The 142,857-nt window shown below is 35.2% G+C and overlaps 12 protein-coding genes, 1 long non-coding RNA gene, 1 other non-coding gene and 1 pseudogene across 47 annotated transcripts; 5 read left to right on the top strand and 10 right to left on the bottom strand.

Annotated features, from left to right (window-relative positions):
- Positions 1-5,777: 5,777 nt before the first annotated feature.
- MEE44 (Nucleotidyltransferase family protein) lies at positions 5,778-23,505 on the bottom strand. 27 transcript variants are annotated; one of them, XM_086418336.1, is made up of 20 exons: positions 22,415-23,499; positions 18,122-18,652; positions 17,911-18,039; positions 15,927-17,831; positions 15,721-15,837; positions 15,388-15,570; positions 15,224-15,286; positions 14,268-14,339; positions 13,890-14,159; positions 12,418-12,537; positions 10,608-10,667; positions 8,687-8,727; positions 8,431-8,508; positions 8,231-8,315; positions 7,725-7,885; positions 7,396-7,595; positions 7,232-7,260; positions 6,642-6,954; positions 6,390-6,458; positions 5,778-6,184 (listed from the first exon to the last, which is right to left on the bottom strand). In XM_086418336.1, exons 1-15 carry the CDS (start codon positions 23,195-23,197, stop codon positions 7,760-7,762), a joined length of 4,563 nt encoding a protein of 1,520 aa, XP_086274462.1. In that variant the 5' UTR covers positions 23,198-23,499; the 3' UTR covers positions 5,778-6,184; positions 6,390-6,458; positions 6,642-6,954; positions 7,232-7,260; positions 7,396-7,595; positions 7,725-7,759. The 27 variants fall into 27 exon arrangements, with proteins under 27 accessions (XP_086274462.1, XP_086274457.1, XP_086274456.1 ...); XM_086418331.1 differs by having other exon boundaries at positions 7,136-7,260; XM_086418330.1 differs by having other exon boundaries at positions 7,232-7,268.
- Positions 23,506-26,373: 2,868 nt separating this feature from the next.
- On the top strand, positions 26,374-27,873 carry LOC147389411 (scopoletin glucosyltransferase-like). The gene has a single exon (XM_086419771.1). It carries the CDS (start codon positions 26,374-26,376, stop codon positions 27,871-27,873), a length of 1,500 nt encoding a protein of 499 aa, XP_086275897.1.
- A 4,448-nt stretch (positions 27,874-32,321) lies between these two features.
- On the top strand, positions 32,322-37,022 carry LOC147389412 (polyubiquitin-like). The gene is made up of 2 exons (XM_086417902.1): positions 32,322-32,466; positions 35,295-37,022. The coding sequence occupies exon 2, from the start codon at positions 35,295-35,297 to the stop codon at positions 36,672-36,674; it is 1,380 nt and encodes a 459-aa protein (XP_086274028.1). The 5' UTR covers positions 32,322-32,466; the 3' UTR covers positions 36,675-37,022.
- A 665-nt stretch (positions 37,023-37,687) lies between these two features.
- LOC147389413 (peroxidase 47-like) lies at positions 37,688-41,965 on the bottom strand. Its single transcript, XM_086417903.1, has 4 exons — positions 41,698-41,965; positions 39,629-39,817; positions 39,372-39,534; positions 37,688-38,293 (listed from the first exon to the last, which is right to left on the bottom strand). Exons 1-4 carry the CDS (start codon positions 41,911-41,913, stop codon positions 37,896-37,898), a joined length of 966 nt encoding a protein of 321 aa, XP_086274029.1. The 5' UTR covers positions 41,914-41,965; the 3' UTR covers positions 37,688-37,895.
- Positions 41,966-49,095: 7,130 nt separating this feature from the next.
- On the top strand, positions 49,096-58,583 carry LOC147389414 (uncharacterized). Of its 7 annotated transcripts, none has more exons than XR_015170423.1 (9): positions 49,096-49,390; positions 49,615-49,743; positions 49,860-49,899; positions 52,993-53,068; positions 53,158-53,358; positions 53,449-53,658; positions 53,741-54,166; positions 54,275-54,343; positions 54,481-58,583. XR_015170423.1 is itself a non-coding variant. In XM_086417591.1 (8 exons), exons 1-7 carry the CDS (start codon positions 49,348-49,350, stop codon positions 54,122-54,124), a joined length of 1,083 nt encoding a protein of 360 aa, XP_086273717.1. In that variant the 5' UTR covers positions 49,096-49,347; the 3' UTR covers positions 54,125-54,166; positions 54,275-58,583. The 7 variants fall into 7 exon arrangements, 3 of the variants coding, with proteins under 3 accessions (XP_086273717.1, XP_086273716.1, XP_086273718.1); XR_015170424.1 differs by having other exon boundaries at positions 54,513-58,583; XR_015170421.1 differs by having other exon boundaries at positions 53,741-54,343.
- A 3,855-nt stretch (positions 58,584-62,438) lies between these two features.
- On the bottom strand, positions 62,439-62,511 carry TRNAA-AGC (transfer RNA alanine (anticodon AGC)). Its single transcript has one exon. It is a non-coding gene; the product is annotated as a tRNA-Ala (tRNA).
- A 4,017-nt stretch (positions 62,512-66,528) lies between these two features.
- Positions 66,529-75,764, bottom strand: EYE (conserved oligomeric Golgi complex component-related / COG complex component-like protein). The gene is made up of 10 exons (XM_086418100.1): positions 75,295-75,764; positions 72,859-72,948; positions 72,348-72,467; positions 72,142-72,243; positions 71,752-72,032; positions 71,413-71,558; positions 70,749-70,947; positions 69,006-69,690; positions 67,780-68,112; positions 66,529-67,017 (listed from the first exon to the last, which is right to left on the bottom strand). The coding sequence occupies exons 1-10, from the start codon at positions 75,577-75,579 to the stop codon at positions 66,736-66,738; spliced, it is 2,523 nt and encodes an 840-aa protein (XP_086274226.1). The 5' UTR covers positions 75,580-75,764; the 3' UTR covers positions 66,529-66,735.
- Positions 75,765-81,404: 5,640 nt separating this feature from the next.
- Positions 81,405-88,526, top strand: LOC147389417 (vesicle-associated protein 1-1-like). Its single transcript, XM_086417756.1, has 8 exons — positions 81,405-81,560; positions 81,655-81,725; positions 82,079-82,160; positions 82,249-82,364; positions 82,481-82,645; positions 82,754-82,798; positions 84,175-84,252; positions 88,180-88,526. Exons 1-8 carry the CDS (start codon positions 81,509-81,511, stop codon positions 88,288-88,290), a joined length of 720 nt encoding a protein of 239 aa, XP_086273882.1. The 5' UTR covers positions 81,405-81,508; the 3' UTR covers positions 88,291-88,526.
- An 8-nt stretch (positions 88,527-88,534) lies between these two features.
- Positions 88,535-92,458, bottom strand: LOC147389418 (uncharacterized). The gene is made up of 2 exons (XR_015170454.1): positions 91,025-92,458; positions 88,535-90,738 (listed from the first exon to the last, which is right to left on the bottom strand). It is a non-coding gene; the product is annotated as an uncharacterized LOC147389418 (long non-coding RNA).
- Positions 92,459-93,014: 556 nt separating this feature from the next.
- LOC147389419 (leukocyte receptor cluster-like protein) lies at positions 93,015-94,360 on the bottom strand. Its single transcript, XM_086417758.1, has 2 exons — positions 93,494-94,360; positions 93,015-93,402 (listed from the first exon to the last, which is right to left on the bottom strand). Exons 1-2 carry the CDS (start codon positions 94,132-94,134, stop codon positions 93,396-93,398), a joined length of 648 nt encoding a protein of 215 aa, XP_086273884.1. The 5' UTR covers positions 94,135-94,360; the 3' UTR covers positions 93,015-93,395.
- Positions 94,361-96,324: 1,964 nt separating this feature from the next.
- Positions 96,325-103,112, bottom strand: LOC147389420 (chaperone protein ClpB1-like). Of its 2 annotated transcripts, XM_086418916.1 has the most exons (8): positions 102,965-103,000; positions 102,772-102,860; positions 98,698-99,865; positions 98,346-98,527; positions 97,636-98,258; positions 97,263-97,542; positions 96,974-97,171; positions 96,325-96,879 (listed from the first exon to the last, which is right to left on the bottom strand). In XM_086418916.1, exons 3-8 carry the CDS (start codon positions 98,966-98,968, stop codon positions 96,586-96,588), a joined length of 1,848 nt encoding a protein of 615 aa, XP_086275042.1. In that variant the 5' UTR covers positions 98,969-99,865; positions 102,772-102,860; positions 102,965-103,000; the 3' UTR covers positions 96,325-96,585. The 2 variants fall into 2 exon arrangements, with proteins under 2 accessions (XP_086275042.1, XP_086275041.1); XM_086418915.1 differs by lacking the exon at positions 102,772-102,860 and having other exon boundaries at positions 102,965-103,112.
- Positions 99,077-103,895, bottom strand: LOC147389421 (chaperone protein ClpB1 pseudogene; annotated as a pseudogene).
- A 9,381-nt stretch (positions 103,896-113,276) lies between these two features.
- Positions 113,277-115,507, bottom strand: LOC147389422 (uncharacterized). Its single transcript, XM_086419773.1, has 2 exons — positions 114,782-115,507; positions 113,277-114,644 (listed from the first exon to the last, which is right to left on the bottom strand). The coding sequence occupies exons 1-2, from the start codon at positions 115,505-115,507 to the stop codon at positions 113,277-113,279; spliced, it is 2,094 nt and encodes a 697-aa protein (XP_086275899.1).
- Positions 115,508-118,832: 3,325 nt separating this feature from the next.
- Positions 118,833-126,441, top strand: LOC147389423 (uncharacterized). The gene is made up of 15 exons (XM_086419068.1): positions 118,833-119,068; positions 119,171-119,345; positions 121,485-121,536; positions 121,615-121,657; positions 121,744-121,800; positions 122,500-122,612; positions 122,699-122,770; positions 122,859-123,001; positions 123,526-123,616; positions 123,725-123,786; positions 124,044-124,148; positions 124,266-124,341; positions 125,266-125,378; positions 125,649-125,708; positions 125,800-126,441. Exons 1-15 carry the CDS (start codon positions 118,978-118,980, stop codon positions 125,903-125,905), a joined length of 1,359 nt encoding a protein of 452 aa, XP_086275194.1. The 5' UTR covers positions 118,833-118,977; the 3' UTR covers positions 125,906-126,441.
- Positions 126,442-128,777: 2,336 nt separating this feature from the next.
- Positions 128,778-131,213, bottom strand: LOC147389424 (uncharacterized). The gene has a single exon (XM_086418955.1). The coding sequence runs from the start codon at positions 131,170-131,172 to the stop codon at positions 128,920-128,922; it is 2,253 nt and encodes a 750-aa protein (XP_086275081.1). The 5' UTR covers positions 131,173-131,213; the 3' UTR covers positions 128,778-128,919.
- Between the last annotated feature and the right edge of the window lie 11,644 nt (positions 131,214-142,857).

Consider the following 142,857-nt stretch of genomic DNA (forward strand, 5'->3'; position numbering starts at 1 on the left):
TGATATGTCAGCCCCTTTCCTTCCTGAGCACCACTTGTTAGTTCCACCTAATTAAGAGGTCACGCATCTCACAACACAACTGAACAAGAATATCTCTTCTTCTTCTTCTTCTTTGTTCAAAAGTAATGGAAATCCAGGGAGATTGATTTGGAGCATAGTAGTTACCCTAGGTATCAACTAATGGGGTGCCACTCCCTCACACCAAAACATATATAGCTACAGCTCCAATGCTAATAAATATTTGTTAGGCCCAACATTCTGACCCTAGGAATTGCCCACTCTTATTATTGTTGTTGCTTATTTGATTTATCATTTATTATTGGTTGGTAGGTGTACGTGTAGGTGTAGGTGTGCTATTAAAGATGATTTAGCCATCTCAAGAGTTTCAATAACAATATAGAAGAACCACATTACAAACCCATTAATCCTTTGCACTTCTTTCCTTCTTTTTGGGTTTAGCAACCGTACATTAATTGAACCCCCGAGGCTCACGTTTTCAACAAAGATCTTACAAATCTTTGATTAATATTACAATCAAAACACACTATACACTATATACAATAATTAAGCTTAAGGAATAATAATAGAAACCTTTTTTCTTCTTCAGTTTCAAATCATTAAGCTATTTCACCCTATTCATTAACGAATCGAATCGAGGATACACAAGAGAGAATAAAACTTTTTTCTTTTCTTTTCATAGGGAGATATAAGAGAACAAGGGAGGTCATCTACGATTCCATCGTCACCAATGATGTACATCTTGTAACATTCTGAAACATTCATGAACATCACAACAAATACGATTATGATATTTATTACTCCGACATAAAATAAGGCTTTATGTAGAAACTACAAAATGCAAGTTAGATGAAATATGATCAAAATAATGATATACAAACAAGAACCAATCCCTACGAAAGAAACATTATAAATTGGATTGATAACCACTCCTAGACCTGATCCCAAAAATACAATAATTTGTGAGTTATCTAATCAGGATAAGTAGCTCTCCTAGGCTCATGAAGTAAAAAAATGTATGATTCAGCTTCTATCCAATATTCTCAACTAGAATAATTAATGGAACTTATATATATATATTAAGAAACTTACAACCTTGTTTCAATGCTCACTATATTACATTCACATCATATGTATTAAACCTATAGACATAGAAATTGCCTAAAGTGCAAGCATGGAGACGGCATGGAGGCTATCCTCCTCAGATTGTAAGGTGAAAGGCCTTTGTGTATCGGTCATTCGCTCATGAAGTAGCCGAAGGGTTCTCTCCCATCTCTGGCCATTATTGTTTCTGTTTGGTTCACCTTCAAAAACAATCAAATTCAATCGAAAAAAGAAGAGCCTTAGAGACCCGAGAACATTGGTGTAGACTCTACGCAAGTTCCAACTGAATGGGATCTTGAGAATGAAAGGAAGCACGAGAGCGGTGAGAAACGGACTCGAACCATGGGTTGCAGTAGCTAGAAGCTTTAGCTTTGCTAGTATTGCAACCACCTGCAACCCCATGAACCTTTTGAAGATAAGCTTTTAGATCAGAATTGGATATAGACGGGTGTAGTTTTTTTTCTTCAGGAACACATGGTGGTGAGGGAGAAAGAAAGAGAGAAGATGAATGAGTGATGAACTGATGAAGTCATGAAGATAGCTCAAGTGATTGATTTTTGGATGATTTAGACATACCCCCTCAACATTTTGGTGAATATTTGAGATACCATGTATTTTTAAACTGATGTCATGGCCTCCTTGACCTCAGTCTACTCAGGAAGAATAATAGAAAATGACTTGAATGCTGCCATCTTTAGTATATAACCAAAGATCTTTGATTATTATTTATTTATTTTTAATAAAAATCCATCATCTTCAAATTCATCAATGTCATGGGTAAATTTTTTCTTTTAACACCATATTCAATCTCTTGAACAAAACCCTTGATTTTTCTACTAAAAAATCCTATATTATTTGTGAGATTTGAAGGTAGAAAAAGATAGAATCTTTAAGTTGAAGATGAGAATAGAAATCTTTGAGTAAGGCAAGCCTAACTAATATAGTTCGGCTAGCAAAGTTTATTAAATTTTTTGGTACACCACGTGGAGAAAACTGATTATAGCTCATTACTTGATTTGGGATAACTGGCTTACAATAGATTCTCCCTCTGCATGGTAGGCCGGAAGCCCCTAGCCTAACATAGTCAGGCTAGAGTTTTTCAAAAAAAAAAAAAAAAAAATCTTAGGGGTTGAAGATGATTGGTTTTGAAGGTAAAAATGACAGAGAATTTGAAGAAAAAGGGCATTTAAGTGATTTTATTAGTCTTTCAAAGAAGACGGGGTCAAGCAGCATTTATTCAATTTAGAGAATCAGGGTATCTCAAATATTCACCAAAACGTGGAGGGGTGTGTTTAAATCACCCTTAAAATTATATATTTGACTGATTTTTATTTTGGATATGAGGACAATAGAGGAAGGGATTTTGAAGTTTGAATTAAACTACCTTGGCTTCTTGTCTTTCTTCTATTCGAAATGATGTTGTCGTTATGTGAAGGACGTCCTCTCTTTGTACAAACCGTTGGATTTGTCCTCGAGATTTTGAATAAATTGAATCTTATAGACCATGCAATGATCTAGATTTAAGGAGAACATTTTCCTCAGTACTATAGCAACACTAATCCTCCTGTTGTATCAAAACTACCAAAAAAATTGGATGGAAGGTGAAAGTATACTTTACAATGACCAAAATGCCCTCTTTTAAAGACGATTGTGGATACCTTTTATATTGATAATTTCAGTTATTGACCTGGAAGCATGATTTGAAAACTCAGATTTCGGGTCTCATCTCATCCATGCCAGATATCGAGTCACCTCAGATGAGTTTTTTGATACGTTTGAGACATCTCATTCAAAAAAACTGAAAAATGAATGTAGGGTTCTATATCTTATTCGAAAATTTGACTTGTCTGTCCATCTTGTCCATGCCTGATACCGAAACGACTCGAACGATACGTCTTGATCTCGGATAAGTTTTGAAACCTTATCTGAAAGTGCTTTCGTATTCCCAAAAGAGAGCTAGAAGTAGGTTCTAAATATAAAGTCAACATGGATAGATACTAATATAAAACTTTGCATTAGATGAGGCTAGTAGGGGTGTCAATGGGTACCCATTAAATTGGAATTGAATCATAATCATAATAAAAAAATATTGGTTTCGGTTCCCTTCTTATTGGGGCCAATTAGGGTTGAGTCTAAAATGGAACAGAACCGATAAGAATTGGAATCACTAGATTCAATCTAATAGATACCCAAAACCTTATTTTATCATTTTTAAATTATAGATGATTTTAGATTTTTCTACATTTAAAAATTAATATATATCACATAAAGCTGTTGATTTGATTAAGAAATAATAATAAATAATAATAATAATTCAATTTTTCATATAAACTATCTATTAGAGTTTTAAATGGGTCAAATTTAAAAATTTATTACTTACAAAGAAGATGGGGTTTAATTTTTGAAAAGTAAGTCATTAACTCATATCTTTAGTTGAATACAAAAATTAAAATGATCCAAAATATTTTTTCAAGAATCGAAATCAATGGTTATTTGTGTTTCTTGGAAATTCCGATTCCACTTACTTTAGTGCCAGAATCGGAATCGACGAGATCGAAACAAAAAAAAGAACAGTGATTTTGATTCTAAAGACTTTAGGAATTGAATCGAATAGATCCATTGACACCCCTTAGAAACTAGTAATATTCCCAGAGTTTTCATTTCAAAACCAAACACCTCAAAGAGTTTGAGGGCATGTTGGTCATTTGAAGGGCATTTTAGTCACATGAAATTTTGTGTACAGACACAAACACCACAAGTCAGAAGCGTGGCCCACCGAATATTTTCATGCAACTTCGTGGAACCTTCCTCTCAAGTACATCGGTTTGGATTTTAGGGTATAGGCAAGTGTCTAGACAAGACATGAGTTGGACCTTGGCTGCTTCTCTCTCTCTCTCTCTCTCTGTCTCCTTGATCCATATCCAACCCATTCTACCTTTCATAATAAAATATCGAATCCATTTGTTTCGGGTCGGGTTTAGTTGGTTTGGGCTCACTTTGTTATATGAATAAGGCTGAATCATACCATCCAAGATTCATACCGGGTAAGTTCGATAACACATACCCAACTGAATCTGATTCGGATACTACAAAGATTTGGAACGAATCTGTGGACCAATAATGCACTAAGGGATGGGTTCCATAATGCACACACACTCACATAATGTCATATGGGTAGGACCCAAATGATATCTCATTATCATGTTTAATAGACGAGTAATGCTTGCTTGACCTTGGAATTCACTGATGTTTTCACGTTTCTAACATGGAGGTGAGGTCTTTTTTACTCGTATCTCGGGGAAACACGTATGTGGCAATCACATCAACACAGTGACAAACAAAGAAAAAAAATTCCCCACGATTTTCCTTTTCCTTGCAACATTATTACTACATGGTGACCCCTACACAGGTGATGGAGACAAAAGATAAGGTTGTTAATATGAACCTATCACCACATAATGTATTGTGTATAGTCCAGGAATCTTCAATGAAATATCTATAAGCAGAAGCAGAAACAAAAGCAAAAGTAGGTGATCAATCCAATTTACTTAAAGGAAAAAATTGTCAATGGTAGGTCAAGCATCCCATCGTGTGAACTTCTCGCTGTGTGGGCATTGGATCTAAAAATGAGAAGTTAGAAAATGGAATGGTCTTGCTTTATTATTAATTATTAAATTATTATTAACAAATAATTTCATCATTAAATTTAATATGTCTGGTCCAATATTATTTTTTATATTGTACTCCCCACAATTCTTTAATTACTATTATCAAAAACAAGGGGATGGTTCATGGAACAATAATTGAGACAAAATCTATAGCAATGATATTTATCGTATATGGGTTAAAAGTTTCAGAACGAGCTGTTTTTTTTATTTTTTTTATGAGGATAATCTCCTCATCATAGAGATCATCCTCACCAAAAATCACCTTATTTCGAAACTTGTAACCCCATCAAAAGTAATTTACAAAAAAATTAACAGTCCACGATTCTACTTGTAAATTAGGATAGAAATAATTCTCACCAAAAATCAACTCATTCCAAAACTTCTAACCCCATGAAAAATGATTTACAAAAATATTATTACATAAATTTTATCACAATTATATAATTGTCCCATGAAACACCCCCTCCCACCCCCAAACCAAAACACACGTACACAGATAATGACGCATCAATAATAGAAAGGGTCTTCTAACGTTAATGTGGTGCCCATCCTTACCACGGTATCATGTTGTGACCGAGGAATTACTTTCAATAGTTTACCGGTACAACCGAGTGGTCAGATAGGAGACAAGCTGACAAGGTCAGTGTCAAGACCCTAGTTTACCCGTTTAGGTAGTCTAGTCTTACTATAATGACTTGGTTCAGAAAATTTAAAACGAATGAAAGTTTTCCAAAGGAAACAAAACAAAATAAAACGAATTGTCTATTTTTATTTTTATTTCTGTTTTTGTTTTTGTTTTTTCCGTTTGTCAGCAAACTGTTTGCAGATCGCTGACATGTGATTGCAAATGAAAATTTGTGAAAAACTGAACTAAATTGGATGACAATCATATCTTGAGTCGGCCTTAAATTATTTCGCAAATCAATTTCTCATCCAGTGATGAAAATAAACACAACATCCATTTTGCAAGAAAATAAATTTCCCACATTTTCCAAACTAACAAACAGATAATTATTGTTGAAATTAAAGGTCAACCAAAATCAAGGACAAATAATTATATATATAACATGAATAATTTACAGAAATTGAAACTCGAAATGTAAATGAACTTCAGGAAGAGAGATTACAGTGAAACTTGCTGTCACATGTGGAATTGATCCAACCTGAGAGCGCTAGATTCGGGCATGCTTGTGGACACGGTGGTGACTTTAAAATACATAGAACTCCATATTCTTCCTTGGTGAACTAAGGAAAACAGGAAGAAGATGAAAAAAATCCACCCATTTAATCTCAATTTCAAAGGTGTGATGTTCAACTGCGCCACAAATTATTTGTAAAGATGACAGACCTTAGCACATGCCTGTTGTAGAGAGATTTTGACATTTGGGGTGTACCTGAAAAAGAAAATTTGAAGTGACTTTTTTTTTCCTTCTTCAAAGTGGCTGTTTGGATTGCAGAGTTTTTATCATGATCACATTTATATAAGAAAAATAATGGACATCATATAAAAAATAAATATATGATGATAAACAGGATTAAAAGAGACTAAAAAAATTAATTATCAAAAATAAAGAATCACCAAAGACCACAGTCAGTTACCTTAAATCTGAGAAGATTCGAAATAAAACCCCAGCCATAAATTGGTTTTTCCCTTGACTTGCTAAAAGGCTGAAATAAGAAATCCATGTGAGTCCCGCATTCCATTACAGCGACGGGTTTCTCGACCAACTTTTTTAGGTTAAAGAAAACTTCAAAAAGCAAAATTAGACAGAAAACTTACTAGGAGAAAATGAAACATGTGTGGTAATGGTAAATATAGATTTATTTCAGCTAATAATGATTCCATCATACCTACGGAAAAGGTGGTCCATGGGGTCCACCCAACAGGGGTACCCTGATCCCTCCAAGTAGATTACTGTGAAAAAGTCAACCCAACTTAATGATCAAAACATCCAATAAATTTCCTTTTTGGCGGATAAGGCGAGTGCCTGATAGAATTGATCGGGTCATGTAGGAAAAGGTTCAAGTCTAATGGTCTGTTACGATGCCTCAGCTGCATACATCACTGCACTTCCACTTGAAACCTATCATAATGATAATGGCTCGTCACGCCATGACCTTCTCTTGGATTCTTCATATTCCCAGGATCAATGTAAAACTTTCCCTAGAATCAAAAGAAAAAATTATTGATAAATATGGTTACAAACAATGATGAAACAAATCTGCAATAATGCTTATTATCTTTCTGACTGTCAATAATAAGCATTTTTTTATAGGCATAGGATTAGTGGCTAGCAAATGAAGATGGGTTCAAGAACATGGGAGCAACACTCCACGTGTTTTACCACTTAGCTAAGGGGGCACTTCATAAGCAATCGTTTTGATTGTCAAAAATATGCAATAATCATCCAACCACATCATTTTTTGGCGTAAGAGAACACCTAGATGGTACCCAGCGAATGCATCAGTCCTGCTCCACTGCACATGATATTGCACTGCTGAGTTTCTCCATGTACAATACGATACTAAATAACCCAAAATATTGAAAGTGACAAATGACAGAAACTCAAATGGTGAAGTCAAAATTAGGATAATGCACACTTACTCATCTCCACGTTTTCACCGCTAACACCTAGAAGGTCACCTTGGATAATTAATCCAATATGGTTGCAGGCAAGATGTGTTGGAGCATTCTTCAGTTCCAGTACTCATCTGCCAGGCTTTTCTAACACATTAAAATCTCACCTTGAAGTAATTTTGGCTTTTGGGCGGTCAGAAAACCATCAAAGGAACAAACACTTTGACCTAGACATGCAATAAATTAATCAAATATGTCACATCAACTGCAGTTCATGATTAGATGACAACAAAATGATAATAATACTACAGGCAGAATTTGCTACAAGATGTACAAAGGGTGACTCAGAGACCCACCAGATTTTTAGGATCTCTTTCGTAACCAAAACTTCCTACACATGATGGATACTTGGAATGATTTTTGGAAGTAAAACGTATGGTTCCCTTGTACTTGGATCCCCACTACTAGGAAGGCATGTAAGTTCATTTTCTAGAGTAGAGTATGCATCTGCGAAAGCCTGCACCATGCATTTTTTAAGAATTTAATATAGAGGAAACACAAGGTGATAAACTCAAAAACAAGAGGAAGCTAATAATTTTTTCTTTCTTTCCAAATTTTAAAGGTGACTAGCCTGTCATTTCATGTATGTCAAAAAGCTGTTAGTAGTAGAGGATGAAAATTGATAGATTACAAATCCAAAAGGCATCCTCATTGTTATATGCATAGAATCTGGTTGGGACCTGCCTAACCCCAAGTTTTCTGTTAAAAAAAAATCTTGATTGCAACCATTCCTATGAGAAACAATTTATTGTGCATTTCTATAAATTGAGAATAAATACAAGAACAAATAAGGGCTGACGACCTTGATACATTGATGTATGCGAAAGCAGTTCCTCCCTACGTTATTTGTTGGAAAAAGAGGATCATCAATGTGAATAGGATCAATGCTACAAAAAAAACAAGTAATAGAACCTTGAAGAAATAGCAGAGCAGCAAAGCGCATTTTGAAAGAGTAAGAAATGCTATATTTCAATAAAGAAAGCAACAACATGCTTTTATAACCTGTGCCCTCTTTCTCTATTTACATAAACACCACTTCCTTGGATCGAAATGCGCATTTGGCGTGGATCAAACACATTCCTAAATAGATCATAAACAGGGAATAAGCAATGGTTTTGATTAGTAGGAACCAGATGTCTTTAGGAGATATGGCTACCATTCAACAGTTTTACCATGATGGTAGTGTGAGGCATGAGCACAAAATTGATTGGCGAAAGAGAAACAATGTTAACTCACCAATCAATGGCCATTGACTTACCCGAAGAAGTAAAGAAAATCCATCAAAAGGCTTCCAAGGTTCTGCAACAACATTTATTAAATAGGAAACTTTCAAAAAAAAATGCACACAATTCATTAAACAGTAACTCGCATAGAAATAAATAAAGTAACAATGACAAAAATAAGAAAAATGGCCTCTATGCATGAACAGTTATTGATCAGCCTATGAAAAATTTTTATAAGAACAGGTAAGCCATACCATCTACAAAGATAACACATTTTTTCTCTGTCATTTTTCAGTAGCATAATTATATAAATTGGACATGCAAACTGACTGTGAACCTTGACATGCAAATAAATATAATATGTTCGTAACCTTCTTCCTGTTTTCCCCAAACATTATGCACTTTACAACACGTCCTATGTAAGAGTATATTAGAAATCCAATTTATTAACAATATCCCTAAATATGATTTGAACCACTATAAATTTTGTGGACCTGAGGCTTCACCCACATCCCATGATAATAATTCTGAAGAGTCCCCTTAGATAATACAAATGATCGGCCCTTAAAAAGGTCCCCCAAAGATCTTCAAGTCTTTTAGTAAATTCAGTGCTTCCGACATGGTTCAAACTTCCAAATATCATTTTGCCTCATAATGTTTGGACCAAGATGTCTCAATATCAAGGGTGAGGAAAACGATCCACTGAGAATTTGTTGTCCTGCTATTGTCTCCGTTAGTCTTCTCTAGTCTCAATTTTCCGTTAGTGTACAAAGGACAAACCTTCAGACCATAACTTCGAACCATTTATTCAAATTCCTTAAAGATCCTTAATGCCAAGAGATCTAAAATAGACTGTAGAGTTTGTGCCTTCTCCATCCCTAAAAAGTTCCTTTGATGTCCACCACACTGCAGTTTCCCATGTAGCAACCATCAAAATCCATCTTGATGCTTCCTGCTTCTGGAGATGACCAACTTGGGTTTCCTTGGGCTGCTATCAAGGCCAGTTCCCAAATGTCAGAAGAACTCCATAAAACTTTTAAGCATAGACCCATTTAATACTGAGACTTGTATCTTTGAAAATTTCTGAGCCAGTCATGATCTATTTTTGGATTTCCGTCAATTTCTTTCAAAGCCAACTATTCTAACAAAAGGCATAAGAAGCAATTACCAAGACAATATACCTCTCCCTTAACACAACTCTCGAGGCAAAGACAATTAATATGAACAAGTGATTGGTAGATTCCACATTTTGGCACATGAAGCATATAATGAGAAAAAAAAAACATTTTTTCCAAGCTGGATTTCAACAGATTAATTTTCTTAGACAACTGTCCATGAAAAGAAAACTACTATGCATAGGATTGGCACTTTCCAAATCTCCTGGGAAGGAAAACAAACAGATTGACCCCCATAAGATGGCCATAAAAGGTCCAATTGTAAAAGTTCCAGCTTATCAACCAAGGAGTTAAGTGTATTCACCGTTAAGCTCTGAGGAATTTCGAGAAGAGTTGATTTCTCGTAGTAGTAAAGATGCCTTCTAATACTTATCAAAAAAAAAAAAAAAAGAGTAAAGATGCCTACTAAATCTAGAAGGCCCAATCACCAATACCCAACTATATCCCAATCCTCTACAGCCAACGCAACTCTAAAGAAGAATCCCCAACAATACTCTTACTGAGCCAAAACCTAAAGCAAACTCATTGCTAGTTAAATCACAAAATGATTTGGCTTCTTACAAGGAATAAAAGAAAGGAGCATTGGGTTCATTGCTAAACATGAGCAAATATCACATTATGATTTAGAAAAGAATGAACAGAAGGAAATAAAAAGCATCATATCATTGAATTATATTCATGCTCAAAATTTCACCAAATCAAATAATATTCATCTTAATATGGCATTTGCACAAACTAAAATCTTAACAATGTTAATGCTTTCTAAAATTCCTAGTGTTACTTGGTTAATAGGCCGGCCAAGATGATGCTCATGTTGAAGAAACCGTGTAATTAATAAAACCTGCATAAAGAGCCAAAAGATGCTAATTGGTAGCTGTAATACCCAACATCATATTTTTCACTAGATCTTAGTAAAAGAAAATCAACAAAATTTCCACATAGAGTAAGAAAAAAAAAGTGCAAGATATAGAAAAAATATGTTTTTCTTTCCACGAGATTTCCTTGATCCAAATTGCATCCCAGTGAGGGCATCACTATTTAAAACACCCAAAAGTACTAAATTAATCTGTCCACAAATTACCATAAAGAATGAAGAAACCAAACAAAATTGTAACAAAAAACCAGTCCTTTCTGATTTCATTTTCCTAGTATTATTATTCATCCATTTCAACATGTGCCATCTCTACTATACTCATTCATCGAACATATTTGTTAACTGTGCAACATTTAGCTCCATCAAGCATGACTAAGTGTATTATTTTCGTGTTTCATTTCAAAGTAACATTTCCTAATATTTACAACAATTAGGTGTAATTGCAACACCCCACAATAAGCAAAAAAAAGGTGTCATTGCAACACAGCATTTCTAGAGAATGTCCTAGCCAACCCATGCTCACTTACCCCACACCCAGGTTAAAATCCAAAATCAGAAAACATATTTAAAAAATGTCACTTAAAGATAGATGTGAATATCATGTGGTGGGGAATGCATGGTAATGGAAGTGTCATCTCTCAATTATGAGTTTCTTGGAACTAAGGGCATAATCTTCTTTTTCTTCTTTTTCTTCTTTTTCACTTTTTTTCTTTTTTCTTCTTTTTTTGATAGGTTTAAGTGTAAGGTGGTGTTTTCATCCCAGCTCTGCTGTATTACCATACACAGACTTTACCACTTTGCTGATGTAGAACCTTCACTAGGGTCATAATCTTTAAATGATTTCAAGAGATTTAACCGCATTTTATGCCATCATTTGGTTTGGTGGGTCGCTTCCCTTCTTCAGTGCATGCGCTGTTTGAATCTTGGGTAGTTCGTTCTCAAAGTTGAAATGCATCTTATGGGGCTTGTTACCATTTGCAGTATGTTTGAGCATCTAGAAGGAAAGATATAGCCACATTTTTTAAGGAAATGAGCAATCCTTTCAAGACATTGTCCTGTCAACCTTGGCACTGTTGTTTTTCTGGAGTAAATTATTCAAAGAGTTCAGGGGAATCTTCTTTGAAGCCTTTCTTATAAGACAGGACAAGGTTTGTGATCTTGTTGTGGGCTAGTCGAGTTTGTGTTTGGGTGGCTTTTGGTCGTTTTGTGCTTGTGATGGTCATCTTGACCTCCGCTATTTAATAAAATCGTCTTTACGTGTCCAAAAAATATTCTTTAAATGATTTTTTCTCTGAAAGATGCAGCCCAGCTTAAATTGTACATAAGTTTGATAAACACGGATATCATAGCCCCACTAGCAAGTTAAATACGACCACACCTTAACCCATGCCATCAGATATGTGAATAATGATGTTATAGAAGATATATAATCTAATTATTTCCAAAACCAATAGCATGCCTTCTACTGATATATAATTACCTAACAATGAGGGCTATGATGTCATTGGACATATTTAAAAGCTGATTTGCAAAGATAACGATTAAGGCGTATAAAACAAAATTATATATTTTACTCTGAAAGTAGTATCAGCTATCTAAAAATAAAGCATTCAACAATAAATCATAGAAAAATAGCATGAATTGCATAAAACAATACAATCCTTTTGCAACATAAGATACTACAAAATAGAAAAAGTGAATGCAACGTTTAACTTACCAAACAATATGAGCTTAGGCCACCTGAGTAGGAGTGATCCAGACTACGGTCTGCCAGGAATTGTTTGAGCACCAGAGCAAGGGGTATAACTACAGGAAATTGCTCAGTAAGCTCTCTAACCTGCACATGATAATTCAAAAATAAAGAAATGTAATTAGAAGGGTAAAAAAACTCACTACCCTTTTCTGCCCATAAACTATAGAATTATAAGGAGCCCCCAATGGTAAACCAAGGTACATAGATGGTAAAATCCCCATCTGACAACCCAACATGGCGGCAAGCAACTCAACATTTTGCACATCACCAACAGCAAACACCATACTCTTCTTAAGATTCACCAAGAGACCAAATGCCGCCTCAACGGAGCACAAGACCACATTAAGTATTCTCATCTGAATCAACGATGCATCCAAGAAACAAGCGTGTCATCCGCAAACTGGAGAGGAGAAACAACTATCCCAGCAGGACCTGATATGAAACCACGAAGATCCTCATTCTCAAGCTTTCCTCAACATCCTCCCCAAAGCTTCAGAAACAACAATAAAAAGAAGGGGGGTAATGGGCCCCCCTGCCTCAACCCTCTCGAACCACTGAATGAAATCTTTTAAAAATTGATGGAAGATGTTGTCTTCAACCTCAACAGAAACTAGGTTTTGGATTTGTGAGAGCCACACTCTTCGTCAGTAGGTAGGAAGACCTTCGAAGGTACCATGCTACCACCATTCTTAGCCTCTCAAATCAGTGTAAGAACTCAGTCCATCCTCAAGTCATTGAAGTTCAAATCAGAAGAGTAAGGACATCTCTTCTGATTTCAAGCCTACAGCGACACTAACCCCTTTCCATCACCAAAATGAACTCCAAACCCAAAACCTCAAGCGTAGGCTTTGATTTTCGACTAATTGATTGGGTATGGAGTCTGAGATGGTTCCGAAATAGATCCAGATCACAGATTTGGGTCTGTAAATGAAATTTTTGAAAAAGGATGGTGTGATTATGTGTAGGTGGTGATTGCACATGAGGTGTTTGATGAAATGTCTAATAGAGAGAATAAATGGGTGCAACAGTTTGAAATGGATGAATGGGGTTCCACCGGCAATGCCAACACACTGCCAGCAAAAGGACGGCATGATAGGATTGATGTGCTCAATAGAGCTTTAGCTCTAATAACAGGTGAAAGATTGGATTAGGTTTATAAAGAAAAACAATTACAAATCTTTACTAGAGATGAAATCTCTCTCTTCTAAAACTAACCTAATCTTTAATCTAATCTTCTTGAACATGAATAAGGTGTATCACAATACACCTTATTATCTAACCACTTTAATAAAACACTGTTTAGAAAAAAACGTTGTTAGAACTGAATGATTCATCACTACCTCAATAACAAGTAATGCACTCTTATCTATCAGGAAAAATAAGTAGTGCGTTTTCGAAAATTTTGAAGTATATAGAAAAAATTCCTACGAAATTACCAATTCTGTAGTTTGAAGGCCTGTATGTGACGTGGATTTAAAACTGATGTCCAGACGAACTGATTTCATATCCATGCCCTCATCATTTTTTATCTCTGAGAATGGTTTCTGAGAAGAATTTACCAGAGCCTCCATATCAGAATGTCCAATACTGTTTTCTTGACCAGTCATCAGGGTTGACTCCGCTTTTTGTGTCTGCTCATTGGAAGTATTCACGTTAGAGATAATAAGGTCCTGAGGAACTTCAACCACAAGCATGATAATAGGTATCTGAAAAGAGAAAAGGAAATCGACAAGATGATTAGATACATCAAAACAATGGAGAAAAATTAAAAGAGAATAAACAATTTGGGCGGTCAAAAAAGTAGGAGTCATTACAGCTGTATTTTCAACAGTCTTAAGAGAATCGTTTTTAACCCACTCCTGATTTGCAAGGTACCTAGAAGCATGCTGGAATAACAAACCAGAATGGTGTCAACAGATGTATACGGGAGCACCCAAAAAAATAAGAGAATAATAACACTGAGGCCTACAGGAGTACAAGAAATGCCTGAAAATACATTTTTGGGCCAATTTTGTGGGGTAAAAAGGAAGAAGAAGAAATATAACGATCCAAACATCCGTAAGTTCCATGTATCAAACACATTCCAGTGCAATCAACATTTAGTTGATTATAAAATCGTCATACAAAACTAGAAAGATATCAGTACGACCTTGATTAGGACAGAAGAGCTATGAGAAATAAGATCAATCATGCCAAATTATGAGTCGAGAAGAAAAAGGAAGCGGGAGGACATCCCTTATTAGGTAAAATACGACTCATGGAACAAAATTAGGTATCCCTTATTATTTACTCTTTAAGTTAAGTTGATTATCATTTACATCCCTTCTTCACAATAATCTCAACCCATTTACCTTGAAATTGGATAAGTTATTGGCAAACACAATATAAATCCACTTGTATAACAGATGAAAGTTAAAAGAGTATGAAGTCCATCTATCATCCCTATAGTCATGTACATGAGGAGGATTGGAAATATATGCTTCTAGTAGAAAACACTGAAATTTCCATCCATGAAATAGTAAGCCTGTGAAGTTTCCCACAGAATTGAACCATATTGATAATATGAAAAGTCAATGCTTCCAGAGAACACTTGAGCATTGGCACAACAATATTTAAGGTTTCATAGGGTTTTTGCTAAAAGCAGGAAGACAAATTCATAGAAGCGGTAATATCCAAAACAGAAAGACTAAAAGATCCACGAAGGTACCAAACATGCTACGAATAACGTGTCTTGGGGGCAAAGCACCAAAGTGCACCGCTGCCAACATACCTGAAGGCAAGTTTCTTTAATACCATTACGTCCCTCCAAAATCCCAGCTTCTTTGATAGGTTCCTACAAATAACTCCAGCCATAAGTTTTCATAGAATCAACTGTTCAGAACCAGTATAGGTGATGGAAGTAAACCAGAGCAATTTCATCAAGATCATTCTTACCAAGTTCCTTACAGGAGGGAGACAAACAACAAGATCCACATCACTGGTTGGAAGGGACAAACCAGTTGCATTTGAACCAAAGATGTTTGTCCTCGATCGAGGCCATAGGACTTGGAGAGACCGTGCTACCCTCTTGACAGCCCAAGTAATATAGGGCTTCCTACTTAAATTTTTAGCAGCAACCTTAAATACCAATATAGAAAATGCACCATCAGTGATCTTGGCGAATGTGCTTAGATGAATAACAAAGAAGAAAGCTCAAAAAAGTTGCCGATCTTGTAAATTGCAAACTAAATAAAAAATACAAATCACAGTTATCATGTAGCTTAGTACCTTCTTGCAGAAGGAATCAATTTCATCATGAAGGAGACTATGCATCAAAGAAAGGGACATCTTACGAGCAGGACAGTTCACTAACTCTGGAGGTTGTAGCGGAAATGCAACATCTGGCTGTAGCATATATTCATTATCAATCAACAAAATCCAACAGAACACCATAGTAGAGAATAGATAAGGAACTTTTCAGATGAGATACTTACATGTTCCTTATTGAGAGCTAGCTGGGAAATTGCAATCAAATGGTCCTGTAGTAAAGCTCCTGGTAAAGGCTGAATCATTGGAGTTGCTGAAAGGTGTTTGTTTCTCCATGAAGGCCAAATAACTTCAGCACCATCCACACAAAGGCCGGCTTCTTCAGAGTTAGTTCCATCATGGTACCAACTTCTCATTCCCCAGTGTCTTGGGCTAGAGCTACCAGACCTTGTTGTAGGGAAGCCTCTGCGTCTTCTGGATTCACCAACAGGAGAGGGGGGAGGAGGGCACGGAGCTCGTGGAACACAAAGCACTACTGGTGATGGCGGTCGTTTTATCCGAGGTTGCTCACGCCTAGTAAGAGGAAAACACGGACTTTTATGATCATGACTACGCTTGAACTCAGATCCTGGCACCTTCGATAGGTTTGGAATGATAATTGGCCGCAAAATTGGGTATGGAAGTGAATCTTCATTCCGCCCTTCTACAACACTACCAGATGAATTGACCAAAGATCCGGAGACATTCTCCTCTGTCACTCCATTTGTCACCGTTGATGAGGTATTGAGTACTCCAGGCCCCAAAGGATCAAAGGGAGAACAAAAAGGTCCAGTGGGAGGAGAAGTCAAACCATTAGTACTGTAAGACGAAGAAAAACCTACCATATCATCAATAGCTCTATTTAGATCTGCTTCATGCCATGCCCACGAGCCATCTTCGGAACTAAGAGAAGGGGGGCGGGAAAAACCTTTGCTTGCATGATCAGAAGTATTCCAGTACATCACCCCACCACCAAAGTACTGATTATAATCCCTCCCAGAAAATGCATGCACCTCAAATTCTTCTTCTGATATCCAATGGTTCTCACTGTCATCTGCAAGTTCTTGCGTATTTGTAAAATCATAGGAATCCATAACATCCCCAGAACACTTCCTTTCATCGTCAGGCATTGTTCCATTAATCTGTAGCCCATGAGGTGCAAAACCATGCTGATATGATGGCTGCAGCCTGGGTATGAATCCAGAATCATAGTTACATGTCACCGATGGAGTCAATCTACTAGAATTTCTTATCATTGGAGGCCAATCCAAACTCATAGGCAAAGTTCGCGGCACGATACGGCTGAGTCCACCTTCAATTGACGGATTTATTGTCTGATGCCTCGTGGATATAAAGGATTGGTGGAAGTGGTGACGCCAGTTGCGACCAACATCGAGATGCAATCTATCTGTGGCAGCAGGAAGATGTTGTGAGTTAAAAGATGGGAAATTAATACGTGCCACGCTAGGCCACTCATATGATGTGGATCCCAAGGAATTTGTGGGACCATGAGCATAATAGTTACCACCTCCTAACCTCTGAAATTGGCTAGTTTCTTCATTTAAATCAACAGTTTCAATCGATTTTGGAGTAGAAACTGGCGGTGAAGCAACATCGCTTAACCTCTCAGAGTTTTGACTTTTGAGCTCCTTATTGATATTAGCCTCATCAATCTCTGGTACAGGCACAACAGGGAGTACTATTTTAGAATCTAATTTAAAATTTGAAGGGCTCCCTCTCGAGGCAATAATGCAACTTTCAAGATGACAGCTACCATCAATAGAAGCCCCAACAGAATTCTCTTGGGCATCTTGGGCCACTTCATTGTCATCCTCTGATTTAGGCCTGTCGACGGAACTACAATAATTTGAATTTGCAGTCGAGCTGTTGTCACTAATTGAGGAATCAATTGGTAGGTTGCGTTCGGTTGAAGCATCAGCAAAGCAATTGGATTTTGTAGCCTCACTTTGAAAAGAAATAGACTGGGAGGTAGCTTGTAGGTTACTTAAGTCAGAATTTTCAAGCCTAACCGTTTTCCCACTCTTCTTTCCAACACTTTGGACCTTTCCATCAACCAATCCTTTGATGTGTTCCTAAATGACAAGATATCAGTTATAAACTATTGGAATCATTCATGAGAGAACCCATCACTATGAAAAAAGCTACAGTTACCATCTCAACTCCTGATAATAAGGTCCCCTCCTGAAGCTCCTTCCCCTGAAGTGTACTTATAATCCCATTAGCCTTCGACAGATCTGCAGTCTCTTTATAAGCCAACTCACATCCATGATCCTGGAAGTTCTTCAGAACAATAAAAATTGATTCTTTTTCAAGATTCAACTTCCTATGTACAAGAAGAATTTGTAAAAAAAGGAAATGATACCTCAAGAGGCTTCTCCATTACGATACTAGCCCCAGACAAATTCAGCACAGGATTTAGCTTTTTCAGATTACGTTTCTTCCCTTTTCCTCGCCGGCTCCCTACGCCAAGCTTGTCTTTGGATTTATTTGGAGGAGACTTCAAATTATCTGTGGCTAGAAGCTCGAGTTTTATACAATCACTAGAAACAACCATGAGTAGTCCTCGAAGTTTCCTCAGTATAAAATCTGAAATGGTATGGATAGAATCCAGTGTACTGAAAAATATCTTCTCATTTCCATATTCCTTACGCTGAAATGCTAATATCATAGCAGTGATCTCCTGAAGCACGAGCAAGCTATTGAAAATATCGGACAAGTAAGTTGGTTTCAGGATAATGGATGAGCAAAATTCTGCATCAGCAGCAGAGTCTGCCAGGATGGTCCTTTGATATGATAAGATAGAGCTGTACCTCGGTGGCTGCTCTGCTCTTGTATTGCGGAGGCACTTTTCACCCACCAAAGTGCTACTTGCTCCCCTTACATACTCATTTGTCTGCCAATTCGCAAAGTTAAACGGTTAGGACCACTAAGATCTTAAACAGGGATTTTTAAACGGCTCAAAGAAATCAGTGTAAGCTAATATGAAGATTCAAGATCTCAAAATCATAAACGCGTAAGAAACTTCAACTATATCTGAAATGGAAAAAAAAAAATGGGTAAGTAAAAAATCTCATTAAAAAAGCCGTTAAGGTGACCGACTAAAGATCCACAAAGGATACAAAAGGGCTAAGGCATCAACAAGGAGCACACCCAATCCCATTTACCCATAAAATAATCAAAGAAAACCCCCCTACGACAAGTAAGCCATTTTGCGGGGCACACTCCCACAATTTCTTGGGGATATGGGATTGGGTATGTAGAATTAATTCAGAAAGTGGCCCAATTGCATGGGTGCCCAAAGCCATTACTTTTGAGCAAGAATGAAATTCATGAGTCATACTTGGTGTATTCTGTGGAAGAGACAGGGCATTAATCTTCAATTTTCCAGCATTTATCATCCACAAACCAATTGCCAAATTGAGGTAGTTTACAAGAGATTAGGTAATCTTCTCAGAAGTACCATTACGAATAACATTTGGTCTTTGCTATTCCACGGGACACCATTTGAGGTGCCAACCGGATGTGGTCGATTTATTGTTGTCACCATTCACAAATCCTGCATTGATGAATCTGATGCATTTGTTGAGAATACATAGGACATAAATGCACAGTTACGGTCACATATTCAAAAGGCAAGCAAAAGTATAAGGCTCTTGTGTATGAGCATCAACCAGAACAGGTCTTGGTATACTTGACGCGGGAGAGGTTTCCTTACAGGCACCTACCATTACAATCGAAAGAATGATTATCATATTTTGATTGCCAAATAAGTGATATATATCATTGGTATTTAATGTGGTTGATCCCTACATGAAGGATAATGTGCCAAAAGAGTAGTGGATGAAGCAACTTGATGAGGTAGAATATATGGTAGCCATGAAACACTGGTAACAAGTCATAGGAATAACTATAAGTTTATAGTGATTTGGAAATAAGCAAGAGTTCTAAAAATAGTTGGTAAGAGATTGTGAACAAAAGAAGACATGTGGACAACTTCCAGTTGCATATGATACCGCTAAGTATATAGAATACCGCAAATTCGATCCTAATGAACTATTCAAAACCCAGGAAGGATGAAGTTGTGCATGCTTACATGACCTAGAAGGTTCAGCCTATGAACAAATGCCTATTCGTATGGACACCTATGGATGATCAAGCCCTAGGGCTTTACAAATGCCTGGATTTAGTTTATTTATTTATTTTCCAACTATTTAACAAAGAATAAGAATAGCTTAGGAAGGAACTTCAATGACTGGGAGCTTGAGGCTATTACTCGCCCTATTAGCCAGATCCTTGTCTCTCCCATCCGTCTTTTCGAAGAAGACCATCAGGTTTTGTTAGGAAATTGTGATCGTATCCTCTTAGTTAACATTTGGCATAGCAATGGACTTTCCAGCCGTAGAGGTCCCTTCTGAGGGGATTTCATTCATTTGGTCTATTGCCTTAGAAAGGATTCTGATTGTTGATAATGTCACGTTTAGAATCATCATCTCTGTTAATTTTAGCTTCTTGTATAAAGGTCGGGAGGAATTTGTCAATCATCTTCTCATTTATTTTTCTTTTGCTCAAGAAGTTGGGTATCATTTATAACACCTTTTTAACATCCATTATGCTTTTCCTGAACCTTAATATACCTCCTTCAAAATTGGCAGTCTTTGACCTTTAGACAGTTAAAATGGAAAGGATTAGTAGGGTTTTTCTCAGCCTAAGGAAGAAGCACCCACTACAAGAAATTGTTATTAGCATCATGAGGATTATTTTTTATTGGTGCAAAGCTTCTGGTTTAAGGGATTTTACTTTGTGACTTTTTTACAGGTTGGAAATTGCTTGTGAAGAGAATTATCTCTAGGTGATTGCCTTTTCACTCTGAAGTTTTCTTCTTTTGTTTTCACTTATCTTTGTAGAAGGTAGATCTTCTTGACCTCTTTTACTCTTTTTTTTTTTTTTTATCGATAAGCAGGGGCTATGAAGTTGACCTCCTTTACTTTGCTCTCAAATAAATTCTCTCTCCATCAAGTAAGAATAATAATAATTATAATAATAATACCAAAGGGTTAATTATTGATGAATTTTCATGTAATTTCAAAATATGCCACTCAATGAGGATAGTCTAGGAAGCATTAGTTATTTTTGCCACTTATAGCCAAATAATTGAGGCTGGGAAGGGATTGTTGATTTAGCATTGAAAGAAATCAGAAACTTCCCTTGCATACATATTTAAGTGAGAACTTTTCTAATGCGGAACACAACCGATGATGAGAATTATTACAATTTTATTTCGCCAGTGGCGAAATCTTCCTAGTCGAGGAGAATCAATGGGGATATCAAATCATGAAGAGTAGATTTTAGTTTTTATTTAGATTTTTATTTTAGGGCTTTAATTTTATGATTTTAAAGCTTATTTTCATGTTTTATTAACCCATGGTCTTAGTATAATATTTAGGGCAATTTAATAACTTTACTTTATCTTTTTATTTATGTTTATTAGGGTTTGATAATTAAGAGAGAGAAAGTTACGAAAATTAGGTATTTTAGTTTTATTAGGACTCTCGATTGCTTTTCTTTATATATAGATTGTATTAGGATTTATTTACAGGGAATGAAGAGAAACAAGAAGTTTCTGTTTTCTTTGAATGTGGGTACATTCAACATGGTTGATGCCATGGAAATCATTGGGGGTGATTCCAAGGTAAATATCATTTTTTTTTTGTTCTTTCTTTAATTTTCTTCTTATCCTCTATCTTTTCTTCAATCCATATTTTTCTATTTTTTTATTTACTATATTATTGTGAGAGATCAAGAAACCTTTAATCCTTTCAAGAACCCAACCCATGAATTTTTTTTTCTTGATTTTTTTCAAGAAATCTTGAATTCTTGATTCTTGAAACCCCTTTTTTAATTCTTGACTATTGAAACCTACAAACGCCGTTTTGTTTTTCACTTTAATCCTTCCCCACTTTATTTAACCCTAACTTCATTAATCTTCTAAACCAAATCTATCATATACCCAAAATCCCCTATTTTGCCTAAATCAAATTCCATTTTCTTATCTCCCCTCATCGTCCTACATCATTTACTCTCACTTACTTTTAGTAATCCGGTTTTTTTTCCTACCTACTTTCTTGCTATAGTATTATTTTGTAGCTTGTATTCACTATCAGCATTACCTCTACAACTCGGTATGAAGGGAGTGTTGATGAGGAGTTAACTTCTATCCCATTATCTATGATATATATTACGAGTTTCAGAACTCGGTATTAGGACATTAGGACCCAACTCAAGCATGGCCAAGACAACAAAATCATCTCCATACAGACCCTTCAAAAGTCATATTTAAGTTGATGTCGATGAGTCTCTGCAGAGATTTTAACACTGCGTTATAAGTCAGTGTGCCTATAAACAAAACTAATTGAGTACAGAAATTATTCAACTTTTTGATTGATAGTCAGTGATCTCTTGTTGAAAGAAAGCCAATCCTAAATGCAAACAAAATGATTCTTTTTTCTAATTTACTATTCTTTCCAGAATTCGAGTAAGCATATTAGCTGACATAATTTTCTTTTTCAAGTATAAATAATAATCTTTCTTTGAAGAATCAAATGTAAAAAATTGGAAAACATATTGAAATATATAAATATAAATATCGGAAAAGTACCAAATATTTAGCAGCTTTGCCTAGAACTATCCGAAAGATCTTCTTCTTCATTCCAGGATCCATCGCAACCCACCAATCCAAGCACCCTTTTTTCTTCCAATAAGCATTTGCCGCTATACCTGCAACACTGGCCTTCTCTTTCAATTTTGCTCCCCTTTTCTTCCCACCATTACTATTCAACCACGACAACCTCAACGCGAATTCCAGCTTATTCGCCACAAACGCCTCCACACTGTAATACCCCTTCGCCTTCAACCAAGGCAATTCCTCCCAACCCAAACCCAAAGCACTCTCCTCACCCCGTAAAAAAGACCCATTCGAAACCCCATCCATCGCCGTAACAAACCGATCCAAATCCCCAACAAATTCTTCAGAAACCGTAATAGAATCAAGTTTTTCTTCATCTTCTGATCCAAATAACCTAACTGCACCATAAATTAACCGTTCGGAATCATTCGAAGCGCTGGCTCTCTCTAAGAGACCTCTAGATCTTCGAAAACAAATGCTGGGAAGGTAAGATCGGTCGCAAGAGGGGAGATCAGGGAGAACGATGAAGCATCCATGACCGTGTTCATGGAGCTTGGATTGCATTTCAAGGAGGATCTCGGTGAATTTCGAATCGACAATTGTGAGAGATGATTGGCGTTGGTGAAGTGTGAGAGATGAGAACCATCGAAGAATTGAAGCTCTAGGGTTTGAAGGAGATGAAGAAGTTGAAGGCGTGGAGGCGTGGTATAGAGCGATGTGAGCAGTGAGAGAGTCTATGAGTTGTTTGGAATCCATAGCTGAGTATCCTCCGTGTGTCTGTATATATGTGCGTCGTCGCCAGAAAATTAGGGTTTGTGTGATTTGGAGGAGTTGCAGGAAGACCCCGAACAAGTGGGGGAAAACGAAGGAGGAGAAATTTTGCGAAAATTTGCGGGCGAAAATGTCGGATGGATCGATCAAGCGCGTAAATAATCCTTATTTTGTGAAAAATTTTACGGGCGAAAAAGGATGCCTCACACTTCACATACCGCAGCCAGCGAGAGCGGCTTTGCGCCACATTAAGAGATGACGTGGCCAACATATTTCCATCTGGAAATACTTTAGATTTTGAATTACAAAATCATTACATTAGATTTTTCATGAAAAGGTAGGGGTTTTAGAGCTTTATCCTTGCGAATGATATTTTGCTACGATAGGAATTCCTGCAATTATATTTTAGAGATTTGGAGATTTAGAGATTTATCGAATAGATCTAACTGTGACATTTTAATTACAAAAACTCTCTTAAAGTTCTAGCAACTCCAAGGGATCTTTACGTTTTGAATGAAGTTTGTTACCCATCAAACCTCACTTTATCAAATTTGTTACTTAGCAAACCTTGAAATCGGATTTACATCATAAAATTTGATAAATTTGTTACTTAATATACCTTGGATGGATCCGAATGACATCAATTTGACCCTTAATTGATTTCAAATCTTTCTAAGTTAGTCATGGTAGCCTGATTTATAAAGCAAGTTCATTCTTGTAACAAATTTGACCAAGTAAAGGAGTTTCTGTAATACAATTGCGACCTATAGGTCTGCTTGTAAATCTCTCATTATATTTTATATGGAATGAGTCCATCATCCATGCTAGTATTTTTTTAAATGATGAGGGTTTCAAACCTATAGGCCCAACAAATAAGGACGAGGCAATTGGCCTCTTAAAACACTAGACCTCGTCCAAATCCCTCAAGAACATGCATATCCCACATATCATGTAAGTCAGGATAAATTCTTGTACGTGGCCGACAAGGGGGTTTGAACTCAAGGCCTCTCATTTTTTTGAGAGATGTCTTGATCGCTGTAGCCAATGCTTAGTTAGTGACATTGTTCTTTTATTGATCCGGAGTTTTAATTTTTAAGAAAAATCATGATCATTTTAACTGAAAGGATATCAAATTTTATTTTTTTATTTTTTTGAATGAAATAGCAAAACCTGTTACTTTTAAGAATTGATCATAAAGCTATTATTCAAACCTTCAATTCACATATGTGGATCTTGTACATCTTTACTATTATAAAGAGGGAAGATGGAGTATAAGTGGTTCGACGCCAAATTTTGAGTGGCCATAAATGCACCCATTTTAATATTTAAATTTAATATAATCATGATCATTTTAGTAAAAAAATCAATAAAATTGCAACACACATGTTGCTTAGTTATCAAATTACAAAAGTATCTTTTTTATTATATAGAGTCCGTGATTTTCTAATGGCATGGGCTAGAACAACAGATTTTCTTGAGATACATAATTATACATCTACATATATATATATGCAGTTGTATATCCCGAGAAAAATAATCTATGGTTCTAACATATGCTACATCAGAAAAGGAGTGCATGGGGGTGCATCAAAAAATCATTATTCTATTATATAATCTTCAAAACTCTTTAATTACTATCTTAATAAACAAGTTATGTGTGTTTGCACACGTCACCTTCTAATATAAATGACAACATCATCAATGCAAATACAACATATTCATATTTTCCACGTTATCTCTCACCGCCTATTAACTTATGGCAAACCATGAAAGCTTAGACCTTGTCATACAGTTCACATTTCAAAAATAGAAAAAAAAAGAAATTCTCCGATTTCTTGAGAAAAGCTTTGCGTTCAAAGTCCAGAAGAGTAAAATTTGATCTCCACCCAAAAAATTGCAATTTGAACATTTATTTCTGGCCCATTAATTAACGATATCCATTTCAACTAAAAGTGGTTTAATTAATTTTTAGTGATTCAAACATGCTCCTTCATGCAGTGGTTGATATTAGATATACCCCCTTTACTTTCAAATTGATAATATGCCCCCTTGACCTAGATTTTATTGGAGAGACTGACTAAATGACCTCATCTTCAACATCGACTAAAAACCCCTTAATTCTCCCCTTCAAAACTAGTACAATTATCTTCATCAATTCAATGTTATTGTAAAGTTTTGTTCCCTTGTATTCAATCTTAAGATTCTATCTCTTTCAAGGAGCATCAAGGGTCACGACTTTAAGTCAAAGACAAAGGCATTTAGGTCATTTCCATGAGTCTAATTGCAAATAGGGGTTTGTTATCATTTTGAAAACTCACTCATAGAAAGCATATGACTTGTTTTTTATATTGATCAAATCGTAGAAAGCATATCTAAATCACCCATTATTGTTATTGTTTATTCAATGGCAATTCAACTCACTCATAGACTTTAAAATTGGTTGGATTCAAAATGCATATCAAGTCAAATACTTTTAAAAGAAGTTGTATTATTTTAAAACAATAGTGATAATATGACTTGTCAGGTGGCATAATCAAATAACTCCATGACGTGATAAGTTTAAGTACCCCAGATTTGTATTTCTTGTGATACACGATTGCACATTTTCATAAAAAATGTATCCTAAGATAATTTTATATCTTGAAAGATACAAATCTACTGCTCTCAAACTTATCCACGTGCCATGGAGTCATTTGAGTATGCCACATGGTGTGTCATATTATGAGACTCATTTTAAATAGTCATGATAATTTGATCACCCCCATGTGGCATAGTCAATGGGGTTACTTGACATAATAAGTTTAGGAATCATAATTGGAGTTAAAGCACTTCGAGTTATCAATCAAGCCGTCCACGTAATCTAATTTATTTATTCTCTAATCAAAACATGCCACGTAGACACCGTTCCTATCCTAGATAGTGTTGCCTTGCCAAGTTTGCTAAAATGTTAAAGAATGATGTAAAAATTGTCACTATCTATCTACCTTCCAGTCAGAAGTGAGAACTTGTGTGTTTCATAATCTACCTATCAACTCCACTGAGTCTCTCTTTTCTTCCAAGCCAAGCAAACTTTGTGTTTGTGTGTCTAGCTTTCTATTTAATTTGACAAGGAGGAGAGTTGAAAACAAATTCTAGAATTCAATACATATTAGACGAAGACGATGTCTGCTCATATACTTGTGGTTCCCTTTCATGGACAGGGCCACCTCTTCCCTTCCACCGAGCTTTGCAAACACCTCTCTCACCTGTTAAATTACAAAATCACCCTCGTCATTCCTTCCTTTCTCTCATCCTCTCTTCCTAGTCACTCTCTCTTCCAAATCATCGAGCTCTCATCCGAAAATGACCCACTCGACCACCATCACCATCACCATCACCATCACCATCCAGGTCCTGGCATGGCTCAACCCTTCTCCGATCTCTTAGCTATCCTTTCCAACGGTCCAGATCCTCCGATTTGCGTCATCGTCGATGTTATGATGAACTGGATCAACGATTCTTGCCGCCAATTCAAAATCCCAATCGTTAGTTTCTTCACCTCTAGTGCGTGCTCTGCAGCCATGGAGTTCTCCTTGTGGAAACTTAGACCGGAAAATCTGACACCCGGCGAGACTCGTATGCTTCCTGGCTTACCGGAAGATATGTGTGTCACATTATCCGATCTGGATCATCGGAGGCCACCACCACCTCCGGCTGGAGGATTTCTGCAGCCACCACCAGGACCACCGTATAGACCTGGCGGCCATCGTCCTTGGCTTTCCCAAACAGAGGGATCGGTCGCCTTGATGATCAATACGTGTGATGGTCTGGAGCGTCTATTTATTAACTTCATGGCTAAGGAAACGGGAAAGCGGGTCTTTTGTGTGGGCCCGCTATTACCAGAACAGTACTGGCAATCCACTGACTCACTGGTTCACGATCGCGAGTCGAGGTCCAAACGAGATTCTAACATCAGCGAGGACGATGTTAAGGAATGGTTAGATTCGAAGCCACGTGGATCTGTTTTCTACGTGTCTTTCGGTACTGAAGTTGGTCCCACAGTAGAAGAGTTGGTAGAGTTGGCAGTAGCGTTACAAGAGTCAAACCGGCCTTTCATCTGGGTTCTCCAAGCACACGCTGGTCGACCACGACTAGGACCTCCCGGTCTACCCGGAAACAATCCAGGTTCTTTCATCCCACCAGGTGGTTCACATGAACCGCCCACTCCAAACGAAACAAGCGATTTCTTGCCAGAAGGATTTGCGAACCGGGTTGAAGGGAAGGGTTTAATAATTCGTGGATGGGCTCCACAACTTTTAATCTTGAGCCATCCATCAACGGCTGGATTCGTATCTCACTGTGGCTGGAACTCGATCTTGGAAGCAATTGGGCGTGGCGTGCCATTGCTGACGTGGCCGATACGTGGGGATCAACACTATAATGCCAAGTTGGTTGTAAGCCATCTAAAGGTTGGCTTGAAGATCAAAGTCGATAGTGGTCGAGCCGAGCCGGTTAAAAGGGTCGATATTTTACTAGGGATGGAAAAGCTAATGGCTGATGATGAAACCAGAAAAAGAGCGGCTTCACTCCAAGCCATATTCGATCATGGCTTCCCAGCGAGTTCAATGGCTTCTTTGGAATCGTTTAGGGATTTTATGAACCAGATTGCTCAGCTGGAATAAACGTGATAGATTACAATAAACAAATATATAACAGAATTTTGGGGGTATTGTTGTAGAATGTTTTACCAAATCGGCCTAGTATTTTGTCGAAATTACCATATCAGCCATAGTCTCTATCTCAAGTCCCAAGACAATCTGAATTACATTCTAAAGAAATGGCCGCTCGCAGAATCTCTAATGATGCGTTAAAGTTACCTGTTACCCTCCAAGTACTAAGACGTAAGATTGTCCGGGGTTTTAATAGCTTGCTTTTAACACCCCAACAAGTTAACACGTTGGTAGTTTTTAGATCATAGATTTTTATTTTTTTTTTAACATTAAAATATTAACCCTCTTTCACTAATTTATACCCTGTCTTATAAACAAAATAGAAAAATGATAAACGCAGGCCGTTGGGTACCCAACTGATATACCTAGGGCACGGAATCGGACATCTTTTTCCTGTGTATCCGATGAAAACAATTTATGATTTTGTGCCCTAGACACGAGAGTCGTGTACCCAAGCGCATACCAAGACTGTGTAAATTCATCACGGCTCAAACAAAAAATGACACATCATCTACCATGGGCTCAAGCCTTCTAATTTTCTCCATCAATTGTATATTTTTTGGATGTACTTGTGGAGTTACTTGTGTGATTATCATGTGAATCTAAACTAAAAAATCATATATCTTAAGGGCATAAAAGTAAATTCATCAATAATGGTTGGACATGTAGGTAATCATTTTAGAAGATTAAAAAAAGGATCTATATGTAGGGGGTGTCAATGGGTCGGTTCTAGTTCAGTTCTTAAGAAAATTAGAATCATAATCACTATATATTTTTAGTTTCGAGTCTTGTTGTTTTTTGGGTCTGACTCTAAAATAAGTGGAAGTAGAACTGCCAAAAATCACAAGTATTCGTCATTTTTAATTCTCAAGAATCAAATTTAAAAAAAAAAACATATTATCCGCAAAGGATCAACTTAATAATAAATTTTCCCACCAAAATTATGATTTAATGACTTCTTTTTTTTCAAAAATTAAAAATTTCTTCTTTACAAGTAATAAACTTTAAGAAGAGATGACCCATTTTAAATTTCAATATTTAGTTTATTTGAAAAATTGAACAACTTTATATAATATATGTTAAATTTAAAATATAGAAAAATCTTAAATCATATATAATATAAAAATAAATGATTAAAAAAATCGATTTTGGGTACCCATTAAATAGAACCTAATGATCCTGGCTCCTATCGGTTCGGTTCCACATTAAACCAAACTCTGATCGGTTCCAATATAAAGGAAACCGGAACCAAGATTTTCCATTTTAGTTCTGGCTCTATTTCGGCTAAAAGGTACCCAATTTGACACCCCTAGGTATATGATCATTTTGATAAATATTTTAGAAAGCATGGCTGATCCAATAATTTGGCATGGAAATATTTCTGTGCTGCTAATTTCCCCAATAGATTGATAATATGGTCAATGGTGAAATACATCACATACTTGGTAATTTTTTTGCTATTTTGGCTCATTGGAAATCAAGATATATATAGCTGTAACAAATAATATTTCTTACACTCAATCTCCAATTTTCATAAAAAAGTCATTATATGTTCTTAACCATTATTTTTTTAAGTATATAACAACGTGCACTCTATGGCATTCTACACACGGACTTCTACACAACTCGTATCTACGATTTTAATATAATAACACACTTAGAATAAATTGAGAAGTGCTTTTTTCTTTTTTTAGAAAGATTAAGGCGGATCCAGACCAACTACAACCTCAGGAAGAGAAAACCTCTACAATCCTCTGCAATGTTAGAAATAAAGTTACATCTAACTTAGAACATCCCATAGAGACTTGGTTAGTAGCAAGAAAATCTGCAGCTCTGTTTATTTCCATGAACACGGGCGGATTTAGAGTGGGGGCAATGGGGGCACTTGCCCCCATAAGAATTTTCAAACCTTTTGTGAAGTATTGAGCTATTATGACATATGATAGTGGTGGATAAAGAAATCTGCCGCTATTGCCCTCACAATTTGTTTTACACTCTTAGTTGCCCTCACAAAAAAGTTTCAATTTTTATGTTGCCCCCACAAAAAAAAATCACAATCTTTTTTGCCCTCACAAAAAAATCTCCACACTTATGTTGCCCCCACATGAGTAAAATCCTGACTCTGCCCATGCATGAACACATGGTTAAATGAGCACCCATGGAACCTTTGTAGGATCTCTCTAATGGAAAGAACTAAATGGAGAACATTCCGAGGAGTATTCCATCGGTCATTAAGGGGCATTGATAACCGTAAGTGAGTCAGTGTGAACCTAAATGTTGAGGCATCCTTTGACGATACACAGCTTGAGCCTTTCAAGGATGGTTTGCATCTCGTGAAAAAGGATCGAGAAGTTGCATGAGAATAAATGTCGAGGAGAAGAGTTATTAACCATAACTAATACTGATTTATTCTAACTGTCGATGAACTAAGACTATGTCATGGACGCATTTCAATCTAATTAAAAGAAAATTTTATAAGACTTGAATAAGATCGAGTGTGGTTTATTAAATTGAATGTTGGATAATCAATAAATATATTCATACATTGAGCACATTAGCGATGATGATGTTGAGATGCATGAGTGGAAGGACTGAATTAAAATGAAAGTGCTCTTATAAAAATGTAAGAGCAACTCCAATATACTTAAAGTGGAACTGTTTCGTTACTAACATATTAAGATTTGGAGTCTTCCTAAGGGTCGTTTTGTTCAAATTGATAACCACATCAGAAATCCAACACCACAGCCCTCTAAGTTTCATCGAACAACTTAAATAAAAATAATAATTTTCAAAAAATAATTTTTTTAACTAGATCCAACGTTTTGAAAATTGACGGCTATCAAACTTCCACATAACTCCCAAACTTAAAAAATGAAATTCAACGATGAAAAATAATTTTTTTTTTATTATTATTCAAAATTCATAGAATTTGGCCCTCTACAACCCTTAAGAATCGGATCATGATTTTGGAATCCAGGAGGTGAGCCCAAGGATTCTTGGTACGGCTAGGGGGACTCTACACTGAAATTAGCCAGCACAACTCTTTTCCTTTTTTATCCTTTTCAAATCTTTTTGGGCCTTATTACACTACCCAGCCCAACTCCAATTCCCAAATTATATCCAAATTTTGAGCCCAAAATTAGGTTAAACTCTGTGGGCTCAACCACATCTGCAAAGTAAATGGGATAAAAAAAACCGTATAGCGAATCAATTGGGCCTAGATCCATGGATCCAAATCCATTTGTCCACTTCCATATTATTGGTCTTTGACCATGAGCCATGAGGTCTTACCTCTTCAAATAAAAAATGTGTAACGATTTTCTAACTCCCTCCTCTGACACACGTCCCCGCTCCCATCACAGAACCATAGATCATTTGCATCGGGATACACAAGAAAAATATTTATGATTATGTGAATCCTGATGCAAATGAACCATAAATCATTTAATCAATATTTTAAATTATAAATAAACCCTTTTGATACATGTGTGTTATCAAGTCTAGATCGGATTGAGGTTGATTGGTATTGATCCAATAAGGGATCAAAATGATTCGGGATTGATCTGATAAGTATCAGATTTGACCTTTATCATATTACATTTTTATCGAATTTCAATATTAAGAATCAGAACCAATCCATTAATAATAGGATCAGGCCATCATATATATATATATATATATAATACAATTTGAGATGGATTTATATGGATCACATGTCAACGTGGCACTCAAATACACCATCAGGCTGCCACATGTATATTTAGAGCATAAAATTTTATGAATTCTAAAAAAATAAAATTGAAAAATATATATATTTTCACAGTAGGATTTAAAATGAAGATTTGACGTCAAATTTGTTTATTTATTTATTTTTATTTTTTTGGGTGTGGCGGGGGGAGAGGGTTCAAGCCCAATCTAGACCACAAAGAAGAGGCTGAGTTACCATTTAGACCAATGGGGTAGTCCATGTGGCTCAAATGTGGATCTCATTCCTTGTTCTAACATGGTTCCTTGATCTATCCAACCTATTCCCACACAATTTATATACTTTCGAAGATATTATTGGATTGTGTCCTTGACAGATCCGAACAAGGTTGATTCAAATCTGATCTAATAAGATATTGGATCGCCTTATCAGAATCCAATACATCGATCCAGACCCGAAGTTATTCTATTAGAACGGATTGGATTTCGGGTCTAGCCCTAGTTGGCGGGTCCAACAAAGACTTTTCAGAACTGAAGCATCGAATATATGTCGTGTATCTGAACAGCAAATTCTCGCTTTCCATGACGTGTTGATTTGCGTTCACTTCTCATAGTTTTCCTTTACTTTAACAAGAAGAAATACTTAGAATAATCCAGATAAGTGTGACACGTGTTTTAATCCTAACGGGATGTGAAGTTTTAACAAGAAGAAATACCTAGAAGGGAGAGCCTATAAATACCTCCGTTTAGGTCCTTTTTCACTAACTTTGCTCATCGATTCAGTTTTGTTTTAGAATTTTGGTGCGCCTTATTTCGTTCGTTCTTCCACAGATTATCAAGGTAGGTTTTCTTTTCTTCTGAAAATTAGGGTTTAGTATGTTTCAATGTGTGAATCTTGAATCTAAGTTCATCGATTTCTCTGAATCTAATATTTATTTTGTTTCTTGTTTGATCTTTGATCCTCGTTTTATTCCTTTGGCAATCGAGATTTTGTTTATTTTCTGTTTTCTTGGCATCGTTATCTGATCTGGATTTGCGATTTGTCTTTATTTCGATCTGTTTTTCTTATTTATTTGAACGCATGAGGATCAAAGGCTTTTCTTTCCTTCAAGATTTTATAGAACTTAATCGTGCTTTTAGTTTCGTTTCGGTTTCGATGCCCTGGATTGCAATTTTTGTTTGTTCGGCTGTTCAATTTCTTTGAATTTATTGCTTTTACGTAAGATGTAATCTTCTTACGTAAGTTTCTAGTTGTTTTGGTTATTTAATTGTTAAATTATTACACTTTCTCCTTCGAAATTGAACTTAGTTTCTTGAGTGATCTTATTGGTAACTGTACTCTTTTTTTTTTTCTTTTTTAAAGGTTTTCTGGTGATTACGTTGGATTGATATATCTATTATTCTCTTAATCGTTAATTTATCTTTTTATCTAAGATAGATTTTCAGCTATGTGAGAACCTCGGGTTTTATCTGAATGATTCTTTATGGTTATTTCATGGCCTATTTTATGTTGGATGAAGGGTTTTACGTGCTTTTTTATTTTCCTTTTGTCATATATATAATATATGGAAAATCCTGGAATGCACAAACGGAGACACAAAGTTGACAAAAGTGATGTGGTGGAGCGCACACATAACCGTAGACAAAGTTGACAAAAGTGATGTGGGTGGAGCGCACACATAACCGTAGATGCTTTTTACTCGTATCTCGTGGAAAAGCATCTATGGTAATGTGACCGACACCTCATCATTTTGTCACCTTTGTGTCTCCGTTTGTGTCACCCCAGCACGACTCATAATATATATAGGGTCAGGATCCGTAGACGCATAAAAGTACTCATAAAATAAAGCTACTCATAAAGCTACAACGTTTTTGTCTCATATGGGCAAAAAGGTTCGGAATGGGCTGATTTTTTGTGAGGATGATCTCTATGGTGAGGGGGTCATCATTGCAAAAAATCAGCCAATTCCAAAACTTCTAACCCCATCAAAAGTGATTTACAAAAAATGGATGGTCAGGAATTCTTCAACTTGTAAACATGGAGCTAGAACGTTCGGAATGGACTGATTTTTGGCAAGGATGATCTCCTCATCATAGAGATCATCCTCACAAAAAATATCCCATTCCGAACCTTTTTGCCCATATAAGACAAAACACGTTGTAGCTTTATGTGTATGCGGATCTTGATCCATATATATATATATATATATATATATATATATGGGTCAGGATCCATGTACACATATATCTAGAACGTGTTTTGTCCTATGTGGGCTAAAAGTTTTGGATTGAGCTGATTTTTGGTGAGGATGATCTCTATGATGAGGAGATCATCATCACCAAAAATAAGCTCAATCCGAAACATTTAATCTCGTAAAAAGTGATTTACAAAAAATGGACGGTCCACGATTCTTCAACTCATAAATATGGGGTTAGAAGTTTTAGAATTAGCTGATTTTTGGTGAGGATGATCTCATCATCACCAAAAATCAGCTCAATCCAAAACTTTTAGCCCATATAGGATGAAACACGTTGTAGATATATGTGTACACAGATCTTGACCCTATATATATAGGGTGCCGTTCTTTTGACAAAATCCTAGACAACATTCTAGACAAACCATTTTGTCTTATATGGGCTAAATTTTTTAGAATGGGCTGATTTTTTGTGAGGATGATTTCTATGGTGAGAAAATCATCCTCACAAAAAATCAGCCAATTCTGAAATTTCTAACCCTAGTTTATAAGATGAAGAATCGTGAGCCGTCAATTTTTACCATTAGTTTGTAACCACTTTTCATGGGGTTAGAAGTTTCAAAATTGGCTGATTTTTTGTGAGGATGATCTACTGACTATACAGATCATCCTCACAAAAAACCAGTCCATTCCAAAACCTTTTAGCCATATAAGACAAAACTTTCTAGAATTTTGTCGAAAGAACGCCACCTATATATATGGACAGTGTCCCATAGAATGGTAAAACATTCTAGACAACGTTTTGTCTTATATGATAAAATAGTTTCATGGGATGATTTTTTGTGAGGATGATCTCTATGCTGAGGAGATCAGCCTCACAAAAAATCAGCCTATTCTAAGACTTCTAACAAAATGAAAAATGGTTACAAACTAACCATAAAAATGAACGGTCCACGATTCTTCAACTTGTAAAGTGGGGCTAGCAATTTCAGAATGGGTGATTTTTTCTGGGGATGATCCCCTTATCATAGAAATCATCCTCACAAAAAATCAGCCCATTCCGAAACTTTTTGCCCATATAGGACAAAACATGTTGTCTATGGAACCCGACCCTATATATATATGTATGTCTCAATGAGATAATTGACCCGACCCTATATATATATATGTGTGTGTGTGTGTGTGTGTGTGTATCAATGAGAGAATTGGGAAATATTACATGAGATTCTATTTTGATACTTTGATCAATATTTATTCTTTGGAGTTTGGCTATTAATTTTTATTTTTAGTTTACTATTTGATCTCAGTTGTGAGAGCCTGACACTTTTCCTGAATGATTTTTATTGTTATATATGATTCCCTTATTGTTTTTTTTTTTTTAATGGATTTTATTGTCTTAATATCACATTGTATATTACCTTCACTTTTGTTTCTAGGTTTCTCAATCTTTCTGTTTACCTTCTGTTGTTTTAGATGCAAATCTTTGTCAAGACTCTCACTGGAAAGACCATTACCCTTGAAGTTGAAAGCTCTGACACGATCGACAATGTCAAGACTAAGATCCAGGATAAGGAAGGGATCCCACCAGATCAACAAAGGCTTATCTTTGCTGGGAAACAGCTCGAGGATGGTCGTACGCTTGCAGATTACAACATCCAAAAGGAATCCACTCTTCATCTTGTTCTCCGCCTGAGAGGTGGGATGCAAATATTTGTGAAGACCTTGACTGGCAAGACAATCACTCTTGAAGTCGAGAGTTCCGACACCATCGACAATGTCAAGACTAAGATTCAGGACAAGGAGGGCATCCCTCCTGACCAGCAGAGGCTTATCTTTGCTGGTAAGCAGCTTGAGGATGGCCGAACACTTGCCGATTACAATATTCAGAAGGAATCAACCTTACATTTGGTTCTTCGGTTGAGGGGTGGTATGCAGATCTTTGTTAAGACCCTAACAGGAAAAACCATCACTCTCGAGGTTGAGAGTTCAGACACTATTGACAATGTCAAGGCTAAGATACAGGACAAGGAGGGGATCCCTCCTGACCAGCAGAGGCTTATCTTTGCTGGAAAACAGCTCGAGGATGGCCGCACCTTGGCTGACTATAACATCCAAAAAGAATCCACCCTACACCTTGTCCTACGACTCCGAGGTGGCATGCAAATTTTTTTAAAAACACTCACTGGAGAGACAAGAACCCTCGAAGTCGAGAGCTCTGATACGGTTGATAGTCTGAAGGCCAAAATCCAAGATTTGGAAGGAGTCCCTCATGATGAGCAGAGGATTATCTTTGCTGGGAAGCAACTTGAAGATGACAAAACACTGGGTTACTACACCATTCGAAAGGAGTCTACACTTCACTTGATCCTTCGTCTTCGTGGTGGCATGCAGATATTTGTGAAGACTCTTACTGGGAAAACGATTACGTTGGAGGTGGAGAGCTCAGATACCATAGATAATGTGAAGGCCAAGATACAGGATAAAGAGGGGATTCCTCCAGATCAGCAGAGGCTCATCTTTGCTGGGAAACAGCTTGAAGATGGAAGGACACTTGCTGATTACAACATTCAAAAGGAGTCTACTCTGCATTTGGTTCTTCGCCTACGTGGTGGGATGCAGATATTTGTCAAGACTCTTACTGGGAAGACCATCACCCTTGAGGTGGAGAGCTCAGACACCATAGACAATGTGAAAACCAAGATTCAAGATAAGGAGGGCATTCCTCCAGATCAGCAGAGGCTTATCTTTGCTGGCAAGCAACTCGAGGATGGAAGGACTCTGGCGGATTATAACATTCAGAAGGAGTCGACTCTGCATCTTGTCCTTCGCCTTCGTGGTGGTGGTACCTGCTGAAACATTTTGGTGTCTGCTGCTCTCACTTCTTTCCGTATTTGGGTTTTAATTTGAAGTTGAATTAGACTTAAATAGTATAATAATCTACTGTTAGTGTTTGATGACGTCTTTCCGTGTTTGGGTTTTAGGGGTTTTAGTTTGAAGTTGAATGAATTAGACTTAAATAGTATAATAATCTACTGTTACTGTCTGGTTGAAGATATGTGGCAATGTTCTTTGCTTTTAGGTAGTTTAGTTACTTTTCTTGATTCTTTATTGGATGACTGTGTTGCTTCCATTCTTTAGATGGTATAATAATGTCTAGTTTAATTCTAATTTCTATGTTGGATTACTGCTTCATTGTGTGGATTTGGTTTTATAATTTGCTCTATTTTGTGTGCAATCTTGGTGGTGTATCAGATTAGCTTCTACCTACCACAAGAGCCCTGCACGAACAATTGTGTCCATCATTAGGTTAGCTTTGGGGGGATCCCGTTCTAATGCTTCTTAGGTGAAGGAATAAATCTTTGAATCATCATGAACTTTACAAGTGTTAGTGAAAGGTACTGCAATGCTCTATTCATTAGGTTTGGTCATGTGAAACAAGGACCGGCATCAGTCTCAATTGTAGGTTTTGAAAAAAAAAAAAAAAGAGGAAGACCGAAAAAGAAGTGGATTGAGAAATTAAGAACGAGTACAGAGTCGTATGATTTTAGATGAAACTCTTCAAAAATAAGGCAGGCTTCTATGATGATGGCTGAAATTGCAGGGGAGATCTTCCTCGCCAGTCACGATGCTCCGAATTCAGCTTTTACCCGTGGTATCTTTTATATATTCCGGACTCCTAGGTAGTTTTTTCTCGAAGATTCTATGGTGGCTTTCACTTTAGTCCCCTTTTGATCCCTCAGGTAGGTCATTCCCCCCCTCCCCTCTCCTCTTCCACTACTATTGCTCTCCCTCCCTGCCCATTATGTGGTGGTTTTCACTCTTGGACCCTTGTCTCTAGGCTCCTGCCTAGGCTTCCTCCCAAGATTTTAACATTAGAAGTGGTATTATTGTATTGGATCCCAAATGCTTTGAACCCGACCAATACACCAAAAGCACTTGAATGTGAGTTGAATGTTAAAGCTTTTACAATACCTATTATTCTCTATAGTACATAATGCTGAGGCTACTCATATCAGGGGGAAAAAAGAAACCCAGGTTACAAGTGTAGAACAAATACTAAAAATTTAAGATCTATTAATTGATGCTGCGGCAAGATTGTCGTACTTCTCCCGTGGTATCTTCTTTAACATCAAGCAACCCCATTTTCACCATTGCTTGTGAGAAATCAAAGAAAAACACGGCTTGGTTCATGGCATAACCGTTCACAATGGCTCTCGTTCTGGGGCTTGTGAATAAAATCTGATCCGAGCTAAGGAGCCCAGAATTTCTCCATAGTGCATTGTAATATGCATTATCGAACATATTTCTTGTACCATCAAATGTTGCCTCAGCAGTGTCACTTGCACTGCATGTTTTTTTCAATGTCTTTGCAAGGTTTGAATCTAGAGTTGGATCCACATCGTGCGTGGTGTCGAAGTTGCTCAATCGGTTCTTGAATGAAGAGCACCTCGCCACGCCTAAAGTATGCCCTCCTATGGAATCGATAGAAGAGTTATTGCTAAATAAATAATGTTTCTCTATTCAATTATATCTCAAAGTCTTTCTTTGTTAGTTTAGGCAACTTTTATATGGGCATGACATTTTTTTCTTATAAAACACTAAACAATGAAATAAAATCTGGTGTCTAGGGGCAGAGATAGCCATTCTATCTTTTTAATGATTGCACCCTAGAGCCACTACTTGGGTGTGAAGAAGGCTCTTTGAGTTTTAAAGAGGCTGGTTATGAGCGAGGGAGTAAGATCAAGAAAGAAATCGAAGATAGCTGCTCCTTTCTTTCTCTTTTTTTCTCCACCTCATTTGGTGTCTATTTATCTTCATACTTGAGTTCGCCCGTGTCGTAGGCATAGACATTCTCTTTCGGGGTTAAGGGAGGCAAAAGAGGGATGTATTATTAAAAAATCTTTGAGATTAAAAGAGTAAAAGAGGGAAACTAGTTTTTAGAGGGATATTATTGAAAAAGGGAGGGGGGAGGAGAGGAAAGATAATAAAGTTGAAGGGGTGAAAAGAGAATGTAATACAATCGGACACACACAAAGGGATGAATGAGACATTTATCCCCCCATACCAATAGTAAATGGTGGGCTCTGTAATTGTATTTTATTATATAATTGGTACGTTACGTACAATTAATTATTTTGCTATTAAAAGTTTGGTCTTTTAATTTATGTGTTAATATCAGTTTCAACACCTTAATCTATATCAATTTTATTTTCCTCTTGAATCTTATGAGAGAGAAGTAATATTTAAAAAGAAAAAAAAAAAAGAAGAGATCTAAGGGATATATATATTGGAAAATGCTGAAGAAACAATAACATGGACATTGATTCTCACATTGCTGACGTGGATGTATTTTCGGAATCATAGATGCATTTCATCGAGATATGAGTGAAAAGCATCTATGACTATGTGTGCACCTCCACATCAGCAATATGAGAATCAATGTCAATTTTAATGTTACTCCAGCACCACGACTCTTTTTTTAAAATACCTTTACATAACCTTCTAAATCTATGAATATTAACCATATACATGAGCATAAAAAAAATTTACCTGACAAAGCCACCATTTCTTGAGCACTAAAACCATGTTGACCAAATATCCTCATGAGTTCTGAAATATTGAATAAGGGAGAGGGGAGTTTAACTGTGTCTTCCATTTTAGACTTCTTTCCATCTTTTCTTCCTTTGGGTATGTTGTATAAGGGACCTCCAGCCTGAACCCAAAATCACCATTAGAAACAAATATTTGCATCCAAATGCACGCGTGTGAAGTTTTAGAATCATAGAAAGTTGCATTATTTTTCGTACCCGAAGTACTGCATCTCTAGCTGCCATTGCAAGAATGTCGGCACAAGAAACAACTCCTGGGCATTGATCTTCAATTTTTTCCTTGGCATCGTCGATGATTTCATAGCCTCGTAAGCTTAAATTTGCCGGAGAGTCCTTTTCTGCTTTGTTATCCTCTGTAGAGTCGAGAAGAACTGATCCATCGCATCCCTACATAACAAAAGGAAATCTCAACTCCAAGAATAAAATAAACATTTAATATTTATATTGGTTAATACATAAGATGACTCTTAATCAAGATTTTACCAAATGAAACTAATTTGTTCTTAAAATAAAATCAGGAAAAATAATAATATATAAGGCTAATGGTCAAAGACCTCCGTCGTTATTTAGGGGGTGTCAATTGTTCTAATTATAGATCTATTGGTTTCTGATTTTGGTTCTGATTATGATTTGATTATAGAACAACCAAATTTCTCAATGGTTATCTGCACGACGCACTCATTTGTGGTATAAAAACCTTCTATTGGGGGTGTCGCTCCCATTCTAAATGTGTGGTCCAGATTTTGAAGTTGTTCCTTGTTTGAATCACTCCAGAATGTTCGACCCCTTCTCCCACACACCCACTCCTAAACGATGAAAAACACATCTCATGTCAATTGAATATTCTTCAAATTGGGGCTTCAATCAACTTTGTTAAACATGTCCCAACCATCCCAATTTTCTCTTAATTTAACATTTATTGGTATTATTCCTTCTTTTTTTTTCTGCCAATGTGTATGTATTCTAATTTTATTTTTCCTAATCTTTTTATTCATCCATCTTAATTCTCAACATTCTCATCTTGTCACAATCACATTCATTTATTTCTTATGAATGTTGTCCAATTTTAGAAGTAGAAGGAAAAAAATTGTAACGTTAATTTCTTAATTTATAATAGTAATGTTGGAGTAGGTGGGGCACATAGTGGTCCATGACTAACAAGCATGGTTTCAAAATACGGTTTGACGTCTGGTGGTGAAATTATCCATTTAACTTGGTTTATATTGATTGATTTATATATATTTAAATTAAAATAATTATAATTTTCTAATAAAATAATATAGATTAGAAATTGTTTAATGATACAATCATGTTTTATTTATATAATAAATATTTAAATTCTAAAAATATTAATTATTTTAACCAAAATCTAAAAACTCCTGGTTAATTCAACTGAGTTTTTCAAAATATCATCCCAGACATCTCGTTTATCTCGTGAGATGATGTGAATGTTTAGACACCGTGTAAATTCGTATAGTTGTTAAATGGACCGATGACTCGGACGAGTTATCTCAGTCCCAGACGAGATTTAAAACCATGCAAACAAGTTGACTTTAAAGTGAGATAAAAAAAAATTAGCTACCAGAAGAGGTCAGATTTGGTTGAACCCAAGAAAAAACTTGATCCCAACAGTATAAACATGAAATTGAACAGTTGGGATATATACATATCTTCATAATATGCTAATATTAATCTCGAAGATAAATTCCGGTAAAATTTGAAAAGTAACTAATAGTTAATTTTCTATTATACACCAATTACAAGATTTGAGAGATTTATCAAAAAATAAAAATAATAATAATAATAATAATTAATTTTCTATTATACACCTGTTACAAAACTAGAGATTTATCATCCAAACTTTCTGTGGTTGAATTTATCTTAACTTATACTGTCTATCACCTTTTGAGATAGATTTTTGAGCAATATTCTCTCTATCGATCGATCTTTTCCATTTTTACAACTAAAATAAGATCATTTAAATTTTACAAGTTCATATATGAGGGTATAAGAGGTATTTAAAAAAAAAATAAAAACTTACCGTTTTGGAAAAAAACAAGTTGATCGACAAAATGATTAAGAAACCATTTTGATAAATATTTTGAAAACACAATTGGAATGGTAATTTACTAATCTTTCTCTACCATTTTGATAAAATATACTAAATAAGTTTCTTTTCAGATAATGAAATAAAAAATAAAAAATTAAAAATTAAAAAGGAGAAAAACTGATAGATACTAAAGATCAACATTTGCAAGTGACAGTACCTCTATAAAGCAATCATGGAAGTGCATTCTGAGAAGTCCTGCTGCAAGAGTTGGATCTGAATCCAAAGCTCTATTAACTGTATGCCTCACCATAATTTCAACTAATGGGCAACTCATATCATAGTAATTCATACTTAGACCATTTACATCAAATCTAACACCACTTATAATTTCTATAACTAAAAATAACCCAAACAAACTAGAAATCATCACCATCTTTATAAGATCAAAAACCAAGAAATACTCAAAAAAAAAAAAAAAAAAAAAAAAAAATCTATAAAACAAAGATACAAGAAATTTAGAGTGAGAAGAGAGGGCGAAACAAGAGAAAGAAAGTGAGGACACTTGATAGACAATGAAGTGAAGGCAACATGTGTATATGTTATGTCTACATATGCATTTGGTCTAGATAAGTCATAAATGGTGGGGAATTAAGGGAGGAATAGTGAAAGTTTAGTGCCCATCATTTTCTTACCTAAAACATAAGAATAATATAATTTTATTTAAAATCGTATACAATATTTGCATATGGCCGACATGTACCAATAAAATATCAACATATTTGCATGGAGATCGAATCAAGGATGTAACATCATTTGAGACAGATAATTGTAGTCTGACGGGGCAAGCAATAACAGCCAATTATTTATAGGAGGTGACACTATATTAAAACAATAATTGTTAGACTTAAAATGCAAGCAAATTTGTGAGGTTAGAAAGCTGTAATCCATGAACTAGGGGGCGGTATGGATACGAAGAAGGAAATTGTAGGCTCCATATTTTTGGTTTCTTTTCATGAGATTTGATTCCAATTTTTGAAGTTTCTTTTCACGAGACTCTCCCTTAAAAATCGACTTCGGTCTGGGCTTTGATCAATTGACTGAGAAAGGGGCATAGCCCTTATAAAGAAATGGAGGGAGCCCCGAACTAGCAGCTGGTGGATCACCACCCAAAGACCCTTTCTTGAGATATGGGGACTAAGAAAGGGCCAATGCGCGGCCATCCTTTCCAACAGTCTTGGCTCAGGATGGTCTCTGGTCGGTAGTACGAGATATACTTGACAGGTTGGCGTAAGGTGGTAATGGGTAGGGTGGTCCAGGCGATGAAGCAAGGGCTACTTGATCCAAGCAGCCCGTGAGGGAGAGACAATCGGAGTAAGGGAGATACGATAGTAGACGAGAGTTTACTTTATTTGGTTCTGAGTCAACCCGGGAAGGACTACTTGCTTTTTCCCTTTATAAATTAGGGTGAACTCAATAGTACTACTGGTAGTTATGGAATCATATTAGTTATACATCAGTATTGCGCCTGGTTCCTCTTCAGTCAAGTATAGTGTTTTCTATCCCATCCCCTTCCCCTTACAGACAGTAAGTCAATGGCCAGGGCTTTGGATGCCCATTAAGACAGTGTTTCAAAAACTTGCAGTTATGATTCATACTCTGCTCATGAAGTAGTGACCGATTGACCAGATCATTACGCCGGTCCCAACAAGTAAGTCATTAAAAGTCATTTAGAACCTGGGCGCACAGCCCTTGTTGGTGATTGGTGAATAGCACTCTGACTTGGCAACCTCCCTTGACTTCTTGTTGTGCTTAGCCAATTATGGAAATGCGCACCGCGTAGTACAAGTACACTTATCAATGCTAATCTTTCACGTAATAATGAGCGGCAAAGAAACAACCCAGTGGAGAAGCCTGCCTTTCAAAAGGTGCAAAAGGGCTTTCTACTCTTTATATATGGGAACTCTTGCCTGAAGTTCTTCATATGCCAATCAATGATTAAACGTATACCCCTTTTTCTTTTAATTGGCTGGCCTTTTCCCTGCCATTATTCCGCTGAAAGCAAACCAGTTGCACTTCGCGCTTTTCCACTCCTTAGTGGGACGCTTGAGATTTTCTTTGTTGGGTTTTAATTTTCTCTTTTTTGAAGTTTCTTATTTTTGATTAAGGGAGTCTCATTTAAAGAGCTCTCCCGAGTGATTTGTTTCCTCTCCTCTCGTAGAATGTTGGACAAACCCACATGTAGAATGATTGAATACACGCCTTCCAAATATGCACCCTACCCGGTACTAGTCCGATGGACCTATTTGTCGAGATCTATGTTACCTGGTTCGTTGGTTCACTTGGTTCAAATTTAGGTTTGTGGGTCGCCACTCTTGAATGAACTCAATTTGTAGAGGTAATTTGTAATAAATATTTAAGTCATTTATGTTAATCTTATAGAAGGAGACTCAGGTCAAGGTGGCATAAAATTAGTTTAAAAACAAAGAGGTGTCCTAAATGTTGATCAAATCTTGTGATTTCTAAAATAAGGATTATCTTTAATATTGACCAAACCATGGGCATCTTTTAAATTTAACAAAATAAGGGGTTTGTTATGTACAATATTTTTAACGAACCCACTACGAATTAAACCTCGAACTAGTTCGATCTGTACTAGGGCTGCAACTTGGACGGATTGGAGGGTAAACCCAAGCTCAACCCGATTATAAAATCTGGTTGAGTTCGGGTTAGCCTAAGTTTAGATAATTTTGGATAGATTGATCGGGTTGGACTCGTTGAATAACATAGTTTTATTTTGATTAGTAAATAAATTTAATATTAAAAATAAAAAGATATAGAAAATAAAAAATAAAAGTACTAGAAAATTAAATTGCATACAACCTTCAAATTCATCTTTGAGAGAATATTTAGACAAATCATACTAAACCAAAGTTCTTATTAATATTAACTAATTGTCTACAAGTCATAATAATAAAATTGAGTAAAAAAGATACATAAAAAATATATATAATTAATATAAAAATATTTATATATCAATATATGGCATCGGGTTGCTTGTACCCTCAACTCGAATTGAAATCGGGTTAAGATATTCTAATCTAAGCTCAACTCATTTTTTACATAACTCGACTCAGGCTCACCCATCTATTAGGTTGAGCCCGGGTTGAGTTTGGGCCAGCCTGCCCAGTTTGCAACCTTAGTTTGTACTAGTTCACGGTTCGCTACTATATTAGCGAGCCAAAGAACATAAATCAGGTTGACTGTCACCGAACCACCTCGTGACTTCTATGTTCAAATGACAATACAAGCGATCCAAGGGATCGGCATGTGTCACCATCCCAAAGATGTGTTAGAACTTGAGAGATGATGATCTATAAATAAGTAATCAACGAAGACAAATGCATTCAATCTTAACTAGTTTACATTTATACCTTATTGAATTAAAAACCAACTTGATTACTGGAATGTTTGATGTGAGAAGATCGAGAAACAATAATCAAGTAAGATTAATGACTCAAAAATATTGTATAACGTGCATAGAAACTCTATTTCTTTTCAAATATAGTACTACACCATAAGAGAACAAAACAAATAATAATTTTAATTTGACTTTTCAAAGTTTTCACTAAAAATCTTAACAAAAAAAGAAGAAGAAAGAGATAGAAGATTGTAATTTAAAGTCTAAGCAATGGCAATACATGGAACTGAAATCAAATTATTTTTATAAATAAAAAAAAAAAATTTGTACAGAACTATCTATATAAAAATTTATTTTGAAAAATAATCACTATCAACATTTAATTAAAAATAATTTATGCATGATGATGAGTCCGACTTTGAAACAGGCAGCCCGTTTCAAATTTTTACAAGACACGTTGAGTTTTAAATTTATTTCACGCCGCTACATTTCCATCCAAATTTGAAACACCTCCTTGAAAATGCCACGTGTATGTCAAGACAGAACGAGGACAACTGGATCCTTGCATGATTATTTATCAAACGATAGGTGCCGCTTAGTGCCCACTAATATATTTTCATATATAAGGGTTGACTCATTTTTATTTATTATTAAACCATTCCACTAGGATCGAGTATATATGATCACCAGATGAAGTGAACCTGATTGGCATTTTTTTAGCCAACTAACTCGAATATTTTTCATTAAGTGTAAAGGTCCATTAATAAATAAATATTAGATTTCAAGCCTATCTTGAAATGTAAACTTAATTTAAGTCATAAATCATGGATCAAAAGACTAGGGTCAATAAACAACCTAAAAAATGAAAAACCAAGTGGCATTTTTAAAATGAGGTCAGGTGTTATCAGGCCATTATCCTTGATAAAATGCTTGTTGGAGTTGACTTTGCAAACCAATCCTCTTTTATGATCTACATCATTTTTTCCATTAGAGATTCACCTGTGGCCTAAGAGCACTGATTTGTTTATTGTTATTGTTATTATTATTATTATTTTTTTTTTTAATTTTTATCAAAGTTTTTAGAGGTGTAGTCCACGAGATTTTGATTTCTAAAAAATACTTGGATTCTGTAAATTATAATCCTAATGAAAAATCCATTACAAGTTTCGAAAAGAAATAAAGAGTTCTGTTATTTATAGTATTCTTAACAAGTTTTAGAAAATAAAATTGGAACATAAATGATTGATTTTCTTCAATTCTACACTCCCCTAAATAAAAGCGATTGGATTATTCATCATCATCAAGAAAACCTGTCCTGATGTAATTTTAGGAGGAGAAAATTGTGAATCGAGAGAATACAAGTCATTAACAAACTTAGGATGACACTGAATTGCAATATTCAACAAGGAACAAAGATTTATTGATCAAGCTAAAAAAAGATTTTTTTTTTTAATCTAAGTTTTTCTATGAAGTCTAGAAGGTTGTAGTGTTGAATTGCCAATGTTAGGGGTGACAATCTTAACATGACCCATGAACACGACTGGAAAACGACACAAAAGTAGTGGGTTTGGGTCATAATAGTGTCAACCTGTTTAACATGATTATTAAATGGGTTGGATTCAGGGTGTTGCATCAACCCACTTTTAGTTATTTTGTCATTAGCTTGTAGTTTTAAATATATCAACGATTATTTAAGAATTTTTTATGTTACATTTTTTTTTACAAGAATTTTTTAGAAATTTTCATAATACAATTTCTAAGTTATTTATTTATCTTTATATTTTTTTTAATCTTTTTTTTTAAATTGACATGTAAAGGAATGTAGTGTTTGATTCCTAATATGGTGATCCGTATGGTCAAAACAACCCTTACTAAGTAAGGTTAGTGTTTCTATGTGATAATGATATACACTTTGCTTAGTCAAAATAATAATAATGAAAAACACTTCCTTTGCTAAGTTAGGAAGAAAATTTTGCTGAGCACATCACCTTAAATATGATTTGATACCACATGATTGTAAATGATAAAATTATATGAAGTTTGAAAAAAAATCAAAAGAAAATTATTTTACCATTAAACTTAGTTTATGGTTGTGTGACTTTATTTTTAGTTATGGTATTTTATTTTTGGTGATGGAAATGTAACTTATTTTTTCTAATAAATATTATAATTTTATTAAATAGATTACATATGGGTTGAATTTGGATTTAAGTTTGGTAAATTTTCATAATACTCTTACCTCAACATGACATAATCCGACCCATTGCCACCTCTAGCCAATGTGATATAAACGACTCTTAGTAAAATTTGAAATCTTATTAAGGCAACTAGCCCTCTTAAAAAGAAAAGTTTGTTGAGTAACAAAGTTGATGGTGTAATAAAAGTGCAATAGACTCGTTAGCTCAGTAAATCTCTCCTTATTAAAAAAGGAAGCACATAAATAAAATAACTATTAGTGTGTGTTTGGTAACACTTCTAAAGTCTGAATGGAGGTGGTCCATGTTTAAAATCCAGACTCCAAAATTTTATTTTTATTTGTTTTTTTCAGATTTCAGAATCGAAATTCAAAAGTTTTTAACTAGCAATGGGGAGATGTTGATGAAAATTCTGAAGTCTAATTTCTAGTTTTCAGATTTCAGAAGTATTACCAAACACAACTTACTTTAGTGTATATTTTTTTAATAGTAAAAAAGTTAAGTTTTGTAGCGATCTCGACCAGAGATTTCTAGTGACAATATTTTCACAACAAAAGAATTATATTCAATTATATTGCACTTTGAAAATCCTCACCAAAAAAAAAAAAAAAAACATAATTACTTTTTAAGATATATGAAAAATCATCACCTCCTCATTTCTATATCTTCAAAATAGATGATCAACGTCTGTTTTATGAGGTTCATCAAAACTTCGATTGAATTATGGTTAATTGGGTGGATTCCACTATATTTAATATTTGATTAGGTGACAGTTTTTACTTGCTTTCCTTTGTTACCACTTATTTTCAAGAGTTCTTATACTTTTTATGGGCCTACACCAGTAAATAGGCTTTATTTATCGTCCCGAGGACCTTGCACTTATGGGCCATGTAAGGCTGTCAATGGGCGGGTTTTTTTCCATACTCGTCATGGATTGGGTAGGCAGTATAATCGGCCTGCTTCATTATTGGAAGGGTCGACTCATGTTTAGGGCTGGGCTCAATCTTGGAAGCGAGGCTAGTGGGGTGGCCTAGCCCAGCTTGATAATTTTTATATTTTATATTTTATATTTTGGGCCAAGTTTTGTTGACTTAAAAAAAAAAAAAAAAGCACACTCCCAACAATTTAATTACGAAATCCAATTATTTGCATTTATACGTATCTCAATAAGATACATTCTGTTGATAACTACTCAAAGATAAATCTCCAGGCCATTGGCTCTTGCAGTTACATAAGACAAATTTTGGCTCCCTAACGTTGGCTGCCGAATGCCACCCATATATATATATATTAGTTATTTAGCTCAAAAATCAACCCAAATGCAAGAGGGCCAGGGTTGGGCCTAGCAAAATTTTTATTCAGAATGTTGAGGCTCATTTAGTACCAGCCCATTCAAGGTCCGGTCCATTGATAGCCATCCATGCATGTCGACTCGAGACTTACATGAAGAAGGTTCTGGCAACTTTTGATGGTTCCCAAGCTAGAGGTACATACACACACACCTTAAAGATTCTGGGAATGTGTTGGGCGCTCAACTCTTACTCGACACACCAATCCTTTTGATGGGTACCCTATCGCAGTTGAATATGATGAAATTCCAAATTTGATATACTATTCATTTTAATTCTCAAAACATGTTTTCAAGTGAATTCGTCATTTTTATTATCTACAAATTCATGAATTCAATACTTTTATTATCAATAAATTCACTGATAAAAAACGAACGTTTCTACCATATTAGTGATCTCGTTGATTATAAAAATGACGAATTCACTAAAAAAAAATGTTTTGAAAATTAAAATGAACAACATATCGAAATTAGAATTTTGATGTGAATCATACTAACCTTACTAAGTCTCATCCATCTTCGGAAGGCCTCGAGATTTGTGAGACCTTTTTCCTCACAACTTAACAAGTAAAAATTTGTGAGATCTTTGCGAAAATTTGGTGTGTTATAAGTAAAAATTGACGTGTTAATAGCAGCTCCCTTAACGAAACGCATCACATGCCAATGTCCAAACCCTCACTGGCCGGTTTAGCCCCCAATTTCCTACAAAAACCCTAAATACCACAAATTCCTACCAAATTCACAAATTTTATCGTATCTCCAGTATTTGTCCCATCATCTCCAGGGTTTATTTCTGATTTCTCCGCAAGTTTGCTATTTTTCTGATTCGAAACTTTCTTTGCTTTTTCTCTTCCATCAAAACCCTTTGTGGAAATTTAGTTCAGATTACTTTCCCCTATTTCAAACATGGATGCTCAGAGAGCTCTACTAGACGAACTCATGGGTGCAGGTATCTCTCCATTCCTTTCTATTTTATTTCTATCTACCTGGCTTTGTCTTGATTCAAGTAGTTTGACTTTGATCTGATCTTTAAGTAAAACATTACTTTCTCATTTAAAAAAAACAAAAAAAAAATCATAATTTGATATCAAAACCTAAGAACTGTTCAATCCGTTCAAATTTTAGATTTTCTATCATTTTTGTTAATTGATGTTTGGGTTTGGTGTTTGTTAGCTCGTAATCTCACAGAAGAGGAGAAAAAAGGGTACAAAGAAATTTGCTGGGATGATAAGGAGGTTTGCGGATCCTACATGGTTAGGTTTTGCCCTCACGATCTGTTTGTTAACACTCGGAGTGATCTTGGTGTGTCCCCATTGTCCCCCCCCTATGAAAATTTCTTCAATTTTGTTTACTTTTAGTTTTTGAGGTGAACTTCAATGTTTTGCCAATTATATTAATTATGTCTTCCATTGTATTAGGTCTGTGCCCTAAAATTCATGATCAGAAACTAAAAGAAAGGTAATTAAATTATGTTTGCTTGATTTCTATCATTCAATGGTTGTTAGAGGATTCTGCTTGAATTGGATTTGTAGGGTTAATTTTCATTCTTCAAGGATTTCTCTAGATATCATGTAATTAGAAAGAACATTCATTTTTCGTACTTTGAGAATTTCTCTAGATGTCATGTAAGTAGAAACAAACATTGATCATGATTTTGCCCATTTCATGATTTTTGAATTGTATCTTTGTGAGACTTGTAAACCCGAACAACAATGGCTTTATTGATTAAAAAAACTTAGCTTTACTTGTGTGGTTCAAAAAAAAAATTCCACTCATTCTTTGAGCGTGTATGTGTTTTTTTTAAATAAATACCCCTTTGAAGTTACCTGCTTTATATGTGTGGTGTAGGATTGAACTTAATATGACTTACAAGCGTGGTATGATAAATAAGATCTTTGGACTTTTGGAGTTCTGGCTGTTGCAGGTTTTTTTCTTTTGAGGTAACTGATTTAAAGGGAGAGAGAATTATAATTCCCTCCCTTCCGAAGCATTGAGTTGATTTCATGGGTTGTTACCTCTCATTAGTCTTGAGCTTTCTGTCTTTTGTCTGACTCATGCGTATGCATGTATGTAAGATACCAAGGATGGAAGTTTGATCAAAACCTAGATTTCTTACACTACACAGTGATCAGTACAGTTGATGGCTGTCTATAGCCTGAATGCCTGATGTTTAGCTTTGAGGGGAATTATCATTGAGACTGTTAAGTCTTCTTTTATTGGTAAGAATTTCGACCATGAAACGATCAGTGGCAGGTCTTGAAACAATTCTATTGAAAAGTGAAGGCTTCTTTTGCACACAGAAGGTGACCCATCTCTCTTAAGAGCTTTCGAGGTTATTAGCAAACGGTGTTTCTAGTGTTAATAACTGTTTATAGTTTGTGAAACATTTGCATTTGTTCTTTCTCTGTTTGTAGTGGCTTGTTAAAATGATTCCATTTCACAGTTAAGTCCCAAAACATGGTATACAAGTATACATTCAAGGTTTAATTCTTTTAAATTTAGTGAAAATTTGATTATTGAATTTTGTTCATTCATTGTAGCTTGAAGTTACCACTTACCATGTAGCTCTTACATATTAAAATATTGAATGATGTTTCTGTCTAAAACTAAATATGCATTCACACAGTGTTAGAACACTTTGTGGGTGGGTGCAGTCTAGAAAATAAACACTATAACAATAAAACATTCTAATATGAGATCAATCATAGTAATTCTTTGCATTCTGATCTTGTTCTATGTTCTATATCTCTAGTTTTTTCCATCTGTAGATCCTTCACATGTTGAAGTTGACTTTTATTTTTTTATTTTATGATTTTGAGCAAATTTGAGGCCTCGAAGTAGCAATCCCCTGATCAATTTTTTTTAAGCAATCCTTGTTCTTGCATAAATTCCCTGTTGATGCTTGTTAACTATTCTTCTGCACATTTCTAACCTTTTGAATTAATATGTTTCATCAATTATTAAACTTGAATCCGTGAACAAAAAAAGTTGGTTACCTAACGGATCTGTTTGCTATTGTTCTTGGTCTACACTATTTGCTACTTCTTGGTTGTCATCATCTATTCCTTTTCTCGAATATCAGGGTTGGTAAAATGAATCCTATGTCAACAGTCAACTTTATCATGAGCCGTATCTTCATTCAAGACATGTCTTCAAATCTTTTCTTGCTGCCTTTATTCACATGCTTTTCAGTCTTGCCTCGCCACCAAACAACACTTTCTCATAGGTGTTTCATTGATCTTTGTTAACATTTATAAACAGTGTTGTCAAATGATGCAATCACATATGCTATTTTCTATGAGGAATATGTGATTTAGGGTTTCTGGTTCATTATGCCATGTCATGCAAAAGTATGCGATGGCATATTACTCCAATGGGCAATGATTTGACTATTGGAGCATTAAATTCAAGTTTTTTTAAATCTATCTTCTCCTACAACTTCCCTATTTTCACCTTCTATTCATGCATTATTCTAAGCTATTTCTTTTATTCTTTCACTTGCATACATTCTCTTTAAATCTTATTTTTTAATTTATTTTTTCAAAATATTGAGTTTATGCATTCTAAATTTTTTTTGAACGATTATGCATTCTAACATAAGATCATAGTATACAATGATTAGACTATTAAAGTTCAAAAAAAAAAAAAAGAATCCACTTTAATTATCTAGAACTAGAACTTGATAATTAAAGTAGGCCACATTCGTATCATGAATAGTTTATATATTATTGACTATTTAGCTCCTTGAGTTCTTTTATTCTTGTTACTAAATGACCACATATAATCAATTTATTCAATTTGAAAAATGAATGCTATCCAAAATCCAAATATATTGTTATAGGTTTGCTTTTATTTTCTTATATTTTTCTATTTTTTAAATATTTCCCCCCCTTTTTCATAATTTTTACTGTTTTTATTTATTTTAAATAAAAAATATTTTGTGCAATATGCGACCGCATATGCCATATGCTATTTCGCATATGGTCGCATATGCTATTTGATAACATTGTTTATAAACACCTTTACCAAAATCTTGGGATTAGGAGCATGAATCCTATTTTGAAGTTCAACAGATCTCGACCCACATATATTGGTCAAAATATTATGACACACGCTGATGGGGCCCATGGAGATGTGTGAAGTTTATTTATTTATTTATAATTTCTGGTAAAAATTTCCTCTAGTTCGATCAGTATCGTATTTCATATAATAAACGTGAAGCACTCCACCTTATGCACTTGACACTAATTATGGGTCACATTCTCACCAATTTGTTTATTTCTTTGGATAATTCAATTTAAATAACAGTTGTGATTTTTTTAGGGTGTTTCTTGCTCGTCAATCTTTCTTAGTGTTTCATTCCTAGGAGTGTCCATACCAAAGTTGCATTGACTATATTTTGTCTTGGTCCTACTCCCTAAAAAGCCTTGGTTTCTAAGGTACAATTATGAGTGCGTGCCTGCACGCCCATGTGTGCACAATGATCATCCAACTTATTAATCTGATGTCAATGTTGCTATTTTTTAGAGTTTAATTTGTTCCTTTTTTTAGTTTTGAGAAGTCACCCAGACATGACTCATATGTGCCGAAGTTTGAAGCTGAACTTGCCCACTTTTGTGAGAAATTGGTAAGCTTTGTTCTACGTACCTACTTTGTTCATAGTTACCAGTTACAATGGTTTCAAATTTAGTTGTCATTATTCCGTACCCTTTGCAGGTGATGGATTTGGATAGAAAAGTTAGGCGGGGTCGGGAGCGCCTAGCCCAAGAGGTTGAAGTTACACCCACTGCCCCAATTTCAACTGAGAAATCTGAGCAGCTCTCTGTGTTGGAGGAGAAGATTAAGAAACTGTTGGAGCAAGTAGAGACCCTTGGCGAATCTGGGAAGGTTGATGAAGCTGAGGCACTCATGAGGAAGGTGTGGCAATGATTCCACCACTTTATATTCCTTTAGTTTCATTTCGAAAAGAAGTTTTAATTTGGTGAATTTTGGGACCCTCTGTTATAGGTGGACATACTAAATGCCGAGAAGACAGCCTTGACTCAACAACCACTAAATGACAAAATGTTGATTACACAAGAGAAGAAGATGGCACTATGTGAGATATGTGGTTCTTTTCTTGTGGCAAATGATGCTGCAGAGAGGACACAGTCTCATGTGACTGGCAAGCAACATATTGGTTATGGTATGGTCCGGGATTTCATCAGCGAGTATAAGGTAAAATATTTGTTCTGTGGACATGCAGAAATTAACTGCGTCATATTTTGGTATATAAGGGACATGGAATTTTATTTTACAGGAAGCCAAGGAGAAAGCAAAGGAAGCGGAAAGGCTAGCAAGGGAGAAAGAAGCAGAAGAACGCAAAAAACAAAAGGAGAAGGAAAGTGAGAATAGAGGTAGAGGAAATAATTCGGGGGAGAGAGAGAGGCGATCCCGAGAACGAGATTGGGAACGGGAAAGGTCTAGAGAGTGGAGTGGGAGAGGGAGCCGAGATGGGGGAAGAGGGGCGGATTGGAAGCACAACCATTACAGGAATGGAAGAGATGGGGGCAGGGACAGGTATCATGGCCGAAATGGGAGCATGGATATGCCACGAGAGAAGGGTCGGGAGAGGAGTCGGTCACGTTCCCCTGTTAGGTATGGTCACAGGAGGTCATCAAGAAGTCCAGTTCACCCATATTAGTGGATAGTGTAGATGGATGACCGAGCTTGGAAACTAAAAGAGGTAGACATTATCTATCTCATACTTCAGAATTGTACTTGCCTGGAATCTCTAGTAAACATGACATCATGGGTGAACTTTTCTTCTTCTTCTTCTTTTGTTATCTCACAGCTATGTTGAGACTATAATGCTATACCATCTCCCTATCAATCAATATTTTTAGACGAAAAAAGGGTTGAGGTAGGTATAATTTCATCACTGTTAGTTATTTTCAATATTCTATTTAAGTTTGACTTGAACTAAATCTCTCTTTTATTCATTATCTCTGAATTTTTTCGTGCTTCTTTTGTGCATTATCACATTCTTGGATAATTAAGATAACAGATCTATTATATTTGCTTGAGTGAAGCTGCTGATGAGGGAGATGGTGGTTGTTTCTCAACTTCTAGAAGGTAACATATAAATCTGAACCTTTTCATATCCGGATCAGTGGATGTGAATTTCCCAGTTGTCATGATTTAGGTCTCTGGTCTTTCATTTGTCTTTTTATGTTGCACCACATGCCACTTTTTGAACAATGGCACGCATGTCCAAATGGCACAAATGCAGGAAGCAATGTAGAGCCTTCCTGTGACTTGTTTTATCTATGGAAATTTTCCAGGCCATACCCACTTGGATGATTGTCATCACTCACTTTAGTTGTCCCTTTGACATTATTTGTGGGAAGAAAGATCTCTTGTAGTCCTGTTGTTGTTGGTTTTGCCCATATCCTATAGTTGTTATGGCAACGTTGTCATTTGTCCAAAATGCCGAGAAAAAAATAATTGGCAGGATGTTTTGATCCCTTTAATCAGTATTTGGGATAAATTTCCCGGTGGAACACAGAATTGCACATCTTGACACCTACATGTGTACCCAATGTACTGGTATGTGAAACACAGCTTCTGTACCTGTTTGGTGATATAGGGAAGAAAATTTTGGCATAAATTCCTCTTGACAGGTTACTCCAGGGATGGGACTGTGAACAGGTCATGTCCATGCACCTCGTGAAGATCTATTACAGGTAGGAAGGCTTCTCCTTCCTCATTTGATATTTATATATGTATTTTTTTTAATAGTTAAATGCAAATTATATTAAAAGTGGTTGAGATGACCAACAAAAACAACATACAAGAGGCTCCTATACAAAGATTCATGCCAAATTACAAACCCAATCCCGTCTCCCCATGAAGTCATTAAATAAACTCCCTTGAATTCATCAAAAGCTTTACACCATATGTGTACTTCTAGAAATAATATCTGGGGATAATATTTCTGAAGGCATACATCTATGTGATATTAAGTGGCATGTTAAGTCATCGGTGGACTACATACATTTTGTATTCAAAAGAAATGGTTCTACGATACAAGACCCATGAGTATTGCAAGCATTTCTCTTCAAAACAAAGTGGTTATTGCAGATTAGAATTTAATAGTCATGCTGCAATCTTTTATGTATTGTGTTCAGGGGGTCTGATATAAGACATCCATGATTTGGGTTGTGGCTTTGACGGTCACGCCTAAAAAACTCAACATGAATTCCCATGATTCCTAAGTTGAATCCAAAGGCATGATATATAACTCATATTATGATAATTAATATATAGACGTAAATGACAAATAAATAACTATATGTCATACCTGATCATTATCCAAGAGAATAGATATGTATCCTCAAACATCAACACACTTGACATATATACATAAAACAGTAACGACATGATACTGTGTTCATAGTTATATAAGAAAACGATAGCAAAATACTTAAATCTAACTCTAATTCAAGACTCGTTAATAGTACTCATGCTTTTATCTTGAAAGTTTGGACTGATCATCTATGAAGTCCTAGTACTGAGCCTTCTCGGAAGGATCATTTAAACCACGTGTGCCTGAAATTTGTGATATCGTAGGGGTGAGTAACAAGGGAGTTACCCAATATGAAAATTCCACAATTCTAAGTAATAGCATCATATATGTAGTTTAAACATTCTAAGCTTTCGTAAATCATTCAACTTTTGATAATCATAATATAACTAGAAACATAAACATTGAAGTCGTAAAACAGAGTAAATAATTGTAACACTTTTCAAATATCTGAAAAGTAATAACAATTCATAATATAACAACAAATGACAGAGTACTATAATAGAGAGTTGAGTAGTCACGACTGATGTGAACATCTCAGTCAAGATACGATTATTTTAATACTTCACCGGTATGAAATTCTATCGTTAGTTTCTGATTCTATGGCCAGTCTGTCACATTTGAGTAACTGTTTTTCAATTTAGGTTGGCTGTTGATCAATGTCTTAAAAAAACATGTTAAATTAAGTAAGTTATTCTTTCTTGACTACTCTAGACTATTAATGATCATTAACTGATCATTTTCATCTATGCCAATCTGGCGTGTATGTGATCCTTAATGTACTCTTATCATTTATACACTATCTTTACAATTTGTTTTCTATTAAAGATATAAATGAAATTTTTGGATTTTTGTTGTGATGTTATGTTCTTATACATCCCATAATATATAAGAACTCAAACAACACAACTGCTATCTTAGAATAACGACTCGTTCCGAAAATGTTACAATCCGTTATTCTTTTTCACTTTAATAAATCACTAAAATATTACATATAGGTATTTGTTTTCTTTTCAAAATTTATAGAAAACAAAACATATAAATGTCTTTAAATACCCGGTCCACTTTTAAATGTAAATCATTACTTTTTTTTTTTCCTTTTTCTTTCTTTCGTGCCTTACACGACCATTAGTCGAAGTATCTTTCTCATTCGTGTCTTATACAACAATTAATCGAAACATCTTTCGTTTGTACCTTATTTGACATAAGTCAAGCATTTATTTCATTCGTGTCTTATACAAACTATGACTGAAGCATCACTTCTTTCGTGGTTTACATGGCATACGCTGATGCATCTCACTAATTGAGTATTCTAAACAACAAACACTCCAATGGAGAATTTATTCTTACATTTCATTCCAATAAAGTACTTTTCTTGTCTAAAATTTTAATTTGAAAAGTACAACATATAAAAATCAGCAAGTTAAAATTTTAAAATTTAATCATATACAAAAATCAATAAGTTTTACTTGAAATTAAATTCCATGCATACTTTTGAAAATAATAGAACATATGTAAAATGTGAAAAAAAAACAGGCTTTGCTTTTGTAAATAAATTATATTCATAATTTCGAAATACTAAAATACATGTAAAACATAAAATAAAATAAAAAAATAAAATACTTGGATTTTTTTTGTACAGATGAAATATGGAATAAAATATGTATAAATGTGTATAAAACATGTAAAAATAGTAACTTCATTAGTATTTCATTCTAGCATAAAAAAGATGTAATAAAATGCAAAAACAATAACTTCTATAATTTTTTTTTTGTATGAATAATTAATGTACTGCTTTTGGAAGTAACTACAAAAAAAATTTGTTTTAGAATTACAAAATCAGAGATATTTTAGAACTACAAAATAAATTATGTTTTACAACTATAAATTTAATAAATTATTTTCTTAAAATATTCTTAAGACTATCACCAAGAATTGAAATGGCCTACTTCATTATTCTTATCTTTTCTTTTTCTTCTTTTCTTTCTCTTCTTTCTTTCAATGTGTGAAGAAGTTGAAATACAAATCAACTAAAACAAAAATATATAAATATTACCAAAATATCTATATATTTATTAAAAATCTAATTCTATTATAATCTTTTAAGCAAAATAAACTTTAATCAATTTGACTTAGTCAAAATTGGTTGACCAAAGTTTGACCAGGTTGACTTGACTTGAGTCAACAATGGTTGACTCGATCAACCTTAGTTGATTCGGTCAATTTTATTATTATTATTATTATTATTATTGGACATTACATCGATCGCCTCAGTTTCTTGCTTCGTTTGCTTTCTTTTGCCCATATTTTTTTTCCAGCATTTCCCAGATTCTGTAGAACTCAAGTCATAATACTTCACTTGGTTATCAACACTGTATTTTGTAGATGTATTTTCATTTAGTAGTAGGAAAATTGTCAGATTTTCTCGAACTTTGTTATAGAGATGGTCCCAAGCAAGACGATAATTTCATATGGAGGTTTGTATAGAAGAAATTTTTGTAGATCATTGTTGCAGGATGAAGTACAATGCCTTGGATGAGAGGACTCCAATTGTCCGAATTCTAAGGAAAGCATGGATGCAAAAGGATTTGAAAGAAACAAGAGATTCTCAATTTTTGCCTAACTTTCATCTGTCCAAACATAATCAACTTGTGGATAGAAGTATTTTGAAAATTTTCTGCAATGAATGTTGCAATCAAATTTTGGGATGTGCATTTGATAATGTCATAAATTTGCTAATCATCTACTCAAATTTGCAACTATTTTCCAAGTAAAGCACATTCATGTAGTTTAAATATCTGAGCCAGAGACTACCCAACTTTCTCCATGGAACATTATTCTACTGTTGAAATATGGAAGAGTTGAAATCTTAGATCAAAACATACTGTATGGATGGTATGAATTGCCTAAACAAGATTTTTTGCTAAATAATGTTTCTTGAACTTGGAACAACCATATCCTATTACTCACTAAATAAAATAAAATAAAATAAAATTCACAAATGAAACATGTAAATCCATTATTACTCACTACATGATATTATTTTTTTCTATTAATGAAACATGTAACTTTATTGGAAAATAAAAGATGTGCATGTCCCATAGAATTTGAACAACTCCTTGATGTAAAAGAAATCTCTCACCGGTTTAGCCAATATGTTTGGTCGTTTTTATAAGAATGAAAATTCAGTAAAGAAATTAGCAAATTAAACAGAGTATTTCTCATAATGAGTACTTTTCCCCTTTAGAAAGTTAATATCGCTTCCATTGGTCGTATTTGGAATCCTATGATGGTGAGGAGCGTCCTTGTATACTTTGTATAGCAAAAAATGATCAATGCCATACTATTGTCCAATGCTTCCCACAAATGATTCATCTTTGTTAGTACATAATAACGAAATTGAATGTCCCACAAGGAATTTTGATCTTTTGATAAGCAAATGAAGATTGGGTCTTGATCTTAGGTATATATGACAATATTACCACTTGAAACACAAAATCTAGTAAAAGTAGGTGTGGCAATAGCAGCTCTGTAAAACCTATATTCCAAGGATATATCGCGCATCCCTAAGATATATGATGACTGTTGAGATTTCATGTTTTTCCACGAGTCAAACTGGTGAAACTCAGAATATTTTTTCACTTAGATTAGTAAATGTGCCTCTCTACACCATTTGAGCTATTTAGGAACGGCCTAGTAAAGTACCCTCAGCTTGAAGGGACTGGATCCTCTGTAGTGCGTTTTCCCTGCAATACCGTATTAGTGATATTTGACGGTTGAAGAAGAGCCACGTCACATCTCCACAAAATCTATTTCATTAAAAAGATTGAAGGTCATGGACTGCCCATTTTCAAAGCTTTCATTAGACTTAAGTATTTTTATTTTTTAAAATCTGATCTATACCATGATCCATACAAGGCTGAGTTGTTAGATTTTATTTTCAAGAAGTCAATCTCTACTAGTTAAATGGCACTACAGGGTACTCCAGGGAAAACATAAACTTGAGGCTTATGCTTATATTGAAGACATAGAAATGCGACAAACAACGATCGAGACTTACATTAATAATGAAAAATGAATGATAATTTTTTTTCAGACATTAATTTTATGTAGTTTTTTACTTCCCCACCTCACTTGGACTTTGATTGATTACTCCATCTTTAGAGCTTGAAAACCTCAAATCAATGAGTGATTCGAACCACCCGATCAAGCGATTCTCCATTTCGCCTCTAGCCGAGTGAGTCCCAGATTTAGTTTTGGCTTTCGCTTCGAATCCCCCACTATTTCTCCATCATATTACAGAAGGGTTATCCCCTTGTCTTGCATCGAAGTACATTAGCTTGGGAGGATGATTCTGGTTATGTGACAAGTACTCGTTTTCTCGAGATGCTTGTTCTTTTACTTCTCACCCTCCAAAACGAATACAATGTCATTTTATTTGGAACCATCGAACATGCAGGTACCCTTGAGGCTCATGCTTCCACTGATGACAAAGAAATGCCAGGAACAACGATCAAGAACCACGTTAACATGTACAAATCACAAAAGGAAATTCACAAGAGACATATAACATATAAAGATAGATGAACAAAAGAAACCTTATAACAGTTTTCATGCTACAAAGGTTAGGTAGGGTGGGGTTTATATAGAAAAAAACTGTTACAAAATTTAGTAAATCTAGAGGCCAAGAATATACGATATTTAAGCCACCAAACATATAGATATTTATTGTGTCCAACCAAGAATATACGATATTTAAACCACCAAACATATAGATATTTATTGTGTCCAACAATGCTGGACACAGAAAGCATCCCATATCAATAAGTTACATTTGAACAACCTATAAAGCTTCTTAACCAGTTCCCAGTCCTTTCTTTTTCTCCCAAATTTTTTAAGGAATGGGACCGGTATTGTCGGTAACCCATAATTCTATTGTATGGCATTATCTTATTCGTGTTGGACGCTTTTCCGTGTCCAACGAACCATGATATTAGGAATATCCAAAAGATTTTTACAAGATTTTGCAACCTACCAACTTTCTCTTATAAATAACTCTGCTATTTTGTTTGTGACAGATTGTGAACCACATATGAACATTAATAAAATTTCTTTTTTTGATATTTTCATACCCGATGTGCACTTAATGATTAGATCCTTTCTTTAAGTAAGTCGCTCCTGATCTCAAACCTCGTTTTGACAATTTAAGATTTGATCGTACCCCAAATGCTACTTCCAAAATATTGGACCCTACTTCTTTGTCTCAATAATTATACCTTTACAAAATCATAATAGAGTGGGCCTACCGATGTGTTTTATTATATTAATATAAAAAATATATGCATTTGTATTTTGATTTATTTTTGAAGTATTCTTTTATTATTTATTATTACTTATATTTGCTGTAAGGAAATTTTGAGGAATTTTTTAACACTGCATTTCTTATTAGTTGTTGCCTATGAGTTCATTGCTATAATTCATTAGACTTGCTCAATGAGCCCAACCCTATCAAAATTACTTAGTTTGCTCTATCTCAAGTACAAACTGAGTTTAGAAGCTCAAAGCTCGGGCTGAACTTGAATTAATGAATTTGGGCTTGAGGTTCGAATTGAGTTGAGCTCGGACTGAAGGCTCTACTATTACCCTCCGAATCGCCCAACACTCCCGGGTTGCAGCTCTAGTGCTTAATATGTCTTTGTTTGCGATTGATAAACAAGAAGCAACAACTCAACTTTTTTGACTCACAAAGAACTAGGTTTTAAATACTTCTTTCACTTTTGAAAGATGAGAGAGAAATATTACTTCCAATACACTTGGATTTCCAAACGCCTTACTAACTGCCAATTGAACATGTTATGGTTTGTTACTAAAGACCATTTTGAAAGTAATATCTAGGTGGACTAGATGTTTCATTTGAGAGAGGTGGCCCATCTTGCTTGGAACAGTCATGTTTGATTGGCTTACATTGCAATATGAATATTGAAATTCAAAACAAGTGGCAACAACAAGAGAGAAATTGGATTTGAATGGTTATAGTTATAAGAGATCAAATCTTTTGATTATCAAAGAGCAAAAGAAAGGATGAAAGAAAAAAAAAAAAAACATTAATTGACGATTCATGAGGAAATAAAGAAATAGATCACCCTTCTAAGGAATTGAAACAAATTACATATATAATATATTTTTTTTTAACAAATAAATCAGCAACCATTGATGTTTTCCAAGAGTTTTTCGTAGATAGTCTTTTCTGTTCGATTCCAAATGTAAAGTAAGTCTCCGTATCTTTATTGGACCATGAAATTTGCACTCACTATTTATGCTCACTGCACCCACCTCAAAGCACATTTCAGAGTGGGATGTATCAAAGAAAGTGGGTGTAGTGAGCATAGAGGTGGGTGCAAATAGAATGACTCATATTGAAAAGGCCAAAAGAAAAACAAAAATACAAATCTGAATCAAGATCTCATCCGTCAAGTAAATCATGGTACCTGAGATTGGTTCCACCAATTAAACAATCAGGAATATTGAGTTGCCAAAATCTGACCTGTCTGATTGATCATGATGGGCTTATCTTCGTGTATGGTCAGAAAAATGGGGACGCTTAATAGAACAAGTATTTAATTAATTTTACAAAAGCAAAAATATTCTGTAATGGAGATGCGGGGTATCGATCCCCGTACCTCTCGCATGCTAAGCGAGCGCTCTACCATCTGAGCTACATCCCCATATACGTATAACTATCAGAAATTTACGATATTAAAACTATAATTTCTTGAAGGTAAATGGATAATTACGCTTTCTGCCTTACAATATTAATTGGATTGAAGGTAAAATAAACTACAATTTATTTTTACCTGTCTCGTTTTGAGTTTTAAAATTAAAATTAAAAAATGAGGCAACTTGTACCGATGGATTTCAAAAATGTAATGTGGTCACATGGTGACTCTTCAGTTTGAAGCATGGTTTTTAAACTCGTCCAAGACCGAGACGTATCGCTCGAGTTAACTCGGTATCAGATCTGAACGAGACCAACTCACAAAGTCATTTTTTGACTGAGTTTTACATCTCACAGTATAATTTTTTGAGTTATCTCATGAGACGTCTCAAACGTATCGGAAAACTCGTCCGAGACGACTCGATATCAGAGCTGAATGAGACGAGACGCGATACCAAGTTTAAAAACCATGGTTTGAAGAGAGACCTTGAGTGCACTAATGGGACAAGTTGTCTCGGTTTCAGATGAGATTTAAAACCATGTTCCATACAATTCGATAGGCCTGTCTGCACTCAATAAAGATTCTACAATATAGCTCTAGTAGAGAACCTTTTGCCTTGGTTCACCAACGCATCAAATATCAACCTGATTGATAATACATAAGTGTGGAATTTGAACATTTTCTCTTATATTTATAAAAACAGCCAGAGTTCAGTATTTTGGCTGACTTTTTGCTAGGATCCTTTTATAAGTTTTCTATTTTATTTAGTTTCCTAGTTGTATTAGTTTTCTAATTAAATTTAGTATCATTTTAAAGAGTTTCTATTTTAAATTTATTAGGAGTTTAGTATGAGTCTAATTATGTTTTATAATTAAATTAGGAATTGCTATTGTAGTCAAATTGACAAGTTAACCATCTATATATACAAGCGGAGTTTTTATTATTATGAATAAGCAATAATAGTAGATTTGTATTTCCCTCATCTCAAGAAATTCTTTTTCTTTTATTTTCTCTTTTTCTTGATCTAAGAACCCTAACATATGGAATCAGTGCATCTCTCGTGATCTTCACTATGACAGTTAAGGAGCTAAAAGTTTAAGTTTTATCTCTCACCCAATGAGACATTAAACCGATGTCAATTAATGAGTTGGCTATGTTGGAGTGAATGTGGCAACGCTTGGAGCAATTGACATCGATACCACCAAGGCTACAACCAAAGATACAAGACCGTCCAAATCAAGGCGGGTCTATAATTTAAGGCCGCACCATTCTCATTAATTTTCCATTGTTTAATTGAAACAATCCAATGGATTGGGTTTTTCGTGTGGAGCAATATAAAAAAAAAATCACTAACATCACTGATAAACAAATGGTGACCTTGGCATCGGTTCATCTTATGGGAGATGCGATTCCATAGTGCCAATAGTTAGAATGCACTTTAGGCGATTTGAATTGGACACAATTTACTTAGGCATTGTGTACACGATTTAGCTCGCTAGATCAGAATGATCCCAGTGTAGCACTTTCCAAATTGCGTCAAATTGTAGTTTGAGCAGGTGACTAATAGAATAAGAGAATTACCAAAAGATTTCTTGATTAGTTACTTCATTTCAGGGTTGCGTGATGAACTATGAGTAGGAGTTCAGATGTTGAAGCCTATTACTCTTATACAAGCTTTTGAACTAGTAAAATTTCAAGATGAAGTTGTAACTGTTTCAACGGTAAAGTAGACCTCTCAAGTGTACTCCAACCATCCAGTCCTTCTACTTGTTCCTATTGTACCAGAAACTCTTGAGCCCACAAGATTATTACTTGGGCCAACCCCTCATGGGCTTCCTCCCATTCAACGAATTTCCTTTTACAGAGTAAGTGGACCGATGAGCCAAGGGCCTTTATTTCGATTGTGATGAACAATTCAAACCCGGGCATCATTGTAAAAAATCTCAACTACTCATTTTTTATGCCGATATTCCTTCCACTGAGAATCGTGCAGACATACTTAAGAACGATGTTGTTATAGAAGTTTTCCCGACTTGAGGACAAGTCATTTCAAAGGTGGAGGGGATGTTAGGATCCTTATTTTAGTTTCCAATTTATAAACATTACATCAATCTAAGATATATAGAAACTAGTCTAATACAAATAATCTAGACTATCGTGATTGATGTATTCCAAATAAAAATAAATATTCTAGAATATCCTAATTGATATATTCTAAATATAAATAAATATTCTAGAATATCTTGATTGATATATTCTAAATACTATCCTCCATTACAATCTTCCATTTGTGATGAGATACATTAGAAATGATACAGTGCATCTAATGCACCTTAATACAATGCTTTTTATTCTCTAATAGCCGTTGCAGCCGCAAAGAGGGAATGAAAGTTTGATGAAACATTGTCTTTAAAGTCAACTACAATTAATGTGCTGAACAAAACTTTCTTGAATTGGCTAATTGAGTCAATTCTTTGGCCTTTTTTTTTTTTTTTTTGCAACAATAGAACCGAATCTTGTGAGCATTGTGGGTGGTTCTGTTGGCTATAATGGTGGGTAATGGAGATGGTGTAAAAAAAAGATAAAGATCTGATAAATTCAATCTGATGCACATGGGATATTTGATGAAACTCTTATAAGAGGAATTGATATATGGGGGTCGTGGTATTGAATCAATCATGGTTGGATTGATGATTTACTGGAACAAAAACACAACAATAAAAATTGAACAGGCTGCAATAGCACCACCATCCGGAGGACACCAGGATATTAGTTATTGATTAGAAGATTAATAACTCTGATACCATAGAAGAATAAGATTCTATTGATTTTCTTGATTTTCTATGATTTATAATCAATCTTCTTAGGATTTATATAGAAAAACAAATCCAACAGATCTAATAGTTTATTATCCTAATCCATATAGATAATGATTTGATGTATCACATTACTCCTTATTCCGGTGAATCATGACTATTACTCTACATGAAAGATAATAGTGAAATGTAGTTAAGATTGGAAGAATAGGCATTAACAGAGTTGAGAGCACATTACTCAGGTATGCAATGTGAGTTGACAACTGTTGTGCTCCCCGATCATTTATATACTGATTTCCTCGCAACTGTTCCACATAAAGAGCCGTGGCACTCTCCGCAACCTTTTAAGTTCAAACAACATCAACAGAAAAAAAAAATGGTTTCTATTAGTAGTCTATTTGTCCCTAGGTTGACAATATGTGGAAGAGTAACCTTACCGAATTTTTCCAGAACCCTAACTTTTTTAACCATGTTAGGTAAAGAGGAATGGGGTTGTTAATTGAAGGAAAAATTCTTGGGAACTTTATTATAGATAGATATAGAGCATGAATTGATCACTCATATTAATAAGGTACAATTATGTACTTAATGCAGAATCTGTAATTTTACGTAAATGTGTTCGAGTCTTTTGCATCAAGAAAGAACAAAGATCACGATGCTTCTCTTGTCGTGAAAATAGTATTATAGATGTACCACTTTACCGTACCATCAAACTGATGGGAGCATAAAACTAACGTGTATTGAATTATTTTGCTTTTCTTTAATTAGAGGAAAAAAATGCAATGAAATTTTGAATTCACAAGACTATATATCCAACTCCATTGTTTGAAGCATCAACAAAAGTGTGCTTAGTAATTCTTTATTGTGTGATTATGTTATGGAAACAATGCAGGTGAATTCTATAGCTATTGAATTTGATCATTTTTCACAGGTTAAAAAAAACATTTTGTAATCTCTGATCCATGATGAAAACTGATTAAATCCAACATCCAGATTTTCAGCGTTTTGGCTGACTTTTCCAGTAGGTCAACCAAGAGTGAGACATGGGTTGGTGAGCCTGAAAGACTTCCATGTAGCAATTCTAGGGTATGACTATGAGACGATTGAATTCTCCAGAGTCCACACAAGCAGAACTAGGGTTTGTCCCTGAACTGTATCTTTGGCTGGCGGCACTCTAGCATCTGCCATGGGTCGATATTAACACACCTCGTTCAAAGCTAATTGTACACTAATGAACTGTGATACAAAGCCAATACAAAATTCACAAATGTCCAATAGTAGACATGCAAATATGAAATCTACCAAAGGTATTAAAAAGGGCATGCTGAGATTGGAAAAATCATAATTCATATCTGGTTAAACCAAGAAAAGAAAATCCGCCCATATCTGCAGCAGAATTTTATGAAGCAACGAAACATTATTGATCTAGAGTCACACGGCGAATCTTGCAGACAAGGTGGGCAGTTGGAAGATCAAGCTGACTACCCGCATCTGATTTCACAAGATCCCGAAGCTGGTCTCTTGAAGTCGAAAGACAAGAGTGAAATGTAGCTAAGATTGGAGGAATAGGCATTGACAGAGCTGAGAGCACATTACTCAGGTATTCGATGTCAGCAGACAGCTGCTGTGCTCCCCGATCAGTTATATACTGAATTCCCTGCAACTGTTCCACATAAAGAGCCGTGGCACCCTCCGCAACCTTTCAAGTTCAAACAACATCAACAAAAGAAATGGTTACTATCAATAATTTATTTGGTCCAAGGCTAACAATATGTGGAAGGGTAAAATTTTGGCCATTAAAAAGGCAGGTGTATTATGATTTCAAGTCAAATGAGGAATTGGAAGAAAAAAAAAGTGATAATGTCAAATGAGCAGTGAGAGAGAAGTTTGGATTAAACATGATTTTAACCAAGAATTATGAAGCAAATATTTAGAGAAATTTTATTCACACTAACTTTTTTTTTTTGATAGGTAAAGATGGGTTAGTGGTTAGCATAAGAAGTAAGGGTTAAGGGGGTTTGAACCTAGGATGTGGGAAAAACTCTCCACACGTCTTATCACTTAGCTAAGTGGCACTTCTTTGTCACACCAACGTTTCCTAAAAGCACACCAATTCATATGTATCATAGAAGCTCTCTATATTTAAAGACAAAATCGGTGATCTCTGTTATAAAAAAGGGATTTTCTAACTTTTAAGCCAAAAAACAAAAACTATGTTTGTAAGGCATCGGAAAATTTTTAAATACCAAGTTGTTTCGGATCTTTGAATATCTCATGTTTCTCTTTTTTATTTTGACAATTGTTTTGATTTTGAAAACACCATGGTTTCCCACACCCCAAAAATACATGTTTTGAACGAGTTTTGCTACCAATCGCTAGGCATAGATATATAAAGCTTTCTAAACAACTTGTGAAGACATATCTAGAAAGAATGGAGTGAAAATGGTGAAGCCATTGGTACCTTGAACATCCATTCGGTTGCAAAGAATTGTGCTTCATCAGTATTAGTATCACTGGTAGAGATGCCCTCTGCAAGAGGCTCCAACTGTTGGGGTAAAGTAAGTAGATATTCACCAACACTGGTCACATAGGACTGGGGATAAGCACTGAAACTTGGGAGATGGAAAGCACTGGGCTCCTCTACTGCAGACCAGATTGGCAACCGTGCAACATCACTCAGGCGTTGCCGTACTTTGGATATGAGAACATCATAGACAAGATCGTTCACTGTTTCTGCAAATGCTGATACTCTTTGAGACGCAAGTGGAAGGGCATGAAACCGGGGATCTTTTGACTGCACAATATTATAAATAGTGTTAGTCGAAGAAATGAAATTTAGTTTTCCACAAAACAGAAGGTTGTGATGACCAAACAATGAACAAATAAGAAAAAGGCATAATTAGAATTAGATAATCAAGTCTGCTCAATTTGGGCTTAGGTCAGTTTCAGCTGGATATAGATAGCTGCAAACTGTTCTTGGCTCAGCTTTCTGACTAATGAATCCACAACCGTAAACCTTTCTCATCAACCGGTTGAGATTTTGAGTCAATTAAAGTAAATTTATATCAAGTAGGAGCAGCAGTTATGACAAAATTTCAGAAAAAAAGGAAATACCATAATAGTTTCGAAACCTTGGAAAAAGCATCCTACTTTGAATGTCACAATAGAAATCAACACTACTTACATCGTTACCAATCAAAGAAACAAAATAAATAAATAAAAGATATTTTAGAAATACCCCCTGTTAAATTGGTGATATTAGGTTTACCCCTTGCAAAATGGAAGATTAGGTTTACCTCCCTTGACCTTATGTCAACGTTGCGTTTTCTTGATGATTTAATGGCAAAATTTTGATTTTTGTATTACTGAATCAAAATTTCACTGTTCCTTTTGCTATTTATAAAATTTTAGACTAACTAAAAAAAATTCACTGTTAAATTATCAAGAAAAAGCAATGTTGACTTACGGTCAAGGGGGACAAGCCTAATCTTGAATTTTGCAATGGGAAAAATCTAATATCACAAATTTAACCAGGGGAGGGGAGGGGGGGGGGGGGGGGGGAGTTTCTAAAATACCCATAAATAAACTGCATATAGACTGTAAAACAGTAAGGTATATATAGCTCTACCCTGGCATAAGCTAGAACCTTGAGAAAAATAAGAAACAAGATATCAGATTCCATCACACCTGATCTAAAAGGTTAAATAATCTCCTAGCTTTCTCGGGAGCATCAATAAGGCGCAGAGCAGCAACATCCAAGGCAGCTCGTCCTGCCAAAGATATTTCTCCATTTCCATCATTACTGGAAGCATGTGATTGGTTTTGATCCAGAGTTGAACCGAATATTGAAAGAGACAAACTTGTACTGAGCCTGGCAAGAGTAGCTTTTAAAGAAGCTTCAAAGACTGAGGCCCTGCTTGTTAGACAATCTGCAACAGTTAGAATCTGCAATGCTCCTTGAACAATGGACCACTCCTCCTCATCCGATACCATATCCACTTTACGTGCATTGTGAGTTCCTTCCTTTTTCTCTGATCCTATTTCCTTCTTTGGACCAACACTATCGCTAGTAATATCAACTCCACATATGGTTCTCAAGGATTTTAAAGTTTCTTGCAGAGTAGAAATATATTGCAACATAATATCGTCAAGAGCAAGAATAAGCTCATCCGCTTCAGAACCTCTTGTAAAGCTGATGCATCTTTCAACAGCTGCTTCAAGAAGAACAATGACTAGTGGGATAGATTCCTCCATTCTTCGAACTGTTTCACTGAGTTCAATACCTTGGGCCCCCACACCACGAGTAACAGCTCCCCTAAGGTCTATTCCTGCAATCTCAAAAGATAGGATGGCACGTTCCATATGTCCATACCTAGAAACCAAAGTTTAAATACTTAAGTCATATTACACCAGTCAGGGATTGTTGATCCTGTATTAATTTAAAAGAAAAAGGAATGGCCAGAGATTAAAAACTGTTCACTAGATTAAGGACTACGAAAGTGAAAACAATTTTTTTCCCTTGAACTAGAAAACCCTTATAGTAAATCAGGATAAGTTTAAATCAAACTATAAACATCAACAGCTTAAAAAACCTGATCTTTGCCAGTTTCCACGAAAGTGGAATAATATTATGTCTTAATGAGAAATAGTCACCACACAAAAGGAATATATATATATATATATATATAGAGAGAGAGAGAGAGAGAGAGAGAGAGAGAGAGAAAGTTTCTGATAATGAATGATTATGAGTTTGCTGTTTGAAATCTTTTTTCTTTTGTTTTTTTGTCTTTCTTTCTTCTTATTCTTCTTCCTTTTCTTGCTTTTCTTGTTTTTTTTTTTTTTTAAAGTTTAGTTTTATGTAAAAGGAGAAGAGGTGGTTGAGGGAACTCGAGTGACTAGCAAGTAACAAACAAGGACCCTTACCCATCTACATAACAAATCTTCAGAAAAACAAAACAAAAAAGCCCTTGAACCCTTTGATCACTTTACTCCAAATATGTATACAAAACATCTAGGAGAAAGTGCTCAATTCCATCGAAAAGTCTACAAGGCCCCTTTGCTATTTGTGACCCTATTAAAAGGGAAACAAAAGTTTTGCATGTTAAAGATATTAAAGGCATTCCAAACCACAAAATTTAAATGTGTTCCCACAACAAAAAGAAGTAAAACAGATTCCTAATTGTTCATGCATACATTTTGCAAACAAAATATGATCAGAGAAAATTACAAGCATAAAGTAGAGATTTAAGTGAGAACTTGACTAAATGGAAAAGGGAAAGGAAGTTTTTTCCAACACAATGAGGCAACATATACTATGCAAAAATAAACAAAAACTATTTATAACAGGTCGATATAAATGCACCATGCCATTTATCGACTACACAGCCATTAACGAAACAATGATGCCCTCTGTTGAGTGTATGTGTTTACCTTTGTTTGTATGATTCATAAGGAGAATAGACGGCCTTTAATGTATCCAATAAAACTTGAAGATCAGATTCTGAAAACAAGTGTTGAATATTCCTTGCAAAAGCACCCGTCATATTGTGCAATTCTATGAGTGCCTCGAGATGCTTAGTCTGTACCTTAGTACCTTTAGGCATATCCCCAGACAGGATATCCAGTATACCTGAAATTTTCCAGATACATGCAGAACTTCAGGACAAGATGGATAAGGAGTTAGGACCACTTTTCAGTTGAAACAAAATAACCTTGTCATGGACAATATTTAAAACGCCACCAATTGTAAGTGTAAAACCACAAAATCAGACTTTCAAATTATTTAAGAACTAGTGAAGTTTGGAATGCAAGTAATACAGTATGATGTGTTAGATCCACATTAATGGGCATGGAAGTGTGACAGAAAAAATAATTATCCAAATAAAAGCATATATTATCCTGAAGTTTTCAGGCATACTTTTAAGGGATTCAAGAACCTTTCAGTAAAACCATGGATGTCAACCAAGATAATTTTTTTTTTAAATAAATAAATAAATTACATAAGCATCTTATCATGCAAAACCAAATATTATTGATGCCCAATGGCAGACTTCAATAAAAAATTGGAAATTTTGCAACATGTTAAAGGTGCTACCTTTAGCTAACGCTCTGGTTTCAGGAACAACATCTCCAGTTGCAAGGTTGATATGGGAAATAAAACTTGAACACAGTGTCGCCATTGTCTCGATCAGTAGCTTTGGAACAAGAGTTCTATAATCATCAGGAAAAGCAATCATACACCTGCAGATATTAGTGTGGCGAAGTAACACTTAAATTCCAGGATGGAGAAACATAGATTTTTAATGGCATGAAATAATCCAAGAAGTTAGCACTTTTGTAATATTATTTAACACGAATAAATCTTGAGAGGTGGAGGTTTAGGAGAAACTATTCCGAGAGTTACAAGATTGAAAAGAACAAGGTAAAAACTTACCACTTCCATTCTTGTTCAAGATAGAGTAGCACTTCATCATAGAAACTTGGCAACCAACTTGAAAATGAAATTGTGGACTCACTAGATGACGACTCAGTGATGCTTGCTAGCCTTTCTCCTTCATGCTTCTCACTTGCAAGTTTATTTGCTCGTTGTCTAGACTCAAAATCTTCCCAAAGTTTTCTTATAGGTTTTAAGTGAATTTTTGTGTAGTGCAGCTCTAAAGATTTGAACCTCCCAATTCTAATCAGGATTTTCCGTAAATCTTGAACAGCATCAACCTATGTAATAGAAACTACAAACATATTAAAGTACCTAACCATAATACAAATCAAATTGAGAATTGATTGGGGGTTATCGGTAATTAATTAGTACAAAATATAAAATCACCTTGCGATTAGATAAAGCATTTGAAAGACGAGGCTGAACCATTTCTTCTAACCTATCTTCTAAGACTTCAAGCTGCTTTCTAACATTTGCAAACTCCGCAACCTGAAAAGCAAGGGGTTATAAATAAATTTAGACTAAAAAATTTTAAAATTCCAGGAAGACTAAACCTTGAAGATTGTCTTAAAGTGGTCAATAGAATAGATTACCTCACCGACAGCAGACAAGCAGTGCCTCATATTGGCCAAGGTTTCAGCAGCCCGTGGAAGATCTCCACTAGCAAATACATCCTCCACACTAGCACTTAATTGTGTTAATCCTGCAGCATCCTGTTTATCAAGTGAAAGTAAGATAAAAGTACCAAGTAAAAACTCACATCTATATAATAAAACACTACGGTGAGTCCCACTCCTTTTGTCTCAAGATTTATACCCCATAAACACAGTATCTCAAGGATGGTTGTCCCTCCGCCTTTGTCTTCTCTCTTCTTCCCCTTCCCAAGAATACCCCAAATTTTATTGTCTTTTCTCTTCTACCCTTTTTCAAAAAACACCCCTACAACTTTCTATATTACTTTTCCTCTTTTCTCCTTTTCCAATAATACCCTTCCAAATTTATTGTTTTTCCTCTTTCACCCACTAAAACTCAAAGAGGATGCCCGTGCCGTAGGCACATGCAAACTCTAGTATCTGATATGCCAAAAGCCAGCGCAAATACTACCTGTAAAGTCTCATAGGCTGCTTCCATTCTCTGTTTGACCATATCAACTTTAGCAAGGGCAGCAATAGATTCAGCCGAGGAGCCCTCCGCCTGCAATTGAAATTAAAGAAGTGAAGGAACATTTATAACATTGTTTTTTAAGTGTTTAGAATCCCATTCAAAAGCTGATCAACAGGTCGGTGGATTGAACTTGAAGTAATCTATTCCTATTCACTATGGCAACCAAAATTTAGTGTGCAAGCATTTTTATGATCATTCTTAAAGAAGAACCATGAAAAAGAGAAATAGATAAATACAGAGGTGAGGGAATAGAATAACGAGATAACAATTCTTGCTATCTGTATTAAGGTTCTTCCAATATAGTAGAAAAAGAAGGTAAAGACGTCCATCTAAGTTCTGCCTAAATCCAATTCCCACTGTTTTTACCTCAATCTGTCAATCCAAACTAACTTGGCCTTTCAGCTATTCCATATAAATTCAGCTTGAAATTTCTTTACCAAAATAAAATTTTCATGTGGTGGCAGTTTATTGCCTTGATTTAAATCCACATATCATGACACCTTTATGCCTACATTGTTCTTCTCACCTGAACTCTATTCTAAAATTAACTTTTTTCTGCCTACATTTTTTTAATTACTTATAAATAAAAAAAATTCACTTTTTTATTTGATTAGTTTTTAATATATTTATTTTTACCTATAAAAAAATTACTCTGACAAAGCACGAGAAACCGAAGGGACAAGGTAGCTAGAAAAATCAAGATGTAATTGCTTGGGGATTTCTAAAGTCATTGGCCGGCCAAGCAATCACCTGGCTGGGTTGACAAATGTGGGCGAGTCCCTATTGCATCCCTACGTTACACTTCCACTCATCCGTGAACTGATCAAAAACATGTTTTGTGATCTGCTTTGAATCTTTATATCTATATATATTACTTTACAATTGGCACCACTGCTAATCAAAAAAATAATGTTCATTACTTCAATGATTTGTGGGATATCATTTGCAAATTATGGTTTAAGGTCTTCCGATTCTCATAGACATCACTAAATTAAAAGGAAATCAGGTTATGCATCATCGTCAATGCTTTATCCCAATTACATTGGCCTACAACATGATTCTCTATTTACCTCTATCATGAACCATATCTTTAGTCAAAGCACATTCCTTAATCTTTTCTTAATCTTTCTCTTGCCCTTTTAAAGCCCTCAACTTGCACCAAAGTGCTCATTCCTATTGGCGTTAAACGTCTCAAACAACTTTTCCTTATTTTATCTCCCTCTTGGAGATATTCCTAAATTTCCTTGAAACATTATTTTGATAAGTAAATGAGTTAGTACTAAGTAATTCGTAGGTGAAGGTGGGTTTTGAATCCAAGTCGGGGTATCAACACTCATAGACTTTAACTAGGGCTGCAACTTGGGCGGGCAAAACCTGAACCCATTGGGTTGAACCCGACCTTGGGTCATGTCTGGGCATAGTTAACTTGGGTTCGGCCTTTGGTTCGAGCAACAACAAAAAATGCCTGACTTAAATCGGGTTGGGTGAGGGCATAGGTATCGGCCAACCTGAACTTAATATGATTATAATTTAAAAATATTTCTTATCTCAAATTCTTTCACTCATAATTCATATTTCAATATGTATCAAAACTAATGTGTGATTATTTTCATTAGATAAATAATCAATCTTTGTTATTAATGCTTTGTTTTAAGTGTAACTCTATATCGTCATACAATGATTATATTACAACTTTAAATGATTTCTTTTCCTGAAAATAGTGATTATTAATAAAAAATAATTATTTTAGTTAATCTTATTATTTATTCTTTTCTTTTAAATTTGCTTATAATTTTATGTATATAAACTTTTGAAACACATTTTTAGGAAAAATAATTGTAAATTTTAAGTTCCTTTTACACGCCACTTATCTTTATATAAACCCTTACCAATACTAAATTACTTAATATTAATGAGGAATATTAACCCGACTTGGGTAGGGTTTGGGTTGGGAAAGGGCGCAGGTTGATCGCCAACCTGCCCGAGTTGCAGCCCTAACTTTAACTTAGCAAACTGACACTCCTCACGTATATTCATTTTTTTATTTTGTCTTCCCTAATCTTACCACTCATCCATCTCAACATCCCCATTTCTGCACTAATTATATGGGTTGCATCCTCACCAATTTCTCAATCTTTATGTATGATCAAGCTTCAAGCACCATTGGGTGGCATAGTTCTATTCAAATTTTATAAATTATTTTCATAATTATCGGCCCACTACGCAGAATGTTATCAATGTGATCTATGAGTTACCCAATTCGAATTGACCCAACACATTAAGGATCTCAGCAATTCTTCAATCCATACCAAAAGAAAAATGTAGAAACTTTTATATAAGTAATTAATTCGAGACGTAGAAATTGATCTGAAATACCTTTTTGAGTTTGAGAAGGATCCCAGAAACGGAAGTCCGGAGAGAGATGGCGTCGTCGCGGAGGCGAATAACGTCGCGGCTGGCTCGAGGGACTCGCAGGAGAGCAGCGCTGCTCTGCTCCTCCAGAGATGCCGAGATCTCTTCGGACATCATCTGAAGCTTCATCTCCAGATCTGCCAAATATTTCTCCAGTGATTCTTGTGGGTGCCGAGATTGGCACGCAGAATTGATCCATTTCTTCGCATCGAATTTCTCATCTGAAAAAGATCCCAAATCGATCATCATCTCTTCTGCAAAACCCTAGTTCCTTTTCTTCGTTTTTTATTCTTTCAGAATTTGGTGTAGAATGATGTCTCTGTCTCCTCTCTGAACTTGGGCATCGTTGTTCTGCGAGGAAGTGAATTTCAAGTTTCCTCCATTTTTAAGCTAAGGTGTTGTTCGGGCAGATCGTAAAGATGGTTTGCTATCAACGGAACCACAATAACTGATATCGTTGTGCCAGCTAAGGTGCACGATTTCCATTAGAACGAATCCCAAGGATCAATTAATTTCTATACAGTTTGGGCGGCCTACCTAGTTTGGCGGACTTTTTGAACGCAGATACAATCATACCACGTGGCATAATCATTGAGGCTCACCTATTGTTATGAATATCTGTTTGAGTTAGGCTAGCCTCAGTAACTTTTTTTTATTTTATTGGTAAAAGTGAAGGATCTAGGTGACTCATCCGAAACAGAGTACGAACAACAGTTTAAAAAAAAAAAAAAAAAATACAAACCCAACAAAGACAAGCAACTAACGATCAGATATAATGCAACAGCTTTCCCATCGAACTCAAAGAAAAACCTTTTTAGCTCCTTGAAAAAATTCATCAAATGTAGAGGATACTAAGAATCGAAATGAAAATCTCTTGGTTTGATTGAATCTTTTCTTCGAAAATTCTTGTATTTCTTTCTTTTCAAACATTCTAACTAATTGCAAAAGACGTTAAACTCCAAATCAACCTTTTAGAGAGAAGGAAGCTCACCCCCAACTAGATCCATTCTTTGAAAACCCCTCTAATGTTGTGATATGTGGAACTTGATGATACTAGTCAACAAGGAGGTATCTCAATGCAAGTTTTCTCTTCATGCTAGAATTGGTGTGATTCATAGCTGTATCTCAATATTGAAGGAACCACGTAAAAATTATGTGTTTCTGTGAGTGATTTGTGTTTTATTTCGATTGTTCATCTTTTTCTCAACATCTAATTGTGCTTGAAAAACACCAATCCACTTTAAAATGAGAAAGGAAAATTACCAACACTTTCTTAGTAATTTTACAATGAAGAAGCAAATGGTTTGCCAATTCCTTGTCCTCCCCACACATACAACAATAATTTGGGTCACAAAAATCCCTTTTCCTCAATCGATCTAGTGTAAGAATTCTTTTTTGAACTGTTGTCTAAACGAAAAAAAAAAAAAAAAAAAGGCACCTTGGACCCTAAACTACAAAGTGAGGAAAAATAGGATCCTCGACCTTGTTGAGGTCATTCTAAAACTCTTTTACTAAAAACAAACATTTGGATTTAGTGTTCCAAATTCTCAAATCCTTGCCATTCAAACTTCTTGACTCACTATTAAGGCAAAGCAACATCTCCATGACCTCTGATACCTCCCAATCGTTCAATGACCACCAAAAACCCAAGTCTCACCATGTGCCTTCCGGAGTTGAAGACTCGAAAACTAGCTACGTGAAGATTTTCCTTTCTTGAAATTGCAAAAACTGATGATAATTTTTCCTTCAATTGACCCACACTGCACCATCCTCCCAAAATCTAACTTTGTGCCCTTCCCAACCTTAAAGGTCACCTTCTTATTGAATTGAGGAAGAACTTTTAGAATCCCTTTCCAAATTTCACACCCATATTTATTTTTTGCCTCTCCACTTTCCCAACCAAAGTGATCCTCCTCAAACTTAGCCATTATAACATTTTGTCAAAATCATTCCTGTTATACTACAAACCTCCAAAGCCATTTTCCCAATAAAACCCTAGTCAACAAACCCAAATTCCTAAACCTAGGACCACCCAAACTCTTCATCGTGCAAATGTTCCTCCAACTCACCAAATGAATCTTACTTTTTTACCTTCCTTATCATGCCATAATAAGTCTTTAAATAATAAGTCCATTATCAACTCTACAAACTTAGGAATTGAGAAGAGGGAGAAGTAATAAATCGAGATACTAAAGAGAACGCTTTTGATTAAAATTAACTTACCTCCCCTCGAAAAGTATTTGACTTGCCAAGAACACATTCTTCTCAACCACTAAATCCTATAAACTTTTATTTTTGTAGGGAGCTCCTAAGGGTAAACCCAAATAAGAGGAGGGAAGTGAGCTTGCTAGACAACCTAGGGAAGTGGTTAAAATGTCCACATTTAACACTTGTCTTACCGGAAATACTTTGCTTTTGTGAAGATTAATAGGTAACTTGATCATAGCTTCAAAGTAACAAAGCAAACCTCTATGGAATTTAATTGAGCAACATCCACGTCTAAGAAAACCAATGTGTTATCTGCAAACTACAATTGAGTGACCAAAGGACCCTCGAGGCTTGGCCTGAAACCTCTCAATTCTCCATTGTCCATTGTTTTACCAATTATCCTACCCAAAGCTTTAACAACCACCAAAAACAAAAACGAGGAGAGTGGGTCGCCTTGATGCAGCCCCCTAATGCTTTTAAAGAACCCTTCAGAAGAGCCATTACTAAAATGGAGAAGGAAGAAGAAGATAGACACCTCTTAATCTAGTATATCCATCTATACTCCAAATCCCATATGACTTAGAAGGTATCTTAAATAATTCCAACTTATGTGGTCGTAGGATTTTTTCAAGTCTATCTTGCGCAGAAGACCTGACTCATGAGATTTAAACCTTGAATCCAAGCGCTCATTTGCAATCGGAACCCCATCCATCATTTATTTCATGCTTACAAATGCCCCTTGACTTATGCATATGATCCAGGACAACACCTTCATTCTCGTCACAAGCATCTTCAAAATGATTTTATAGGTAGATCCCACCAAACTTATGGGTCTAAGATTAGCAATCTCTTCTACCTACTAGATGCAATCCTCACCATGTAAAATTTCCAAGTTGGGGGATTGGCCTTGTAAATGAAGATCTGAGAGTCAAGTTAGAAATCAAAATGAATTTAACCAAAGTTTTTGGATCAATCCAGCATACCTTTTCTCTTCGTGTTGTAACTATTTATAATTCTAGTTTACATTGGTTACACGTTCATCAATGTGATTAGTTTGATTATAGAATTGTTTGGACTAATGTAGATAGTTTGCTAATGATCATGAGATATGGCTGATTGTGCACTTTAATTAAGTAACTGTTTTAATAATCACCTATGATTGTGCATCACTAATTTTATAATCATTCACATTGTAGCTGGTTTGGGTTTGCCTTAACACCGATAATTTTTCAAAAAAAAAAAAAAAAAAAAAGCATTCAATATTGTCAATGTGGACTACGTGGGTCAATTTGTTCTTAACATCTTGGATGAGCTACCTTTTCTTGATCATTAGGGTCATTCTGTTCCCTTCATGTTTCTGCCAGCTTAATTTTTGTCTTCAATGCACATCCTGCCTTTTTTATTTGTATAGGAGTTGGAGTACTCTACAACTCCACAGTGAATCCTCATAAGCAACCAAATATTCGAAATTAATTAATCCTCATTGTCAACTTTCAGAAGTTAAACTTTATGGTATTGAATTTCAGAAGTTCAACTATTTGCAAAACTTCGTAAACCAAGAAGGCTGGATGCTCGTAATGCACATTTCTTTGATTAGTACAAAAATCCTAATGGAATATATTTCAATAGAAATTATACGGAGGCTTTTATTTACTTTCACACAAGGGGATGTTTTCAATATATATATTTTTCTCTCCACACTATTATCATAAATATTGATTTGGCTTTTACCCATTTAACAAGTAAAAAAAAGTTCTAATACAACCATATGGTAAAAGTTCATTTGTATGATCATGACACATAGCATATATATAGAATGATTTGTAAAAGTGAAACTAAAAGAAACATTGTAATATCAAATGAGTTGTCTTTGGTACCTTGCAAAGGACATAATGAGTGAGATTTTTTTTTTAACGAAACGACAGCTAAAGTATAAACTCAAGAAAAGTTCCCACAAGGATGTTATTTTGTGTTTGTCCATTGAAGGTATTTATTAATATTGAAAATAAAACTTATTGTTACTCGAATTTAACTTGTTCTTACATAATCACCTTAAAGTTGTCCTAAATGATCTCATCTTCAACCTTTGGTGGAGATTAATCTCTAATTTTTTTTCTCCCCAAAATCAGTCATCTATGATCTCTAAGATATATTTTTACTCTAAACTCAAAATGATCGGTTTTAAAAAATAAATAAAAAAATAGAAGACTCAAAGAATTTAAGCAAGAGGTTGAAAAAGATGTCGAATGGATTAAGAAAAAAATAAATTACATCAAGGTTGAAGAGCTTAGGGGGTTCGGCCATAGGTTGAAGATGAGGCATTTTGGGTCATTTTTCTGCTAATCTCTCTTGGAAGATTGGGTCAAGGACCTATGTCATCAATTTGAAAACATAGGGCAGATCAAATATTCACAAAAATTTGGAGTGTGGGCTTAAATCATCCTTTAAACTATTAAGACAAGCCACAAAATTTTTACAATCCATGTAAATGAGTTTAGTTTTTGTAATAGGCCAGGCCTCCTCCTCCTCCTCTTCTTCTTTAATATTAAAATCTACAATATTACTCGAGATGCACAATTTGATTTTGTTAAATTCTTTTTACACCCAACTTGTTGGACATCGAAAGCTTTTCGCAAGTACACCCTTGGTGTCCTAAGCACTCACAACGGAGAGGGAAAAAAAAATCATAGAATCAAATCACACATCTTTATGAGTCGTGCATATCTAGCATCAACAATAATCATCATCTTTATCAGTGACTCTAGGATTCAACTAAATAAATGATATTCATTCCACTTTATTCAAAATTATGACTTTCATCACTGAAAGTGTGTTTATATTTGCTCTCACTATTTCAATCCATGATCTCTTATTATGCTCGCGCCATTATAACATTTGCATTGACTTCCTCTATTTGAAATCATAAAAGGTCTCGATACAAATATACCCATCAAAGCATCCCATGTAACATTGGAGTCATTGATGCTGGGTTGACTTCACTTAAAACATTTCCAAGTGTATTTAAAAAAAAAAAATCAATTATTGAAAATCACCAGTAGATTGACTATGGTATGTATAGTACAAGGAAAAACTTTGAAGCAGACGGGCGCTTCAAAATTTTGAAGGAACCTTTCCATTGGATTAAACGTGGCATTTTTTTAAAGGATGTATTCCAAATCTTGGTGGAAATGTATGAGCGTGAAATAAATTTTAAATGCCACATGTCTTGTAACAAGGAGGATTTCTTCAAAATTTTGAAGTAGGAGTGGTGCAGTGCACCAAGCTTGGTCAAACACAAATGGGTCAGAAGGCTCTAAAGAGTCTTCCAAGTGGCACATCAAACTTTGATGAAACCAGCCCACATCAAATTTATTCCAAAATCCAAATTGCTGCCTATTAAAATAACCAAAATACCCATTAGGAGATTCTATTGCCACACCAATTTTTTTGCTAATCCCTAATTCTTGCTAAGCCCCAATTCATAATTTCATTGGAAATAAACAAAGAATTAGCGCACATCTTGCAGTGCTCTTCGTAAAAGTTGGTGTGGCCATAGCAGCTCACTACCCATATCGTAATCATGTTCATTAATATATTTAAATATATGAAACTGTACACCCAGGCCCCAGCACGACAAACATAAAAAAATGTCTAAAGCTAGCGAAAGGGAGAGTGAGACTAGTATCACACAACGTCCATTTGCAGCAATATTGTTTCTTCCTCTTTAAACCATAGAGAGAGGGAGAGAGTGTAAAACACTCTCTTTCACACACCCGCACAGATTCCAGATTCGTCCCGACTTCTCGACCACCCTCTCTGGTTTTTTAAAATCGCTTTTCGGCGTCAAAAAATTAGTCTTCGTTGAAGATCTTCTCGGATTCTCGTCTCTACTGATCCGAGAATCGCTTTTGATAGTTGGAAAACCGTTTTTATTTTAAACCTAGTGGTTTTTTTTTTGGATCTATTCGACATGAGTTCAGGAGAGCTTCTCAGCATCGAACCTCTAGAGCTCAAGTTCCCCTGTAAGCTTTAAATTTTCATTTTCATCAGATCTGCTATTTCTTCTTAGGGTTTGTAGGTTTTGATTTCTTGAGTATTTGATTTTGTTTCGAGAAGTCGAACTCAAGAAACAGATCTCGTGTTCTCTTCAATTATCGAATAATACGGACAACCATGTCGCTTTCAAGGTAATTTCATTTTAATTTTCCTTAATTTTTCCTATTTTCTTGGATTTTTTTAAAATAATCGTGCCACTTGAAATCTGTAGATGTGTGTGTGTGTGAGTGCGCGTGCGAGCGTGTGAGAATTTTTTTTAAATAATCGTGCCACTTGAAATCTGTAGATATGTATGTCTGTGCGCGTGCGAGTGTGTGTGCATGTGTTTGTGTTTCAATGGGCAATAAAAATCAGTTCTGTGTTCTTTTTTCCTTATTTTTTCTATTTTCTTGGATTTTTTTAAAAATAATTGTGTGTGTGATTTTAAATTTCGAAGCCATTTATGATTTGGAGATTTTAAATTTTGAATGGGTGATAAACTTAGGTCAAGACAACTAATCCGAAGAAGTACTGTGTTCGGCCCAACACTGGAGTCGTGTTGCCCCGATCCACTTGCAGTGTTATAGGTGCTATTCAGATTCCATTTCCTTTCATTGTGATTTTGTTATTTTGTGATTGATTATCAATTTATCGTTATCAGTATTTTCCGATCAGTTACAATGCAAGCACAACGAGAGGCTTCTTCTGACTTGCAATGTAAGGACAAGTTTCTTCTACAAAGTGTGATCGCAAGTCCTGGAGTCACCGCCAAAGATATTAATCCAGAAATGGTAATTATATATAAATTTTGATTGTTGTTGTATTTTTTTTTTTTTTTTTTTGGTTTAGATAATGTTGTTTATAAATTCATTTAGATTTTCTAATTCATCGGATTGTATTTGTTTAGTTTAACAAGGAGTCGGGAAATCTTATTGAAGAATGCAAATTGAGAGTTGTTTATGTTTCTCCACCTCATCCACCATCACCTGTTCATGAAGGATCTGAGGAAGGTACATCACCAAGGGCATCAATTTCAGACAATGGGAATTTAAATACTTCTGATTTTTTATCTGTGAGTATTTGAGATTGTTTCATTTTGGGTCCAAGGGGATTTATTTGTAATTTATTATGTCATTTAAGAAGAGACCATTGATGACATGCTATGTTGTGATGCTTACAGGTCTCAAGAGCACATGGGGATGAGCCTCAAGAAAAATTTTCAGAGGTGAGATTTTAGGGTTTTGTAGTTATTTAACTTTCATGATATTTGTAGTGGCCACTTGTGGTTCATTCTGTAATTTTTCATCATGAGTTGTTAGGTATATACTTGCATCTAGTTTGGATTGCTGTGTGTTTGTTATGTTCAAAATCTTCTTGGCATTTGAAAAGTTATACTAACAAGTTTGAAAGTTTAGAACATTTGTTACCCATTCATGACTTCTTTCATTTAAAAGAACTAAAATTTCTCTTAGAATTATGTTACTTGCTCAATGCAATTTATTTGGACGGTTCTGTATAAGACCTCATCATTACCATGGTAATGATGATGATGATCTTATATGTTGCTATGTTGAGGAGGTTCTTAACAGGTGTTACTGAATTAGTTATCTATAATGCATTTTCAATTGTGATCATTGTTATGTTTGTTGCAAACTTCTGTTTCTAGTTTAAGGCAAGTGGGGAATCGGTAAACCACTTGCTCATTCATTCTACTTGTGCGACTTTAGTGTGGTCCCATTTTTTTTTTCCTTGTTCCACATTTCTTGGTGCACCCCAGGAGGTTCTTAATGGGTGTTGTTGAATTAGTTCTCTATAATGCATTTTCAGTCGTGATCACTGTTATGTTCGTTGCAAACTTGTGTTTCTTGTGTAAGGCAAGTGGGGAATCGGTAAACCACTTGCTCAGTCATTCTGCTTGTGCTACTTTAGTGGGGTCTCCTTTTCTTTCCTTGTTTCGCATTTCTTGATGCATCCCCAGGTCTTTCGTTCAACTCCTTCTTAGTTGGAGGGTCACAAAGTTGTCTGGTAGAGAGAGATTTATTTGGAACTTAGTCCTCTATGCTATTTGTTGGGCCTATGGAAAGAAAGAAATGGAAAGCTCTTTGATGGGAAAAGGGATTTTTTTTGAAGATTTTCTTTTTAGGTGGGATCTTGTGAGTGATAAGAGATTGTAGCTGGTGTTTTCTTGTTTTTGAGGCCATCTTGTCCTCTCTTAATAAAATCTTTATCTTATCAAAAGAAAAAAATTTGTAATCACCTTGATTTGTTGTAGAAAAGTTGGTGAGCAGGGGGCATCACTAACTGATTGTTCCCCTTTCACAACAGTATCAGCTGCGCCATTTCATGTACTATTTAGTATTAAAACAGTAGCATATTCTATTTATTAATATGGAGGATCTTGGCATTAAACACTACAATCTATGCAGACAACCAAATATATGACACTTCAGTTTTAGGTGAACAATCTATCTTCCTCTTTTACTGGTCAGTATAAACTCTTGTTTTTTGCCCAAGCACCTGTGTGAGAAGAGGTTATTACTTCATGCACTTCCAGTAGTACATTGGTGTTCTCGATTCAAGTAATCTTGCTTTATTTTTCAGGCAAGGGCTCTCATCTCGAAGTTGACTGAGGAAAAAATTTCTGCTATTCAACAAGCTAACAAACTTCGTCAGGAACTGGTAGGAGATATACTGACTTAAATATTTTTCATTTTGGACTGTTTTTTAATGTGTTTCTGATTATCAATCATATTTTTCTTTTACGTGAATTAAATATGGAGTGAAAATTTTACTTCATATGGTTGAAAGCTTTTTCTCTTTCCTCCCAGTTTTTTTTATATTTTTTTTTATTTTTTTATTTTTATATATATATATATTTATCAGTAGAAGGATAAATTATTGTGAAATGGTACCTCTCCTCGTTATTTAATTAAATCGTGTAGGTTTTTTGATCCTCTGTTGATTTTTGACTGGAGCCTTATAATGGACTTAAAGCCCTCTTACTCATGCTCTTCATTTGTTTTATTTGTAAAATGCTAAATTGAGCTTTAATGATCATCTCTATTAGTTTTATGAAAATTTTCATGTGGATGGAATTTAATTATAACATTTCTAAATATCAATAGGTTGTACATTTGTAGGCACATGTTTTTGCTTCAACCACTATGTTCTTGGGGTTGGATCAAAATTCTGCCTCAACCTATTATTGTGTTTTAATGTTTTTTTTTCCTGAATTTGGACCTTAACTTCTAATTTTTAAACTAACACATGTTGGATTGCTTACAAAATGAAATTCTAGTTTAATTTCGTGATATATTATTTATAAGTTTAGTTTCCATGATTGAGAATTGAAACATGTTGGCTGTGATATTCATGAATATATTGTGCATCTTAGTTTCCTTGTGATTAGTGGATCCAGTGGCTTTTCCCCCTTGAGTTACATCGTGCATGGTCAAAAATATTTAGTAGGTATGTTGTTTGAGAAAGGTACTAGTTGGAGCAAATTTGGTACTTTTTGGTATTTTGACATCCTTGTTGTAAGTGTTGAGTTGGGTTTTGGCCAAGTTCATGTTGGGGGGGATTAGGAAGTTATTATGCAGGATGGCGTAGTATGGTAAAGATCTCTTTATAATTCTTGATGATGGTCAGGTGAAACCAGGATTGCCCCCACTTTGTTCTGGTTTTGAGAGTGAATAAACTTTAATCCAGTAATGGTGTATTCAAAGGCAGGAAATCTGATTACTTTCTGACCAAGAAAAGGGCACCACAAGGTGGAAGTGATGTGGGACAAATGCAATGTGGAACTAAATACTAGTCAATGTGAAGAAAACTTATGGGGAAGTGTTAATTACCACCAATCAAATACAAAAAAGCATGATCACTCCTTACTTAAGCAAGGATATCACCATGCACAATGTGCATGCCACTTGATAAAAAACAACCGCGGATGAAGAACCACATACTCGGGGGAAAACAGACATAATCCCAATTAGGTGTGGGAGGTTGCCTACATAAACATCCACAGCCATCCAAATCATGCCACTGAATCCAAGCTTGTACTTTCAATTTCATCATGAGAAATTGGGTTTTTCTTGCCTTGGAGTATCTATGCATTCGTCTTAATCATCTTGAGATCTTAACACTTCATCGAAAGTGTAACTTTCCAGAAAATTGTAAATTTATAAGTGTAGGGTGTTTGATACACCATTGAATTTATTTCCATAGTCATCATGATCTCATTCGTTGAAAGTTGGCCAAGTGGTCGTGAGTTCTCATTGTTTTTGGATCACGAGGCTTTCCAGTATCTCAATTCCTAGAAGAAACTTATTGCAACACATGTTACGAAATGTATATCTACAAGAAAACATCAGGACCTCGTTCAATGATTTGAAAGTTGGCCATATGATCATGAGTTCTCATTCTTTTTGGATCATGAACCCTTCCAGTATCTCAATTCCTAGAAGAAACTCACTGCAACACATGCTATGGAATGCATATCTACAAGACATCAACATCATGACCTTGTTCGATAATTTGGAAATTGGCCATATAGCCGCAATCTCATAGTCGTGAGTTCTCATTGTTTTTGAATCATGAACCCTTCCAACTTCACTTTTCCTGTAACCAAACCCCCCATCTTTTGATGCCACTTTCTGTTTTTTGCTTACATGGATCCTAGTGTTTGGGTCCAAGCCCTAAAATGTTAAATTTTCAATATTATATTAGTTCCAAATATTACTGTAGTTTTATTATTTAATTATAAAAAATTAAGGTACCCTTGGAACCATATGCAATATGTGTCCCTTATACCCTACTCATGCCTTGTTATTTCTGACTAGTAGCATAGGTATTTGTTAAGTGTTTGGATTAGCTTAGCTGCAATATTTGGGTGATAAGATGATTGCACTAATTGAAGAGCATTTCTATTGGTGTAGTTTGAAGTGACACATTGGGAAAAACATTAAAATGCCATGCTTGCTAAATTATGTAAAGTGAAGCAAAAGGTTGGAGTTCATTCTTCTCTACCAATTCTAGTGGCATCATTTAGAGATCTAAGTATGGTTCTTTCCTAGGTTTCCCCAAGGAAGCAAATTATTTTACTAGTTCTCATTGAAAATTTCATTATGGAAAGTTGAGGTCGGGAGTGTTTGGGTGAGAGCTAACCCTGCCTTGGTAGCTAACCGACTATTTGGCTTTCAAGGGAATATGTGATGATGTATCCTACAACAAGATGCGTAAAAAAAAACAGATCATTTTTTTTTTCTGTTTTTGAGGATGAGACAATCTTGTTCTTGTAAGCAAATACACCATTAGGCATATGGACATTGCATGGGGTGATTCAGAATAAATAAATGCTTGCTTTTAGAAGATGAAATTGGAGTATCTCAATATCCAAAATCTGTTTCTAGGAAGCTTTTAAACACCTTGATAATATCCACCTTTTAAACATATCCCTGACCATTTGTGAACCTTAATCTTTGAATGCCTCCTGAGATTTGCATCAAGAGACCATATTAGCCTGAACAGCTGAAGCTGATTTAGTATGTTTCTCTTGATTGGATTTATCGTGATGAGGTGTCTTATGGTCGTGCCTGTTGAAATAAAGCATGTGCACATCCATGTGTGTTTCTGCCTGTTGTGCCAAAATTACTGTACTGACCCCATTTTGGAGCAAGAAAGTTATGGCAGATAGTTCCAAAATTACTGTACTGTCCCCATTTTCCTATTATTCAGAAGTACTCTAATTGCTCTAATCTTCATATGCTCAAATACTACAAAAAATCCCACCACAACTCTTCTCCAAACACTTGTACAAATCAATGTAATGAATTCATGCCTATAGAATTAATCGGAGACTCTTTTTTCTAATCCTTTTTAGGCTGTCCAACAAAATTTTAGCTTGTAAGTTGCAAAAGAGAGTTAGGAATTAGGATCATCTGATGGGACTAAATTTTGGCACAAATGAATTTGGAAATTATGAGGGTGGTTAGGTTGATAGGTTATCCTCAACATCAAATCTAGTTGTTGGGTTGGATATACACTTGTGACAACTGCATTTCTAATTTGGCTATAGAGAAAGAGATTCGTCAAACAGGATTTAAATTTCCAATCTTTTATCTTCCTTCACTAAACACTAGATTTTGGATGAAAGAGAGCTCGTCGAAGAAAAAGTAGGAGCATTTTTTTGTATGGAGTGAGATTAGAGTTGCACCAGGTATGGAACTGGATGTTAGGGTTTTGAAGTTAGAGAGGGAGGAGTTTTTGGATTTCAGTTAGTTTGAGGGTCTGCATGTTAGGACAGTGCTCAGGAATGACTACTGTGTGGGATCGTCAAAAAGTAGAAAATGGAATGCTAGTAAACTAATTTGAGGTAATGTAGAATTGGTTGTTCTTGGAATTTGACTAACATAATGAGGACTCCACCGATATTTCTTTCTTTAGGATAAGATAAATGAATGAATTTATTTTTTGAAAGAACAAATACTTTCCAATTCCAAGATGTATTTGCCGATGATGTAACTGGTTTGGTGTTAACCATTGTATTTTCTTTTCTAATTAAAGGATTGGATTATAGTTATAAATTGCTTTCACAATTACGTTGTGCAGGAACTGCTGAGGCGTGAAGGCAACAAAAGACGTGGTGGCATCTCATTCTTGGGTGTTTTCCTAGTTGTCTTGTTTGGTATCGTTCTGGGGTATCTTTTGAGGAAAACATGACCAACCCAGGTGTTTTATCTTTTGCTTCTATGCTATTCTTCTTCCTCATCTCAAAACCTGAAGGGAAAAAAAAGGATGACTCTAAGGGGTAGTGCTTTTGTTTATTGTGTTAGCTGGTTTTGTGGCATTAGGAAATATTCTAAGCTGGGTTTGATGGGGTTTATAATCGCCAGAGCAGGAACTTGGAAAAAAGTACTGTTTGATGCCTCCCGTTGTGTATTAACTGTCAATTCATTCGCTAACATTCTTGTGTTTTTTTTTTTTAAAGTAAGGACATTCTCTTGTTTTTTTTCTTGATTTTTGAGATAATTGGTTCACTTATATCTGTGCTGTTTCCTCTGTGTATCCATGTTATCTGTGCTGAATAGGCCATCTCAAAATCTGTCATCCCAGAGATTACCGCATTTTTTTCCTTATCTTGGAAAAGATAATATCTGGACATTAGTTATTGAACCTTAAGATATCTGGGTTTTTATCTGAGGAATTGGTTGAACTTAGGACGCAAACTTCAGGTGACCTGTCTTCTCACAATAGTTTCCAACTGCAAATATTATACATGAGCTTATTGCCAGTTGACTCAGTTCTATTACTGCCTTTTTTTCTTTGAAATATGAAAAAGAAACAGATTGATTGAGTTTGTTAAACCGATAGGATCATAATCTTTCTGTTCCTACATAAATTATGTGTTGAAACAGATCTTTCCAAGGAGACCTAAGAAGAATACGAAGCAGAGCTTTTTCTTAGCGATGGTGTGGTTTGGGAAATCAATGAGCTTTGTTTGTGTGCTTTTGGAACTGATCAGCCCTCACACCCTTACTTGTCTGTTGATTACGGATATATATTTTTTTAACTTTTAGACAAGTCAAAAGAGGGCCCATCCAATTGGGAGATTCAGGTCTCACTTTCCCAAGCTAAGACATATGGTGGGTTGGAACATTTTTTAGGGCTATCTGTCCGTTGATTGGGTTCGGTTGCGTTACTAGGTTTGGTAAGTTTTTGAGCTATGCTGACTGCTCAGCAATTTATATTTTGTTATATAAAAATTTTATGGGATGCTCCCTGTAAATTTAATGGGTCAGGCTTGGCTTAGTAATTTTAGGCCTGATTATGATAAACGTGGGCCATTGATAAGCATTTTCTGCTGTAAATATCGATGTATGTGTAATGGACCCATTGTCAGAGAAATCCAAGAGTAGGTGTGTAGGGGAGAAGATCCTTACCATTCACCTTAGATATCAGTTTTGGCTCTCTGTGCTCATTGCCAGGATCCGTCACTTAAGTGCATTATAAGTCTGATGGGTCACGCCTACAATCTATAAAATAAGAAGAGATTTACCTCACAAGCTTTTCTATAACACACCAAACAATCGTTTCAAATATATTTTAAGACTATTATCTTAATTTCTCCTCTGACCTTTAAAAAAAAAAAAAACAGAATACTTAATTAAATAGCAGCTGATGTTGAAACCTTGATGGGGAGACCTAAAGCTCAATCGGCTCAAAAGTTACTTCACAACCCAAAGCTCTTCAAGTCCCTTAACAATAACAAAAGAAGTTTAGAGAGATCAAATTTAGTTTATAGGGATTGTGGGTCGTTGGGATGATTGAGAAAATTATTAATGAATTTTTTAGGGTCAGATTGCCTGGAAAATCCCTAAATCTCTTCAAGTCACAATGATCTTAGCTTGATTTTCTATTTGATTCAAAAGGGCATTTATCAACAATTATAGGGAACAGGCAGGAGGTCCACTACAAGAAATAAAAGCTACCGTACTTCTTCAATCAAAACCCTAAAACAAGTATATTATTACCTTTTCACAGTTCAAAAGCATAACAATACCGACAAAAGCAGTAAAAAAAAAAAAGAAAAAAACAAAATTGAAGAACTAACAACTTTTCTGAGACAAACTTTTCTAGCAGAAAAAGCAACGCCATGAGAAACAGTCTGCTTCAAATTTACAACCTACTCAACTCACAAGGATTGCTTCCAGTATGAACACAAAATATATAGTCATATTATGCTTCCAAAATCGAAAAAGAAGCTGCCACCACCATTGTTGCACGTGAAGCTGATTCAAACACCCAATAAACTATGCTTTGCATTGTAAAGTATGTAATAAAAAGAAAAAAGGATTGACATATCTGAACCATCTCATCAAACACAGTTTTGTATGCATGCAGAGAACAGGTCTACAATCAGAGCTGATAGGAGCCCAATAGAACAAGAGAGCTAGTGTTGACGCATAATCACTTCTGGTTCTGTTTATATTCCTCTAAAGATTATCACATGCCTCTCCTTCCAAAGGTCTAATATATAACAAATGGTATCAGTCTCCATAAGGGTCTCCCCGGTAAGGTGGAAGACTATCGAACCCAAAATGGATCCCCCTTAAAGTCCAGCAAACCCACAATGGCTGCAAAATCCATGGCCGTTAATATCTAGCAAAGCTGCAATGAAGGAAGATGTGACGAATGGATCTACAAACCTAAGCATAAATTGCTAATCCTTGCCTACAAACATGAGTGCCCTTGTAAAAAAAATCACAAAAGAATGAACTGCAAAAATAGAATCATTCTTCTGCTTCTTTTGGAGGCACAAATCTGATCCTATTTCACAATAGAAGAACCATCCAAATCATTTGATAGGAATTCTTAATTTACTCTCGATACTTTTCTTTTGATAAGTGAATTGTACTAGAGATAAAATAAATAAAGGCAGGTTGAGGCGACCAACCAAGACAAACAGCCATCCACTCAAATCAAGCTACTCGCAATTTGCAAGAAATACACCAAACACACTCCCATCCACCTTACACCTAAAAAAACAAAAGATCGAGAATAAAGAGAGTATACGGGAATGCTCAATAGGCAATTGTAATCAGCACCATTCTCCCACTTTTTGAGAGATATCTAGTCTACCACAAGACAAATCTTTTTTTTTAATAACAAACTACAAGACAAATCTCACATCAATCATTTCTATCAATGGAACCCCAAAACACTTAAATGTACAGTTAGCTCTCAAAAGAAGACTGAGGTACAACATTGAAAAATTTCCCACAAAACAACCCATATATAATGCTTTTTTTTTGTTGATAAGTCAAAGATCTTTATTGAAACAAAACATGGTCGAGATGACCACACAACTAAACAACTGAAAAGGAAAAAAACAAAAAAAAAGGGCAAAGAAATACCCCAATTACACCTCAATGCCACACACCCAACCCCACTTTGTTACAAAAGCTTCAAAAAAGACCCCAATTGATTCGATTCTTGGAATACCTTACTCCAAAGAAAAATAGACCCCAAAGTTGAGAATAAAATTCCTTGCAGGGAGGTTTCCTTTCCCTCAAAAGTCCTAAGGTTTCTCTCTTTCCATATCTCCCAACAAATCGCAAAAGATGTCAAACTCCAAAGTTTCCTCTCGAAGGCTGAAAGACCCACTCCAATGGATGACCATTCAACAACTAAATCCCGAAAGGACTTCGGGGCACACCAAGTTCTCTCATCCCAAAAATTTCTTCCATGCAGATTCATTGTTAAACCCAAAATACCTTAGAAACAACAGTAGATCTCCTAAATATCTCATGAGGCATCTAGAAAAGCACAGGTATGATTTGCAAATTGCATGTGTAATCCTAGTTCCTAACTTTTGGGAATCAATGCCTTCTAGATTTGCCAAATTGACTGCTCAGCCTCCACCACAAGAATCAAGGGGAAATGAACCTCTAAAAAGCCCTGTCCGAGTCGTATTGACCATGATTGAAAAAAAGGCAAAAGAGACACTTCATAATCCACTTTCCACGTATCTCCAAAGCTCAGTCTTCCCATTATATAGTCTGGGAATTTCTAATATATATGTAGCATAATCTATGGGTACATGTAATGCAATCTATGGCAACCTGTTTTATTACTTCAGATGAAGCAAGGCCTCGCTTGAAGGACTCATCACATGATAGCAAGAGAGAACAGTTTATGACCAATATCTTGGAACTAGAAACTTTGTTTCTTTAATTGGAAACTCCACTGGTTTTACTGTAGTTTAATCTGACCTTTTTGATAATCTCGTATTGGCTATTTGTGTAAGGAGATATTAACCTAATTGAGACCCAAAGCTTGGCCTATTGAATCTTATGGATAGTGTTCTTGGGTTCCATTGCAACCCCCCCCCCCCCCCCCCCCCTCCGATGATCATGGTTCAGGAAACCAAAAGAATGATGGGGGAATGTAAGATAAAACACTTGCATCATTGTTGAGTACAATATTTGTTAGATGAAATCTATAAAAAAATCTCCCATTTGGTGTTAGTCCAAGCAAATCCAAAAGTTCACAAAGGAATTAAAGAAAACCTAAGGACACATCGCATCCAATAATTAATAATTTTTACATGTTCTCAGAATATCTACCTGTATGAAAACAAAAACACTAAAACCTAATTTAGGGCCTAAGTAACCAATATTAGCTATCCATATACAATAGCATAATATTTTCCTAATAATATCTAAAACACACCTAAATATTGTCACATATATTACATAATTTTTTTTCAACATAGCGAGTTCCCAATACTCCATAAGTTACAGACTTGATATACCGACATTGAATTTTTCATTCAAACTCATAGACACGACAATTGATTCCACATGGTTGGCAATATCCCACCATCGATAGTCTGGCATTTCACATGAACCCACCATGTTCCTCATTTAAAAAGAAAACAAACAAAATAATTGGATTTAAAATTAAAACTGTTCTATTATTGTAAATGCAAGACCAACTTTCTAAAATAGAATACACAAAAATATACAATAATACATCAAATAAATATACTCCATATGTAAGCACAAGCACACACTGGCAATCATTCAATCCAGATCCTTTATACACTTCTTTTGGCGGTTAGACCATCCAAGATCCAAACAAGTCCTCAAGTCCCTATTTAGTTGCAAACACTATATGAGACTGCAAAGTTTGAAGCTTCGAGCCCACTAAATAGCAAAGTTAGATGAAAAATTACCAGTGAAAAACCCATGCAAAAGCTCCTTTCAAAGATTACTAATTTGCTGAATTAACAAACTCTCTCCCACCCAACCTTCAATTCGCATTCAACGCCTGAAACAAAACATGAGAAAATTGTCTCTTAGAATAATGGCCAAAACAGTTGCCGATGAGCCGATCACCTTGATTAACAACACAACTTTACCTAGAAAACCCTCTGACATTCGAAACCGCTCCATTGCTTCTCTTATTCTTTTCTAGTAACAATGCCCGTTCCCTCTCCTTCTCCCGCTTCTCTCTCTTTAACCGCTCCTCCCTCAATTCCTCCAAAGTCTTCTTCCCAGACTTCTTGACTCCTTCAACATGGTGAGAATTGTCTCTGCTGCTCTCAGCATTCGTATCGTCTGATGGCCTCGAGAGGTACCACGGCGCCTTCACACCTTTACCAGCAACCCCATACCCTAACCTATACTTCTCATCTTCTGGCAACACAACCTTGGGTGCCTTCTCTTCCTTCTTCAACTTCTTCCTCAAACCCTCTCTTCCAACATCTTCTTTTGCCTCTTTAGTACTGCTCAATGAAGGAAAATCTTTCAACTCTTCAAAGAGATTAATATGATTTGATTTCGACTCCGCGACCTGTTCTGCATCGATAGAAGGTAAACCCTTAACAGATCTGAGCCTTTCGAGGCGAAATTCTGCTTCGCGTTTTCTCGATTGTTCTCGTTTCAGTTGCTCTTCTTTGGCTGCGGCTTCTTCGTCTTTTCGAACTTTTTCTCTGTTTTCGTAATTGTAAACGTTCCACCGCTTCTGAGGGAGAATGTTCAGACCTCCATGGCCCCCCATTGATTATCTTCCAAAATTGAGAATTTTTTGATGAATTTCAGAAACCCTAAAAACCCTAAATGTGTTTGATTTTGAAAGTATGTTATATTAGTTATTAGGGTTCTTAATAAACCAAGAAAGAAAATTTAATGGGCGTTCGAATCTCGAATGCTAATTGAAGAAGAATATAACTTTTAAATCGACCTTCTGAAATTTGTTACAAAGGGAGAGGGAGATCGAGAGATAGATGTAACCTTCGATTATAAGAACGGAGTGTCGATAATAGGACATCTTTCTTTTTTTGCGTACGCAAAACGTTTGACATGTGGCGCAAATCAGGTCAGCAAATAAAGAGAACTTCTCTCTTGTCAGCTCCCCCACAGATTTAATTTCTTTTTAGGTTTCAAATCTTAAAAATAAAAAATAAAAAATTCATTAGGCCCCCATTAATGATCACATTAACAATCCAACGACGTCTTTTACATTTCATGAAAATATTTATGTTAAAAAAAAAATACTCAAATTTAAAAATAAAATTTAATTATAAAAAATAATTAATTTTTAATTTTTTTAAATTCATATAATTTTGTCCTCTAGAATTTGGTTGCATCAATCATATTTTTAAATGTCAAAAAATGATCACATTAGAAATAAATTTTTTTTCACTATGGGCAAGAGAGAGAAAAGGACGTGCTCAACAAATGGCTTAACTTTTATGTATTATACTCCAATTAAAATAAAAAAAGGATTTTATTAATGTATTTTGTCAGGATACCCGTTAAAATGCAATAAATACAGTTTAAAATTTGGATTTGGCAGCAAAAATGTCTTATAAAAAAAGGATTTTATTAATGTATTCTGTGAGGATACACGTTAAAATGCAATAAATACAGTTTAAAATTTGGATTTGGCAGCAAAAATGTCCTATAAAAAAATTGTTTTTATCAAAATACCTTTAGATTCAAATATTCAAAGTGTATTTATTCACACTTTGGGCACATGTTAACAAGACACAATAAATACTAAAGTCAATGGTTGAGTTATATTACCTCATTCGTGAGTTCGTTCATTTCCAATTCAAATTAATGGTTCATGTCCCCACTCAAGAATGAACTCGATTCGTAGGGTAGAGAGAGATGAGGACATTTGAAGGTTGAAGAAGGCGGACTTAGGAAAAAAAGTTTTTTTTTTTTTTGTTCTTTTTCCGAGTTGAAGATGAAGGTCAGTTCTATAAGGGGATATCTCAATATTATCAACGTAAAAAAAATTAAGGTACAATGATAAAATTTATTTAGTTCACTCAGGTCTAAAGAATTAGGTAACCTTTGTTGAAAATAAGTAATGGTTGATATATATATTTTTTTTCGATTTCTATTTCTTTTAGGATTTTATATGGGCCAATCCCTAATTTCAAAACATTTGTACGATATTTGTGATGAGATTTCTGGTGATTCCCTTGGAAATATTATAATTATGTTCATACTATTCAACCGAGATTCAAAGAACAAAACAAAACTACAATTCTCCCATCTTTGCAAAATGCTTGTTGTGATTTGAAGCATATCGTGAAAATATTTTGCTAACTACTGCGAATTTGTGGAGTAAAGAGCAAAATTTTCTAACTAATCTTTTAAATTCTGGGTTTAAATTTCTCCTTCAGGATCATAATTCTAAGAACACCACAAAAACCATCACCCAACTAATAAAATTCCTCTTCTGAATTTTTAGTACGAAGTTAATGTTAAAAGCTAAAAAACCAAATAATCTACAACAGGCTCATAGTGTTAGAAACCAATTTAAGGTGTCAACTTGCTAAGTTGGTGAAGTTTAGGAATCTCAACATCATTACTTTAAGACTCGAAACCCATCTTCACCAATTAATCAATAATGATCAACGTGCTTGACCGAAGAAATTATCATCTCTAAGTGAAGAGAGCACCAGCCTGACCAATGAAGGCAAGGTAAGCCAAGCCAAGTGATCTGGTAACCGCCCGTATTGCCACGCAGAATCATTTTTAAGAGTCCAAGGGAGGAGCCAAAAGTACCATCCAAGTTTAAACAAACCCTATTATGAGTAGATTAATGGAATTACCAAAAATGAAATGAATCTAGTTTTGCTCTTTGACAGTTTGACACCATAACCAGGAAATCAGATTAACGGAGGACTATTAAATTCCTATAACATGGCTCCCACAAACCTAAAGAGATGGTCATTCAGCACTACATCCAGAGAGGAAAAAAAATTACTATTATTTTCTAAAAATTGAACATTTTCTCATGGTCTCATGCAAATGTGCAATGGGTCATGTAAACTAGCCAAACAGTTCCAACATCACTAAAAGCTGTACTCAGGTATGAAACAGAATATTTACAGATTTATAGTCTTAAGTATTAACGAGACGGTGAAACATAACCACCTCACATCTTAAATGCCAAAATACCAGACTCTTGTTCCCATTTCATAGCTATTCTTTAATCCATATCTTCATCCTCATCGATCTCCTCTATCTTCGTCTTCTTAACTGCTTTAGCAGCATCCTTATTCTGCGCATTTGGGATCTCAATTAGTATATCTGACTTCTTCCCTGTGCTCGCATTCACAAGCCCTCCATTCTTCTCCACCCGATATATGAGTTCTTTGCTCCCTGGCTGTGCATCAATGCATACAGTCGAATTCTCATCTATCTCCTGCCTTATAAGCATCTTTGAAAGCTGAGTCACCACCTTCTTCTCTAACCACCTTCTTATCGGTCTCGCACCATAAACCTGAACATGAAAAACAATATGTTTCAGCATCCATCCAAACCCAATCAATGAAAGTAGAGTAAATTACTCGCAACTTCAATGGTATAATACACACCGGATCATAACTCTCTGATAATACAACATCCAAAGCAACATCTGAGACAGCTAAAGCAATACCCCTCTCAGCCAGACGACTCGCTACATCCTTCATCTGTAGTCTAGCAACTTTCTTTAGCTGATTGTGTGTGAGAGGATCAAAAACCACAATCTCGTCTAGCCGATTGAGTAGCTCCGGCCTAAAATGCCTCTTCACCTGTCACACAACACAAGGAAACAAATAAGTTCATTCCTTAAACATAAATAAAAGTATCAAACATGATTGCCAACCTTTTTTTGGTTCTTACCTCTTGCATGACTAGTTCCCTAGCCTTCTGCATCGAGCACCGGCCCATGATTCCAGCTAGGAGATGCTCTGCTCCAAGATTTGAAGTCATAATAATCACGGTGTTGGAGAGGTCCACGGTACGTCCTTGTCCATCAGTTAGTCTAGCATCATCAAGAACTTGAAGGAGGGTATTAAAGACGGAGATGTGTGCTTTCTCCACTTCATCAAATAGTACAACACTGTAAGGCCTCCGCCTCACAGCCTCCGTGAGTTGCCCACCTTCTTCATGGCCAACATATCTGAGAATACCAATCACCAAATAGAGCAATCATTCTACAAGATTAAAAAAGCATCCACAAGAACAATTGGAATTTAATAAAGAGAGGACTTACCCAGGAGGAGCACCGATTAGCCGTGCTACTGAGTGTTGCTCCATGTACTCTGACATATCGATTCGTATCATTTGGTTTTCATCATCGAAGAGTTGCTCGGCAAGGGCCTTAGCAAGCTCGGTCTTACCGACACCGGTTGGCCCCAAGAATAAGAATGATCCAATAGGTTGTTGTCGCTTGCCTAGCCCAGCCCTAGACCTCAACACAGCCTCTGCAATGGCATTAACTGCTTTATCTTGACCCACCACTCTCTTATGTAACCTCTCAGCTAAACCAATCAACCTTTCCTTCTCGTTCTGGCCAAGTCTTGTGACAGGAATGCCAGTCCAACGGCTCACCACTTCTGCAATATGTTCAGGACCAACAGTTTCTGTAAGCATCAAGTTCTCATCAGTGCTCTCTTCAAGTTTATGTATGGCCGACTCTATCTCTTGGATTGCCCCATATTTCAGGTCGGCAACTCTAGCCAAATTCATTCTTCTTTCTGCCTCTTGTAAACTAATCAAGAGTTCCTCACGCCTTTGTTTCAACCTTCGAATCTCATCAATTCTCTCTTTCTCCTTCCTATACTTCATCATCAATGGCTGTAACTTTTGCCTTAAATCATCCAACTCCCTCTGAACCTATAACAATGAAAAAAGCTGAGTATTAGAAGGATGTTAACAATGTACAAGTATTCTGACTGCATGAGTGGACTTATAAACACTTACTTCTATAAGTCGAGCTTTGCTTGCTTTGTCCTTCTCTTTCTCAAGAGCATGTAGTTCAACCTCTAACTGAATTCTCTTCCTCTCAAGCTTATCTATCTCTTCTGGCTGGCTATCAAGCTGAACTCTCACATTTGCACATGCTTCATCAACCAGATCGATTGCCTTATCCGGGAGATACCGCCCTAATTAAATCACAACTCTCCGTAACTCAACAGTAGTCCAATTTTAAACTCGAATCACAATATAACCACAAATATACCTTCTAAAGAATACCCATCAATTGAAAATATCAGATACCGAATTTCCGAAATAAAACTAAATCATGAGGACCAGAGAAATTTACACAACATACCAGTTATGTATCTACTAGATAGCTGAGCAGCAACCACGAGGGCCCTATCTAGAATTCGTACACCATGGTGGCCTTCATGTCTCTCTTTCAATCCTCGAAGTATGCTTATTGTGTCTTCAACACTTGGCTCAGGAACATAAACCTGTTGAAAACGCCTCTCAAATGCAGCATCTTTTTCCACATACTTCCTGTACTCCTCAAGTGTGGTTGCACCTATACACCGAAGTTGGCCTCGGGCTAACATTGGCTTGAATAAGTTGGCAGCATCCATTGAACCCTCGGTTCGACCAGCTCCAAGTACAAGATGTATCTCATCAATGAAGAGAATCACCTTTCCTTGTGCCTCCTCAACTTCTTTGAGTACTGCTTTCACCCTCTCTTAAAATTCTCCTCTGTACTTCGCACCAGCGATTAACAATCCCATGTCTAAGGCAACAAGCCTCACATCAGCAAGATTACTCGGGATATCTCCTCTCACAATTCTCTGAGCAAGTCCTTCAACCACAGCAGTTTTACCCACACCAGGCTCACCAATTAAAACTGGATTGTTCTTTGTTCTTCTTGAAAGTATCCTTATGATTCTTCGAATCTCTTCGTCCCTACCAATGACTGGATCAAGTTTCCCAGCTTCTTCCACAAGATCACAGCCATAGGTTTTCAAGGCCTGAAAGTTTGTATCCCCAGATGCACTCTCGACCTTCCTTCCTTCCTTCCCTCGAAGCTTCTCGACCTCTGATTTCACTCTAGCCACGCTAACCCCAGCCTCTTTAAGAGCATCTGCAATTTGAGAATCCTCAAGTAGCCCAAGAATCAGATGGTCAACGGCAAGATGAGTATCACCACGAGATTTTTGCAAGGATTGGGCTCGTCTTATCACCTTGATAAGAGAATTACTTGCAGGGACTTCATCCGGCGGAGGATGTTGGGATGGGATTGTTTTAACTATTTGCTTCAGTACTCGCTCAAATGATTTTGCAGCCTCTTCTCCACCAGCATTGGAGATTGCTAGGCGGAGAATACTATTGGGATCAGCCACTAAACCAAGCGCAATGTGTATTGGGGTAAATTGTGCATGGCCAGAGTTCAAGGCCTGTTCATGGGCTTGGACGAGTGCCTCATTTGTTTTATGAGTGAATTTTTCGGGATTCATGCTTGATTCTTTTTGTGTCTGTAATAATGGATGAAACAAATCCAGAAAGTAAAAATTGAGACAGAAGCCTCAATACCAATCAAAGCCAAAAAAAAAAAGAATGAACAAAAACCTGAGAAATAGGATCAGTCTAAATTAAAAGGCCAATTTTAGTACACAAGATTGAAAAAATCTACAACAAAAAAAAAAAAAAAAAAGGAAAAAAAACTAAACCCAAACTTCAAAGTCAAATGAATAATTAAGGTTTAACATTTTGTTTGGGAAGAATGCTTTTGTCAAGTTAAAAATCGATACTGTATTGACTGATACATTCCAATTAATGTTTCATATCGCCCGATTAATTCGGATAGATTATGATATGTGAACTATAAGACTAACCAACAAAATAAGTTATGAAACCGAAATGGAGAGACTGAAGGAAAGATACCCATGAGAATAAAACCACAGGGAGAAGGAAAAAAATGGGTTCATTTTCATTAAAACCAGTCAACTAAAAGATCAATTGAGTTTACAAGATTGAAAGAAACCCATAGAAATGAAATCTAAAATGCAAGACTAATATAAGTAACCAACCCAATGGAGACTAAAAGAAAAGAATCCCATCAGACTGAAAACCAGAACCAAAGCAAGGTGGATTCACTTTAATTGAAACCAGTCTAAATTAGAAGATCAATTGAGTTCAAAATATTTAAAGAAACCAATAGAAATGAAATCAAAACTACACAACGAAATGGAGACCAAAGAAAAGAAACCAGCCTAAAATAAAAGATCAATTTAGTTCAAAAGATCGAAAGAAACCCATAGAAATGAAACCAAAATTTTAAATTCAAATTGGGTCCCCAAAGATCGAAAGGTAAAACAAATTTTCATCAAACTGACAAAAAAATAAAAATAAACAAGCAAAGTGGTTTCTCTTCCATTGAAAACAGTTGAAACTAAGTGTGTGTTTGGTAACAGTTCTGAAGTCTGAATGGAGGTGGTCCACCTTTAAAATTCAAGCATAAGAAGCTTTATTGTCATTTGTTTTGTTTCAGATTTCAGCCTTAAGAACCAAAATTCAGAACTTTTGATTCAACGATGGGGGATCACTGGATGAAACTTTTGAATTCTGATTTATTATTTTTTCCTAAAATATCCTCTTCAAAACACTAATTTTTATCACTTATCCCTTCTATATACAAATGCTAAAAACCTTATTTTAAACTTTTCTACCTCTCCTTTCTCTTCTACCTCTTATTCCTCTACAATTGTGTTGTCAAGGTCTCTCCACTTTTTTTTTAATTAGATAATTCACATCTCAATCTACTTTTCCTTTTCATTTTGTTTGTTAAATTCGTACTTTTTTTAAACTAGAATTTGTTTATGTTGCTGGCGTTTCAGATTCTATCCTCTATGATGTCTATTTGGATTTCTCTCTCTTCTAATGAAATTCTTTTGTAATGTTTTTGTTTCAATTCTACTGCAAAACTAAAATTTTAAAGATAATGTAAGATGCATTTCATTGATTTAAATTATGTTATATAGAAACCCAAGAAACATCGTTCATTATTTTTCGATAATTCTCAATCTTTTTTGGTTCCTATGTAGCTTTTCGGCTTGAACGAGTTCCACATTCCAATTTCTTATAATTTTCTTTTCAATTGTCGATCAACCTTTCGTAGCCCTCAATAGTTCCAAGCATCAAGAGTGCTCTGCTCCCTTACTTCTACACTGAGATTTTTTTGGTCTTCGGTAACATCCCATCTAAACTCATTCAGATTAAAGCCTCTTTTTTGTGATATTTACACTATTTCTATATGGGAACCCCAAAATTGTTTATTTCAAAAACAATTATTCATTTTAGGAAGTAAAGGAAAATGATTATATGGGTATCCATGATGTTGTCTTACAGATTGATTAGGTGCACTAGTGTCTTACAAAATTATTGAGGTGTCTTCAATTTGTATGAATGACGAACTTAGATTCCATTATCAATGCATGTTTGTTTATCCTTAACTTGGCCAATTGAAGTTGCCCCCAAAAACTTTATTTTCTAACATCTTGGTTTCACCTATCCATTTCGCAACACGAGGTATTGGCTAAGAACATATTGAGGAACGCGTACAATGAGTAGAAAGGAGAAATTTAACCATGCACACGCTTGGTTAAGAAATGTAGGGCCTTTGGTGTATGGAAAAAAATATTCCCGATTTTAAACAAAATGCTTTCATATCATTATCACATCTAACAGAACATTGTTATTGCATGCATGGCAATACACAACTTCTTACGTCGTGTTTATCTTCATGATGAGTTGTTTTGACAATAAAAATTGATGTCGACGAAGCGAGCAATCCTTTAGTAGACTCCGAATCACCAGAAGATACATCATGTTAAAATGAAATATTCTCACCGCAAGTACAAGTTGATATGATCACTTTACGTGATCAGATTTCAAATGAACTAGAAAATGCATGATTGTTTATTGTTTGAGTATTAACTTGTTGAAAAATAATTTCTCAAGTATGAGTTTAATTTGAAAATAATACTTTTGGGGTGTTTGATTTATCAGAAATCGAAATTAAATGTGTGGATGGTTTCATTATGCATAACATGTTATGTTTTTCTATTATGTTTTTCGGTTAACAATTTATTAGAATTACAAAAAGATAATATTGTCAAAATGACTATTATTTTTTAAAATTTTATTTGTATCAAAAAACTTTTAAAAATGATATACAAACAACTTTTCCAAAACAAGATTCTAGATTCGAGATTCCAGAAAATAGAAAATAGACTTCAGACTTCAAAAGTGTTACCAAACATACCTTAAAAAATTCAAAGAAACCCCTAGAAATGAAATCAAAACTGCAAAGCAAAATGGATAGTAAAGGAAAGAACCGATAATAATAAAAAATAAAAATAAAAATAGTAAAGGAAAGAACCTCATGAGGATGAAAACCAGAGCCAGAGCAAATTAAACGATCAATTTAGTTCAAAAGTTTGAAAGAAACCTATGAAAAGAAATCAAAAACTGCAAATAGAAATGGTATCAAGAAACGAGGGAAAGAAATAACAGATTCTCATTAAACTGAAGAAAAAAAGAAGGAAAGAAACTAATCTTAATGACAAGTTTACCTTGCAAAATGATTCTAAAACTGAAGCTTATACTCTGTATTTGCGCCACCTCTGTAAATTAACTTTTCAAAGAAGAGGAAGAGAGGAGTATGGAAGGCAACTGTTGGAGTGGCGGTGGGATCCTAATCGTACTAGAGACTAAATCTAAATCTAAATAAAGTGGCAAAGTTTCTCGAACAATCTAAATAATAATGACCATGCCACGTGTATCATTTGAATTTGACATCTGGATGAGTCACTCTTACAGTCGAAACCGACTAGTTGTACATATTGCGCACCGTGAATCGTACAAGAAACTCTAAGGGTATGTTTGATTGCACATGGAAAATAGGGTGGAAAATCAATTTCCATGGAAAATGATATTTTTCAAGTGTTTGATTGCACATGGAAATGGAATTCATTTTCCACCCCATTCAAAAAGTCCACTAAATCATGGATTTCACTTTCCCACCCATATGGGTGGGAAAATGAAATCCACCCATATTTTCCATCACCAATTCTTCCCTACCACCACCACCACCACCACCACTACCACCACCACCACAATCACCACCACCACCACTACCACCACCACCACCACAATCACCACCACCACCACCACCACCACCACCACCACCATCACCACCACCATCACCATCACCATTATACTAACCTCGTCATCGTCGTCATCACCATCGCCGTCGCCATCGGCTCCGTCTCCGACCACCTACTATCTTTCTTCTTCTCATTCTTCTCCATCCCTCACCTCATCCGCCACCACTACCACCATGTTCTCCCTCCCATCTTCCTCACTTACCTTCGTCGCCACCGTCACCGCCGCCACCGTCGTGGCCGCCACCATCGCCGTCGTGGCCGCCACCGCCGCCGTCGCCGTCATGGCCGCCACCACTGTACTCGTCGCCGTCGTGGCCGCCACCGTCGCCGTCGTCATGGCCGCCACCGTCGCCGCCACCTTCGTCGCCACATCCTCCCCCCTCCCTCTTCCTCGTCATCTTCTTCTTCCTCTCCCCCTCCTATCATCTTCTTCCTCATTCTCCTCTTTTTCTTTTTTCTTATATTTTTCCATGATTTTATCCATGCGAAATCAAACAATGGAATTTGATTTTCCAACCCTACCTATTTTCCACAACTAATTTTCCATGGATTTCAAATTCCATGGAAAGTGACTTTCCATGCAATCAAACATACCCTAAATCTAAATAGAGTGGCGAAGCCATGGAGGAATCTAAATAATAATAATAACCGTTTTACGCCACGTGTATCATTTGAATATGACATCTGATAAGTGACTTTTACAGTTGAAACCGACTAATTATACATATTGCGCACCATGAATTATCATTATCACATACAAAAATTGTGCTTCTCAATCGATTTTTTTCTTCGAGAACAAAATGTTAAATTTTGATTATCATTTAGCTTTGAAGTTTGGATTAATTTCTATGAATTTTTAAAATCTTCTATATTAAATTAATCTTTTCATTTAGATATCTTTGTTTTTCTGATTTTCATTGTCATATAGTTATTTTATATTCATTTGGCTTTTTTACTTTTCGATTGGGATTGGAGCTTACTTCTCAATTTTTATTCTTTTTTAGCGCATTTTTTTTTGCATTCATTATTATTGCAAACACAAGAAGGATCAACCATGATTTAAAAAAAACAAAAAATCACTCAAAAAATAAAATGAGGCTTTTTTCGAAACTTATGGTCTTGATTTCTAATCATGCACAATTTGGATTCATAGTTTCATAATTTTATAACATTTATTGGATTTTGTTGGGGACAATATTTGAATTCAAGACCTTTTATTTCTATTGTGAATGATGTAGGATTTTTTCATTTTTAATGAAACCTTAGCTAAAAGAGCATTTTTCTTATTTGTGATAGTTGAAAAATTAAAAAAAATCTAATTTACCTTTTTTTTTTTATTTAAAGAATTGTAAAAATGACTCTCTAAACTTTAGTCTCACATCGAATAATTACAGAAGTGGTGTTTACTATAAAAGATTTCACTTTCTCACATACTTGAATATGAATAATAATGAGAGTTCGTTTTCTTTTCAAGAAGGTCTAAAACTTTGAAGAAGAGAGCTTTCTTTTTATACTAAACATGTTTTCGATCTCTCTCGAAGAACGACAATGGAGGAGCTCTTGGTCCTGCGTTTAAAGAAAACAAAGATGAGAGTTTTCTTTCTAAGGAGTGAGAGTTTTTTCTTTCATTTTTTTAACTTCTTTCTTTTGAAGAAGAGGAAACCCTGACCTACTACCTTTCAATCCTAATTTCAAATGGTAATTATAAAAGCACCCTTCGAATTAATAAGGGCAACCCACATCATTTCAAATCATATATTTATCAAAACATGAGGGTATATTAAAAATTACCCAAAGTTTGGACTGATACATCCTCCAACCTGACTGCGTCCAAACCGGTCAAACCATTTGAACTGAAGAGTGAGTAGGAGTATACATTGTCTGTGGCTACGTGAAGACATGATTGGGCATACATGCAATATTAAGATCATCATGTATAACATCTTATAAAATGTACTTGCCTACTCGCTTGACTGGAATGGTGCATTGGCAAGCAACTAAGAAGAGCATATGTGGCTTCACAAATCTATTGTGCCTTGCAATCCATCCATTAGTACATATCATACTACGAGAGTGCTCTCTTCTCCTATGGGATACTGATTTTGGATTGTAGTCAACTTATAGAAAATGTATCCAAAATCTATATTATCGTTTGCCAACATTTCTTCTAAAATCTGATAGACATGGGAGCAACTAAGAGTGAAAGTTTATTTGCAAGAGAAAATTAAGAGTAGGAATTTTTTTTGTAAGGGCAATAGCAGTGGATTTCTTTATCCGTTGTTGTTATTTGTTGCAATGGCTCATAAAACCTCAACAGACTTCGAAATTCTTGTGGGGGTTAATTGCCCCCATTAAATCCATTCGATTTTAGTACAAAACGTAGGAAACAGAGTCCTAACTCTAAAAACAGTCCTACGACATTTCTAATTTAAGTCCATCTTTTATTTTGATTATAAGAATCACCTTTATAATCTGAATCAAAATATTCTTTTTCCAAGATATATTGGTGTATTTCCGCTAATCTCTAACATGAAATAGTACGGAAAATTGAATGGTTAAACAAGTTGAGGAGTGTGACTGGGCATCCCTCAGTATTTTTTTGTGCGAATATTTGAAATACTCTTGTGTTTTATAACATCTCCTTGACCATGATCATTTATGAGGGGTTATTAAAATGCCCTCTCATCTTCAAGTTCTAACCTAAATGCCATAATCTTCAAGTTTTAATCAAAATCTTTTGATTTTTTTCTCATCCAAAATCTGTCTTGTTAGGCAAAAATTTTCTCTATGGTACTCAAACCCTAGGAATCGAATCTACTTCAAACTTTCATAAAAAGATAAGATATTCGGATTAAAAATCAAGGATTTGATTAGTATTATTATTATTATTTTGCAAGGAAAATTTTGAGGAGAGAGCGCACTTTGACTGCATTCCAAAGATACTGGTATGGTTAAGCCTCATGGGTGGTGTAGACACCCCAATTTACACGAACCCATTAGGAAAATTCATATTTCTTCAAATTGATTTCAGTTTACGACTTAAGCCTCTCAACATGCCCGCATTGCCACTTGGCATCATCTTCATGCATGCATGCATCATGTCATATAGTTTGCATGCTCAACCTTGTCCCTAACTCACTCCCAATTCGTGTTCATTTTCAATTAACCGATCCATTCTAAACCCATAACCTAAATCCATTACCTAGCCCAACCTAAGCCTAAAACCCAATGCCATTCTAAACCCATAACCTAAATCCATTTTCTAGCCCAACCTAAGCCCAAGACAAAATCCATTCTCTAAGCCCAATATCAAACCCACTCCAAGTCCATCCTCTCACCCCTTCATAAGATGACACATGTTGATACCTCATAAGCCCTCAATATCCAATGCATCATCTAATTGGAGGGTAAACTTCTTTTTTGTGAAAACTCAAGAATGCCCTTCTCAAAAAGTCTAGTCAAATCAAAAAGGTTATTTGGTCTTTGGTAATAATCCATAAAGATGAGGGAACTTCCCATTATGCCCTCAAAAGGTGGGAATCTTCAAGTACATACATGGAGTTCTCCCATTGGTCCATTTCAAAATTATACTTCCACCCTTGTTTTATTTGTTATTTACAAATGAACCAAAGTCTACTTTTCACCTACCACTTCACCTTTACACATGTCATCCTCCTATTCACCCTCCCAAATGTGCTTTTATTTTCCTATTGGTCCATTTCAAAGCTACACTTCCACCCTTGCTTTATGAGTTATTTACAAATAAACCAAGATCTACTTTTTACCTACCACTCCACCTTTACACATGTCATTCCTCCATTCATCCTCCCAAAAGTACTTTTGTTCTCTCACCTCTATTTACCAAAAAACCAAGGATCAAAGCATGCTTTTAGGGTTTCTTCACAAATGTCATCTTTACCCTCATACAAATGGAAAATCCAAAAAGAAATAACCTAAATCTCATGTCCATTTTCTTTATTTTTAGGGTTGGACCACTTTATCCCCAAAAGTTCTCCAAAAACTCTATAAATACCCTTCATTTTTCATGATCAACTCATGCTCTCAAGCCCCCATCTCTCAACCTAAAACTCTACAAAAATTCATACTCATTCTCTCATCTTCTAAACTTCAACTCAACCCTCAACCATCTCATTTATCTCTCAAGCCTACTCTTCAAGGTTCAAGTTCATTAAGGGACAAGGTGGGGTTAAGATGTAGTTATTTATTTTAAAGCTTGCATCTTCTTATTCTAATCCTCTATTTTATTTTCTCTTTTAGAAATCCTTTAGGATGTAATGCACACCCTCTCCCATCCCCGGTAGATTGGACTAAGGTTCGATCGAAAGGATGGGGGTTGAAGCCCTTTTCATCCCAATCTCATGCATCATCTTGTACACAATGCACACACTCACCTATGCATGGCAATGATGAAGAAATGTGTTACCCTCTTGATGGGGTGAAACACAAAGTTTCTAGCCATGCATACATGCATCAATGTTGTGACTTCAAGGGAACTCCATTATGGAGTCTCTTTAAGAGTTCAAACCAACATTCATTTCATAAATTTAATGTGATTATATGGGTCATTCTCTTCCATAGAATGTCCCTAATGTCACATTGAAATCAAAATCCCTTTTTAGGGAACATTCCATTTAATGCACACACCACTCTTACCATACATTCTCATGCATTTTAATAGTTGTTTTCTTGAGTTTTCTACAAAATAAAATGACCAAGCAAGGTAACCACTTTTGGTGGAGAGGATGGGGTGCCTAACACCTTCCCCATCCTCTAACCGGACCTCCTTACCTAGATCTTAGGTAGACCGTGCCCTTTCCAACATATGAGAGTCACTACAATGCCATGAAAAAAATGGTTTTCAAAAGAATCAATCCGGGTGCCCATTCACACCCATTTCAAAAAAGAATGGTGGCGACTCCAAACAATGTAGTATTGAAGTTCATTGTGAACATTTCATGTCTACAGGTGGTCTCACTTTATGAATATTAAGATCTTAAATTCATAAGAAATCCTAATAAATAAAAACTTATATAAAACTAGAAAATAATTTAAACGGATACAAATGAAAGGAAATAATCACATGACACGATAAAATTTAGATGGCTCAAATAACTCTAAAAAAAATCAAATAGAAATAAATATGTAACAATCATAAAAAATGATATACTAAAATAATAAAAGAAAACAAATTATAGAAAATGACATGAATAATAATTTATAATTTTATTTTAAGTAAATTTATGCCTTATTAAAATTGCTAAACATTAATAGGTAGAGAAAACTTCATTTTTGAAAGAGACTGCAGAGGTGTGTGAGGTACACAAAACCTCTCAGGAGTTTCGAGGAAACATTTGAAAGAGTAACATTCACATTAAACTTGGGATGATTTTCATCGTTTGCTACCTGACTTTGTCAAACAAGGTATTATTCTCAATCCACATTGTTTAAGATAATTGTATTTCTTTATATTTAGAATTGAAGTTATAGACCTAAAATCTTAGAAAAGAAATTTGATAATCCAATTTGTTTTTTAAATAATTTGAGTTACTTTTCCACAAAAATATCATACTTCCATTTCAATTTTCAGATTGTGGGATGGAAGAAAGAAAAACTCTAATGTAAAAGTCTTATAGAAAATCTTACATAAATTCCAACTGATTATGTATTCTGCTTTAACATTTTGGTTTTCTCCAATGTCTCAATTCTACAAGAAAAAAATTAAGAAGTTTTTGAAAAGGAACCTATAAAAAATTCTATTCTTATAATATTTCTGACCAAGTGCAATCTTCTTCTCAAGTTTTATATGCAAATAAAGCATCTAAGTGACAACTACTGTTAATTATAATTCAATGTGTTAAATATTATTTTGATAATCTCAAAATAACATAAATAGCAAAAGACTAATCTAAGAAAAATGCAATCACCTTTGTTATAGACGAATTTAATATTGGCCAAGGTCCCACCACGGTGGATTGTGGCTAATCCAAATTCACTTAACCTTGAACGAAATACATGTGCTTGTACCAAGAAGTCAAAAAGGAGAATATTTCAAACATTGATTTTAAGTTTCAATCATTTATTTATACAAAAACAAAAAATAACAAAGTCATGATAGAAGGAAAGAAAATTGAGATATTTTCAATGTTTTCTTATGCCATTCATGTAAATTTGAAAGGGGAGAAACTTTTATAATTGAGAAAAGAGGGGAAAGAAAAGAATGTGATGAGTTAGTTGTTTTGTTTGATTTGTCATGCACTATTTATTATATGCTTTGATCATGTCAGAAGCATGATAGTCAAAGACTCATAAGGTTCTCATTGCTTGATAGTTAACTCTAATTAAACTAAATATAATTAGTTTAAATTAAATATAATTAGTTTAAACTAAATAAATATAGTTTGGCAGAGTAGAAGTGGTTCGCCAAATTTAGGATTCCACAAATGCCCCCACATTTACATTTAAACTAAATATAATTATAGTCATTTTGGTCAAAAATTAAGAAAATTACACTTCATGACTCTAGAGAATGAGGTAGGTTAGCTTTCAAAATTACAAAAATATAATTTGTCCTGTGTAATATTCACAAACCCCTTTAATCAATGTTTTAATTATAGATAAACCCCTTTGATGCATGTGTGTTTGCACATGCCACCTTCTAGTTCCCCCGAAAGTGGATCCCACTCTTTTAATTCAATTATGGAAAATGATAATATATAGGAATGCATTCTAGGAAGCAGATCCTCTGTAACTCACTTTAAACGGTTGGAAGAGTGCCATATCAATGATTAAATTAGATCTCACACCTAAAATCCAGGGGAGTTCAATAGCCGTTCATTTTTAAAGACACGAATCTTCATAAATAAATAAAAAATTTATTTAAAAAAAAAACCCAAATCTAAATCTTGAACATAAGAGGTTGAGATGTTAATTTAAAAAAAAAAAAAAAAAACATTCTCTCAATCATTTCAAGTGTGCTATAGGGTGCCAAGAACCGTGTGCTATAGAGGATCTGCTTCTTGCATTATAATGTTGATTTATGGTGATTTAGATATACTGTTTAATGATGATTTTCTAACTAGAAAGTCTTTGCTCAGTCAATACTTGAATAACGTGGCACGGACATGGAATCATATGTCTTTTTCACTGGGATACACAACTGCACATCTTTTATGGGGATGTGCAATTGTGTATCTTGAGAAAAAAGATCTATGGTTTCGTGTCCATGCCACATCAGCCAAGTATTGACCGAGTGAAGACTTTCTAGTTAGAAAATCATTATTCATACTGTTTTGGTAAATGTATTTAGGACAACCCTTCCTTTTCAAAAGAGTCAATGCCTCCTTTGACAAACGCTCCCATATGCCCCCTAACGTGACATGGGCTAGAACCATAGATTTTTTTCCCTCCGGATGCAATTGTGTATCCCTAGGAAAAATCTATGATTCTTGCATGTCACGTCAAGGGATGTGTGCCAGAGGGGGGCTTCAAAAAATCATTATCCTTTTCAAAATGCAAATTTATCCTTTCTATGGTCTTAGGTTGGAAATTACCGAAATGATCAAAATACCTTCATCTTCAACTTTTTACCGAAGACCTTTGATTTTCCTCCTAAAAGTCCCTAATTATCTCCAACCTCTTAAGGTAAAAACTTTGATTTCTTTGTCAACCCTTATTTTGTTTCCTAAAAAATTGTGAACTTCTCCAAATCTTCACGCTTGATTTATTTGGCAAAATCATCTAAGGTTATACTTTATTGTAACTTGCAGCTCTTTAAAATCTGAAAAATGTAATTTCTCATAATAATGATTTCTGGGAAACTAATTTTAGGAATCCTACTAATGAATATTGATTGCATGTATTTGCTTATTTATGTCATACATTTATTGAACCATGAAAAACTATCCAAGACTATATTTTATCTATATTTCTTCCTTTTCTACATTGGAATCAAATTCCTTAATAATCGGTAGATACATTTGAAAAAGAAATGATTTATTGATCAGTCTTGGATGAATTACAATGAACGCTCATAGGCAGGGCAGAGCTAGGATTTTTGGTCAGTGGGGGCTAAGTGCTAACGATGATCAACAAATATTCTTGATTTCTTTTTATGCAAATGTTGGATTCTTACAACAAACTAAGGTTCGCTAATAATCTCCATAATAGTGATAAAAGATTCTCTCTAAAACCAGAGATATTAGGACTTGTAAAAAAGTCTTGGCTTAGACTTAATATATCATAATTTTTTTTAAAAAAATTCAACATTAAAGTTTAACAATAAGAAAGGATATTTAAGGAGTTGAAGATGATGGACTCTGACAAGAAACTCAAACATCATTTTTATATGCCCAAAAAAAATTCGAGACTTTTTTATTAAAAAATTTCAAATTGAATCTCCTTTGAATAATTATAGAATCAAAATTTTGTTATTATGTTTTTTGAGAGTTACTAGCAGTTAAAGGTGAGGGCCATTTAATCATTTTTCATTAATTTGGTCAAATTGAGGCCAATGGACGCATATATTGTCAATTTGAAACACAAGGGATATCTCTAATATGTATCAAAATGTGGGGGCTAAATCACCCACTTTTTTTTTTGAAGTTGAGATGCCAACACAGGGTTATTTCTAATATTGATTAAAATGTGGAGGGTTAAATTACCAATTTTTTTTCTAAAACGTTGCATAGAGGTTGAAGGTGAGGGTCCTTAATTCATTTTCCATGAGTCTTAGTACAAAGTTTACATTTGGTAATTATTCGATAGGGTTTCGATTTGGTTAATTCGAATAACTTCGGAAAAGTTTCATTTAAAAATGAAAAAAAACAAAATTGATGAATATACAAATTATATTTTTGGGTTTCTTAACAAAACATGCCATCTTCAACCTCCCTCAAATCCCTATCTTGTTTTTATTTTTAGATTTGAATGTTAAAAAAAAAAAAAAAATTTAGGGAGAAGGTTAAATTTTTTACCTTATTCAATAATTAATTGATAAATCATCAATTAATTCGTTGATTTAATCGGCTACTCTCCAATCTGAAGAATTTTCAATATGGTACCAGTCTGAGAAGATTGAGGGGAGCTAAATGTATAGAGATAAGTCTTTGTATTTCGGTTCATTTTCCTTTTTATTAAATAAAGTTCAAATGACCAATCTATCAAAAACAAAAAAAAGTTCAAAGGACCAAAATATTCAGTGGGGTCTATATGTCTTCAGTTTTAGAAAATAAGGGTTATATGTAATATCCATCAAAATACAAGGGGTATATTTAATATCGATCAAAACATAAGGGGTTGAATCAACATTTATTTTGTTCACCAAGTTCTGTGGAGACTATCAGTTTAAAGAACAAGGGGTGTATCCAACATTCATCAAAATACAAGGGGTTAACTCAGCGGTTTTTTTTTTTTTTTTTTTTCTATATCAAAAAGTTTAGTCGGGACTATAACCCCCACTTGTCCTCATGTAGCTCCGCCCTTATATATGGTTTAAAATAAAAAAATAAAAAAAATAAAATATTAAAGGATGAGAATGAATCATGCCAAATCTGGAATGTAATCTATCATAATTATCATCATAATCTAAATCAATCTTTTAGTTATTCAAATCTAACTCTAGATGATATGATGTAGCGCAATACATCTTATTACATTGCATCTTATGTAATACTCTTAACACATCTCACTAGAATTTAAACTAGACATTATCACTGGAAACAGCCAAAGGGAGGGGTGAAGGGTCTTGCTTACTCAAAGAATGCCCATCGTCAATACATGCAAGTCGACCTCGATTCAAATCTGAAACTTCTTGTTGGCCTAGAGTTTTCAAAATTTTCTCAGTTTCTCCAAGAAGATAGGCTGCTTTATGGATGCTCTTTCCCACCTTTTTAATGTCTTTGCCAAAGCACATTATGGATATAACGCGTGGTAGTTTTGTAAGGCAGGCACCCAATATATCAGAGATTGTTTGAGATAAACCTTCAAACAATTCATCTAATGTCTTGTTTCTGATGTCGTAGTCCTGCAGAATAGTTCGTCCGACTCTATACATGGAATTTGCTGCTAGTACCTTGATGGGCCATTCACGAGGACTGTTCTTGAACTCTCTGACATATTTCTTTCCCGTATCTGCAAGTTTTTCAATTATCTCTGTCGCGCTTTTTCCTTGAAGGGCCAATTTCTGAAGGTCCTCGTCTAACCACTTATTATAAAAGTCAATCCCAAGCCACACGATATCGGCTGCCTTACTGATGTTCGTAAACTCTCCTTTCTTGTCCAATTTCTTTTCTACGAGTCTGACATACTTGAGGCCTTCCCTTACGCCATGTAACAAGTTTTTGACTAGGTGATTGTCAATGTTTGGAAGTGCAATGGCAATGCTTAATAGTGTCACCAGTGTTAGAGCCCAACCATGAGGAGCTTCTTTGGAACCTAATAGTGTGGGAACTTGGACACTTTCGAAATCTCTCACTCCTTTGAAACCTTGTGACACGACCGAATTATCCAAAAGTTGGATAAGATAAGTTGGTTGCCTTGTTCTTCCCCTTTGAATCCAATTATCGGTAGCCTCACAGCTTTTCTTCGCAATAAACTCGACCAATTTCTCCTCTCCCTCGAGATGTATCACAAAATGGCTCAGGTCTAGCTTTATTATCGGCCCCAACTCCAACCCCAAGTCATTTTTTGAAACAACTGCATTGGATTGGGTCCCCTTATTTGATCTCTTGGAGCAGCAACAACAGTATGAGAATATACCAATTTGGGTCACAAGCAATATGGAAACAAACCGAACAGCTTTGCTTACAACCACTATTGTACTCTGCATTCCTATACAGAAGTCCAAAAGTAAATTTTTTGTGGCGTGCACAAACTTCCTACATTGTCGTCCATGGATGCGTAATGCAAAGGAGCTCTCTTTCCACTTTTCCAACCTCCCGATCCAATGTTTTTCTACTTTAAACTCATTTGTGCGGCTATGTTTCCCTCTTTTGTGGTACCTAGAATGATTAATGACATTGAACCATCTATAAACTGGTGCAATGGTACCGACCGCTACTCCGACACTCTGAACAGCAAGAACCACTATAGTTGACCAATTATAATCAGATTCACCTTCACAAAATTTCAATGATCCTATAAGCGAGCCTGCAGTGATCGAAAAATCGCTTCTAGTAAGATCAAAGCGTTGATGGCACAAAGTACTCCAGAAAAAGCACATGTCACCCAACGCCCCATCACAAACTGAGGGCTACAAGTATAAGCCATCATCCAAGACTTTTTAACATCTTCCGTTAGTTCCTTAACCGAAGATTCTCCATTATTAGTATGTAAGGCTTCATCCTTAGCTTGTTGAAGTTTTAGACGATATTGTTTTTCAAGCGAACGCTTAGTGGTTGGAACACTTAAAGCAGAGAATGCCAAGATTACAAGCAAAACAAGCATTGAAAACATGATTAAAACATGTTCTGGTATGAAAATGTAAATTGCGCCCGTACCAATTTGGATGGACACATCAACGACGAGAGTGATGACAAGAATACTCAAAGCCATCACGTTCATGCTGATTTCTTTTTTCTCCATTGTTCCTAGAGAGGGCATAAAATTAGCCATCGCGGTACATATCAAGATAGTACTGCTGAGCTTGGCGAGTTGGTCTTCCCGGCGAGGCATTTGGGTAGTCAAATCCATCGGAAATTTTACTGCAACAGATAGGATTGTTAGGGAAGTGGAATTGAGAGAGAAGTATTTGCAGGGAAACCAAAGCTTCTTGTGTAGGAGCCCACGAAGGACATCTATAGCCATTGCAAACAAGCATGCCAATGAAGCCGCTGCGACATAGATGCCAATCCATAGCATTGGCTTACCGAACATAGAGTCTTCCATATCCCCATCGAATTTGCAGTCATTCCTACCCATCCAAATCCTCATTTGAGCCTATATCTTGTCTTGCAAGTTATTTTTGCTCATAAAATTTCTTTTCTTAAAGACTGATCGCATGATAGTATGATTTCTATGCTACATATTTTATACATGAGTTGTGGACTTGCGCAACTCGCGGTCACATAACTTGACCTAAAGAAATTAAAGGTGGAGGACATTGAGATTTTGGTACTATTTGACAGAAAATTCCAACTTCTAGCCTTCAAGGAAATTTCTTTCTTGTCACATTGTTAACTGACTTCCAATCAAAATGGATCAAAGTCATCGGCCCCCTTTGAGACTATTTTTTTTTGAAAGGTCAACAGGGTTAAGGCAGACTCAGACCAGCAACAACCAAAAAACTGAGACACCACAGGCATCCTAATAAATAACAGAGACAAGGTCGTCGCTAGAGAGCAACTCACAATCTAATTCAATGGAACCAAAACTATTTTGATAAGAAGCAATCATGCCGGCAGCCCTGTTGGCCTCTCTAAAGACGTGGGACCAGTTTGATTGACCATGTCAAGTCTTTTTTCATCTTACTCTCTTTTGTTTTGTTAATTCCAATCAAACTTTATAGTAAAAAAAAAGTTATGATTATATGGTTGTATTTGATTGGAATGTAGGATTTATTTCTAGTGACTAGTTGTAATACTACAGTAGCATCTAATAAATATCATATAATTGTTTGAGCATCAGTGGCGAGGCCCTTTTTCGATTATCATTATTTTTTTTCAGAAAAAAATCCTCTGTTTTTTAGTTCGAGGAAGAGATTCGCCAGTTGAGTGGGACTGGATGCAGGAAATGAGAATGCCATATTGGAAAATCCCTCGAGCATTATAATATTGTATGATGAAAATACAGAAATAGATAAATCATTTTGGCTGCGTTACATAATAAGATAAGGTTTTGAACTATTTACATACCTAGATAAATTTACTGGTTTTTTTTAATGGGACCAACTAGTTGCACATCACCTAGTACCAGTTGCACTCCATCACTCTAAAAAACCACTTGCCCTCATTGTTATAATTGATCTCCAAAATATAAAAAAACCTTTCATTGCTTTTCTTATTATTATTCTTCTTCTTGAAATACATAGCAGAATTAGAGCTTCATAAACTCTAATTTTAATTTTCAAAGCTTCATGATCTACACATAGGGTAAAAATCTGTAGGAACTCTTGTTAATGATTGGTCCGTTCAACACCAAACATTTTGGCCAACCATTTTTGTCCTACATGGGTTAGAAGTTTTGGAATGGGCTGATTTTTGGTGAGGATGATCTTTATGGTGAGGAGATCATCCTCACCAAAAATCAGCCCATTCCAAAACTACTAGCCCCATGGTTACAAGTTGAAAAATCGTGGACCGTCCATTTTTTGTAAATCATTTTTGATGGGGTTAGAAGTTTGGGAATGGGCTGGAGATCATCCTCACCAAAAATCAGCCCATTCCAAAACTTCTAACCTATGTTTTGAAAAATGTTTGGTGCTGAACATTTCCTGTTAATGATAGGTTTGGTGTAAAATTTACAAGAGCTCTTGCTGATGATGGGTTCTTCATCATCACTACTGGTATAAAATGTAGAGATAGGACAGGAATTAAAAAAAAAATTAATAAGCAATTTTGTTTTATGTTGGAGTGCAATCGATACTAGGTGATGTGCAACTAGTCGGTCCCTTTTTTAATTAATCATTAATCGAGCAAAATATTTTCTCCACAATTTGTGATTGCACACCCCCAAGACTAAAACCCATTGTTTCTAAATTAGTCTTGGTCACCTTGAAATCTAATCAAATCAAGTTGAGTCAGCTGAGTTTGAAGTAGACTCAACAAATTTTTAAAACTATGCTAGAAAGTAAACTTTTTTTTTAATATATATATATATATATATATATATATATATATATCCTAATGCAATCAAATGATGAAATTCATTTTCTTATGTATTCATTTTCCAATATTCCCTTTAAAAGGGATTCTTTGCAATCAGATACACTGGTCTTTAGCTCCAAAAAATTGTCAATGGTTTCTCTATTTAATCTTATGAAACTTGGGACCTCTTCCTTGCTATTTTCACATGGAAAAGGAAAATTTTCCCTTCAAAAGTGACAATCTAAAACTTAGGGGGAGATTTGGTTCAGATTCTAGAATTCAATTATGTGTCAGAATCAGATTTTTTCATAATTAAGAACCAAAATCATGATTCTTTTAGAATCAAAATTTTTCATAATTAAGAACCAAAATCAAGAGAAACAACTTGAGAATTATTTTTGATTCTTCATGATTTTGATTCTGACTCATAATCGGATTCTAGAATTTGATACATTGTTTGATTTAGATAATCGACCTGATTTTTTCATAATTAAGAACTAAAATCATGAAGAATCAAAAACATGTTTCTCCTTATTCTCATAAGTGGATACACTTATGACGATCTTGAAATACAACTTGTAATAATAATAACAACAACAACAACAATAATAATAATATTATTATTATTTTAACAATAATAAAATTAATAATATGACAATATAATTAACAATAATAATAATAAAATATCAATATAATTATAATTAACAATAGTAGTAATAGTTATAATAATAGAAGCAAGTATCATAATAATAATAACCAATAAATCATATCTATGGAGAATAAATGGCATCTTGTCACTAAAACTTAAGGTCAAAGAATGATTTTGGGCAAAAAAACGTATATATATTTTAGGGTCAAGATCAAGGGACATATGTAAAAACAATGTAACATTAATAAAATTTCAAAATATGGGTTAGAAGTTTCGGATTGAGCTGATTTTTTGTGAGGATGATCTCTATGATGGGAAGATCATCCGAAAAAAAAAAAATCAGTCCAATTTGAAATTTCTAAACCCATTAAAAATGATTTAGAATGCGAACCGTCGATTTTTTTTTTTCCAATTTTTATCAATAATTTGTAAGTCACTTTTGATGGATTTAGAAGTTTCAGATTAAGCTGATTTTTTGTGAGAATGATCTTCTCATCATAGTGACCATCCTCGCAAAAAATCAGCTCAATCCAAAACCTCTAACTCATATTTTGAAAAACCATTATTTTACATATGTTTTTCTATATGTCCCTTGAACCGCCCCTATATTTTAAGTTTTTGAAAAGAAATTGAAAATGAGTGCAATTTGGTCATATTCTATCAGTCTGTTGCAAAGACTGGAGTCAAAACTCAAAAGGGCCTATATGTTATCAGTTTGAAAATACAAGGGTGTCTCAAATATTAACCAAACCCTAGAGGGGCGGGCATGCCCAAATTAATTAGCCCATCCCAAATCCCAATTCGCAAGTTTGCAACCGCGATGGTAAATTCTAACGAGTAGAGAAGACTTTCCAAAGTCGGTTGGTTGATGGTGTGCGCATTCTTTTTCATTATTGCACACCACGCACTAGTTAGAATTTCTGTTGCAGAGTGAAAGGTTAGGAGAGAGAATGGGGACGACGAGGACCAATTTCTACAAGAATCCTTCATTTATTTACAACAGAGATTTCAATCTCTCCTCTGTCCTTCAAAATCTCAGAGGTAATTTAAATTTTTTTTTTTTTTAAATTATACTTTGTTCGTCTTCTTTGCTTCTAATTAGGGTTTGTTTTGTTTGATTGTTCCTGTGATTTCCTGATTCAGCATATAACGATGCGACTGGGAACGCTCCTCTGAACGAAGAATTACGCCCTATCGATGAGAATAAGGCCCACCGTAAACGCGGTCCGGATCGAAGACCGAAAACTGATCGTGATGAGAGAATTGTGGACGAGACTGATGGGCCTCTCTCTCATCAGAGTTATATTGAAAAGAGAAGGCAAGTATTAAGCAGATTTAATTTTACCTTATATTTTAATTAACATATTTGTGATTTTAATTCAATGTGAAAAGCACTCGAGGTAATATCGGATGTAGCACAAGTCAATATTACTCAATAAGTCATAAGAATTCAATCAATTCACTCTCCCTCACTCAAGAGAACATAAGTGACTTTTGAAGAAAACTTGAATTATTTACATTGTAAATGGTTAGGGTGATCCAAACATAGTAACAAAAAAACTCCGTTTTTTTAAAGTCCTGTTGAAAACACGTTTTGTACCTCTAATGATTAAAAAAATGAAAATTTTTGACTTAAAAAAAAGATATATTTTTACGTTCTAAACGCGTTGTTTACATTTTTAAACACATTTTTTTTTTTCAAATAATGATAATAATAATAATAACCTATATTTTTTTAGTTTTGTATTTAATTTCTATGGCCTTATGATTTTTGTGATTTAGTTCATAAATGTTGTTTAATGTAGGATTTTATGATAATGTCCTGATGTTAAGGTTTTTAAAAAATTTCAATAGTGTGTTGTTTTGCTCAAAAGATGCATTGATGGTTAGATTTGTTTTCGTCAACTAATGTATAATTATGTGTGAAAACATATTATGATGCATAGATATTGAATATTGCTTTTTTTCTTTTTTTTAAAAAATATATTGAAAACATATTTTTAATATATGTTTTTTTTTTTAAATTAATATTTATCGTTTTTTTTTTCTTCCATTTTTTCTGTTTTTTTTTTTTTTGAAGTTTTTTCCTTTCCATTTTAAACCCTTATTCTGATTTGGTGACTATGATCCCAAAGGGGATTATTAATGAGGACATATATCTCTTGTATAGACATGGGAAGGACTCTATATGAGTTAAAGGAGAATGAATATCTCTATGCCTGGATCATTCTATTTCTATAAAATTTAGTTTTTGGCATACCTTTAACCTTTAGATCCTTCTTATGGTGCATTTTAATTTATTTCGATTATTCTGTGTTTTGCTACAACATTTTAAAGCTTTGTGGATGCTTTCATAATTCTCTAGGTTCCTCTTGATTAGGTGAAGAGGAAAACTCTATGTTGCACCATGAGACCATGACTCTCCCCATTGATGCCCTTGATAGATTCCATCACATTTTACTTCTCAAAGCCATTTACTTGGGTCATTCACCCATCTCCCAACTCAGGGTGTATGTTGTTCGTCTTTTCTATTGTCGTGTTGCTTCTTTGAGCCTTCTTTGGCCCTCACCTTCACTGACTTACTCATTCACTTTGCCCTCTTGGCATTGATTATAATATTATTTGCTTCTCTAAGCTGCTTCCTTAGATTATTCATTGTTTGCCCAATTTGGGTGGTTTTATGCATCCACTGTGTTATCCTGTTGTTTCCTTGGCACCAAGCCTTCTTGATCACCTTGCCCTCTTGGCCTTGGTAACACATTCATCTTTCCTTGTCACTTCTTTGGGCCCTCCAAACAATGCCCAACTTGGCTGCTATCACTTCCTCTAAAGATTGGTTGTCAACTTCACCTGAAGTTGGACTTCCCTTGAAGATGGGCATCTTTTGGCTTAAAGATGGCCCTTATACCAACTCTCCCATAGATCTGGCTTTCCTCTAACACAAGCTCCTCTAACACTAATTTTCCATTGAGTTGAACATGTTTTGGTACCAATTTTCATGTATCTAGCCCTCTTTTTGTGTAATGTTCGTGTGAAACTTGAGCTAGTCTCTAATGTATCCCAAGTCAGCCTTCTCAATGAATCATGGGAGTTCTCTCAACTTACTAAGAAACTCACCCACTCAACAGAACACGAGTGATTTAAGAAGAGAACTTGTGTTACTCACACTTTATGTGTTTTGGGTGATCCCAAAGGGATGAGTACAGGTCTTCTTCCTCTTATATAGACTTGGGGAGGACACTTAAGAAAATTCCATTATCATGTATAATCTTCTCAAGACGCATTTAGGATTATCTAGACCTTTTTTCAGTATTGTCTAGCTTCTTCATGATTTTCTGAAGGGGAAATCTCATGTTGCACCATGAGACCGTGATATATTTCTTAATTAATTGTATTGGTATATTTAGTTTATGTTTGGTGACAACTTTTCACTTATTCTTAGTTTTCCATTGAGCAGGAACGAAGTTGGGTCCGCTCAGGTTTATAAAGAATTGTCTCCAAATGCATTGGTAATTGTGTCATTTCTCGGCCTTGATTTGTTTGGAGTTTCCATAATTCGATAAATTCTGGGTTCATCTTCCTTGCAGGGCAATTCTAATTCTAGTTTTCAGTCTTTGGTACAATATGAAAGTAGGTTTTATTTATTGCAATTTCTTACCAAAAGTGACCACTTCTGTTAAAAAGTAGTGTAATTGTTAGTTTTAATGAAATCCTAGGTGATGAAAGCACTTCTTCAGTAGAACGTGGAGAAAGAGAAGATACAAGATGTTCTGGTTCATTTCTGAATCCCTTGTTATTGGCTTATTGATTTATTCTCTCATTTGGATTTGAACTTACGCTACTTTCTGTCTTAACTTTGTTGATACATTATTTGTCTTCTCCTTACATCTAAATATGGAATGAGCAAAGTGGTGAAGAATTATGGTGTTTGTCATAGTAGTTAAACAGATTCTTGTTAAGTACCTGAGTCGTACTTCTCTAAAGGATATTTACTGTTTAAGGACCCCTAGCCTCAAATGTTGTGTTGGAAATGTTCAAATTTAGTAGTTTTGATTTTTGAAAAAGTTAAGAGGACGTTAGACATCTTGGTTTTTTTGCTTTTATCAAACAAAATGTGACTTGGCATGGTGGTCATGGAAATTGTTACTGGAGTAGTTTTGCTAAAGTTCTTTTGTTCAATCTTCTACAAACGTTCAACTTGTCATGCACATACATGTGTACTTGTGGTGACATAAAAGGGTGCAGTAGCACGCATCATGGTTTTAGTGGTATTTTAGGCTAATTTTTTTTTCTTCATTCCACGTAAAACAGCACTCACATTTAAATGACAATTGAAAGGAAACGATACATGAATGAAATTTGTAGAATAATAGAAATTAGACACACTTTTTTCCTGTTTGCATCTTTCTGGTTTATTTTCAAATCTATCATTTCTGAGTCATTATTCCTGTCCTTGAATATTTTTCATTCAGGTCATTTGGATGAAACTGATCGTGTTAAGGAAAGAGCTGAGCAACGATTTCCAGTTCCAGGGGAACCTGTTTGCGTGGTGTGTGGAAAATATGGAGAATATATATGCAATGAGGTGGGGTATGTCGACCTTGGATTTTTTTTTTCCTTCTGTTATCTTCCACCATGTGACCTTGATGATATGTTTTTGTTTTTATACAGACAGGCGATGATATCTGCAGTATCGATTGCAAAACTCAGTTGTTGAAACCTCAAAATTTTGACTCACACAAGGTCTTTCCTGACTACATTTTTGGCTTCAACATGTAATAATCTCCCAGTTAATATTGTCTGAACTTAATTATATTGAGCTATTTTCCAGGGAGCAACTAGCGGACAGGATTCTCTTATCTGTTTGTCTAGACCTGAAGGCATGCTGCAGATGCCTGAGTTTAAGGAAGGTGCTTGGGATTTTGACCGGCATCGATGGACTAAGAAGAGATCCATTCTATGCACATATGAATGGTACAGCTTGTTGTTGAATATTTTTGTCTGTGGTCCAGTTGCCTTAAGAAAAGTTTCTTAGCACAATGATTTTATTTATTAATTATAAACTAGGTGGTGGCATGTGCAAATGCACATGTATCTGAAGGGCTTATTTGTAATTTAAAATATTAATTAAAGGGTGGTTTTAAAGATTACATAGTGAAAAGGATTTTTTTTTTTGTAATTTTGAAAACTAACCAACATGTTTTAGGGACATGGGATTGCAATTTTCTTGGTTTTGAACCAAAATGACCCTGATTATATTAAGTTTAAATATTATGGTGGGGGCATTTTTGAAATCCAAATTTTGGTGTCGAACCACTTCTACTCTGCCTTCTCTCGTTATAATAGTAAAGATGAAGTTCTGCACTTCAATTCTTTGTGGTTGAAAGCACAAGAAATATCTCTTGTTGAGATTGTTTGAGTAGATTACTTGGCTTAGAAACAGTGGCTCCACATTTCAGATTCGATAGTTCTTTATTTTAATTCTTGAACTTGTGTAGTTGGAAATGTCAGAAACCTGGTCACCTTGCTGAAGATTGTTTGGTGACAACATGCATGCATTCATCTCCTTCCACTTCAATTTTCGACAAGGTTCTACTTCTGAATTTATTTTAACTATAATTAGAATTAGTCAGCACCATAACTCGTCTAGTGTGCTACTTGTGTTTTATTATATCTTTGTTTTCTTGTTTCTCATAGGTGCAAGTGGGAGCTCAAGCCTCTAGTTCCTTACCCAAAGATCTTCGTGCACTCTACAAAAGGTTTATAAAACTCTTATTTGTGCCTAGTTCTCTTGTGTTTGCTATTTTCTACTTTGCATTCAAATATTATTTGGTCTCATATTTGATTGAAGATGACTAAACTTTGCCTGGAAACATAAAAGTTATACTTGCAATAAACATAACTGGAGGCATCGATTACACGTCAACGTCCTGTACACATTTTTTTATGTCCCAATCATTCTTTTTGTTCCCAAGGTTGATCCTCAGCACCATTTTATGTCAATTATTATGTGCAGATGCCATCAAATAGGCAAAAGCTTGTCAAATGCAAAATGCAATACATGCCGAGGCTCATCAAGTTTGGCAATGTGCATTGATTGTAGCACAATCCTTTGTGACAGGTTTAAGTTCTTTTACATAATTGATTATTTTCAATCCTTTCTGCTTATTTATTGTTGAGTTTATTTTTATTTTGAGTTGTGTGACCTCGCTATGAATTGAATAATTTGACTCTCCAGTGCAGGTCATCTGAATGAACACATTGTGGCACATCCCACTCATCGACAAGTTTACTCTTATAAGCTACAACGTTTGGTGAGCAACTCTACTTTCTTATTGAAGTTCTTTGAAAGAAAAGCGAAGCAATCACTGTTGTATCTTTCCATTGTTTCCTATGGTAGGAGATAGCTTTTGGATGATGGTGCCTTACCAATATACCCTTCCTTCATGAAGGTTTCAACCGATCCACCAATAACTTAAGGATGACAAGGGGCTTTTCATAGAACTAGGAATATTTTATGATAACTGGGATTGGTTAGATAAAATATCTCTGTCCCGGACCAAAAATACGGAATAATTAAACATGAGGACCTGAGAATCTCTATTTGCCATTGCAGAGCAAAGCCAATTTCTCATCATCATCATTTTATCTTTCAAGTGAGAAGTAACAAGGAAGTAAAGCATAGGTTATACAAAATATAACCTTAGTGAGAAGTAATAATGTATTGAGTAAAGCAAAGCAAAGGTTTTATAATATATAACCTAAAGGTTGTCCTGACTTGGACCTGACTCCCCTGGTTATAGACTTGGAACTCAGGTGATTTGACACATGACATTAGTTAAGGGGTGGTTTGCTTGGCGATATAAAAGAAAATTGTATATGTACTGTACTTCTTAAATTCTACAAAAAAAATCCAGAAACAAGAAAAAGGTATCGTAAAAATGCATAAATTTTCAGGTTTTACTTCATGAGGACTACCAGAACTTCTACTTGAGAAATCTCACCAAAAAATAGGTTCACCACAGGCCTTTTTGTATATAGGTTAGGAAGTAGGATGGCCTCCTTCCATTCTAACTTACTGACATGAATACTTCACAACGCACAAAAGATATCCTATGTTTAGACACATTGAAATATTCAGATTATGGTTGAGAACTTATTTTGTTTTATGAGATTAATTTGGGTGTTCATTGATTTTGTCTCTGATGTACGTAATCATAATATACATCCTGACATAGGTGAAATGCTGTAAATCAACGTGCGGTGTTACTGACATCAAGGATCTTCTAGCTTGCCACTACTGCTTTGATAAAGCTTTTGACAAGTTCTACGATATGTTCACTGCTACATGGTATGCAATCTTTCCTTAATAGAGTTCACAACACTCTTTATTTGCCTTTATGCTGAGCCCTAGTTTTCAATATCTTCCCAGAAAATAATTACATATCCATGGATTAGATAGAGAATCAGATTCTGCTGAAAGAATACATTTTTCATGATTCATGTGGTGTGATTTTAGACCTACCACAGAGGATTGAAATTTCCCTTGGATTTCAAGAACATCAACATAGATTGGTTTTTTCCAATGTTGGAGTTGACCATTATTGACCTCTTAAAACAGGAAAAGAGCTGGACTTTCAATCATCTGGGGTTCCATTTGCTGTGATGAACACTTCACATGGTAAGTATTGTGGCTTTGTCATCAATTCTGTTCTCATCGTCCAAGATACTAAATAACTAACAGTTTTGATCACTGATGATATCAAGTGCAGGCACAGAATGAATTGTCCGAGTGCAGATGTGGAAGGAAGTGCTTATATCATCGGGATTCATACACAGAGAGACAAGTGTGTTCAGCTCAGTGATTTCATTTTCTGACAGGTACAAGGAAGGCACTGTCGGCCTGTTGTCGTCATCTTTCCTATCAATAAACTGACTGGCTCACGGATGGTTCTCGGAGTTCTATGTGGTGTGAATCTTGAGGACCATTTGTGGTTGATGGTGATCTATCTTGGTTGTGTATTGTTACACCTTGTTTTTGCCCATTGGCTTCACTACGTGTGCTCCCTTCTGTCAACCAAGAGCATTCAATTTTGATGATAAAATTCAATTGGCCATGTAATCCCTAGATGTACTCACTACCCACAATACAATTCGTTGCAGTAGTCAAGCACATATGATGAGAACTGGTGGCAATGTAGACTTGACCACCTGTTGTGTTCTCAATTGGCTAAATATGCTCATTAGGCCGCCAATGATTATTGACCACATCCAATTTGTCCTAATTGACTGCAACACAATGTTTCATCCCCCATGTAGTACTCTTATGTTCTTTGTTTGGTTATGGTATTGTATGTGCATCAAGGATTGAATTTAGGTTACACATTTTTGGGGTCGGTCCCACATGATATAAATGGTCATATGTTCATCTAGTCAAGCCAAGAAAGCAATACATTATAAAAGATATTACATATGTTGATCTAATATTACATGTATGCCCAATAATGTTCACACGTCTACATAGCTTATATGCTCTCTACACATAATAGGTCACAAGGCATGTCACAGGATTTTATGCATGCTGATTTCTCACCATTAGAGCTTGCCTGACGTAATAGCTCACCAGATTTGCTCAATCAATATGTGGTACAAAATCCCCAGGGTAAGGTTTGGGTTTTGGTTAGTAAACACATGAACACTCTGATGGTGTTGTGGGATTTGTCCCAAACAATCATATCCATGCGAGGCAACTCTTAGAAAAGGAGCTAATGACTTGCTGGGCTCCAGGCAACCAGGGTCGTTTGTTTACCCATTTTTCAGCGCTTGTAAAAAAAAAAAAAACAAGTTTCAGCGCTTTCCCTGAATTAGTGTGCTTGTTCTTCCAAAAGCTCAGCAAATATTGCTGAAAAAGGGTATAAAAAATACAGCATATTTTCTCAACTCAACGCTGAGTGGTACATGCACTCAACACCGGTACTTTTCATTCTTGGACAATTTTGTCCTCCTTAAAATTATGACCATTACTGAAATATCCATGATTTCTTTGAGGTATCTCATCTCCATTGAAGCCATATTCAACCAAAGCTTCGAGCTTGCTGAGACAAATCAAAGAGAGAGAGAGAGAGGTTGCATGATTTCAAATTCTTACCCAAAGGAAAATCTAATCTTACAAGAATCTGATTAAGGTTTTGCATTTGAGTTCTGAATCTGAAAAGGGTTTTTGCATTGGTTGTATGTTTTAACAGTATGATTCAGGTCATCTAATGGATCCTCACCAAATTGGGTTTTTGTCCTTGATAATGCTTAGTTACTTGTTTTTCTTGATATCTCCATAAAATGTTGAATTTTTTTTTTTTTAAAGATTAGTGGGGATTGATTTGTTGTGCGATAGATGGCTCATCATTAACACAACTATAGATTTTACAGTACTGGTGTTCTGAGATTGGTTTTGTTTTTGGTTAGGGTGACATAGATGTGCATTGCACAACTAAGAACACGATTAAGGGTCAAGATTGCACTGGTAAATTAGAGACTTCTATCAAAATCTGACGAGTTGGTTGCATGCAATGTTGCGAACGGTCAATGACCTCATTCAAATAAAAGTAATAATCACGTTGAGAAGCAGTACTAATGAAAAAATAAATAAAAATTGGTCCAACAACTAGAATGGTGCTGTCATTAGAAATTGTTCTGGCTCTAATACCATTGAGGAATTTTGATAAATTGAATAATGGGATTGTTAGTTTGCTTTCCTTAAATAGAGAAATAGATAACTTACAAGTAAACCATAAAGCCGTGCATAACTAATCCGACAACCTAATCACATTAGGATAATGGTCGGGTGTACCCATGCAAACTTTAATACAATACAACATATTTATACTCTAATATGAACAACTATTAAACTTCCCTGAAGCCCATACCTGATCCTGATGTGAGACCCTTGTCTCGCAACCATAAGCAACCGAATATCAATTTGGCAATCTCTAAAACACTTATTCCAAGATCTTCGAAATCACTCATTATTACAATGAAAAACAAAAAAAAAAAACAGCATATACAGCACTCTCAAGTGGAGCTTCTCATAAATATAGCTCAGTTGAAAAATTGGCCAACCCATTTGGGTTCAAGGCCTATAAGCAATATGTGAAGTAAATCTCTTATGTAATGAATTCAAAGTACATCTTCTTCTTCTGGTTATTGATCTCTCAAACAGTGGAGCCATCCTACGAAGTCGACACCTTCAAAGCTTCTACAAGCACTCTTATCTGCTTTTTCACATTGCTATACTTTGATTTGTTATTCTTTCTCATCTTATTCACACATTATTTGGCAAATAAGTAGATTTATAAAGAGCTGCCAAAGTGGTGCATGTTGATATTCTTTAAAGCGGTATGTGATTTTCAATTATTCGTGTTTCTTGAAACACTACATTTTCTGAATCATACATATTGACATTGTTCGCATATATCTATCTACCTGTATTGTAATATTGTATGATACACGGAACCATGATAGTTTATATTTTGCATAATATATTCATGCATCGATTTATCTATCATGGTTGCTCTCCACATTTAATGCATTAGCGATGTGTGGGGATAAATTGTAACCGCAGTTATTTGAGATCTGAGGGATGTGATTTCCATATAATAATGTTAATTTCTAGAATCCTACATATGAATATAAGTTGCATGAGTCATAATGCAGAGTATCTGAATTGAAAGATGTGTCATTTTCTATCTGTGAGTCGAGTTACATATATTTTTTTTCTTTGATACACAGAAATTTATAGAACTAAGAAAGGTAAAAAAGAAAACGAAGGAGGACGAGAGTCCTGCCTTCAAACAAGGAAACATCAATCAGTAGATTACATCCTACCAGAACTTAAACTAAACATTATTATCAAAAGCAGTCAAAGGGAGAGGTGAAGGGTCTTGCTGACTCAAATTCAGAGAACGCCAATTGTCAATATATGCAAGTTGATCCCAATCTAGATCTGAAAGTTCTTGCTGGCCTATGTTTTTCAAAAAAAATTCAGTTTCACCAAGACATTTGGCTGCTTTATGGATGCTCTTTTCTACCCTTTTAATGTCTCTGCAAAAGCACATTATGGATATAACGTGTGGTAGGTTTGTAAAGCAAGCACCCAAGACAGCAGAGATTGTTTGAGTTAATCCTTCGAACAATGCATCTGTTGTCTGGTCGCAGCCGTCATCGTGAACCCACAGAATAGTTTGACCGAGCCTATACATGGAATTTGCTGCTACTACCTTGGCAGGCCATTCAAGAGGGTTCTCTTTCAATTCACATCTACTTCTAGAACTACTATTCATGAACTCCATAACATAGTTCTTTCCAGTATCAGCAAGTTTTTTAACAATCAGTATAGGATTTTTCTCTTCATGGGCCAATTTCCGAAGGTCCTGATCTAACCACTTATTATAAAGCTCAATCCGTAACCACACGATATCTGCCGCCTTTCTGATGTTCGTAAACTCTCCTTTCTTGTCGAGTTTCTTTTCTACGAGTCTAACATACCTGAGGCCTTCCCTTATGCCATGCAACAAATTTTTTATTAGATGGTTGTCGATATTGGGAAGTGACATGGCAATGCTTAATAGTGTCACCACCGTTAGAGCCCAACCATAAGGAGCTTCTTCAGAACATAGTGTGGGAACTTGATCACTATCAAAGGTTCTCACTCCTTTGAAACCCTTTGACATGGTTGACTTATCCAAAAGTTGGATAAGGTTAGTTGGTTGCCTCATTCTTCCCCTTTGAATCCAATTATCGGTAACCTCACAACTGTTCTTCGCAATTAGCTCGACCAATTTCTCCTCCCCTTGAAGATGTATCACAAAATGGCTCAGGTCTAGCTTCATACTAGGTCCTGAATCTGACCCCGACTCATTATTTGAAACATTTCCATTCCCCTTGTGTAATCTCTTGCAGCAGCAGCGGCAGCCATATGAGAACTTTCTAAACTGACTCACAAACAATATGGAAGAAAACAGAACAGCTTTGCTTACTATGACTACTGTAGTCTGCATTCCTATACAGAAGTCCAGAAGTAGATTTTTTGTGGTGTGCACGAACTTCCTGCATTGTTGTCCCTGGATGCGTAAAGCGATAGGGCTGTCCTTCCACTTTTCCAATCTTTTGGTCCAACACTTTTCCACTTTAAACTCGTTTCTGCAGTTATGATGTTCCCCTCTTTCAAGGCACCTAAAATGCTTAATGGCATTGAGCCATCTACAAACCGGGGCAATGGTACCAACCCATACTGCGGTACTCTGAATAACAAGAACCAGTGTGGTTGACCAATTATAATCGGTATGTCCCCCACAGAATTTCATGGATCCCACAAACGAGCCTGCAAATGATCGAAGGATGGCTTCCATTAAGATCAAAGTGCTGAGGAGGCAAAATGCCCCTGAAGCCGTACATGTCACCCAACGCCCCATCACGAATTGAGGGCAACAGGTATGAGCCATCATCCAAGATTTTTTAACATGTTCTCTTAGTTTCTTAACCGAAGATTCTCCGTCGTTAGCTAAGGCTTCATCCTTAACTTTTTGGAGTTTTAAATGGTATTGTTGTTCTAACAGGTGTTTAGTGGTTGGAATAGTTAAAGCAGAGAACACCAAGATTACAAGTAAACCAAGCATTGAAAACATGATTATAACATGTTCTGGTAAGAAAACGTAAATCGCGCCCGTACCCATTTGTATGGAGACATTAGTGATGAGTGTGATGACGAGAATACTCAAAGCCATCATGTTCATGCTTGTTTCTTTGCTCTCCATGGTTCCCAGAGAGGGCGTGAAATTAGCCATTGTGGTGCATATCAAGATGGTACTACTGAGCTTGACAAGCTGGTCTTGGCGGTGAGGCATGTAACTAGTCAAATCCATTGGAAATTTTAGTGCAATGGATATGATTGTTAGGGAACTTGAATTGAGAGAGAAGTATTTGCAAGGAAACCAAAGCTTCCGATGTCGGAACCCACGAAGTGCATCCGCACCCATTGCAAATAAGCATGCCAGAGAAGCTACTGCGACATAGACGCCAATCCATAGCATTGGCTTACCGAACATAGAGTCATTAAGATCCCCATTGAAGTTGCAGCCTGTCCTTCCCATCTCTCAATGTGTGTCTAGTTTGTGATTTTGTTTCTCGTCTTTATGCATGAATTTACTTCTTATAGACATTGTGATCAGCAGACTTTTGTGCATCACATTTAATGTCACATCACTGAGACTGTCATCGATGTGTGCATCTCACAAAAATGATTATGTGAACCACTATGAAGCCACCACGTGTCCGCGTTGCTTGAAGTTCAAATTCACTGTTTTCCCTTGACACAAAAAAAAAAAAAAAAAAAAAAAGATTTTGATATCTTGTATCTAATATCTCGTGGAATATTTCTTGGACCCACTAACGATATACACAAGTAATCATCTTGGTCAATGACTTCCAGTAATTTGATTTGAGCATTTTCATGGTTGATTTCTAACTATTGGCCAGCGCTGGCCGTTTCAAAGTTTTGGTAGAACCCTTCCCATGCACCTTCACGTTGACATGAATTCTTGACATAGTCCCATTTTTTTTTTTTCAAATTAATGACATAGTCCTTGACTTGGGTCTTTTCTTACCACCTAATGAAAAATGACATAAATCAGCTTAAAAATCTTTGGTTATGATGATAACGACGACAATGGAGATGAGAAGATGGCACTGGTTATGATGATGATGATGGTGATGAAGGGATTGATGTTATTTTCTATAAGTCTTATTAAATAATACCAAGGTCATGAGAGTATATAATCAGTTTGAAAACAATAACGATGTATTACGAATATTCATGAAAACTCTGGGATACGTTATCATTTTAGAAACATCAGAGAGCCACGTGTTTTTGAAGCGACTTGGCCTCTTCAAAGTCGGGCTCTGTCCCGTGTCACAAGGCGTTATTTAATCTGGATGGCATTAAACTTTTGATGTTATCGCTTTCCAATTTCCATGGTGGTCATGCAAGGTGCTTGCAGACTAACTGGTCTGGTCACGTTTGTGTTGACTGACTTCCAGTATGAATGGGTCAAAGTCGTTTCAGGGCAAGCTTTTGTCAAGATAGGATAAGGGCCAACGCCAAGTAGTCTTGCGCGTCACCGTATTCGACTACATTGTTTGACCATACTTCTTGACTTAATAGAGTTCACCCCTTCTTACGCTTGTGTTGGCATCTTCGCTTGGGTCAAGGGTTTAAAGAGGAAAAAAAATATATATATTATTAAAAAATTTCTTGAGATTTAAAGGGTAAAAGAAAAATAATAAAGTTCGAGGGGTATTATTTAAAAAAAAAAATTAGAGGAAGGAGAGGAAATAAGTAAAATTTAATTTATTGTAGATGATGTGATATTTATCTCTTATAAGTGAATTTTACCGTTGTGTTTCAAGTATAAGGCCTTGTTTGGAAAGTCATTTATTTCGATTAACAAAAAATCAATTTTTTTTAGTGCACAGATGGAAAGGAAGAGGTAGTACTCCTAAGTTTCAATAGAAAAAACATTGATAGATCTTTTGGATCTAAAAAATAAAAAAACTTAATAAAATTCAACGGCCTCCGTCAATCATTATTTTGAAAAATCATGTAAGTTTAAATTTTATTTGTTTTCTTCTCATTCTTTAAGACAAAACAGTAGAGAAAGTCGAGGAGTTAACCGCATTGATCTTTTAACTAGAATCTGAGGTTAAAGAACGGTTTTGGGAAAAGTTTGGAAGAAATTGAAGATGAGGGTATTTCAGTCATTTTTTATTTATCTCTTACTGAAGATCTGGTCAAGGGGTATGTCATCAGTTTGAAAATATAAGGGAATGTCAAATATTAACCAAAACCTGGAAAAGTTTCAAATGCCCTTGTCTTCAACCACCGAGGCCAGTTAATTGTGATAGCTTAGCCCCTTTTTTTAAATTCACTTTTGGCAAGGAGTAAAAAAATAAATTTAAATGTTAACTATTAAAAGTATACCACTCTTTGCTTGTCATTCACGGTTTTAAAAAAACCATTGAAAATGATCGTAATTTTCATTGGAAAACATAACTATGTTAAGAAGATAAGAAAAAAAATATAGTTTGGGTATTTCAACAATATTATAACGAGAGATGTAGTCAGGATTATTAAGAAAAGAAAAATTTACTAAATAGACTATTAAGAGACCGTTCAAAATTTAGGGATTATTTAGAAAAAAATTCTTTTTTCAGGATACTTTAATTAATTTTTCTAAATATTTTTCCAATAAATGGACACGTTTATAGATTATGGGCCAATATTTTTCCTGCATATTGATATAGTTAGGATTGGTTGGTTTTATCTGATTGGAGTGTTGAATTGGTGATTGTTGGAAAATAAATTTCAACTAAATAAATTTATTTAATATGATACTTTCGACATCACTGGTAAATTTCATATATTTCATAGAGTAATTATAAAAGCACCTCACGAATTAATAAGGCAACCCATACCATAGCTGAATTGTTTTGTCTTATATGGGTTAAAAGTTTTTGAATGAGCCAATTTTTTATAAGGATGATTAAAAATAGTAAATTATCCATTTTTTTTTATAAACTAGTTTTGACGAGATTAAAAGTTTCGGAATGGGATGAATTTTGGTGAGAATAATCTCCACATCATAAACATCATTCTCACCAAAAATCAACTCATTCCAAAACTTTCAACCCATATAAGACAAAAAACAAAAATAGCTATGGTGTGGGTTGCCCTTATTAATGCGTGGTGTGCTTTTATAATTACCCTATTTCATATGATACTTTGGGCATCAATGGTAGGACCCTGTTTGAAAAGTCGTTTATTTCAACCAAAATCCATTTTGTACGAACATAGATGGCAAGAAAGAGGTCCTAAGTTTCAAAGAATTTAATAGACAAACCATTGATAGTTGTTGTGGAGCTAAAAGACCAAAAACAAAAAAAAAATTCACTGGTTTCCATCACATCATTATTTCAAAAAATCATGTAAATTTAAATTTTATTTATTTTCTTCCCATTCATTAAGACAAAATAATAGAGAAGGTTAAGGAGTTAACCGCATTGATGTTTTAGTTAGAACCCAAGGGTTAAAGAAGACTGGTTTTTTGAGAAAAAATGGAAGAAATTGAATATGAGGGTATTTCAGACATTTCTTACTTATCTCTTATGGGAGATCATGGTCAAGGAGTATGTCATAAGTTTGAAAATACAAGGGAATCTTAAATATTAATACAAACTTGCAGGGCCACATGTACCATTGATTTTAGGGAAACTTATTTGATTTTGGAGACTCAATTCCATCAGAAAGGATTTAAGAAGAAACAAGAAATCATTTTCAAAGGATTTTTCAAACATTTTGAAGATGCATGTAAAAGAAAATTAGGATTTTTTCACTTTTTTTTTCTTAGTTTTTAGATGAAAATTGATCAAGAATGATTCTTTTAGGTTGATATCATCAAAACAAGTTGTTATATCAAGTTTTTAGTCAATCTTTCCATATATTTTAGTAAATAAAAACTCAAAAATTGATAAATGAATGAGTTTTACCAGTGTCAAGTCCACCATTTTTTATTTAAAAAATGGTGAACTCGACAGTAAAAATTGTGAACTCGACACTAAATAAAAAAACATTGAGTTCGACAGTAATAAAAAGTGATGAATTCAATAATAAATATAAAAAAAGTGGTGAGTTCACCTGTAATGAGGGACCATTACGAATTTTTTTTATACTAAATATCCTATCAAACTATCGCGTAAAACTTAGAGATTATTTAGAAAGCAACCCTTCCACGAGGGTCCTTTAAGTAATTTTCCCTTTATTTTAGGGTATTTAGGCATGCGCCCACGTTTTGGTGAAAATATTAGAGATATACATCCATGTGTATTGACACTGATGACATGTCTTCCTTAGCTTCTCAGTCTTCTTAATAGGTTAATGGCAAAAAGATTCAAATGTCCACTTCTTCAATCTCTAGCCAAAAACCTTTAAATTTTATAAGTATAAAATTCAACCACGAAATATTTATTAGGGACCATATTCATGTCCCCGTGGTAACATAAGTTGGTTGATCTCTTAAATAGATGGGCTACCTCTTCGATTAATTGCATTACAACCATAAATTTAATACTCAACGACAAAGAACAAAGACCTAATGACAATCACAACGATCATTGAACCTAGGGTTGGCAATGGATCAGACAATATTTGCTTACTCGACACATCCTGGCCGAGTTATTCATGTATGGGTACAAATTTTTTATCCGATTAAGAATTCGGGTAAATTTATCCGAATATTTTCAGGGTTGGACATGGATATGTGTCATATCCAATTCGAATATCCATTTATCCGAGTTTAATGGTAAATTCACAAAAAATATATACATGACCCAAAATTAAGGTATTTTTTCCATCATCTTCACAATGAGGTATATATATCCGCCTGAAATTTGGGTAGAAGTCGGATATGGATATCCCTACCATAAGTGGATAAAAAATCGAATATGGATAAAAGTATATAGAGTTGGATAAGGATATGGAAATTGCTTCATCTGACCCATTGCCAGCCCTAGTTGAACTTGAACCATTTTACTAAACTAGTTAATACTAGTAGCTTCAGGGAGATTATAGTGTATCCATATAAGTTGTCAGCTTTTGCAGACCTAAAAGATAAACCAAAGAATCTCTTGGTATGGGAATGAAATGGTATGGGAATGAAATGATCACTTAAAGTGGTCGAGGTCATTTATCGCTAGACTAGCATTTGGCCCCGGTCTTCGTGTTCAAAATGATATTAAATCTGAATACAGGTAAATCAAGCAAATAAGTCTGAGTCAGAGAAGCATGATTTAGCTCCATAGGGGTTCGCCTGCTTGTCAGGGTCTTGTTTGTTCTTTGACTCTCATCCTTTGTCGTAAAATGAGAGCACGGAAGTCCCTACTAACAAGTCTCAAGAGCAAGAGTTTTACTATCACTTCCTATGAAGGTTGGCTTTCAAAATGGTTAATGGCATAAAACAGTCACCTTATATATAGGGTAGTGATAATCTGACACCTTTTTTCAGACACCCCTTATACGCCCCATCACATGACTGTAGATCCTTTGCTTTGGGATACACAAGAAAAAGATTTATGGTTCTGTAAGAAATGTACATGGAGCCTGACCAAAGCAAAGGATCCAGAGTTGGCTCTTTGACCAAGCAGTTTTCTTTGTTGCATGCAGTCCGATGTGTTTAATCTCCAATCAAAACGTGCCACATAGACATCGTATATTGTTATAGGAACAGCACAGCGCTAATCTGGCGTTCTTTTTTGGTAGGAGTTAGGAACGGTGTCCATGTGACACATTTTGATAGGAATTTAAAACACATTGGCTCTTGACCTAGCCGTTTTCTTCATTGCATGCAGTCCGATGGATTTGATCTCCAACCAAAATGTGCCACATAGACATTGTATATTGTTATAGGAACGGAACAGCACTCCCAACTCTTATAATATAGTCTGGATTTTATGGGTGATTTAGATATGTCCTCCCATGTTTTGGTCAATATTACAGATACCCCTTATGTTTTCAGACTAATGATATGCCCCCATTTGACCTAAGTTTTATCTAAGAGAATAATGAAAATGACAATTGTTTTCAACCTCAATCCAAAAGCCCTTAATTTTTCTTTGAGAAATTTGTTGTTTTCTACTCACTTAACCTCATTCCAAAGTCCATCCATGAAACTCTAGGGTTAACAATTTTTTATCTATTCAATATCTTTTCATTGTCACATAAATACCCTTTATTTTTCAATCCAAAATTCCATTGATCTTCTATATCTGTCTCTAATAATCCTATTTAAAAATCCCCAATCTTCAAGTTGTTAGACACTAGAAGGACTATTTATTATCTATTCAATCTTGTCTTCAATGATTATAGGACCCCTTTATTTTTCTACCAAAAACTTGGTCGATCTTTAAAAAATTCATGTCTTATTCTTTGCCCTTGAAGGTTGAGAAAGATAGGATCTTAAACTTTAAAAAGAGGGTAAAAATTTTCATCAATTTAAGATAACTGGTTTTGGAGAAAAAAATATAGAGAGGAGATAATTAATTTTAGGGAGAAAATCAATTAGAGATTGAAAACAATGGCATTTAAGTCATTTTCTATTAGTTACCCAGGCAAAAACCAAGTCAAGGGGTATGTCATCAGTTTAAAAATATAGAGACTATCTCTAAAATTGGCCAACACATAGTGGGACATGTCTAAATTGGGGTGCCAATAGCAGCTCTTTCACACCATTCACCAATCGATTTTGGTCAGATAGAACTATAATAATTCCTCCTTACATGTTTGAGTTCTAGTTAGGTTTTCAATCGCGGTTGGGATCTGAGATGATGTTAAATCCACAGAGATTCTATTGGTGTGATGTATACCCAAAGCAGATTGATTAGTGGTTCATGATTAACGGTGCCCAGAAGACCACGGGCACGTTTTTTGGGTCGGGTTTTGGATCGAAAACGGGTATTTTGTACCCCCTATCCTCGAAAGCGCTTTTGATAAACATTTTCCTGACTTAGTAAGATTTTAAGCTATGGGTTGTTTTTCTCAAATGGATTACCACATCAGCAATCCAACACTACGGCCCTCATTTTTTTTTTCCTTTGAACTTGATCCCTGCTTTCGAAAATGGACAGCTACCAAGCTTCCACATAACTCCCAAACTTAAAATTGAAATTTGACGGTGCAACAATAACTTTTTTTTGTTTTTTTTTTGAGATTTTTTTTTTCAAAGTTCATAAAATTTTGTCCTCTACAACCCTAAAGCATCCAATCATGTTTTTTGATGCCACAAGGTGAGCCCAAGCATCCTTGATGAGGGTGAAATCCTTACTAACTTAGTAAGGCTAGTCGGTTTCGACTACTTTCACCCCTTGAGACTGGAAGTCAGTCAACACTAATGCGATAAGAGAGCAGTTGATGCAAGTACTCACGCATGACCTACCATTTTAAGTAATAAAGCCATTATTCAATTCCAATAACACCAAAATCTTGATGTCGTTCCCTAGTTTTAAAACTCGTTTTAACATCTCATCTTGTCAATGAAGAGACTTAGTCATCGTGGATGAGATGTCCAATTTATTTGAGTCGTCTAGGACGAGATTTAAATAATGCAATAGAATAAGAACAAACCATGCATTTGAGATAACTTGTCAACCATGCCTTTGAGATGACTAGTCAACACGTCTTGGACGAAATTTAAAACCATGCACGGTCCACATTAATTAAAGAGAGATTTACCAAGCAGACCTAACTGTTGTATTTTTACTACAAAAACTTCCTTGGAGTTCTGACAACTCCTCGAAACTGTACATTATGATGTTTGTTACCAAGGACCCAGCAAACCTTGTAGAGGGGATCCATGTCAAAAAATTCAAATTGATGGAGTTAGTTTGTTACTTAACCTATCTTGGATTGGATCCTACAAAAATCAATTTGTGGCATCCAAAAACATGATCTGAAGCCATAGGGTTATAAGGATAAAATTCTAAGTCTGAAAAAAAAAATTTGAAAAAAAAAAAAAAAAATTTAATTTTCACTGTTGAATTTTAGTTTTAAATTTTCGATAGCCAATTTTCAACACCTTTGACCAAGTTCAAAAAGGATTCTTTATTGAATTTTGTTCTTTTGGATATGAGTTTTTCCATGAAATCTAGAAGAGTGGTGTTGCCGTGTTGGATTGTCAATTTGATAATCCATGTGGGGCCAACAACCCTTAGTAAGATTCGAAATCTTACTAATTTAGTCATGCTATCCTAATTCATAAAGAAAGGTTTGTTCAGGTAAGTAGGTAAAAAACTTGATAAAGGGAGTTTTTGTAATAAAAAGGCAACAGATAGGCCTGCCCAATAAATCTCTAATGACACATAGATGTTAAATTTGAATACAAATTATAATTAGAAACCAACCATGAAAATATATACTCAAATCGAATTATTGGAAGTCATCGATCAAGCTGATTACTTGTCTATGGGTCCCCAAAAGATTAATCAATATTGTTAGTGTGGGTACAAGAAAGATTCCACGAGATATTAGATACACTATGACATCACAATTTTTTGAATAATGCTGAAGTGACCTCAACATTGTACCTCATATCGCACTTTCCTGACATGGAAATATTTAGGAACCATATATGCTTTTTATTGAGATACAAGTAAAAAATCATCTATGGTTACTACACAACACATTTCCACATAAGGAAAGTGTGATATGAAGTAGTTTTGGTCACTCAGCACGACTTTTTGTGTGTGTGTACGCGTGTTGAGGGAAAGAGTGAACCTGAACTTCTAGTGACGTGGTAGCTTCCTGGCTCTTGGCAGTCACAATGTCTTTGAGAAGTAAATTCATGATTAAAGATAAGTGGCAAGATCACAGGCTAGACAAAGTGAGAGATGGGAAGGACAGGCTGCAACCTCAATGGGGATCTTAATGACTTTATGTTTGATAAACCAATGCTATGGATAGGCATCTATGTCGCATTGGCTTCTCTAGCATGCTTATTTGTAATGGGTCGGGGTGGCAATCTAAACCCAACTCGCCAACGTGACTCGAAAATCACACAAAATTAGTGGGTTTGGGTCAAGCCTAATTGGGTTTGCATCATTATAGTGTCAACTTGTCTAACGTGATTATTAAATGAGCTGGGTCTAAGTTAGGGGCTTCAACCCGTTTAGTTATTTTGTCATTAACATATAATTTTAAATATATCAATAATTATTTAAGAATTTTTTTAATTACCCATCTTTGGTGATAAAACTTAATTTATGTTTTGTGATAATTTGTTTATGTTGGTAGAAATTGATTTATGGTTGTGTGACTTTATTTTCAATAATGGTATTTTACCTTAAATCGTGCTAGAGTGACCTCAAGGTAGAACCTCATATCGAACTTCTTGACGTGAAAGTGGATAGGAACCATAGATAATTTTTTACTTGTATCTCGATGAAAAGCATCTATGGTTTCCATACACATTCACGTTAAGATGAACGATATGAGGTTCCAACCTGTGGTCACTTCAACATTATTCTTTCATTTTTAGTGGTGGAAATGAAACTTATTTTTTCTAATAAAAAAAAATTGTTACTAAATAAGTTAGATATGGGATGTGTCAGGTATACCTATCTATAAATGGGTAGGGTTTGGGTTTTAGGTTTTTTTTTTTTGACACGATTATTAAATGGGTTGGGTTTGAGTCTAGTAAATTTTCATAATACCCTTACCCCAACATGACCCAACCCATTGTCACCCCTAGCAATGGGTACCAATGCACTTCGTGGATATCGACACCGGAAGCCTTTGCATAGTCACAAAAGATTAACCAATATTGTTAGTGTGGGTCACAATATATTTTTTGGTATGTCAAGGGGAAATAGTGAATTTGAACTTCTAGTACCGTGGACATGAGATGGCTTCCTAGCGCTTCGCATAGTCATTGAACTCAATCTCAATGTGACATTATATGTTTCGCAAAAAAGTCTATTAGTCTCAATGTCTTTGAAAGGCCTACATGCACCTAGTTGAGAAGAATTTAAAAATGTACTTTGCAAGCCTCATAATAAGACTTTGGCATATATTATCTAAAGTGTAAATGAACATAAATGCCCTTACATAGAATAAGAACAAAAAAAAAAAAATTACTACTATTTCCAATACTCCCTCTCAAGATGGGGAAAATATATCAACTAAGCCTAGCTTGACAAGATGAGAGTTAGTAACAAAAGGACCAACAGACTTCGTAAGCATATGAGCAAATTATTCTAAAGAGAATACAAAGATTGTCTAAAGAGCACCAGATCAAACTTTCTCATTAAGAAAGTGAACATCAACATTTATATGCTTGGTTCTTTCATGAAGAACTGACTTAGAAGTAAATATGACGACAGATTTGTTATCACAAAACAAAATTGAAGAACTAGATATCAGAAAACTTAACCCCATCAACAAAGATCTAAGCCAAATAAGCTCACAAGTACCAATGGTCATAGCATGATACTCAACTTCAACAGAGGAGCGAGAAATTACACTCTGTTTCTTATTTTTCCACGAGATCGAGTTACCACTATGGAAAGCACAAAAGTAAGAAATAGATCTCATATCTATAAGAGAACCAATATAATCAACATCAGTGGAGTAGAACAAATGTAGTAGAGCAGACGAATAGTAGAAAAGCCTAAGACCAAGATGAGACTTCAAGTACTAAATAATACGATAAATAGTATCAACATGAGAGGTGCGTGGAACATACATAAACTGACTAACTACATTAACCGCGAAGGTCAAGTCTAATCTCATGTTAGTCTGATAAATCAAGCGGTTTACGAGTCTCTAATAAGAAGAATGATTAAATAATAGACTACCAATTTTGGCATAGAGGCGATGATTCTGATCCATAGGAGATGATCCAATGTGTATTTGTATTGAGACAACGAAATACCACGATGAGAGCGGGCCACTTTTATCCCTAAGAAATACTTGAGGAGACCCAAATCTTTAACCTCAAAAGCACAACCCAATAATAATTTAACCCTATCAATCCATTGTACATTATCTCATGTCACTATAATATCATTCACATAAACTAGAACAATGGTGCAACGACCATCCACTCCTCGACGAATAAATCAAGTATGATTTGATTAGCATCTGAAAAATTCCATAGATAAAATGACCTTAGAAAAATGTTGAAACCAGTCTCTCGGAGATTGCTTCAGGCCATATAAATATTTGAATAGACGACATACTTTCCCAAAATACTTCTCCTAACCTCAGTTATATCACCATTCAAAAAAGCATTCATTATATCAAACTGGTGAAAAAATTAGGAATGATAAGCAGCTAAAGAGATAAGGAGACGAACAGTAAAAAGTTTAGCTACTAAGACAAATGTAGCACCAAAATCCTTGCTTGGAGTATGTGTAAATCCCTTAGCAACTAAGCGGGCCTTATATCAATCAACAGTGTCATCTACAAGATAATTAACAGTAAAAACTCATTTACAATCAATAGTCTGCTTCTTAGAGGGAAAGATAACAAGTTCACAGGCGTGATTCTTCTGCAAAACATCTATCTCAACAGTCATGGCTCCAGTCTACTTAGGATCTCATAAAGCCTCTGATACAAATCGAGGAATTTGAATAGAATCAATGGCAGCAGGGTAGACTTGATAAGAATGAGAAAGCTCCTGATAGGAAACAAATTGGGTAATATGATGATTAGTAACACATCCTCATTTACCTTTGCGAAAGGAAATAGGCACGTGAGAGTCAGAAATAGAAGGAACATGAGTAATAATAGAAAATGAGATACATGAGTCCAAGGTGGAAGTTGGCAAGGTTGGAGAGGGGTGACGATAGTAGACCTTAAGAGTGGCAACAATGAACATGTATCCTGTATTAGAAAAAACTCTTGCAAGAAAGACGAAAGTGTATCCTACAAGGGAAAAGAGTCTTGCAAAGGAGATGAAAATGGAAAAAAAATGAAGAGGGTAGCACTATAGAAGATGAATCTTGCAAATAAGGTATAACGCAAAAATAGATAACATTTTCAAAAAAATAACATCCAAAGAGTGTATTACACAATAAGAGAGGGGGTCATAACAACAATACCCCTTTGACATAGACGAGTAACCCAAAAAGACACAACGAATAACTTTGTCATCTAATTTCGTGCGATGCAATGTCATATTCTGAATGAAACAAGTGCATCCAAATACTCTAGGTGTAATGGAGAAAATAAT

The sequence above is a fragment of the Akebia trifoliata genome, chromosome 12 (genome assembly GCF_017979445.1).
Source record: "Akebia trifoliata isolate Shusen 1 chromosome 12, ASM1797944v1, whole genome shotgun sequence".
Taxonomy (NCBI): Eukaryota; Viridiplantae; Streptophyta; class Magnoliopsida; order Ranunculales; family Lardizabalaceae; genus Akebia; species Akebia trifoliata.

What these genes read in the sequence shown, in the direction of transcription:
- MEE44 (XM_086418344.1), bottom strand. Translation starts at nt 23,197, where the DNA reads ATGGATTCCAAACAACTCATAGACTCTCTCACTGCTCACATCGCTCTA. An exon ending in TCCCTCCTGTAAGGAACTTG is followed by an intron (nt 15,287 to 15,387) that starts GTAAGAATGATC and finishes AGTTATTTGTAG; the next exon opens with GAACCTATCAAAGAAGCTGG. An exon ending in GCCTAAGCTCATATTGTTTG is followed by an intron (nt 10,668 to 12,417) that starts GTAAGTTAAACG and finishes CTCTTTATGCAG; the next exon opens with GTTTTATTAATTACACGGTT.
- LOC147389411 (XM_086419771.1), top strand. Translation starts at nt 26,374, where the DNA reads ATGTCTGCTCATATACTTGTGGTTCCCTTTCATGGACAGGGCCACCTC.
- LOC147389412 (XM_086417902.1), top strand. Translation starts at nt 35,295, where the DNA reads ATGCAAATCTTTGTCAAGACTCTCACTGGAAAGACCATTACCCTTGAA.
- LOC147389413 (XM_086417903.1), bottom strand. Translation starts at nt 41,913, where the DNA reads ATGGTGATGATTTCTAGTTTGTTTGGGTTATTTTTAGTTATAGAAATT. An exon ending in CTAGAGATGCAGTACTTCGG is followed by an intron (nt 39,535 to 39,628) that starts GTACGAAAAATA and finishes TTTTGGGTTCAG; the next exon opens with GCTGGAGGTCCCTTATACAA. An exon ending in AGAAATGGTGGCTTTGTCAG is followed by an intron (nt 38,294 to 39,371) that starts GTAAATTTTTTT and finishes TCGATTCCATAG; the next exon opens with GAGGGCATACTTTAGGCGTG.
- LOC147389414 (XM_086417590.1), top strand. Translation starts at nt 49,348, where the DNA reads ATGGATGCTCAGAGAGCTCTACTAGACGAACTCATGGGTGCAG. An exon ending in AGACGAACTCATGGGTGCAG is followed by an intron (nt 49,391 to 49,614) that starts GTATCTCTCCAT and finishes GGTGTTTGTTAG; the next exon opens with CTCGTAATCTCACAGAAGAG. An exon ending in CCCACTTTTGTGAGAAATTG is followed by an intron (nt 53,069 to 53,157) that starts GTAAGCTTTGTT and finishes TACCCTTTGCAG; the next exon opens with GTGATGGATTTGGATAGAAA.
- EYE (XM_086418100.1), bottom strand. Translation starts at nt 75,579, where the DNA reads ATGATGATCGATTTGGGATCTTTTTCAGATGAGAAATTCGATGCGAAG. An exon ending in ATGCTTTATCTAATCGCAAG is followed by an intron (nt 72,033 to 72,141) that starts GTGATTTTATAT and finishes TCTATTACATAG; the next exon opens with GTTGATGCTGTTCAAGATTT. An exon ending in CAACCGAATGGATGTTCAAG is followed by an intron (nt 67,018 to 67,779) that starts GTACCAATGGCT and finishes TGAACTTGAAAG; the next exon opens with GTTGCGGAGGGTGCCACGGC.
- LOC147389417 (XM_086417756.1), top strand. Translation starts at nt 81,509, where the DNA reads ATGAGTTCAGGAGAGCTTCTCAGCATCGAACCTCTAGAGCTCAAGTTC. An exon ending in TCTAGAGCTCAAGTTCCCCT is followed by an intron (nt 81,561 to 81,654) that starts GTAAGCTTTAAA and finishes TGTTTCGAGAAG; the next exon opens with TCGAACTCAAGAAACAGATC. An exon ending in ATCCACTTGCAGTGTTATAG is followed by an intron (nt 82,161 to 82,248) that starts GTGCTATTCAGA and finishes TTTTCCGATCAG; the next exon opens with TTACAATGCAAGCACAACGA.
- LOC147389419 (XM_086417758.1), bottom strand. Translation starts at nt 94,134, where the DNA reads ATGGGGGGCCATGGAGGTCTGAACATTCTCCCTCAGAAGCGGTGGAAC.
- LOC147389420 (XM_086418915.1), bottom strand. Translation starts at nt 98,968, where the DNA reads ATGGATGCTGCCAACTTATTCAAGCCAATGTTAGCCCGAGGCCAACTT. An exon ending in ATCTAGTAGATACATAACTG is followed by an intron (nt 98,528 to 98,697) that starts GTATGTTGTGTA and finishes TGATTTAATTAG; the next exon opens with GGCGGTATCTCCCGGATAAG. An exon ending in GGGAACTAGTCATGCAAGAG is followed by an intron (nt 97,172 to 97,262) that starts GTAAGAACCAAA and finishes GTTGTGTGACAG; the next exon opens with GTGAAGAGGCATTTTAGGCC.
- LOC147389422 (XM_086419773.1), bottom strand. Translation starts at nt 115,507, where the DNA reads ATGAGGATTTGGATGGGTAGGAATGACTGCAAATTCGATGGGGATATG. An exon ending in TGACATGTGCTTTTTCTGGA is followed by an intron (nt 114,645 to 114,781) that starts GTACTTTGTGCC and finishes CTTGCTGTTCAG; the next exon opens with AGTGTCGGAGTAGCGGTCGG.
- LOC147389423 (XM_086419068.1), top strand. Translation starts at nt 118,978, where the DNA reads ATGGGGACGACGAGGACCAATTTCTACAAGAATCCTTCATTTATTTAC. An exon ending in TGTCCTTCAAAATCTCAGAG is followed by an intron (nt 119,069 to 119,170) that starts GTAATTTAAATT and finishes TTCCTGATTCAG; the next exon opens with CATATAACGATGCGACTGGG. An exon ending in CCACTTCAATTTTCGACAAG is followed by an intron (nt 123,617 to 123,724) that starts GTTCTACTTCTG and finishes TGTTTCTCATAG; the next exon opens with GTGCAAGTGGGAGCTCAAGC.
- LOC147389424 (XM_086418955.1), bottom strand. Translation starts at nt 131,172, where the DNA reads ATGGGAAGGACAGGCTGCAACTTCAATGGGGATCTTAATGACTCTATG.